At 43.5% G+C, this 144,179-nt stretch overlaps 1 protein-coding gene across 1 annotated transcript; it reads right to left on the reverse strand.

Moving 5' to 3' along the window:
• Positions 1-11,055: 11,055 nt before the first annotated feature.
• On the reverse strand, positions 11,056-62,178 carry HS6ST3 (heparan sulfate 6-O-sulfotransferase 3). The gene is made up of 3 exons (XM_030202470.1): positions 61,945-62,178; positions 12,652-12,671; positions 11,056-11,764 (listed from the first exon to the last, which is right to left on the reverse strand). The coding sequence occupies exons 1-3, from the start codon at positions 62,176-62,178 to the stop codon at positions 11,056-11,058; spliced, it is 963 nt and encodes a 320-aa protein (XP_030058330.1).
• Positions 62,179-144,179: the final 82,001 nt, after the last annotated feature.

Below are 144,179 nucleotides of genomic sequence, written 5' to 3' on the forward strand. Positions count from 1 at the left end.
TTTTGGGGCATATGTATGTGAAACTGGTTGAGTATGCAGATTTGTATTTCAGGCCTTGGCAATGAATATAAGAATAAAAGATTTTTAAAGAAATTTTTTTTTAAATTGGAAGTTGAAAAATTGGTGAAAATTAGACCCGTGACAATTATGGTGTATGTATCTTGGTGCAACTTTTTTTTTTCTGTTTCCGAGTAACACATCCGAAGGTCCAACATAAGTTTAAAGAGGACATAGGCCTTTATGAGCCTTAACGAAAAAGAATCCCGGAACCAGCCTGAATAGCACAGAAATGCCTATACACAGTTTATATCTGCTCTAAAAAAGGGTACTCTGTATATCTCCATGTATTTTATGAAATACACATATAGATTGTAACCCAAACTGTACCCCAGAAATGTCTACATGCAGATCACTTTCTGTGCACTTACTTATTCTGTGCCTAAGCAGTCTCATAATTTATAAAAGCTTTTTGCTGCATGTAAAACTGACTTCACATATGGAAAAAGATTTATTTAATCATCCCCATGAAGGCAGCCATGCTATTATTGCATTCAGACTTAACGCATCAGTTATATGGATAGCAGCTGAATATCACTGCTTTGCATACAACTTCTGACCCCACCCCCAGACCCCATCCCACTTTAAAGGGGTAAATTTATAACAGGATGTCTATGTCAGAAGTACAAGGGTTCTTATTTAAGCCTGTTTTATAAAAGGTACTGTAGCTGCCTATGGGGCTCCCAGATCCAGGCTTTATAGTGAATCAATTTCATACATACTCATTGTGGAAATCTTGAAAACAAAATTGGGTTGTGGCCCTTGGAATCTGTGGTTCTCTGTCTTTCTTCTTTATTGATCTGCATGGGTTTATGAATTCTGTTTTATATTGTAACGATCCGTCTTGCTTGTTAGCCACATTGAACTCGAATTTGTAAGGGAATATGTGGGATATACATATCATAAATACATACATAAATACATAAATAAAATAAACAAATGCTGATGCAGAAATTTGCACAAGCTCCAAAAGTGTTGTAAATTTGTAGTTGACATATGTACATGCCTACTTTAACAAATAAATTCAATCCAAAGCACACAATTTCAGTCAGGCGGACGTAGAAAATATCATAGCCTATCAAAACCTTACTCCGCAGCATTCAGGGGTCCTTTTACAAAGCTGTGGTAAAAAGTGGCCTGCGGTAGTGTGGGCGCATCTTTTTGGCACAAGCTGGGCCACTTTTTACCACAGCTGGGAAAAAAGACATGTTTTAATGGACCAGGAAATGGTGTGTGCAAAAATTAAAACTATTACGGGCCTATTTACGGACTGAGCCCTTATTGCCAGGCATTGATCTAGCGGTAAGTGCTCACCCGCTACCTGTGCGGTAACCACGCAGCACATTATTATTATTACTAGCTGTTAAGCCCGTAAAAACGGGCGAGATTTCCAGCTACCCTCCTCGCTGCTGCTCCCTCCCCCCTCTGTGCCGGGCCCCCTGCACAGACCTGACAGCGCCTCTCACCTCCATGTGAAAGCGCTGCAGGCAGCAGCAGATCACTCTGCTGCTGCCTGCAGCGCTTCCACACGGAGGTGAGAGGTGCTGTCAGGTCAGTGCAGGGGGCTCGATGCGGAGGAGGGCGGGAGCGGCGGTGGGGATGGGGGAGAGGGTGGAGGTTGGTGTGCACGATGTTCGTTTCCAGGTGGCAGCGTCCGACAGTGACTCTGACTCCGTTTCCCTCTCTGTTCCACCCTCTGACATCATCACGTCTTGATGCGAGGGCAGGACAGAGAGGGAAGTCTCTACTGCGCATTTGCAGGTGAGTCGGTCACTTGCCGTATATATTTTTGACTAGCCGTTCAGCCCGTAAAAATGGGCTAGTATAGGAGGGAGGGGTTGAAAGGCCCCCCACCCGCCGCCGAGTTTGCCACTGCCGCTCCCCCTCCGAGTTCGTCCCCCCCCCACAGAGCCGTCGCCACCCACCTTCCACCCGGTCGGGCCCTCGCTCCGCTATTGAAACAGCGAGGGCACACAGCACACAGCTCTACTGCTGAGCTGCCATGGCCTTCCTTCTTCTCTTGCTGTGTCCCGCCCTCATGTGACGTAACGTCGTCGAGGGCGGGACACAGGCAGAGAAGAAGAAGGAAGGCCGATGGCAGCTCAGCAGAGCTGTGTGCTGCGTGCCCTCGCTGTTTCAATAGCGGAGCGAGGGCCCGACTGGGTGGAAGATGGGTGGCGGCGGCGACTCCGGGTGGGGGGAGCGTTAGCGACGGCGGTGTCCCTCGCAAATGCGCAGTAGAGACCCTCTCTGTTTCGCCCTCATCATCACGTATTGACACGGGGCGGGGCAGAGAAGGTCTCTACTGCGCATTTGCGAGTGAGTACGACACTCGCCATTTATATATATTGATTAACATTTGTATAGCGCTACCAGGCGCACATGCCAATGTGGCCGTGCTGTCGATTACCGCTGGAACCCCCCCCCCCCCCCCGTGCTAGAAAATAGAAAAATATTTTCTATTGTGGGAATTTGGTGCACGCCAAACTCAAAATTACAGCCGGGCTCACGCGTTTCCATGGCTTTGTAAAAGGGCTCTTCAACACGTAATTCACAAAATACAATATGGTATTATTGGATTCATCAGAATCGCATAATTCAACCCTCAGGCAGTAACTTATCTATTTGACAATAGGGAGAATATGTAATTGTTATTGATCCAGCTGCATAAATATCCAAGCTTTATCAAAATATCAAAGTCACTTATCTTTTATTTAAAATTTTCTCTTTTTCTTTTTTCTTCCCATGAAGCATCAGTGTAGTTTTTTTTATGCAGGATACTCACCACACCGACATGAATTCACGTTTTACCCTAAGGCTGTCTCAAGGTCTGTCTCCATTTAGGTTTATTCCCATGGTGAATCAAAGAGGGTTGAATTATGCAGTTTTGATATGCTATGTTACTTTAAAAAATAAGCATGTATATTGCAACCCTGCCTCCATTCTGTCTGAACTCCTCTTGGGAATGCCTACAAACAGCACGTAAAAATAGGTGTGTGCTTTCTGTGCCACAGTATTATAAAACATAAATCGGGCTTTACATGCAGAAGCAGATTTATAAAATATACCCTTAAGTAGGAAATTTTATAACAGATTACCTGGGTGGGGGGAGGGGGGGGGGGGTTTGGATAAGAACTGTTTTGAGCCTGTATTGTAGAGCCACATAGGTGTGTATATGGCTTTATAAAATACCAGGACAAATCCTGCAGAAATCATGGTTGAAATAAACTCGTGTACATTTTCATCTGCTCAGGAACAGGTGTAAATGTATATACAGGTAGAACTAGATTTAGTAAATTTTGTTCAAAAAATAGTGCTGAGTGGTGTAGAACGAGTAGTCGTAAATTGGTTTTTTACTCGTTCCAAAAGTACAAAGAATAGGGGACATTCGAGGAAGTTACCTGAAAATACTTTAAAAACAAATAGGAGGAAATATTTTTGTTCACTCAATGAATAGTAAAGCTCTAGAACTCTTTGTCGGAGGATGTGGTAACAGCGGTTAGCGTATCTGGGTTTAAAAAAGGTTTGGACAAATTCCTGAAGGAAAAGTCCAAAGTCTGCTTTTGAGACAGACATGGAAAGCAACTGCTTGCCCTGGGATTTGTAGTCTGGAGTGTTGTCACGATTTGGGTTTCTGTCAGGTACTTGTGACCTGGCTTGGCCACTGTTTGGAAAACAGGATACTGGGCTAGATGGACCATTGGTCTGAACCAGTATGGCTACTCTTCTGTTCTTATGTTCCATGTGGAGCGCTATTCAGTGCTCTGAGTTGGGCTTTGTTTATAGAACAGCGCTTAGAGCTGGTATCTGTGTCAAAGTTTTGAGTGCAAGGATTTAAACGTTGGAATTCGTTGCCAGAAAATTTGGTAAAAGCAGTTAACTTAGCAGGATTTTAAAAAGGTTTGGATAATTTCCTAAAAGAAGAGTTCAATTGTAAAGCGCTGCGTACGACTGGTAGCGCTATAGAAGTGATTTATAGTAGTAGTTTATAGTAGATTTGGAGAAATCCACTGCTTATTTCTACAATAAGCAGCATAAAATCTGTTTTACTGTCCTGAGATCTTTCCAGGTACTTGTGTCCTAGATTGGTCACTGTTGGAAACAGGATACTGGGCTTGATGGACCTTCAGTCTGACCCAGTATGGCATTGCTTTTGTTCTTATGTACCAACTGAAACCTGGTATAAATCCTGGTGCATAATTTGGGTGTTAATCCCTGTTATTCAATAATATTGCACACATCTTTAGTGAATGCCCCCGACCTGTCCATGCCTTCCCATGACCACACCCCTTTTGAGTTGCATATCTGCATATGTGATATCTGCACATCGATATTTACAGAATAGCACTTAGCAAGATGCAGGTGCAAATCCAAATTGTTCCAACTAACGCCCGTAATTGTTATCACCCAATTATTGGTGCTGATTGGTTTATTAGCCAATTAGGGGGATCTTGTACAATGCCGCTCTAGCATTTTTAGCTTGATGTAAAAATCAGCTGGTGGTAAATGCTGAGACACTCATAGGAATATAATTGGCTTCTCAGTGTATATTGCCAGCTGATTTTTACCGCAAGCTAAAAATGGTAGCACAGCTTTGTAAAAGACCCCCTTAATTATGCAGGCAACTTGGGATAAAAGGCAATTTTGCATGTGGAAATTTGCGCACCATTTCTAGAATCTGGGGGGGGGGGGGGGGGGGGGCAGGTAAAGTACATGCGTTCACGTATTTATTTTATTTATTTCTCAGACTTCATATAAATCCAGACAGGCGATTAAGTGGTTTACAAAACAAAAAGTATAACAATGTTGATGAAAAAGAAAAGGAGATAGTGGCGAAGGAGAAGTGGATCCTAGAAAAAAAGGGGGGGATCAAAGCAAGATAGAAATGTTGATGGCAGGATGAATGAGAGAGGAGCCTAGGAAGGGATGAGGGTCACAGGCAGTGGCGTAGGAAGGGGGGGGCGGTGGGGCGGTCCGCCCCGGGTGCATGCTGCTGGGGGGGTGTTGGCTCCGCTGGTTCCCTGCTCCCTCTGCCCTGGAACAGGTTACTTCCTGTTCTGGGGCAGAGAGAGCAGGGAACCAGCGGAGCCGATGCAGCTCCCAGCAACGTGCACTCGGGGGCGGATCAGCCCGCCTACCCGTCCCTCGCTTCTCAATGTAAGTAAAAATGCACTCTGGGGGGGGGGGGTGCGTGCCGGAGGGGGGGAGGGTGCACCATGCTGCACCCGGGGGGGGGGGGGGGGTGCGCAGCGGCGACCCGCCCCGGGTGTCAGCCGCCCTCCCTACGGCACTGGTCACAGGCCAGAGAGAAGAGGTGAGTTTCGAGGAGAGCTTTGAAGGAGGGAAGGGAATGGGTGGGCCTGAAGAAAGGGGAAAGAGAGTTCTAGAGCTTAGGGCCAAGATAGCTGAAGGCGGTGTCAAAAGAAACAATGGGGTCATTATTCAAAGCTACTTATTCAGGTAACAGCACCTGCTATGTGGATAAGTATCACTCACTAGGTCCAGGCAGTGATATTATTCGGATAATGATGCTGACCATCTCATCTGCTCGGGTGGTTTGGAGATCGAGCTAAGACATAGCCAGAAATTATCTGGGTAAAGCTGATATACTGTGTCGGTAACTGGATAACTATCTGGGCAAGCTAAAACAGCAAAACAGTTGTCCTAGCTTGTCCTCATAGCTATCCCCGGATACTATATATGACATCCATAACTGGGCACTGATATTTGGGTGTTGATCCAACTAAATATTAATTTGCACCAACTTGGATTTGTGTGCATATCACACGGTATTCTATAACAATGCATGCTCAAATCCCATAGTGCATAACCCAAAAGGGGTTGTGTCCATGGGAGGAGCATGGGTGGGTCAGGGGCATTTCTAAAATTTGCACACACAGTTATAGAAGACTGGGGATGAGCATCCAAATTGGGTGCCGAGAATTACTGGCGCCAAAATCCTGGCGCCAAAATCAGCACGCAATGCTAATTCTCTAATGCCCATTATAGAACAGAACTGGGTTTTTTTGTACTGATTTTTTGAGCACCATTTACCAAATGTAGCCCTATCTGGGTACTGGCATTAATTATCAGCACTACCCAGATAACTTCCGGTGGCTGTGAATACCTGGATATTCAGCACCATTATGGACCTTATTCTGTAAAGGTTATGTGCCTAAATTTAAGCTCTTAAATTTATGCTCCTAAATTATGAGCGTAATCTATGTGCCTAAATTTGTGCTCCTAATTTAGGCCTATTACGCTCATAGATTTAGCATACATTTAGAAGCATAAATTATGCTCCTGAATTTAGGAGTGTAAATTTAGGAGCATAACCTTTATAGAATAAGGCCCTATCTGCCGGATTCTATATAGTGTGCCTAGAGATCCATACCGAAATCCAGGCATATTCTATAACAATGTACGTAACTTAATTGGCTTAACAAGCCAATCAGTGTATTTCACAGCACTTAACAAGCAACAATGAACACTAATTGGCAATAATTAGAATTTAAGTGCATTCTGTAACACACTGCGCCTAAATTTTAATGCTCGCAGGCAAAAAGGGATGTGTTTATGGGTGGCGAAATGGACGTTTCATGGGCACTCCAATATTTACACGTGTTGTTATAGAATATGGCCCTCTGCGTCTAAATTTACATGCTAGGATTTACGCCATGTTTTGTTGATGTAAATGGATGTGTATAGTTTTAGGCACTGGGATATTGACTAAGTATATTCTTTATACCACACTTAAATCTAGGCAACACTTATACAATATGCTTAGGTGGAAATGTTTTCCACACAGATTTTTTAAGTGCCATATATAGAATCTGGCCCTATATGGGTTCAAAATGAAGAAGAAGGAAGTAGGAAAAGGACCACGGACTCCAGAGATGTGAAGGACAATCTTATACTTAAAATGGGTTTATTGATCAAAGATTAGACACAACTTTGTGTTTCGGCCCAAAAGGCCTGCTTCAGGAGTCTAAAAAAATTAAATAAATAAACACATGCAATAATTATATTACAATTAGATGATAAAGAAAATTAGTCCAAAATCTCTCTATATAAAAGGCAAAACCAACGTTCTATGAAGCCTCCAGCCGGAAGTGTGAAGGGGGCGAGATATCCGGTTTCCCTATGAGTGTCTGCCCCGCCCTCTCTGTAACACAGTCAGTGAAGGAAAACAGCAGAGCACGAAATCAAATCGCTGGCTCTGTAACAGTGAAGGACTCAGAGGGGGGAGGGGAGAGAGGCCAGAGGGCAGGGACACACACACTCCCACATGCACACAGAAGAAAACATTGCTAGCCCCCGTTTCATTTGCATCAGAAACGGGGCTTTTTTACTAGTTAAACATAAAAGTATAAACAAGTAAAAATGTATGAAAAATGTATACATATATCTAAATAATGAAATGGATAAAAATGATAAAAAATAAAGTGCTCATTATTGTTTGTTAAGAGATGTTAACAACACTTAACAGCTTGTTAAAACAATTAATCTACACACATAGTTATAAAATACACCTAGATTTACATGTGGAATCACATGTAACTCTAGGCGTGCTTTAGAGAATCTGGGAGAAAACGCACACTAATCCCCCTGTTTACAAACCCACATGGCAATGCTGAGACAGCCCATTCTACTACTAGTACTAATCATTTCTATAGTGTTGCTAGACATACGCAGTGCAGTACACATTATATGCATGGTCTTTTTCTTTTTCTCTAGAGGACTCACAATCTAAGTTTCTGTACCTGGGGCAATGGAGGGTTAAGGGGCCCTTTTACAAAGTAGCAGCAATCCCAATGCAGGCTTCCTGCTTGCTCTTCTAAGACTACCACTGGCCCAATGCTGCTGCCGGTGGTAGTCCCACCCTCAGTGCACACCTTTTTTTGGGAAAAAGAAACCCCACAGACATGACTTACATGCTGGTAACCAGGCGGTAATCTGGCATCGCCGCACACTGCCCAGTTACCACTGGGTTAGTGTGGGAGCCCTTATCGCTACCTCAATGTGTGGCTGTAAGGGCTCCCTGTCGCATGGCCATGTGTGTCTGGGGGCTTTTTACCCGCTGCACTAAAAATGATCCTGTTGTGTGGGAAAAATGGCCCCCACCGCTAGCACTGGGCCTTTTTTCCCTCAGCTTGGTAGACTTGCCGAAGGTCACAAGGAGCTGCAGTTGGAATTGAACCCATGTTGTCATGATCAAAGCCTGCTGTAGTAACCATTATGCTACATTCAAAGTGAATAGGCATTAACGCACCAGCAGCTGCTATTGTGGCTTTGTAAACCGGGGGGGGGGGGGGGGGGGGGGGGGGGGGGGGGGGAGCTAGTTTTCTATAAAGGATGCTCTTTGCAGACAATCCCGGTGCCTAACTTTGGACACCATTTATTGAAAGTGGCCTAATGTGTATAAATTGCCATTCTGCCCATGCTCCTAAAAGCATCCCAAACACACTTGAGTCACATAAAAATAAGCACATTCTTGTCATTACTTTTATGCAGGGGTAATGACATATACGTGTGTGAAAAGCCTTCAGAAAATTACTGCTTAGATGCAGAACATTTAACCCTTTACCCTCGGGTTCTACATAGCGCACCTGGAGATTCACACCGACATCCAGGCATGCAACTTAATTGGCTTAAGCTAATTAGCATTGATTACAGCACTTAATCAATAATGAGCACTAATTGGCAATAATTGGAATTTACATGCACAACCAAGCGTATTCTGTAACACACTGCGCCTAACTTCTAATGTGCGTAGACAAAAAGGGACGTGGTTATAGGTGGACATTTTGTAGGCGGTCCAAAATTTACGCACGTAGTTATAGAATATGGCTCTCTGCGCCTAAATCTACACACCAGGATTTATGCCATGTTTTCGTTGGTGTAAATGGAAGCGCGTAGTTTTAGGTGCTGGGTTATCAACTAAGCGTATTCTATATACTGTGCCTAAATCTAGGCACCAATAATAGAATACACTTAGGAGGAAATGTTTTCCACGTAAATGTTTTAGGTGCCATATATAGAATCCCTCTCTTATTGACCTACACTGCCAAACGTTATGTGTTCTCCAGGCTAATAACTCCCCCTCCCCCCACTCCCACTTTCTGATTTGCACTCTGTGCTGATTGTTTATGTGGTTCTGAATATCACCCCTCAGAATGCTTTAAAAAATAAGTACCTTTTTTATATCCCAAAGCTACATGCCAGAAACAGTTCTATGTCCTCACGAACTTATCTCAACCTACACCTTCCCAACTGCAGAGGAATTAAATACAATACCTACTACGCATCCAGTTTCTCCTTTTTGGGCAGCCAGCTTTGGAATACACTACCAAGATCTATCCGATTAATTAACGATTACTTACCCTTTAGAAAAATGCTGAAAGCTCATCTCTTTAAGCAAGCCTACTCTAATGTCCCAACCTAATTTTATTAACCTCCACTCCCAATTCTGTTCTGACACTGATACCGACCTCATCATTGGTTTACTTACCCCACCTCCCCATTCTCCCTCTACTCATCCCAACCTTTCTTCCCCATCTCTCCTTTACTATATCCCTCCTTACCCCATTTTCCCAACCTATACTATCCTATCCTGTTTACTCTCCCTTATCCTAATCATTCATTATCAAGCTTCAACTTTATCATGTTTCATTACAGTTTGAAATTTTTTCTCTCCTTATTAGACTCTGTATTTCAAATTACTATGTAAGCCGCATTGAACCTGCAATGTGTGGGAAAGTGTGGGGTACAAATGTAATAAATAAATAAATAAAATAAATGTTTGCATTTTTAATGCAATAGTATGTAATGCATTGTAGATGCCATTTGTACTAAGAATTTAAACATTATTGATTGGATAATTTTATTTTTGGTTAATGTTAGAATGTTAATAATTTTATGAAAACTCTGCAGCCACACTTATCTGTTTTATCACTCATGAAATGAAATCTGATAGCAAATGAGTACTAAAGTCAGATAATTAATGTGGATAGGCAGCCACATTTGATGAAAATTAACACCACACCATGAGCAAAAACACACCACAGGTTGTAAGTTGCAGAAGATTAGCCTCTGCACTTCAGGTCCTTTTAGAAGAAGCATCACAAATTGTAGCAGGATGTTTGAGCCCCATTCAAGCAGGTAGACATATTTTCATAAGTAAAACTATGCTTGTCAATCCACTGAGAAATTTATTCTGAATTGTTGCTTATTCCTAAGGATGGATTATTTTTTTGAAACTATTTTTTTCTGGTTCAAGCTATGAATTTACTTTGTAATTTTTTTCCTTTCATCATTTCATATATTTTGGCAATATGTAGAAATTGCCATGCCGATAGTTTCTTCAGTCTTAAAAACCTTTTTCAAAGTCATTTCTCCCTCCAAAAAGAAATCTGAAATATATATTTGAAAGTAAGAACTACAATGAATGATACAAATTTGAACTAGTTTTGCTAGCCAGAGTAATGTAAATATCTTTTTCTTTCTTCATTTTGTTCTTACTGTGGGACAATCACAACATTTTCATTTTAAAATCATGAACTTTCAAGAGGCAGTGTTGCAAAGAAGAGAATATTACACAAAGAAGACCCTCTCTACCAGTCCTATGAAACTGAGAATAGATTAGTTTTGAATCCATATTTTTCAAACTTCTGAGTTTCAAATTGAATAAGATGCAAATGTCCATGGAAAGTCAAAGAAGTTCTTTCTGAATGACTTTTACAGCACACAGCAAAAATAAGTAGGTGAAATATTATTCTGACTTAAATTCAAACATCTGAAAAGCACAAAAATGAAAGTTTCTATTTTCTCTGTTGCATCCTAGAAATGTTTTCAAGAAATAAATTTAAGGAAAATTGGGTCGTCTTTGCTGTAATGCCTTTTGTTTCTCAACAGTTTAAGTTTCACAAAATGTCAATGAGTCTGAATCTGTTCAGTCATTACTGCTTTGTATATTTTTGGACCTGGGATAGGAGAGTGTCACCATTTTGCCACCTGACTGTTATAGTCTTCAGTGGCAGTAAGTTCTGATGTGTCTTCTCCTTGGTGTCCTGGATGGACTCTATGCTCTCTCAACAGCCGTCGCTCTTCCCTTCTCTTTTGTCTTTTTTTATGATGCTCTTGCTGTCTGGTGTACTGAAAGCGCTGTAAGAAGAGGTCTTTAGCATACTCATATAACTGCATGTCCAGATAGTTTAGTTCCTCTATGTGCTTACGGGCCCACTCATCGATATCCACATTAGAGGCTCGCGTGGTATTGAACTGAGTAAAGGGAGAGATGAACTTCAAATTGAATGTCTTCTCAAATAGGTATTGGGTTTTCCTCTGAAACTCTGTGAGGCCAAAAAAGGCCATATTTTTCAGGTTGTTCTTGGCGCTCATTAGAAGAATCTCATTCCTTTCACTTTCATTCATAAAAGTCAAATTGTAACACCCAACAAGGCTGAGGTCCGCAAGCATGCGGACCTGGCGGTTGTTAGCAAGGTTGTAGCCACAGTCCATGAACTCGCGTAAGCTGACTCCAGACCAGTCGTCTCCAAGGTAGCAGGTGGGCAGCTCATCTGGTGTAGGACTCCTTCCATCACACACATGAAGTGAGGCTTTCCATGTTGCACCTCTTTGGACATGTTTCCATTCACTCAAGTAACGTGACACTGGATCCCTTAGCATTGTTATATAATAGAAGTTTCTGAAATCAAAAAATAAATTGTATTTAGAATTCATTGGCTTCATTTTTCTATTTATCCCCCACTAGTCAACACATTAGTCACACTGTTAAGTATATACACTCGAAAAGCAATGCATTATCCCTCAGATTCTATATAGTGTGCTTAGAGATCTGTGCCAAAATCCAAGTGTACTATGTAACAACACATGTAAGTTAATTGGCTTAACAAGCCAATCAGCACTGTTAACAGCACTTAATCAATAATGAGCACTAATTGACAATTATTAGAATTTACGTGTACAACTCCGTAAGCATATTCTATAACGCACTGCGCCTACATTTTAATGTATGCAGGCAAAAGGTGGCATGGTTATGGGTGGGGAAATTGCATTTCAAATTTTACACACATTGTTATAAAATATGGCCCTCTGTGCCTTAATCTTCGTGATGGGATTTACACCATATTTTTGTTGGTGTAAATGGAGGCTTGTGACTTTAGGTACTGTGGTATCAACTTTCTTTAAATTGGTCACCTTACTTTCTAACTCCTCTTACTCACTTACCTATCTATATGTTTCATCTTTGCTTATACCCTACATTCTCAATTAAAATGTTATATTACCTATTTTGTTGGCATTGTAAGTAGTATAATATTGGGCTCATTTTTGAAAGAGAAGGACGTCCATCTTTCGACATAAATCGGAAGATAGACGTCCTTCTCCCAGGGACGTCCAAATCGGTATAATCAAAACCCGATTTAGGACGTCTCCAACTGCACTCCGTCGCAAGGATGGCCAAAGTTCAAGGGGGCGTGTTGTAGGCATAGTGAAGGCGGGACTTGGGCGTGCCTAACACTTGGACGTCTTTGACCCACAATCAAAAAAAGCAAGGATGTCCATAACGAACACTTGGACGTTTTCACCCGGACCTGTTCTTCTTATGACTAAGGCACAAAAAGGTACCCGAAATGACCAGATGACCACCGGAGAGAATTGGTGATGACCTCCCGTTACTCCCCCAGTTGTCACTAACCCCCTCCTACCTTCAAAAACATTTTTCAAAATATGTCGTGCCAGCCTCTATGTCAGCCTCAGATGCCATACTCAGGTCCATGGTAGCGCATGCAGGTCCCTGGAGCAGTTTTAGTGGGTACTGCAGTGCACTTCAGACAGGCGGACCCAGGTCCATACCCCCCTACCTGTTACATTTGTGGAGGGAACAGCGAGCTCTCCAAAACTCACCAGAAACTCACTGTACCCATATATAGGTGCCCCCTTCACCCATAAGGGCTATGGTAGTGGTGTACACTTGTAGGTAGTGGGTTTTGGGGGGCTCAGCACACAAGATAAGGGAGCTATGCTCCTGGGAACAATTAATGAAGTCCACTGAAGTGCCCCCTAGGGTGCCCGGTTGGTGTCCTGGCATGTCAGGGGACCAATGCACTACAAATGCTGGCTCCTCCTACGCCCAAATGACTTGCATTTGGCCGTTTTTGACATGGATGTCTTTAGTTTCAAAAATTGCCAAAACTCAGAAACATCCACGTCTAGGGATGACCAAATCTAGGGATGTCCAAATTTAAGGTTTTGTATGTCTCTGGCAATATTTTCGAAACTAAAGATGGACGTCCATCTTGTTTCAAAAATACAGGTTTCCCCGCCCCTGGATTTCACCGTTTTGCAAGGACGTCCAAATTGCAACTTGAACGTCCCTTTCGAAAATGCCCCTCCATGCCATACTTTGTTTTTTGAATACGCCTACTGCTGTAATTGTCTTCTGCTCATGTTTGATTTATTCTTATTGTACACCGCCTTGAGTGAATTTCTTCAGAAAGGCGAAAAATGAATCCTAATAAATAAATACATTAAAAAAGCGTATTCTATATACCGTGCCTAAATCTAGGTGCCGCTTTTAGAATATGCTTAGACGGAAATGTTTTTCGTACAGATTTTCTAGGTGTCATATATAGAATCTGGCCCCATGTTTCCACAAATTTTATCTGTATCAACTTCATTTTAGAAAGAAATTTGTTTATATACACACTAGTATATGCCGAAGTAATGGCATGAATATTGTCTCACTTTTTTTGATTTCTGGTCATTATTTCTAGAATACAGTAAACAAAAATATTACTTGACAAAACCTAGATTCATGATGTACAATGTTCCTGTCAGGAATCCTTTCTCTGGGATTTTACAAACATACAAACTACATAGCACTGAGAAAAATAAAAAATGAAAATGACACTGCCATTAACCTAATTGACTAAAAGTTTTTTGCGAGTGGAAAAATATCCAAATTTAGAAGCCCAAATTTCATTAAAAAATATTCATTAAGCCCTTTCCTTTTTTCTTTTGGTTAAGCAATTCATTCCCAAAATAACATAACTGAAGCTCTGTGCCCTGCTATATTCAGACAACTCCAATAATTATGGACTGTGTAGTGTGTTAGGATGGCAAAGGAAGAGCTCTTCTGAGAAATACAGAAATACTAATTAGTCACTGTGGAGGTGGACAGACAGCATTATTTCTAGAATTTGGTAGGAAATCTCTATTACAGTAAAAAAACAAAACAAACCACACACACAAATAGCACAGTGAGTATATGTACATATATGTGTAGGAAGACATACCAAATAGATGGCAACTCCCTGGTGTTTCCCTTAAAACTAAAGCTTTTCAGTATCAAAAACAGATAATGGAACTTAGCAGAGTACACCATAGGCCTGAAGCACCAACAAAAATTTCATTCAGTCTATGCTGATGGTACAAAAACAATAAATCCTTAAGCTTTTTGTGATTTGTAAATCCCATTATTTGAAAATCAGAAAAGAATATTAAGCAACGCAAATTGCTCCCTTTGAAGAAACAAAATGTTGACTGATATAATTATAAGAAAGTATGACTGGCTTCAAATGGCAAGGGTGAATGGTTTTAGACTACAGAAATATCTAATTATTGGAATAATTCAAAGTAATAAACATAAATAAAACAAAATAAAGAAAAGAAAATATGATAATACCTTTTCATTGGACAAACGATACTTTTTTTGATTAGCTTTCAAAGGCAATAACTTCTTCTTTATAGGTTAACCCCTGGATTCTATATATGGTGCTCAAAATTGCATGTGCAAATTTAATTGAGTAACGAACCAATTAGCACCAATAACTGGATACAAACAATTTCAATTATTGGTGTTAAATGGCAACAATTTGGATTGTGCACGAATGTTGCTGAGCGCTATTCTATAAAGATGCAAGTGTAGATTTTTTTTTAGTGCACAAATGAAAAAGGGGCATGGCCATGGGAGAGGCATGAGTGGGTCAGGGGGGATTTCACTAAAAATACATGCAGTATAATAGAATTCGGGGGATCTGTGCCTAACTTATGCCTGCAGATTTATACCAGGTTTTTTAAAATGAACATTCAATTTTTATTTAGCATATAAGAAAAGTAATGACAAAACACCTAGGGCCCTGTTTACTAAGCCGCGTTATAGGCGTGTTAACAGTTTTAACGCGCATAATATTGGCACTTGCATTGTATATGTTCCTGGCACACACACAAACAAAGAATACCATCCACCTTATAATCGAAAGAGAAAAACACCTAGATTTCGACCCAAATCGGGAGATAGACGTTTATCTCACAAAAACGAATAAATCGGTATAATCGAAAGCCGATTTTGGACGTTTTCAACTGCACTCCGTCGCGGATGCGGACAAAGTTGATGGGGGTGTGGCGAAGGTGGAACTGGGGCGTGGTTATTGGCCGAGGAGAGATGTACGCGTTAGGGCGATAATCGAAAAAATAAAGGCGTTTTTAGCGAACATTTAGGCCACTTTTGTTGGACCCTTTTTTCACATGAACAGGTCCCAAAAAAGTGCTCTAAATGACCAGATGACCATCGGAAGGAATCGGGGATGACCTCCCCTGACTCCCCCAGTGGTCACTAACCCCCTCCCACCACAAAAAAATGATGTTTCACAACTTTTTATTTTCACCATCAAATGTCATACCCACCTCCCTGGCAGCAGTATGCAGGTCCCTGAAGCAGTTGTTAGGGGGTGCAGTGGACTTCAGACAGGTGGACCCAGGCCCATCCCCCCCTACCTGTTACAATTGTGCTGCTTAATGCTTATTAGTCGTCCAACCCCCCCAAACCCACTGTACCCACATGTAGGTGCCCCCCTTCACCCCTTAGGGCTATAATAATGGTGTAGACTTGTGGGCAGTGGGTTTTGAGGGGGATTTGGGGGGCTCAACACACAAGGGAAGGGTGCTATGCACCTGGGAGCTCTTTTACCTTTTTTTGTTATTGTAAAAGTGCCCCCTAGGGTTCCCAGTTGGTGTCCTGGCATGTGAGGGGGACCAGTGCACTATGAATCCTGGCCCCTCCCACGAACAAATGCCTTGGATTTATTCGTTTTTGAGCTGGGCGCTTTCATTTTCCATTATCGCTGAAAAACAAAAACGCCCAGCTCACAAATTGTCGAATAAAACATGGACGTCTATTTTTTGCGAAAATACAGTTCGGTCCGCCCCTTCACGGACCCGTTCTCTGAGATAAACGCCCATGGAGATAAACGTTTTCGTTCAATTATGCCCCTCCATGACAACCTTATAATTTGGATAAATAATTTTGGCCGCAGCTTTATTAACCAATTAAAAATTCATAACCAACACAAATAAAATTGTGGCTGGGCCCAGAGCTAATATGGGTGGGCACTATAAGTAGTGTTTCTTGGGATACTACAAAATAATGCCTTAGAATGCACTTTATGATGGATTTCTAAGTATTTTACCCAACAGCTGCCCTGCATCAACATAAACCACATACTTACTGGGTGGGGATGGGCTCCTCATTGCCTAGGCCAGGGCAAAAGAGATATATTTAATGACTAAATACATCTTTTTTTTTTTTGCCCTATACCCCCCCCCCCCCCCATGGCCCATCCAGAAGGCCACTAGCAGACCAGAGCCATCATTTTGATTACAAGAGTAATCAAAACGCTGGCTGGTCACGGTGGTGGGCTTCTGGGTGGGGGTGGGCTCTTCACTACGACTTATGTTACATATCAATTCCACAGAATACTTAAAATTTCTTGACTGTCTAGATCCAATCCCTGGTGAACATCCAGTAGACAGAACCTGGACTAACTTCGATGCACTCTTGGTTGATTCCATCTCCCAAGGCCTCAAAACATTTGCCAAATCCCAATGCAAATTACATATCTGCCCTAATAACCTTATAAAATTAGCTCCTCAACAATTCGTATCTGACCTCACGCTTCATCTGAATTATATGCTACAAAATGGACTATTCCCGAAGTTTAAAGAAAACATTTTACTCACCCCTATACCCAAGGACTCAAAAAAAAAAAGCACAAATGATGTAACCAACTATCGCCCAGTAGCGTCAATCCCTCTGATAACCAAATTAAAGAAAAGTATGGTGACCAAACAACTTACCGAATATTTAGATAAATTCTCAATTCTTCACCATTCCCAATCAGGATTTCGAGCTAATCACAGCACCGAAACAGTATTAACTACTCTGCTTAATAAATTCAAACGAACAATTGCAACTGACAACAACATACTCCTTCTACAATTTGACATGTCCAGTGCATTCGACATGGTAAGCCATAATATACTATTAAACATTCTGGAATACTTCGGAGTTGAAGGCAACGTTCTCAATTGGTTTAAAGGTTTTCTAACTACAAGATCATATCAAGTGAAATCTAACTCGAATACGTCAGCTTTATGGATACCGGAATGCTGAGTTCCCCAAGGATCTCCACTCTCCCCAACCCTCTTCAACCTAATGATGACACCCCTGGCCAAGATGCTACACAGTCAAGACCTTAATCCGTACATATATGCAGATGATGTCACGATCTACATCCCGTTCAAACATAATCTAAGGAAAATTATGGATGACATCAATCGCGGCTTCCAAATTATGCATTCATGGGCGGATGCTTTTCAATTAAAACTCAACGCTGAAAAAACAGTGTCTTATACTTACATCACAATATAACACAAGTAAATTCTCCTCCATTACCACACCAAACTTTTCCCTTCCTATCTCAGACACCCTGAAGATTCTCGGAGTTACCATTGATCAAAATCTCACACTTGAAAGTCATGTGAAGAATACAACTAAGAAGATGTTTCAATCAATGTGGAAATGCAAGAGATTAAAATCTTTCTTCCCAAGAGGTATTTTTCGCAACCTGGTACAATTGATGGTGATAAGTCATCTAGAAAACTATTGCAATGCGCTTTATGCTGGTTGTAAAGAGCATATCATCAAGAAACTTCAGACAGCTCAGAGCATCACAGCTAGACTAATATTTGGAAAGACAAAATACGAAAGTGCTAAGCCCCTAAGAGATAGGCTGTATTGGCTTCCAGTTAAAGAACGTACTGTGTTCAAAGTGTGCACACTGATTCATAAAGTTATTCATGGAAATGCTCCGGCCTACATGTCAGACCTTATTGATCTCCCACCCAGAAACGCTAAAAGATCAGCACGCTGTTACGTTCCTCACCTGGTGACAAGGCCTGCGCGGCCGATTCGCCGGCGAGGCGCAGTCCGGCAGAGATAGCCAGCTATCTTGGTGGTATTTCTCCAGGATAGGTCGGCAATCTTGGGATGGGCATCTCAGCTTGTGGCGGCCATCTTGGGGTTGGCCGGCTACTGGAAGGAAGCCCATATTTGGGCGTTGGGCTTCTCTGCTGACGTGGGCAGCCATCTCGGATCAGCTGCACTTGTTTGAGATTGATTCCTACACTATTTAAAGCCCTGCCTCCAGTCCTTCATTGCTTTGGCCTCAATTGTGTTTGAGATCCACGCCAGTGCTCCTTGTCTTCAGATCCAGGACCTCGCTTGTTTTGCTGCCTGCCTTGACCTTGGGCTGTTTTTGACTACTCTTTGCCCTACGGATTTCCTGGCTCTTGGACTGTGTCTGTTCTGCTTGCTTGCCTGGTCAGCGGTTGTGCAACCCCCCAGTTCCAGAAGTCCTGGTGGCCGCCTACATCTGAGGGCTCAACTCTCAGGGAACGGTGGTTGTCTCCCAGGTGAAGCTTGGGGTTGTCTGGCTGCCTGACCGAGTGTGGTGTCACTCCATCTTCGCGTGCTCAGTCAGGGCACAGGGGCTCACAGTTACCAGATCCTAACACACGCACATTCCTGGGACTTCACTTCCCAAGTTGTAAAGGTCTAAAATACAAACTAGTACATGCATCTACCTTTTCCCACATTGGTACACAGATGTGGAATGCATTGCCACTTGACCTGAAGACTATTCACAACCTAATCAACTTTTGAAAATCATTAAAGACTTACCTTTTCAACAAAACTTACCATAATAATCAATAATAGGATTTCTAACATACCGCTAGTCACTTGATATTCTGACTGTTTTCTTGTTTACTGAATTGATTATATTCACTATGTTTCACTTGTTCTATATGTAATTAATTGTGTACCTACTCTTGAATGATGCGTGACATGATGTAATATTGTAAGCCACATTGAGCCTGCAAATAGGTGGGAAAATGTGGGATATAAATGCAACAAATAAATAAATAAAATTCCGGAAGCCCCTTACTATCTAATGCATCATTCGTTACTCTAGCTAGTAACATTCTGAGATTGTCAGACATCATTTGATAGTATTCCACAGGGAAACCATCTTCCCCTCCAGTTTTCCCTTTTGCAAGGGATTTTTAATGGCCCAGCGTACCTCATTCGCTGTTACTGACCTGTTCAACTTTTGCCTATCCCTCTCTTCTATTCCTGACAGGTGAGCTTTATTGATATAATCTTGGACTGAGGTCCGATCTCCCACACCTTCAGGTGTATATAACTGCTGATAGAATTTGCAAAACTCATCCGCAGTGCCTATATTATTCTTAATCTCCCCTTGATCCTCAACCAGTTCCCTAACTAACCTGGAAGATCTCTTTTATTAAAAATTACCAGGCTGGCAGCCGTCCAGCCTTATTGCTGTGCTCCAATAATATTCTGCGGCTTAATCGCATAAGAAACTCCACCTTCTCTTTCTATTATTTCAATTATTTTGTCAATTTTTACTACTCGCTTGCAATTTTTGATATTTCTTCAATTCCAGTTGTAGGGCATGCAATTCCTGTTCCCTAGCCTTTTTATGGAGTGAGGCTTTCTACAGCAAGATCCCTTGTACAAATAAGTCCTGGTATCCCAGAGTGTACGCACTGCCATTCCTTCTGTGTCATTAAAAGTTATAAATTACTCCCAGACTTGTAGCTGCTCTTTCACATCTTTTTTTTTTGCAAAAGACACACATTTAGGGGTCCTTTTACCAAGCTGTGGTAAAAAGGGCCCTGTGCTAGTGGCAGGGGCCGTTTTTGCTGCTCACTAGGGCCCTTTTTACTGCAGTTGGTAAAAAAGGCTGAAAATAGTCATGGCCATGCAGTAAGATTGATCTTAATACATGGTCACGCGAGGGGGAGCACTTACCACCACCCACTGAGGTGGCGGTAAGGGCTCCTGCGTCAATTACTGCTGGGTTAGCGCTGCACAGGGCAGACTAGGGGTGGTCTGGGCCCCCTGCCGGCTGCTACCCGACACCCACCCACCGTCCCTGCTGTCGCAGCCGATGCCCCCACTACATCGCTCCTACCTGAGGGCTCCTGGTGGTCTTTGTAGGGGGGGGGGCAAGTTCTTTCCTATCCACTGTGCTGCTGCTATTCCCTTGCCTGCCAGTGCCGCTGTGTTTTTTAAATGGTGGTTGAGACTTTCGCATTAGTCTTGCGGGTCTCCACAGTCTTGCGAGACTTCTGCAGAGAGTCTCGACCACCATTTTTAAAATATGGTGGTGCCAAGCTGGGGAGAATAGTGGCAGCCCAGCGGCCTGGGCAGGAAAGAACATGTTCCCCCCGCAGAGACAACTAGTGGCATGCCCAAGATCACAAGGAGCAGCAGTGGGATATGAACCGGCCACCTCTAGGTGTCAAAACTGGTGCTCTAACCACTAGGCCCCTCCATTAGTACCTTTGAACACCAATTATAGCCAATAATTGGTTGTTAACACCATTTAGCAGCTATTCTATAACTTGTGTGCACCACTTTGTGGGCTAAATGTAAAACTATGCACACAAGTTTATAGAATTAGCAGGATAGTGTGCAAATTAATACTACTACTACTACTAATCATTTACTAATCATGATACTAGACATACGCAGTGCTGTATACATTATATACAGGTACTTTCTCTGTCCCTAGGGGACTCACAATTTAACTTTTTGCAGCTGAGGCAATGGAAGGTTAAGTGACTTGCCAAGGTCACAAGGAGCAGCAGTGGGCATTGAACCCAGGTTGCTAGGATCAAAACCCATTGCACTAACCATTAGGCAAATGAAAATTCGTGTGTTTTTTCTGCTCATTTTCATTTGCTAGCGACATGGAATATGTTGGGTCTTGAAGAATAAAGGTTTTATTGGTTACATTGCTCGTCCTTCTGTTTCTTTGTGGGAGAGCCTTGCTAACTTCACTACTCTTCTTGCTGGTTGCTGTTTCCCATGTCACTGCAAACAATCATCCCTCTTGAGTATATTATATTCCAACTGAATATAAGGATCACTGTCATTTCGTTTTTCATTCAAACATGATCTATTAACACCTGGTCTAAATAATTCTAGTGCTGAGGTATGCTGCACTGGAATGGTATGTCTACCTCAAAATGTATAAATGAGTTCTATAGTTGTCTTATGGAAAGTCTGTTGATTCGTTTCAAATAGAAAAATATCAGGCAGTTTCAGTAAAACAAGCACTTTTTCTCTTCTGGAAAGATACAGGTTCTCATGTGATTTCATTTTCCTTTTATTGTATTTGGTATTCCGCCTGCTTCCAAACACATACCTAAATGGCTTATAGATTAAAATTGATTTAGAAAAAATTATAACTCACATCGAAAACCAATCATTTTAATTACATCCTATATCATTCTCTTTAACTAGTGAACTTTTAAGCAAAAAATCAAGCCAGCAGCCTAGTCTGAGCACACAAAACCTTTTGTGTACTGATTACCTATATAGAAAAAGTTTCAGTGGAGATTTTTAATACCTATAAATCACTAGTAATAAAAAATTGTCTTGTAGAAATGGTGTTTCTTGTAACTGGATAGAGATAAACAGTACATTATCTTTAATGTAAAACAATCACAAGTGAGCTACCGTGGATAGTTTAATGAACTAATTTGCAGCCGCAGATGGTTCCCATTTTGAAGCCTATTTTGGGAAATGATAATTTAACCCATTTATAGAATTGTCAGCAAGGTGTTCTTAGGGAGTAGTTCCTTTTTCCATTTTCACTTTTCAGACACAAATGTAATTTAATTAAAGAATGACTTAGCTTAAAAAAAAGAAACCAACAGCAGCAAAGGTGGTCTAAAGGCGAGGGAACAAACACAGATGTGCAAAAGTACATTTATTGGAGAAACGTGGGGGGCATTTTCGAAAGGGACGTCCAAGTTGCGATTTGGACGTCTTTGCAAAACGGCAAAATCCAGGGGTGGGGAAACCCGTATTTTCAAAACAAGATGGACGTCCATCTTTCGTTTCAAAAATACTGTCAGAGAGGTCCAAATCCTTAAATTTGGACGTCCCAAGATTTGATCGTCCCTAGACTTTCGGCGATTTTTGAAACCAAAGACGTGCATGTCAAAAACGGCCAAATACAAGCCATTTGGTCATGGGAGGAGCCAGCATTTGTAATGCACTGGTCCCCCTGACATGCCAGGATAGCATCCGGGCATCCTAGGGGGCACTGCAGTGGACTTCATAAACTGCTCCCAGGAGCATAGCTCCCTTACCTTGTGTGCTGAGCCCCCCAAAACCCACCCTCCACAAATGTAACCGGTAAGGGGGGTATGGCCTGGGTCCACCTGTCTGAAGTGCACTGTAGTACCCACTAAAACTGCTCCAGGGACCTGCATGGGCTGTCATGGACCTGAGTATGACATCTGAGGCTGGCATAGAGGCTGACACAACATATTTTGAAAGATGTTTTTTGAGGGTGAGAGGGGGTTAGTGACCACTGGGAGAGTAATGGGAGGTCATCACCGATTCTCTCCTGTGGTCATCTGGTCATTTCGGGCACCTTTTTGTCCCTTAGTCGTAAGAAAAACAGGTCCGGGTGAAAACGTCCAAGTGTTCGTCAGGGACGTCCTTCTTTTTTCGATTATGGCTCAAAGACGTCCAAGTGTTAGACACGCTGAAGTCCCGCCTTCGCTACACCTCCAACACGCCCCCTTGAACTGTGGCCATCCTTGCAACGGAGTGCAGTTGGAGACGTTCTAAATCGGGTTTTGATTATACCGATTTGGACGTCCCTGGGAGAAGGACGTCCATCTTCTAATTTATGTCGAAAGATGGACTTCCTTCTCTTTCGAAAATGAGCCCAATAGTAATGTAGAGGGGCATTTTCGAAAGAAATGTCTAAGTTGGAATTTGGACCTCTTTGTAAAACGTCCAAATTCGGAGGCGGGGAAGGTCATTTTCGAAAAAGATGGATGTCCATCTTTTGTGTTTGAAAATCCCATGGACGTCCTTGGATTTGGACGTTTTGTGATTTGGACGTCTTTGATTTTTGGCCATTTTTGAACACAAAGATGTCCAAGTCTAAAACGTCCAAAGTCAAGCCATTTGGACGTGGGAGGAGCCAGCATTTGTAGTAGACTGGTCCCCCTGACATGCCAGGATAGCAATCGGGCACCCTAGGGGGCACTGCAGCGGACTTCATAAAATGTTCCCAGGTACACAGCTCCCTTACCTTGTGTGCTGAGCCCCCCAAACCCACTACCCCCAGCTGTACACCACTACCATAGCCCTTAAAGGTGAAGGGGAGCACCTATATGTGGGTACAGAGGGTTTCTGGTGGGTTTTGTAGGGCTCGTTGTTTCCTCCACAAGTGTAACAAGTTGGAAGGGGTGTGGGCCTGGGTCCACCTGTCTGAAGTGCACTGCAATAAACTACTCCAGGGACCTGCATGCTGCTGTAATGGATCTGAGTATGACATCTGAGGCTGGCATAGAGGCTGGCAAGTAATGTTGTTCATCACAATTTTTGGGGTTGGGAGGGGGTTAGAGACCACTGGGAGAGTAAGTGGAGGTCATCCCCCATTCCTTCCAATGGTCATCTGGTCACTTCGAGCACCTTTTTGTGCCTTATTTGTAATAAAAACAGGTCTAGCTGAAATCGTCCAAGTTTTAGTCCTGGACATCTTTGCTTTGTTCAATTATGGCTCAAAGACATCCAAGTCTTAGGCACGCCCAAGTCCCACCTCGAACACGCCTCCGATATGCCCCTTTGAGATTTGGACGTCCTTGTGACGGACTTCTGACAAAGACGTCCAAAATCTTGTTTCGATTATACCGATTTGGACGTCTCTGTGAGAAGGACATCCAAGTGCCAATTTATGTCACTTTTTGGACGTCCGTCTCTTTCGAAAATGAGCCTGACAGTAACATAGTAAATGACGACAGATAAAGACCTGAACGGTCCATCCAGTCTGCCCAACAACATAAACTCATTTTACAAGGTATGTGCTACTTTAAATGTATACCCGAGTTTGATTTGTCCATGCCTTTTCCAGGGCACAGTCTGTAAAAGTCTGCCCAGCACTGTTCCTGTAATAAAAGTTCTGAACCTGACATCGAAGCCCCTTAAAATGTACACTCCAGCCCATCCATATCTATTCAGCCACGATCAGGGCGCAGATCGTAGTCCGTCCAGCATTGGTTTTACTCCCCAATTACCAGTGTCGCCATCCAATCTCTGCTGTGATTCCAGACCTGACTTGGCCAAGTTTTGGCATACTGCCTGTATCCGGGGTCATCCGATTCTTCAATAGTAAGCAAAAATACAGAATGTTAAAATGAAGAGTTCCTCCTTCTGAATCATTTACAGATGCTAGGCCAGTAGTATCCAAAGGGTCTGGATCAGGGATGTCTGTGTCTGCCAGAAGGAAGAACTCTTCATTTTTATGTTCTGTATTTGTGATTATTATTGAAGAATCTGATGAACCCTGATGCAGGCAGTTTGCCAAAACTTGGCCAAGTCAGGTCTTTCTCCAATAACTTTTGGACATCTGTGTTTGTTCCCTCTCCACCTTTACATTTGAAATGCAAGAACTCTAGCCATTCAGCAAAATCAACAGCCAGAAGTAATGCATTCCCTGCTGACCTGAAATTCAAACCGACCCACCCATATGATCAGTACTCAGTGAGTGGGTGTATAATCCTGTCTAACCAGGCTCATGGGGGCCTGGGCCACGTTCCTATACTTCTCTGTCTCCAAACCATTGCTTTGTATTTCTTAAAAATGACATGGAGACTCAGAGGTGAAGTTACTAAACTGCATTAAATCTCACATTTTATTGCAGCTTAGTTTACTACAGGAGTCACAAACCTGTGATAATGTAGTACTGCAGTTTAATGACTGCCACAGAAGAAGAAGAATGTAACTTGCAATCAAAGTAAGAAGCTACATTATTCTGCTTTGTATCGGGCCTCTGACATACAACCCTGTGCTTCCAGGTAGCATGTCTTAAAGGTGCTGACATGGATAAAATATAACCAAGGTCCCCTAGCCCCCTGAAGATAGCCCTCAACCCCCCCCAGACCTCACAGCCCCACAGAAAAACATTCTAAATGCTTGTCCCCATCCCTACTCCTACCCCCCATAGATTATTATGTAATTGATATACCACCTTTCTAAGAAAATCAAAGTGGTTTACAAACCAAAACTCCAATTAAAGCTCCTCAGACCCTTGAAAAAGACCTTCCCACCTCTTCTGTAGACTTCCGTCCCTCAATATGTCTTCCCCAGGGCCTACCTGAAATTATCCCTGCAGCTTAGATGGTCTAAGACAGAAGTGATCCCCAGTCCCTCCTGAACCTGTTGACACTAGTTCAAAATTGAATCTACAACCCCTAACAGTAGTCTTGTGGTACTACCGCATGAGGTCAAGCTGCCTAAAAAGCTGGTATCACAAGACTATCAGGGGTCATGGGCACCATTAGTGAACCTAGTGCCAGCAGAGGCAGGAGTAATTGAGGATTCCTCCTGCCTTGGGCCTCTTAGACCATCAAGGATAACTTCAGGTAGGCTCATGAGGTTTTTGGGGGAATGGGGGGGGGGTCCTTGTCAGTGGCTCAGGTTGATCTATGGAGTGTGGGCATGGAGGCGAGTATTTGGAATGTGTTTTCTTGGGGGGAGGGGGGTTGTGGTCTAGGAGACAGGGGGTTGGGAGTAGAGAGGAGAGGGATCAGGATTATATTTTCACCAGGCTAGCCCCTTTAAGATGACATCTAGGAGCACCATGTGTTAATGGCCCAATGCACCCAGGCAGGAAAATTTCCAGTTTTGAGCTAGCATTATCTTTCCACAAATAATGTGACTTCTTGAGTTCAACATCAACTGCATTATTTGCTTTGCATCTCTGTATTATGCAGCCTATAGTGACTTATAGTAATGTGTTTTATAGTAAAATAACACATCATTTTGCTGTTTAATAAGAACATAAGAATAGCCATACTGGGTCGACCAGTGGTTCATCTAGCCCAATATCCTGCTTCCAACAGTGGCCAACCCAGGTCACAAGTAACTGGCAGAAACCAATTAGTAGCAACATTCCATGCTACCAATTCTGGGGCAAGCAGTGGCTTCCCTCATGTCCATCTCAATAACAAACTATGGACTTTTCCTCCAGGAACTAAACCTTTTTTAAACCCAGATATGCTAACCGCTGTTACCATATCTCTAACAGTGAGTTCCAGACCTTAACTATTCATTGTGTTTTAAAAGTATTTCCATGTAATTTCATTGAGTGTACTTTTTGAAAGAATGAAAAATCGATTCACTTCTACCTGTTCTACATCACTCAGGATTTTATAGACCTCAATCATATCCCCCCTCAGCTGTCTCTTTTCTAAGCTGAAGAGCCCTAACATCTTTAGCCTTTCCTCATGTGGGAGCAATTCCATTCCCTCTTTCATTTTGGTTACTCTTCTTTGAACCTTTTCTAATTCCACTATATCTTTTTTGAGATACGGCGACCAGAACTGAATGCAATACTCAAGGTGAGATTGCACCATGGAGCAATACAGAGGCATTATAATATTCTTGGTCTTATTTTGCATCCCTTTCCTAACAATTCCTAGCATCCTGTTTGCTTTTTTGGCTGCCGCCACACATTGAGCAGAAGATTTCAGCGTATTGTCTACAATGACACCTAGATCTTTTTCTTGAGTGCTGACTCCTAGCATCAGGTAACTATGAGTCCGATTATTCCTCCCAATGTGAATCACTTTGCATTTGTCTGCATTAAATTTCATCAGCCATTTGGATGCACAGTCTTCCAGTTTCCTAATGTCTTCCTGCAATTTTTCACAATCTGCATGTGTTTTGACAACTTTGAATAGATTTGTGTCATCTGCTAATTTAATCACCTCACTCATCATTCCGTTTTCCAGATCATTTATAAATATATTAAATAACACCAGTCCCAGTACAGATCCCTGAGGCGCTCCACTATTCACCCTCCTCCATTGAGAAAAATGGCCATTTAACCCTACCCTCTGTTTTCTGTCCAATAACCAATTCCTAATCCACAGATGGACACTGCCTCCTATCCCATGACTTTTTAATTTTAATGTGTGTTAAGAGGCAAAAATCTTGCATTATTCTCTTAATACATCTTAGCAAATACCCCATCTCCCAGTGTTCAATAAGCACGTGGCTGCAGTTTTCATTTACATCAATCAATGTGTCTCATTGTACTGTATTGGGGTTCACCTGAATTTTGCATAAAATTGGTTTGGATACTGCCCAATTATAGAAGGTATCCTCCATCCAAGAGGAGCAGGCCCATACTCTCTTAATAGGCACTGGTGCCCTTTCTGGGGGGGGGGGGGGGGGGGGGGGAATGGTTCTGTCCAGCTGTGTGAGCTGTGGATGGCCTTACCTTCCTCCATTTAGATTTTTCCTTCTTAGATAAGAAGTCCCCTACCTTGCGGTCTTTGTCTATCTTATGGAATACATTTACCCTCCAGAAGAAACGCTTACGTGGCACTTCTGCCATTGTCTAAAACATGCAAACCACTGTAGAAATAATTTTTGCAGCTGACTAGATGATTTCGTAATGACGTTTTTCCACTAACCTAACTTTATGGGATCTGTTTCCAAAATTATATTATTTACCAACTCTGTGACTGCTTTTGTTGCTAAAAAAAGAGATATGACTAATATGGACAAACTACTGTTATAATAATGATGTTCTGCATGTGTCATAAATCAGATTAGAACCAAAGCATGCAGGAGACCTAATTAAGTATTAGGAAGTCAAAAATCTTTGGTGTTTTCAAATTCAAATACACTTTGTCCAATATTTAGCCCACGGCAGTAAGTGGCATCTGAGTCACTCACAGCCGCAGGTGAACTAACCCCGGGTATTCAATACTGGGGATATTTAATGTTCTGTATTTTTGCTTATTATTGAAGAATCTGATGATCCTGGATGCAGGCAGTATGCCGAAACTTGACCAAGTCAGGTCTTTCTCCAATAAAGGTACTTTTGCACATCTGTGTTTGTTCCCTCTCCTTTAGACTACCTTTGCTGCTGTTGGGTTCTTTTTTTAAGCTAAGTCATTCTTTAATTAAATTACATTTGTATCTGAAAAGTGAAAATGGAAAAAGGAACTACTCCCTAAGAACACCTTGCTGGCAATATCCAGTTTTCAGCAGTCACCCAGAAGATAACTACACTGACTAATATTCAGACCGGTGCCCGGCTAACTTTATTGCATAAAGGGGCCCTTTTACTAAGCTGCGTAAGAGTCTACGCGTGCCCAACGTGCACCGAAATGGAGTTACCACTCGACTACCACATGGCTCTTGTGGTAATTTCATTTTTGGTGCGCGTCTAATACGCACATCTGAAAAATATTTTTTATTTTCGGCTGCGGGTAACAGACACGCGCCAAATGGCATTTGACGCACGTAGTTCATTACTGCCCGGATTCGTTACTGCTAGGTCAATGGCTGGTGGTAAGGTCTCAGACCCAAAATGGACGGGCGGCCATTTTGATTTTGCCGCACGTCCATTTTTGGCAAAAGAAAATGCCATTTTTACAGGCTCGCTAAAAAATGGATCAGCGCACACACAAAAACCACACCTACGCTACCGCAAGCCATTTTTCAGTGCGCCTTTGTTAAAGGACCCTAAAGTTAGGACAGTCTTTTTGCTGTCCTAACTTTATGCTGTTACTTAGCCGGTTAGTGGAATGAAAATTGCTGCTAATGAGCTAAGTAACCACTCCACGCACGTTCCACCCCGGCCCTTCTGCAACCTAACTGTTAGGAAATGGACAGTTAACAGTGATATTGAGTAGCACTAACTGGTTAAGTGCAGGGCCTGGCGCCGGGGTCTCTCTCTTGTGCTCCTGACGGGACCCTGATGATCATGTCCCGACAGGAGCAGAAGAGAAAAAAATCTGGTGCTGGGCCCCTCTTGGAGACAGGGGAGGACCCGGAGGAGCAGACACTGCAGGTCTTCCTTCAGCGCTGCTCTTCACTCTGCTCATTGCTTGCCAAGCGGCTGCTTTTCCTCTCAGGCCGCACATGCTCGGTTTTGAAACCCAGCATGCGTTGAGAGAAAAAGCAGCCACAGGAGCAGGCAATGGGCAGAGTGAAGAGCAGCAAGAAGACATCTTCTGCTGGTGGGGTCTTGAGGTCCCCGCCAGCCAAGGTATTTATTTCCATTGCAGTTGCGGGGGGGGGGGGGGGGGGGGGGGGATGGCAGTGGGTGGCGACAATTGTGTGGGGGGTGGCGGTCCTGCCCTGGGCCTGGCTCAGCCTCTCGGCAGCTCTGGTTAAGTGCCGCCTCTGAATATCAAGTCCCTGTCCTGCCTGTTTAAACCCTTTTGAATATCATGTGGACTGTATTTATTTTACAAGTTGAAATAATGTAAGATATATTTTAAATCCATGTAATCCCCCATTATCCCCGAGTTTCTATATATCGAGCCTTGATTTCCACGTGGAAATCAAATCATATTCTATAACAATGTGCATAACTTAATTAGTTAACAAGCTAATCTGCACTGATAATTGAATGTTAACAAGCAATAATCAGCACTAATTGGCATTAATTAGAATGTATGCATATTACTTGCTAAGCATATTCTGTAACTTGGTTCACGTAAATTCTAAGTTGCATAGTTGAAAAGTAGGCGTGGTTATAGGTGTGGCGTGGGTGGGTTGTGGGCGATTCTAAAATCTATGCGTGTTATAGAGTACACCAAGTCTGTGCCTAATGTAGGTGTTGGGATTTAAACCAGGTTTTAGTTGACTAATTGACCATGACTAAACTTAGTTGCATGGACCAGCACTCGGTGTATTCTATAACGTATGCCTAAGTTAAAGCGTACTTTATAGAATACGCTTTGATTTCTGTGCGGAAATTGAGGCACGATATATCCAATATGGAGATTACAGAGTGGTGTTGGTTTCTCCCTGAGGTCACTGGGGGGAGAGTAGGATATCCCTGGATGGGAAGGAGGCCCAGCCCAAGGGGAGTGTTGTTGAAATAAGTTGCAGAGGAAAAGAGGTTCTGGGGAATGATTGATAGTTGGGGAGGAGTTACAGTTAATAAAAAGGATCGCAGGGGGGAACACAGGGTCTTTGGTTGACTGTACCCCCGAAAGGACCCTTGGAGAAGCGGGGGATCCTGGAGTGGCGGAATAAACCTGGACTGAATTAAGGAGTAGTTACTGCCCCTAAACGTGGCAACTGTGAAGGTGTGTGGAGGTCTGGGTGGGTAATGGGAACCCAATCCAAGAGCAGGATCCAGAGCAGAGGAAGCCTGTTCAAGGCCAGGGTGCAACTCAAGAAGTGCATCACTAGAAGGAGGACAGTCAAAATTGCGTCCTGTGCCTGAAAGAGTTGGATTGTAATCAGGAATATCAGGACAGCCTTGGATTATCACTGGCCAAGGGGGATGGGTAAAGGACAGGAGGCATTGTAAATGTGCAAATATTGAAAGTTGCAAAGAAAATCAATCTTGAATAGACAGGAGGATTGATACTGTAGAAATGGAGTGATAAATAGTTTGCTCTGCCTGTTGCAGAAAAGTTCAGTAAAGTTGGTTTGCATCAAATAAAATCCTTGGAGTGCCGTGTAGTTCTTTGGAGTGGGAGTGAGGAGGCTTGCTCCCTGGATTGATAAAGTACTATTGAGAAGCCACCAACTACATTTCCCATTGCGTCAGGATCTTTGTTCAGGCCTTTAGCCCACTCCCAAGCTCAAATGGTAACAATCGGTGACAGTGTGAATTGAAGAGACTGAGTGGTAAGACTGAAAGCAAAGGGTTTTGTTTGTGGCCCGGATCTGCAAAGAGCTGTTGGACCCCAGTGGTGGGGGGCAGGGCCACCGAGGGGGGCAGGGGGGACAAAATTCCCCAGAACCGGGCCTCCAATGGGGGCCCGGCGCTGGGGTCTCTCTCCTTCTCCTGCTCCCAGGCTGCCGGCACCGCAGTCCCCAGTCTCACCCGCCCGCCCTCGGCTCCGTCGACAGCCCCCCTCCATCTGCCACCGGGCCCCCTGCATTCAAATCGGCAGCGCCTCACCTCCGTGTGAAAGCGGCAGATCGCCTCCCTTCGGGCCTCCCTCACTGTGTCCCACCCTCGTCTGATGTAACGTCCTGTTTCCGCAAGGGCGGGGCACATGTGAGGGAGGGCCCGAAGGGAGGCGATATGCCGCTTTCACACAGAGGTGAGGCACTGCTGATTTGAATGCAGGGGGCCCGGTAGCGGACAGAGGGGGGCTGTCGACGGGGCTGGGGGTGGGCGGGTGGAGACCGGGGACTGCGGCGCTGGCGGCCTGAGAGCAGGAGAGGGAGGTAACAGTGGTAGCAATTGGGGGGGGGGGGCAGCAGGGGCCTCGGGCCCGGCTCATTCTTTTGGCGGCCCTGGTGGGGGGCAGCGAGACCCGGGTTACATGTAGAAACAAACAGCAGATGCCAAATAAGGGTGAAAATACAACTCTTTATTAAAAAATCATAAGTCCTTAAAAATACCCAATGTAGGCCATGCTTCGTCTGTACATGGGATGCATCAGGGGTAATATACTAGAATCAACATATTTGGGATCTGCTCTTTGTTTCTACCTTTGTGGTGTTGCGGATCTTTGAGGCCTCTGTATGGAACGCCAGATATATTTTAAAAGAAACTGCAATTCAATTTCAGATCTTATATTTGTATAATCTTTTAATGGGCTCTTTATAGTTTTTAAAGTAAAAGCAGGGCCGTGCCAACACGGTAAGCGAGGTAAGCGTGGCAGGGGGAGCCATCCTCTGGGGGGGTGCCCCACCGCGCCATGCTTGCCTCGCCCTCCCGCTCTCATGTCCCAACTGCCTGCCCTCTTCTCCCCCCAACAAAATCTCTTTTAAATTTACCTCCATCCGGCTGGCAAGGCAGCGAACGGCGCAGCGTCAGTGAAGGAGGCGGCGCTCCCGACGTCTCTACTAGTCTTCCCTTCGCTCAATGTCCCGCCTTCTTCTGACGTCACGTCAGAAGAAGGTGGGACATTGAGCGAAGGGAAGACTAGTAGAGACGTCGGGAGCGCCGCCTCCTTCACTGACGCTGCACCTTTGCTGCCCTGCCAGCCGGACGGAGGTAAATTTAAAAGAGATTTTGTTGGGGGGAGAAGAGGGCGGGCAGTTGGGACATGGGAGCGGGAAGGCAGGGGAGAGAGGACAGCGATCATCTTCACAGGGGGGAGGGGCGCGCTCCAACCGTTTGTCTGCGGGTGGGGGGGGGAGCTCCCGATCCCCTGCGGGGGGGGGGGGGCCACCCAATCCCTTGCAGGGGGGCACCACAGACCCTTGGCACGGCCCTGAGTAAAAGTATATCTCTTAAAATGAGGAAAAAAATGGGTTGGTCCCAGTGCAAATCCTAATTGTTTCCTCAAAGTAATGGATTATAATTTGTAGCCATCTATATAATCGCACAACAAATTAATTTCTGTCTTCAGGATCAACTCTGTATTATTATGTTTGCCTATTCACTCTTCATTTCAATAAACTTCTTTCTATTTCAATTACCACACAAATGTACAATACCAGTGCAGTGGTGTCAGGCCTGACACATTTAACAATTTATACCATGCTTTGACATATTAATGAAAAGGAATTTTATTCATGCCTTCAAAAATGAACGAAAGAAATTAATAATGATATACTAACCAAAAGGGTATCTTGAATTTTAAGCCCTCTTTGTCAATGAAAGAATAACACACTACTCTAACTGTATTCTTGACAATATAATTTGCCCTGAATAAAGATTTATTATCATCAAATGATGAAGTGGAAAGGTGGAAGCTCCTTTGAAGGCAAATACTAATCTTTCATTGGACATTCATATATTTGCCATTGCCACTCTTGTGTTTTTTTTTTCTATTGAAATGATCTCATTTTCTTCCTGTTATCAACCCTGATACAAGATCATTAGCTCTGTGGCTTACAGATTAATTTTCAAATGGATCTATTTGGTTTACCGCTGTCCTAATGTAACCTGTTTTGTGTAGATCAGCTAAATATAGCCACCAACTAAATGGACATTCTAAGACACATAGTTAGGTCATGTGAAAGGGAGGGAAAATTTATCCAAGTAGCCTAATCGTGCCCTGAGAATGAGGAAAACTAGGTTCAATTCCCACTGCAGCTCCTTCTGACTCTGGGCAAGTCACTTAACCCTCCATGGCCTCATGTACAAAATAAGTACCTATATAATATATGTAAACTAGGTTGTTTCCAGTGCACCCACCATTACACTACTCCGGGGACCTGCATGCTGCTCTAATGGACCTGAGTACAGCATCTGAGGTTGGCAATAATATTTTAAATCACATTTTTTGGGAGGTGGGAAGGGATTAGTGACCACTTGGGGAGTGAGGAGAGGTCATCCCTGATTCCATCCAGTGGTTATCTAGTCATTTAGGGCACCTTTTTGTGCCTTATTTGTTATAAAAACAGGTCTAGCTCAAAACATCTTAGTTTTAGTCCTGGGTGATATAGTTTTGTTCCATTATGGCTGAAAAATGTCCAAGTGTTAGGAACACCTAGATCCTACCCTTAACACGCCCCTGACACACCCCCTTGTGATTTGAATGCACTTCTGACGGACTTCAAAGAAAAACATCTAAAAATCAGTTTTGAAAATACTTATTTGGACATTTTTGTGAGAAAACAAAATGTACAAATGCAGATTTATGCCACTTTTTAGACATTTTTCTCTTTTGAAAATGAGCTCCATAGTATGATAATTCTGCCAAAATGGTTGCACATATTCCAGATGCTTCCCTTGTACATGCAAAAATCCCAATGTGGATCTTAAGAAGGCCAAAAAGTGGGACAGGTATGAAACTTCTAGATATTAGTTGTTACAGTATGAATTGTGGGATGAGACACTTGTGTGACTGCTTTAAATGTACTAGCTCTCGATTCTAGTTATGTTTTGCATGTGAATGCAGTCCAAGTACCTGCCCCTTGTTAAATTTCCTTAACAGCTGGTAACATCAGCAATAAATCTTGACAATATCTCATTTTATTCTGTCACACAATAATAGGTTTATTAATATTCCAATATAGTTATAACATTTACCTATCCCATACAGTTTACATAACTAAAACAGATATCACCTCTTCATTTATACATTTTATTATATCACAAGTATCCATTATTTAAAATGTTTTCTCTCTATTACCCAATAAAACATTTAAGGCTCCTTTTACTAACCAGTGGTAAGCCCAATGCGGGCTTACCACTCGCTATACAAGGAAGTACAACCAGGCTACCGCAGCAGCCCAGTGGTACTTCCCATGCCTAGCATGCTGTCATTTCCAGCGCTACAAAAATGTATTTATTTTTGTAGCACCGGAGTGTACCCTGCGGTAATCGTGCAGTGCCCCGAAATGGCCGCACGGCAAGTGCTTTACTTGCCATCCGGCCATTTCCTGTAGGAAAGCGAGACTTCCCTTTTACCAGCTGCGGTAAAAGGGGGCCTCGGCACATGTCTAAAACACATGCCGATGCCAGCGCTGGTCCCCTTTTGCTGTAGCTTGGTAAAAGAGGCCTTTAATTGTATCATATGTCAATTGCTTTGTATGCTTTTGTGATAAACACAGTGACCGCTCTACACTGAGGAGACCGCCAGAGGGCGCTCTCCACCTGAAAACCTGGGATATGCCCATTCTGGTCACTAGAGGGAGCCAAAGGGGTATACCAGTGTAGTGACCTGAAGGGACAGCTAGGGGGTGCTCGTGGTATAGGACCTGTCCTTCCCTGAAGAGGCCACCAGGGCAGTGGCGTACCAAGGGGGGGGGCGGTGGGGGTGGTCCGCCCCAGGTGCACGCCGCTGGGGGGTGCCGTGGCGCGCGCCTGTGGGCTCCGACTTCGCGAACTTCGCTCTTTCGCTGCAGCTCCCTCTGCCTCGGAACAGGTTACTTCCTGTTCCGAGGCAGAGGGAGCTGCAGCGAATGAGCGAAGTTCACGAAGTCGGAGCCCACAGGCGCGCGCCGCGGCACCCCCCCCAGCGGCATGCACCCGGGGGGGGGGTATCATTTTTCTGGGGAGGGGGGAAGGTGTCATTTCGCAGGCGGGGGGGGGGGTGCATCGGCGATCCGCCCCGGGTGCCATCCACGCTAGGAATGCTACTGCACCAGGGGGGAACCCTTCGAGTAGAAGCTGGAAAGTTGGAGAGAGTTCTGGGTCTGGACTTTTCTGGAAGTAGGGGGGAGAGGCTTATAGAGGTGGGGTGGATTATTGGTCACCCTATATAAAGCACCCTCTAAGCCAAGGAGAAGGAGATGGGGACCTGAAACCAGCTACCTGAAGCACCAAAAAGCCCAAAGCCCAGTGGAGGAGATAGGAGGAACCCATACCGACTAAAGCCTGAAGACATCAGGGGAAAAGTAAAGGTACTTACCAGACTTAAGGACTATGTTATTGATGGACTAGTGAATTGTTTGAAATGGGCTAACAGCCGTGGGGTGGAGGATAGGACTGTAAGGTCAATGCGAGTGAAGAAGTCCTATCCAGGGGTGGTGGCTGTTTTACACTGAGACCCCGGTCTCTCAAAGTAAAGGGGCTCAGTCAGTGTATTTGCGAGTGAAGGATACTTGGAAGGAAGTTGTGCCCCACAAGACTGAATCCAAGTCCTAATAAAGTGAATTTGCATTTTGATTGTCTCATTTGCATATATGTGAAAGCTGGAGAATCCTAGTTGAAGTTCCAGGAGAGTGTGAGGAGTCATGGCCCGTGGATCAGAGGGGTGACCGGCACACTCTGGGCTGGACAGGAGAGGATTTCCAGCCAAAGGAAGGCATGCCTGAGCAGTCACCCTGAGTAGGGCAGGAGCCCCAGATATAGAGGTGGGTGCTGGAAAGGGACTGGGAGAAGACCAGTCAGAGTCCTGCTCAGGAGCCTAGGGCCAGGGAGGCTGGGTAGAGAGCAGGAAGGGCACATGTCCTTACAGAGTGTCCTGAAGCCAAGTGCCCAGGAGCCTCAAGAGGGCTTAGTTCAAGCATACCCAGAGGAGGGGAAGATAAAGGAAACCCCTTTGTTGTGAACTGTTTGCTTCTGTGCTGTTTTGCTGGAGTTACCAGGGATCTACCACAAGTTGTTTTGAACTGTTTTGGGGGGAACTGCCTGTGGCTGAGCAGTTTGCCTGGTTGACTGCAGTATGTAGCTTGGCTTGGGAGCCAAGGGAACTCCGGAGAGACTGGCAAGTGAGACCCCAGCCAGCAGAGGGCTGCATTTCAGAATCACCCAGTGGCCGGGAGCTTCACACTGTTCAATATTCAAGTGATTCTTAATCGGTCTTATTGCTGTTTATCTGCAGTATTCTCAAAATCACATCATACCGAAGATCTTTTAAGTCTTAAGTACATAAGCATCGCCATGCTGGGACAGACCAAGGGTCCATCGAGCCCAGCACCCTGTCACCGACAGCGGCCAAAAGAACAAGCAATTTGTCCCGTCTGTTATGATATCAGTTTAATTGTCAGAATTATTGAAATATGTAGCAGAACTATAGATTGTGCTGAATCAGATACAAATATATACCAATATAAAAATACAGTTTTAAAAGACTTATTGAAACTGCAACAGGGAAACTGATCTGAACTCCAAATCCCTCTTTCCCCCTCCCTCTGGGAACACTTAACAAAGACAAAAGGCACTGCTTCAAAAAGTTTTCAAACTTCCTCTGCCCTTCCACCTAAAAGAACTGGTAACAAAAGCTGACTGGGTGGATCACCAAGACATCTCCAACGATCAAAGACACAAGGAGACAGAAAGGCTGGAGAAGGTGTAAATCCAGCTATTGAATACAAAGGCTTCAGAGGAAACCATAAAAAAAACCATTTGCTTGTTATCAGATGTATACCTCCCCCCTCCCATCAGCTATCAGACAGGAAGACACCAGGACATGTGCAGAAAGGAAAGACTTATAACATGTGATCATGTGAACAGACTACATTAACAATAATGCTTGCAATTACCCACAGTCCAGTGCAAACCAGGAAGCAAGTGCTGAGATTCATGTGATCATGTTTTCCTGTCGTGCACATGTCTGAACCCAACCTGAGTGTATCAGAAACAGAGATAAATGAAATCTAACAGACAAATCCCGCTGATACATTTTCTCTGTAAATCTCCACCTGTCTTCAATTAACTTTGCATTGTTTTACATGCTTTGATAGACAAGCCCCACAGTGTATGTCAATCTTAGTACTGGATTGGAAAGGTCAAAGTATATACTCAGTACATTCAATCTTATCCTTTCCACAAACTGGACTGACATTCTGGGATTAGAATTGTAATAATATCTGATCATTGTTATCCCGGGAGCTGCTCCAGGTTCCCTGTCTACCTGTGTAGATAAATTAGATCCTCAGAGGATTTCAGTGGGGCTGTCTCTGTTTCCAGCCATTATGGGTATAACATTCTGGAGATAAATATTCATGAGAATGATGAATTATTCACACCATTGCAGGCCTTTCTTGAATCTAGGTCTAAACTATACTCATGAAATGTAGTTTACAAGACAAAAAGATATGACCTGTGTTATAAAAGATGCCTCATTTGAAATTTGTTCTTGCAAAACCACCAGGGTGCAATTGATAGCAGATAGGATAATGTTACAATTTGATGGAATCTAATAGAATTTTGATTGAATTTACCTACTGGGTGCCAGTGCCAGTAATATAATTCATTATGGCATAGCCAAAGTCTTTAACATTCTTAATCTTTACAAAGCTTTTTTTTTGTATAAGAGAAGTAAAAGTCATAGAATTAGTTATAAAAACAGGCACTGTCTGAAAGCAGGGAGTTTGTTGATAACAAAGCATTAAAAAATTTGCAGTGTATGGTTTTAACTAGGAGAATCTGAATAAGTCCTCCCAGATCAAAATGTTGGTATGCCTTATTTGTAGTTTAATTTCACAGTCATTCTGTTTGAAAGCGATGAGGCCACTCTTGGCCACATGTTTTTTGCACTCCTTTTGGAGGATCCTACTACTACTACTACTACTATTTAGCATTTCTATAGCGCTACAAGGCGTACGCAGCGCTGCACAAACATAGAAGAAAGACAGTCCCTGCTCAAAGAGCTTACAATCTAATAGACAAAAAATAAATAAAGTAAGCAAATCAAATCAATTAATGTGAACGGGAAGGAAGAGAGGAGGGTAGGTGGAGGCGAGTGGTTACAAGTGGTTACGAGTCAAAAGCAATGTTAAAGAGGTGGGCTTTCAGTCTAGATTTAAAGGTGGCCAAGGATGGGGCAAGACGTAGGGGCTCAGGAAGTTTATTCAGGCGTAGGGTGCAGCGAGACAGAAGGCGCGAAGTCTGGAGTTGGCAGTAGTGGAGAAGGGAACAGATAAGAAGGATCCCATTTCCTTACACCCCTCACCTTTTATTTGGAACTTTTCCCAAGATCCTTCCAGGTCAGAAGGGGCTTGTTTGATTTTTATGCTGGGTTATTATTTTAGTTTCAAAACTTATTTTGCAGCACTGGCTTTCCTTGCAAGTGCCCACAGTGCCTATGTGGCACTCCCAGATGATTGGAATTTCGGCAGAGGAGAGGCGATATGTTCATGATCTTACATCAGTGGAGGGGTCGCAAATTTCAAGCTACCTGGGAACCGTTTTGGTTGACCTTAACTTCTATAGCAAGGAACCGCATTCTCAATGGTTGACTATCAGGTTCACGCTTATGTGTTTCTTCTTCAGGGTGTGGGGGCCAGGGTTGGGGGAGAGGGTGGTTGTGGTGGGTTTTTTTTTTTCGGAAGTGGGATTTCTTGAAAAAGAGCAAGTTTCCTCAGTCATGTATGTAGTTGCTTTTATTACTATTGTTGCCTTGGAACTGTAGTTCTGGATTGTTGGTTCACTTGTGTTGCTCAATAAAAATTACTTTAAACATACTGTTGCGCAGGCATTTCCTGGGGAAGCCCTTACTGCCTCCTATTTGGGAGGAAGTGGGGGCTCCTGTGCTAACCTGGTTGAAAAAATAAAAAATAATTTCTGGTGTGCCGCAAATGGCGTTCAGTGGGGGCGGCACTATCGCTGGCACCCATGGCATTGGTAGCTCTACCGCTGCTTTGTAAAAGGGTCCCTTGGGAGGAGAATCTATATATGGCACCTAAACAATCGGCGCTGAAATATCAACTAAGCATATTCTATAATTGCCACCTAGATTTAGGCACTGATTATAGAATATGCTTAGTTGATATTTCAGCGCCGATATCTGCGTGCATCCATTTATGCCAACGAAAACCTGGTGTAAATCTCAGCACATAGATTTAGGTGCACTGGGCAATATTCTATAACTAGATGTGTAAATTTTGGAATGCCCATGAAATGCCCATTTCCCCACCCATAATCACGCCCCTTTTTGCCTTCATGCATTAGAGGTTCGGTGTACATCATTACCGAATACGCTTAGCGAGTTGTGCGCCTAAATTCTACTCGGTGCCAATTAGTGCTCATTATTGCTTGTAAAGTGCTGTTTTCAGTGCTCATTTGCTTGTTAATCCAATTAAGTTATGTGCGGTGTTATAGAATCCATACTAATTTTGGTGCCTAAATCTAAGCACACTATCCACCTTATAATTGAAAGAGAAAAACGCCTAGATTTCGACCCAAATCGGGAGATAGATGTTTATCTCACAAAAACGAATAAATCGGTATAATGGAAAGCCGATTTTGGACGTTTTCAACTGCACTCCATCACGGAAGCGTACAAAGTTGACGGGGGTGTGTCGAAGGCGTGGTGAAGGTGGAACTGGGGCGTGGTTATCGGCCGAGGAGAGAGGGGCGCCTTTCGCCGATAATGGAAAAAAAGTATGCGTTTGTAGCAAGAATTTAGGGCACTTTTCCTGGACCCTGTTTTTTCATGAATAAGGCCCCCCAAAGTGCCCTAAATGACCAGATTACCACCAGAGGGAATCGGGGATGACCTCCCCTGACTCCCCCAGTGGTCACTAACCCCCTCCCACCACAAAACATGATGTTTCACAACTTTTTATTTTCACCCTCAAATGTCATACCCACCTCCCTGGCAGCAGTATGCAGGTCCCTGGAGCAGTTGTTAGGGGGTGCAGTGGACTTCAGGCAGGTGGACCCAGGCCCATCCCCCCCTACCTGTTACAATTGTGCTGCTTAATGCTTAGTCGTCCAACCCCCCCAAACCCACTGTACCCACATGTAGGTGCCCCCCTTCACCCTTTAGGGCTATAGTAATGGTGTAGACTTGTGGGCAGTGGGTTTTGAGGGGGATTTGGGGGGCTCAACACACAAGGGAAGGGTGCTATGCACCTGGGAGCTCTTTTACCTTTTTTTTTTTGTTTTTGTAAAAGTGCCCCCTAGGGTGCCCGGTTGGTGTCCTGGCATGTGAGGGGGACCAGTGCACTACGAATCCTGGCCCCTCCCACGAACAAATGCCTTGGATTTATTTGTTTTTGAGCTGGGCACTTTCATTTTCCATTATCACTGAAAAACAAAAACACCCAGCTCACAAATTGTCGAATAAAACATGGACGTCTATTTTTTTCGAAAATACGGTTCGGTCCGCCCCTTCACGGACCCGTTCTCGGAGATAAACGCCCATGGAGATAGACGTTTTCGTTCAATTATGCCCCTCCACATAGAATCCAGGGGTTAGTGTGGATAATCTTTTCTGAAAATTCTAAGTTTTGCCTTTGGAGCATTATAAGCTTGGAAGACATGTTTAAAACATTGATGGACTCATAGGTTCTGCATTCATCAAGATAATTGTTCAACTAACTCTACATTAAAAAGGAACTGATATAATCATCCAAGGAAGATCAAGATTGGATATCTCAGAGACATTTGTATGTAAAGGCTCAATATGAATAGAATTACGAACACAAAGAAATGCAATCTAACAAAAGAGATTTTACATGTTTGATATATGAATGAACATTAGAGGTTATTGTTTTTATATAACCCATCTATTCAAGGAAGCTTACCCAAACGCCACGTCCTAACCCTATTATCCCATCTATTCATCACCTGATCCTGCAACAACGGCTATAACTCATATCACACCTCCTCCAATTTTCCCTATACTTACCCCGACCTTTCCTCTGATTATCTCTGTCTAGTCTAAAACTAGCTCTTAATAATATTAATATTATTAATAATAATATTACCTATCCACACACCTTCATTATTCTGCATCTCCATTACTCTACCTGTTTTTCTCTATACTTTGCTTGTAATCCTATTACTATGTAAGCCGCATTGAACCTGCTATGAGTGGGAAAGTGCGGGGTACAAATGTAACAAATAAACAAGTATATATATACTTTATAGTAAAACAATTTTGAGTAGTTACTCAACTTTGTTGCAGTTAATATTTGTAACTACAGTTTTCTACTGGTTACCCAAGTAGATTGAGCCATCAGAAATTTGGGAATTATGGCCATAGCAGGCTGGGACTCTAAGTCAGGGCTATCAGAAGAGAGAATATCAATACTGCTTGGAAACAGCAGATTGTTTAACACAGATGGGGAAAGTTCTACATTGGATTGGTCAGATATTCAGAAACTGAATAAATATATAATTTGAACTGAGTTTCACTCTATGACACTAGTTGAATATTGTTATGTCCAAAGTGTACCCCGAGGGCTATGATTTTATAAGAAACCAAGGAGTCCTTTTACAAAGGCGTGCTGAAAATGGTTAACGGTAGTGTAGGCGCGGGTTTTAGTTGTGCGCTGATCCATTTTTTAGCGCGCCTGTAAAAAAGGCCTTTTTTGCCAAAAATGGACATGCGGCAAAATCTAAATTGCTTCCTGTTCATTTTGGGTCTGAGACCTTACCGCCAGCCATTGACCTAACGGTAAATAATCTGGGCGGTAATGACCTATGCATGTCAAGCACGCCAGAAAATAAAAAATACTTTTAAGTCGTGCGTAGCGGACACACGCCAAAATTGAAATTACTGCAAGGGCCACGTGGTAACCGGGCAGTAACTCCAATTTGGCATGTGTTCGGTGCACGTAGGTGCCCATGCTTCTTAGTAAAAGGGTCCCCAAGGTTCCTGGATGATAATGATTATGTTACGAGGTGGAATGATGTTATTTCAAAATGTTTTCTAGATCTGATGCTTCTGTCCATTGATAAATAAAATTTTACAGAGAAATCAGGAAGAACTTAAGAAAATACAGAATATGAAACAACTAAGTCCAGCAGGTTTATTTAAGCAACAATATTCAGAACACATGAAAGTTATGGAGAAGTATAAACAAGACATTAGAACACAAAAATTTGCTAAGTATAAGAGAGATGAGCTTGACTACACAAAAGGTTTTATCTATCCGTGGATGGATAGAAGTTGATGATCAAGAAGAAATCAGAAATCTAAGGGTCATTCCATGTCAAGTGGTCTGGTGGTCCCTGCGCCACTGTCCTGTTCTCTTTCTGTTGGTGAGCTCTCAGGTTCCCTAAGGCCCCGCAAGGCCCCAGAGGACAGCCGAGCACCCCGAATCTTCACCCGCGGCGACTGCCGTTCACCGAGGGTTGAGCCCTCAGCTGCAGGCGGCCAGCAGGATTGCTGGAACCGCGGGGTGACGGCTGACCTGGATGGTAGTCAGAACGCAGTCTTTAAGGGAGGACTAGCAGAGGTGGCTAGCTCTCCGAGAGGGAACAGTCACTGGAGGATAGCTGGCAAGGACGGCCAGCACGTAGCACAGACTATGGAAGAGGGCTAGCCGGACGGCTAGCAAAAGTCGCAGTCTCTGAAAGAGGGCTAGCAGGATGGCTAGCTGAAGAAGACACAGTCTCTAAAGGTGGCTAGCAGGGACAGCTAGCTGAAGAAGACACAGTCTCTGAAGGGAGCTAGCAGGACGGCTAGCAGAAGTCACTGTCTCCGCAGGAGGGCTAGCAGGATGGCTAGCAGGAGATACAACACTGTCTCTGGAGGTGGCTAGCAGGACGGCTAGCAGAAGTCACTGTCTCCGCAGGAGGGCTAGCAGGACGGCTAGCAGGAGATACAACACTGAAGAAAAGGCTAGCAGGACGGCTAGCTGAAGTCACTGTCTCCGCAGGAGGGCTAGCAGGACGGCTAGCAGGAGATACAACACTGTCTCTGGAGGTGGCTAGCAGGACGGCTAGCAGAAGTCACTGTCTCCGCAGGAGGGCTAGCAGGACGGCAAGCAGGAGATACTGTCTCCGCAGGAGGGCTAGCAGGACGGCTAGCAGGAGATACAACACTGAAGAAAAGGCTAGCAGGACGGCTAGCTGACGAGGAACACAGTCTCTGGAAATGGCAACACTCCGGATCTACTGTGTCGGCTTCTGACGAACGAAACGGAAGCACTGGACCTCTTCCGTTTCGTTGTTTAAATCCCCCGCCCGTCCTTCCCCTCACAACAGCTGGAGCCAATCCCCTTGGCCCAGGCAGGCAGAGGAGGCCTGGATTGGCCCACCTGCCCGGCGGGCGGGGTCTCCTGGGCGATGCGCCAATCCGGCGCGAGTAGGCGGGGCTGGTTCGCTGGTCCTCTCCAACGAGGAAGACGACGACGCCGGCGCTGCCATCTTGGCCGGCGTATCTCCTTCTCCGAGGCCGGCACTTGCTCCCGCGGATCGCCGGCCTCGGAGCGGCCCGCGGCAGCGCCGGCCCTGTCGGCGGCTCCTCCTCGCTGCCCCGGATCCCGCGGCCTCCGCTGGTCCTCGCCCCCTACTGCGGGCCGCCAGGTAAGAGCCCGGGACGGGACAGCCACCATCACGGATTTCGATGAAATTTTCTGTGAACATTTATATATGTCCTCAATGAACATTAGTAAAGTTTTACATTCGCTGATGCAATACTTGCTGAGATACAGTAATCTGTTTGACCCCATACTGCAGCCTTCTGTGGTATGACTCCGAGATTTCGGCAACTTTGAGACACTGTATCTCCGGCAATATTTTGTTGAGAGAAACAAAGCTTGGCCATCTTGTACAACTTTTTGCGCTCTATTAAACAAAATAATAAAAAATCTTCATGAGCGATTTCCATGAAGAAAACGGAGCAAACTTGGTCCGAAAAATTTGCGGCATGAAAAAATGGTAAAGTTTGTTTTTTTATATCTCTGGAATTAAAGGTGTGATAAACGTGAAACTTTGCACACAACAACTTATCAACACAAGGTTTTCGAATATAAAATTTCATTCTCCTAATATTTTCCATTAGTTCACAAATTGAGTGTAAATTTGATGATTTTTGCAAAAACACCAAAAATAGGATATTTATAGCCCACTGTTACAGAAAAAGACCTTCTGGAAACTCTTTTTAATCATTTTCATTTGAAAGAGCATGTTTCAAACCCCTTTAAAAAGTAGTTTTTTCATCACTGGCATATAAGGCCCTAGAAATAGGGACAAAGTTGAGGATGTTGCTATCGCAACATCACATGCATTCTATTATTTTTGTTTTATACAGACATTACCATAGACAGTCACACCATAGAAGGCTGCAGTATGGGGTCAAACAGATTACTATATCTCAGCAAGTATTGCATTGGCGAACGTAAAACTTTACCAATGTTCATTGGGGACATGAATGAATGTTCACAGAAACTTTCATCAAAGTCCATGATGGTCGAGCAGGGCACTTCTCTGAAATCAGACCACTTGACATGGAATGACCCCTAAGAAAGTAACTTTTATAAATTCATCAAGCGATTCCTTAGGGGACGAGAGTACTAAAAGCCAAGGGGACACAAATACTATTTCTACATCAACTGGTGGAGGGAAGTCAGATTCATTTTTGACGACAGCAATCCCCACTGGGAATTCAATAGGATCAACAGATACACAAGTGGTCAGACCATGCAGACAGAACAGGAGGAACATATAGCAGCACTCAATATTGTTGGATTATTTGTAGTAAATAATTAGCAGATTTTAGTACACACAGCTTCAGCTTTAGAAATGTTAATTTCTTTCTTCATCTCTCTCTCATTCACCCCTGAATAATTCACTGCTGAGTCACTTTAAAGTTGAAGTAACAAAACATCTGTTTACTCACAGTTTGTAGTTAGATTATAATCAGACAGGCTTATATATACATATTACTATACATTTGTATTATCAGCTCCTTCCATGTGCTTAGATGGTAATGGATGCTCACACCACCATAGATCCTCTCAGGTTAGGAGAGATCATGAGCTCCATGTGCTCCATGTGCTGCATCTAACCCCCAACAGGAAGTTGCATAGCTGTGTGACCTCTCTAAGTAATTCACATCAGAGGTCACAGAGTAATCACAGAGAAATAATAGGTGACAGGCAATGCATGTAAAATACAATACATTCCAACAAACCCCTTCTCATGCATAACTGTCATGCAATTATTTATTCATACAAAGTCCAAGCTTTATACGCAGATTCACAAAATGTTCTCTGGGTAACGGTTTGGTCATGATGTCAGCTGTCATCTCACTGGTGTGACAATAGTGTAGACTGATGACCCCTTCTTTCGCCAACTCTCGCACGTTGTGGTATTTCGTTGCGATGTGCTTGGTGCGTGACTGAACCTTGTCATTCTGTGACAGTCGGATGCAGCTCTGATTATCTTCCATTATCTGGATTGGTCTCTTTTCAGCTATTCCGAAATCCAGCAAAAGTTTTTCAATCCACATCAGTTCTCTGCACGCTTCCGATACGGCCACATATTCAGCTTCTGTAGAAGACAAACTCACAATACTTTGTTTATGACTGGCCCATGAAATTTGTACATTTCCATACATAAACACATATCCACTTGTGGATTTATAATTAGAATGATCCCCTGCCCAATCTGAATCACAGTAACATATTAGTTTTGGATTACTATTGGCTGAAATCTTTAATTTACAATCAATGGTACCCTTTAAATACCTTACCATCCTTTTAACTGCAGTCCAATCTGATTTGGTAGGTGAGCTGACCCTTCTGCTCAAAATTCCTACTGCATTTGCTATATCAGCCCTGTATGTGGTAGCTAGATATAAAAGCTTACCTATGGCTGATCTATATTGGATGTTATCTGGTAAAGGTTCTCTTACTGTTTCATCCTTCAGAAAATCAGTGATCATGGGAGTGCTTACAACTTGGGCATCTTGCATACCTAAACTTTCAATAAGCTCATTTATTTTCTGCTTCTGGCTTAGAAGATAAGAACCATCATTTTGTTTCTCAATTTCTATACCAAGATAGTATGACACATTACCAAGTTCTTTTATCTCAACATTGTGGTTTAAATATTTTACAATGCCCTTGTACTCTTGCTCACTTTTGCTTGCAATGAGCAGATCATCAACAAAAGCTAAAATGTATGCATATTGTCCATTTGTGCACCTAGTGTACAAGCATTTATCTGCTTCACCTTGCTTAAAACCTAAATTTGTCAATATTTCATGCAATTTTTCATTCCAACATTTTGCACTTTGCTTTAATCCATAAAGACCTTTGTTTAATTTACACACTAGCTGTCTTTGTTTTGTATTTATGAAACCTGTTGGCTGTTCCATGTACAAGTCTTCAGTTATATCTCCATGAAAAAATGCTGTTTTCACATCAATGTGGTTGACTTGCATGCCTTTTGAGACTGCAATGCTCAGAAGTGTTCTAATTGTCGTGTGTTTCACTACAGGTGCAAACACTTCATCAAAATCTTCTCCATATTTTTGAAGATATCCCTTTGCGACTAATCTTGCTTTATACCTTTCCACTTTTCCTTGTGCATTCCTTTTTAACTTGAATACCCATTTGCATCCTATAGCTTTCTTGCCAGGAGGTAATTTTGCAAGAATCCAAGTATTATTTTTATCCAATGCATCAATTTCTTCTTGTGCAGCTTTATGCCATTCAGCAGCTTCTTCTGCTGGCATTTTCTCAATCTCATCCCATGTTAAGGGCTCTTGAGCTTCTGCTGACTTTGTTAGGTAAGACAGTCTTGGGGGTGGAACACCTTTGTTTTCCCTGGATGAGCGTCTGACAACAGGTTGGTCCGACCTTTCCGCATCCTCTAAATCTGAGAGTCCTTCTCCAATTGATTCCCCTTCTCCAACTGTACTGTCTTCTTCAATGATCCTTTCTGTGTCTGCTTCCTCTGCCTGTTCCTCGTTAGATACAGGTGAGTTGCTTTCAGACATCTGCCTTGGTATGGCATTTATATACACTGGCATGTCTATTATGGTTCTAGTTTCATATTCTGGATGATAAGGCTCATCTGGGATAATCCAGCCTTTATCAACCCTTTTGTTTTCATCAAAATATGTAACATGTCTTATGCCAACAATGCCAGTTTTCAGATTCAAAATTCTATATCCTTTGTGTCCTGGAGCATAGCCAACTAAAATGCCCCTTTCTGTTGTGGAATCCAGCTTATGCCTTCTTTGCTTTGGTTCATGAGCATATGCTGTACTTCCAAATGTTCTTATGTGTGACAGGTTTGGCTTCCTACCATGCCATGTCTCATGTGGTGTGCGCTCAGCGCCTTTAGTTGGCATTCTGTTTTGTAGGTACACTGCTGTGAGAATGGCTTCCCCCCATAGTCTTTTAGGGAGATTGCTATCTGACAGCATACACCTGGTCATTTCCACAAGTGACCTAAATTTTCTCTCTGCAACAGAATTTTGCTCTGGTGTATAAGCTACTGTTGTGATATGCTGAATGCCTTCTTGTTCTAGAAATGTGTGCATGCTTTGTGAAGTGAACTCACCACCATTGTCGGTCTGAAGAACCTTTGGTTTTCTTTCAAATTTATTGCTCACCATGGCTACGTATTTCTTCAGCATGTCTGTGACTTGACTTTTTCTTTCAGCAAATAGGCCACACAATATCTAGAGAAATCATCCAAGAATATTAGCACAAATCTGTTATTTCCCAATGATGGGATATTAAACGGTCCACATAAGTCACTGTGTATTAAGTCCAGCACTTTATTACTCCTATTTCCTGTGTATGCAGGAAATGAGGGTCTCACACCTTTTTGAGTAACACAGTCTATGCATTTCTCCATTTTACCAGCATCTGCACTTATCTGAATGCCGGTGGCCAGTTGCTTACTGTAAAGATCCTGGATCACCTTAGAATCACGATGTCCCAGGCGGCGGTGCCAGATTTCCAGACTACATTTACCATCATTCTTCCCCACTTGCGCCAGATGTGAGGCTTCACCTGAAATGTTCAGCTTATAAACATCATTATGCATAAAAGCTTCAGCATACACTTCATCATTTTTAGAGATTGTGCACTTACTGTTTTCAAAATGAATCGCAAATCCCTTCTTATCTAATGTAGATACACTAAGCATATTGCAAACTGCTTGGGGAATATACAAGACATCACTTACAGGAATTTCTTTAACTTCATTAGACACTTTGCATTTTAAGAATCCAATACCTTTTGCTTGGATCTTAGCAGTCCCTGCGTTTGCAGTTTGAAGAATTCCTTCTTCTGGACACATTTCCTGAAAGAAATCTTTACAATTGGTTAAATGGCATGTGCTCCCCGAATCCAAAATCCAAGTACTTTCATTTGAATTATTATTTACCATAGTCAAAGATTTTTCTGCCATTAGAAAGCCCTTGTGTTTATCTTTGTCCTTCATACATTTCCTGGTTTGAAAATTCTTTAGTTCCATTGGCTTAGGTGAGCTAGAGGGAGTGTTTTGTGTTTCCTTACACCATTTAGATACATGTCCCTCCTTTCCACATGAGTAGCAAATCAGCTTGCCCTTGGGTGGAGTTTTCCCATAGCTCCGCCTTCCTCTGTTCTTTGCCAAGAAATTTGTTTCATTTCTCTCTGACTTGCTTTGAGAACACATCTCCTCAGAATCATTTATTATGCATTCCTGCCTTAGTTTTGATGTTGCCTGTTCAAAAGATTGCCCTTCAATGGCCTCATTTACAGACCTAAAAAACATCAAACTTCTTTGATAGTGAGGTAAAAAGAAATGCTCTTTTCAATGCATCACACATGGGAATTCCAGAAAGTTCTAACTTTTGAAATGAAGACATAAGATGCATAATGTGATCATTACATTTACTTTTATCCCTTAATTTGGTTTCATTCAACTCTGCCAACCAAATTGGTTGCTGCTTTGCATATGTAGTTGCATACATAGTTCTCAGTTTATATAAAATGTCCTTTGGTGTATCTTTTCCCTCCACTAATATGGCTTGTTTCTCTGAGAGAGCTTCCAAAAGCATGCATTTCACATAATAGTTTGCATTGTCCCATTCAGCCATATTTTCAGCTGTTCTGTCTTGGTCTAAGCATATATTTAATCTTTTTGCTCGAAGGAGACATATGAATCTTAGTTCCCATTGCTGATAATTAAACTCAGTTAATTTAGGCACCTTGAGAGAATAGAACAATGGTGAATTTCTTCCCTCAGCCATTTTCTTAGCCTTCTGTCTGCTGTGTGGGGGGAGAGAGAGACAGACTGAATCTTTCCTTTAAAACTTAAGAGAAAAATGTGGCCTTTTTTTCTGCCTGGTAATATTTCTCTTCTTTTTCAATTCCTGGCCCTGGGCCCATAACCCTTTTGTTGGATTATTTGTAGTAAATAATTAGCAGATTTTAGTACACACAGCTTCAGCTTTAGAAATGTTAATTTCTTTCTTCATCTCTCTCTCATTCACCCCTGAATAATTCACTGCTGAGTCACTTTAAAGTTGAAGTAACAAAACATCTGTTTACTCACAGTTTGTAGTTAGATTATAATCAGACAGGCTTATATATACATATTACTATACATTTGTATTATCAGCTCCTTCCATGTGCTTAGATGGTAATGGATGCTCACACCACCATAGATCCTCTCAGGTTAGGAGAGATCATGAGCTCCATGTGCTCCATGTGCTGCATCTAACCCCCAACAGGAAGTTGCATAGCTGTGTGACCTCTCTAAGTAATTCACATCAGAGGTCACAGAGTAATCACAGAGAAATAATAGGTGACAGGCAATGCATGTAAAATACAATACATTCCAACAAATATGACATCTAAAGTTTTAACAACTTATCAACAAGAAATATTAAAGTTAGGATTGTGATATGTACTTACACAAACATATGATCCTTTTTTCACAAGATCATATTTAAACATTTTTTAGTAGAAATCTACGTTAAAGATTATTTTGGGGAATGAGGACCAAGGGAAGCAGGAAAATGTTTTGAAGTCAGAAACTTTTTTTGTAAAAAAATATCATCTTACATCTACATAGACCCCTCCAGGCCCAGTTGGTGCAATGTTAGCAACTTTTCAACAATGGGGGAGATGGAGAGTGGATTTAAGAAGGGATTTCAAAATTTAACCAAAAATTAGAGGGGAGCTTTAAGACAGTTACAAATGAATCATACCATAGTCATCATGACAGCCGATAAAGGAAGGGGCATGGTGATTCAGGATAGAACTAAGTATATGGAGGAAGCTACAAGACAATTGTCAGATATAGCATTTTATGCAAAAAACCTTCCCCTCCGATCCCATTGTGGAATATCAAGCATTTTTTTTATTATTGCAATTCACAGTTTACATTATTAATATCAAGGATTAACTCTTGAAAGAAAGTGATATATACAGGAAAAATCTAAATGATATAATTTACACATTAAGCACAATGGCGTATCACTCAAGTCCTCTATTCAGGGGATTCCAAGATCAAACTGAGGAATTAAATAAGATATAAAAAAAGGAAATAGCAGTTGCGAAGAGTCTAGTGTTAATTCTTGTGAGCCTCCGGAGGTTGTCTTGGTGGTGATGAGTGTTGAGAGCTGAGACGGATCCATAAAAGTATATTTAGTAGTACCAAACCTAATTATGCACTTGCAGGGGTATCTCAAGAAAAAGGTACCCCCTGCTTGTATTACTGCTGGTTTCAGTATGACAAATTGTTTCCTTCTTCTTTGTGTCTCTCTTGAGAAATCTAGAAATAAGGAAATACGCAAACCCAAAAATGGTTTTTCCTTATATTTAAAAAACTTCTGGCATATCCTTTGTTTATCAGGAGGTAAAGCTACGGTTGCAACTAAAGTCACAGCTCTAGCTAATTGAGTATCCGATGTCTCTAAGAAAGCAGAAATGTCTAAATTTTTTTTCCTCTTGTTGTTGTTGTTGCGTTACTTTTTGAGGTAGGTAGAATACCTTTGTAAAAGGTGGTAGATTTGACTCTGGTATGCATAAGTTTTCTCGTAGATATCTTTTTAACATATCTCCAGGTTTTATCATTGAGATAAAAGGAAGATTAACAAAACGAAGATTCTGGCTTCTGATATAGTTCTCAAAATTTTCAGACTTAAGTCTCAAATTAGAAATATCTTTCAATATTAAAGACTGAACATTGTCTGTTTTCTTCTTGCTCCACTATATCAATTCTAGAAGTCATATTTTCAAGTCAGTTCTCTGTTTTTCAACCTTTTGCTCTACCTCAGTTATTTGTTGAATCTGATTATTTTAGTTACATTTGTACCCCACGCTTTCCCACTCATGGCAGGCTCTATGCAGCAGGCAATGGAGGGTTAAGTGACTTGCCCAGAGTCACAAGGAGCTGCCTGTGCCAGGAATCGAACTCAGTTCCTCAGGACCAAAGTCCACCACCCAAACCACTAGGCCACTCCTCCACTCACTAGATTAGATGTTTGTGCTAGAAACATTTGTCCCAACTGGGTCATAAGATCCCATAATGAATCTAATGTTACCTCCAATGGTTTGGTGGTTAGGCTTATAGGAAAATCGATCTTTTATTCAGCTTTCCCCTCTCGAACCGCCTCCATGTTCACCGCAGTATTTGCAATCGGACAAGTTTCTTCTGGAAGAGTTGATATCCTTCGTTCTCCCAATTCAAGATGTTGTATTGGAGTCCCCAGCAAAACTGGTGTCAATTCACCCTTCTGGGACGCCGACGCCGCTCCTGAAAGCGGAGAACTTGTTACCGATGGCTGCGGGGGCGGAGCTCTTCCATCAGGGCTTAGAGTGGTATCTGGCCCAAAAGACACCGAAAGTTCCTCCAAATCGCCAGCGTCACGCGTCGAGTCATTCCTGGACACTCCACCAGCTCTGCAGCTGCACAAACCGATCCATCGGTCCAGGAATTGTGGAAGGGGGTTGGGGGGGCTTGGACAGCGGCCCTTCCACATCTCTTAGGCATCACAAGGTAAGGCAGGGCTGCAGCTAGTTGCAAATGCGTACGGCCATCTTAGATCCCCTCAGTCTTTTTTTGAATATCAAGCATTGATCATTTATTAGTTGAAGCTAATTGTTTGGGGATAATTTCATCAAGGGAATATAGCCGTATGATTTCCATCATATATTTTGTCCCCAAAATGCACTAGTCCATTCAGGGTATGTGGATTTTCATTTCAGACCTTGTGTTGACCAGATTACTTTATATATTAAGGATTCAGAACATTTACTTCAAATGTTGGTGGCCCTAGACGTCAATACATTATATACTAATATACCCCAACAGGGAGCATTAAATATGTTGGAAAGATATTTACAGGGGATTGTAGTGTCTAGGGATCATATACAATTGTTAGATATCATATACAAAATGTTATATAAAATGGCCGAGTTGGTCATTACCAAAAATTATTTTATGTATGATAACAAATTTTATCTTTAAACTAAATGGGCAGCAATGGGGACCACAGTAGCTACCTATCCCTCTCAGTTGTCTCAATTTAAGGGGGGCATTCAGGAATTTACTTTGAAAGATTTACGAGATTCTAATCAGCAAGTGGTGGGGATACTACATGCTGTTATTTCTCAAAATGTGACTTTTTCTAAAGAAGTGGTGGATAAATGTATCAGCTGTAGAAAAGCAATTGACTTCTCTGAAGTCTACGTCTGTCTGTGGTATTAAGGACTCTCATAATATTCACTTAAAGTTAAAAATGATCTGCACTTCCTGAATTTTCCTTATATATATTTGCTACCTTCTGAGATTTTGGTTAGGAAATATTTAAAGGAGATTTTAGGTTTAGCTACAGCCAATACTATATCAGATTCTAATTGCTACTATTTACCAGAAAAAAAGTAAAATCACGTTGGATCATCAGGAAGCTGATCAATTAGGGGCCCTTTTACAAAGGTGTGCCAAAAGAAATGGCTTGCGGTAGTGTGGGCGCATGTATTGGACATACTCTGGACCATTTCTCCACCGCATCTGGAAAAGGAATTTTTTTTTTAGGCCAGGAAATGGACGTGCGACAAAATTAAAACCAGTGCATGTTTACTTATGGCCTGAGCCCTTAACGCCACCAACTAACTTAGCAGTAAGGGCTCACGCATTACCCGCGCGGTACACATCCAGCACACGCCAACTGCTGATTACAGCTGGGAACACCCCCGCGGTAGAAACACAAAACTTTTTGTCGCATGTCAAACTTGGAATTATCGCAAGGCGCACGTGCTAGCCGGGTGGTAACGCTGATTTGACGCATACTGCACACAAGTAGGCTGTTATGCGTCTTTGTAAAGGGCCCCTTAGTTTCTTTGAAAATAAATTTCACTGCTTTTCTTGAGGATACTCAAGATATTATTTCTACACGATCTACTTTGTTGGCAACTTTTAGCAGTGAAAAGGAAGTCCCTGATTATGAAACACTATTTTCAGAAAAAGGATGAGGTTTTCAGTGATGCTAAGATTTTTGTATTTCCAGATGTTTCTAGGGCAACTCAGCTTACACGTAAAGCTTTTTTAGCTTTTAAATCCAGGGTATTGGCCTTAGGAGGCCTCCTTTTTTCTGAAATATCCTTGTAAGTGGTTGCTTACTTTTCAAGACAAAGAATATATTTTTTGGAATCCTCTACAATTACAGCAATTTCTTAAAGGGCATGAGAAATAATGTCTAGGATTTATGGAGTAAGTGATATATAGTGACGCCATGTAGTAAATTAGATTTAGGACCTAATTCTTTTCTGTTTTAATTTTTTTCCTTTTTCTTTGTAATTGCCTCTTTCCTTGATGAGGGCAAGATGGTTATGCTGGAAATGTTTTGGTTGTTCTTTTGTATTTCTATTATATCATTCATGTACTCTTTCTGTATATCAGCTGTGTACATTCCAGAAAAACTAAAATAATAATAATAATTAAAACTAACATTAAAAATATTGTCTAAAATAATGAGCTTTCATGTATTTCGTAAAAAAAGTATAACTAGTTAGAGTCCTAACCTGAGTAAGGAGAGAATTGCAGACCTTAGCTGCCAAATATACGAAGCTAGCTGAAAATAATGTTTTAAAACTCAACCCCCTAGGGTTAGGACATTGCAAAAGTAAAGGATTTCTAGCCTCTCTAAATCTAAACAGAATTGGAAAACCAAGTATATTTAACATATAAGATGAGGCATTTCAATGTGGAGGCATATTTTCAAAGCACTTAGACTTACACAGTTACAGGGAAGGGAATTTTTCATATGACGTCTAAGTCGGACTGTGGATGTTTTATGCTAAACGTTCAAAATCCGAATAGGAAATATGGCCATTTTTGAAATTGTGAAACGTTTATCTTTAAAAAAATAAAAATAACGTTTGTAACAAGGTTTTGTGCTCTGTCCCCCAAATTCTATATATGGTGCCTTAAGTTGTGCTTGCTAATTTGGCTGCTCGACCATATTAGTGCGTGCAACTTAATTGATTATCAAGCCAATCAGCACTGATAATTGGTACTTAACCAATTAGCAGCACTAAATGGTTTTAATTAGAATTAATTGCACAATGTTTTAGGTGTATTCTATAACGCAGTGCGTGTAAATACTCATATACATAGTCAAAAAGGGGGCATGGGCGTAGAATGGGCAGGCTGGACTGTCTTTCTTCTGTGTTTGTACAGTGCTGCGTACACTTTGTAGTGCTCTAGAAATGTTAAATAGTAGTAGTAGTAGTAGTAGTTTCAAAAAACTATGCGCACAGTTATGGAATACACTCGATCTGCATCTAACCTAGGTGCAGGTATTTAGGCTTGGTTTTAGGTGACCAAAATGGGTGCATCTAAATATTAATCACAAGAACAGCGTGTGCACATATTCTATAAACTACGTGTAACTTTAGGTGTAATTTATAGAATCATGCTGTGTGGTTTTTCGGTGCCAATATTTAAGGCTCCATTTATAGAATTTGGCCCTGTGCATTAATTTTTTCAGGCTGTTGTTGAAAAAAAAAACCATACAAGTGAAAAACGTAGAAAATCAAGCCATTGGGAAGTAGGAGGGGCCAGCATTTTTAGCAGACTGGTCCCCCACACTTCCCAGGAGAGCAATGGGGCAACCTAGAAGGCACTGCTGTAGACTTCATATAAATGCTCTCAGATATACATTTCATCGTTGCTCCCTTATCTTGTCTGCTTAGCCCTCCAAAACCCACCCAAAACCCATTACCCACAACTGTACCACTACAATAGTACTTATGGTGGAGGGGGCACATATATGTGGGCCCAGTGGGTTTTTAGTGAGTTTTAGAGGGCTCACAGTTTTCACCATAAGTGTAACAGGTAGGAGGAGGTATGGGCCTACCATCTGTCTGCAGTGCACTGCATCCATCACTAGACTACTCCAGGGACCTGCATGCTGCTCTAATGGACCTGGCTATAACATCTGAGGCTGTCATATAGGTTGAGTATTATTTTTATTCACATTTTTGGGGTGGGGGTGGGAGGGAGTCAGTGATCACTGGGGAAGTGGGGGGGGGGGGTCATTCCTGATTACCTTCAGTGGTCATATGGTTGGTCATTTAGGGCACCTTTTTGTGCCTTATTCGTTCTGAAAACAGGTCTAGACCAAAATGTTGGTTTTCACCCCAGACATTTTCGTTTTGTTCCATTATGGCTGTAAAACATCAAAGCCCGCCTTCTTCCCCCCTCTAAATGCCCCTGACACGCCTCTTGTGATTTGAATGCATTGCAGATGAAATGCAAAGATAAATGCCTGCAATGCCAAATAGGTTTCAAAAATATCAATTTGGACATTTTGAGAAGAAATCCATCCAAATGGTGCTTTATGATACTTTTTGGATATTTTTCTCTGTAAAAAATGAGCCCCATCGTAACCTATGGAACTTTGTAAGTCTAGTGCTTTGAAAATGAGCCCCATAGTATATTAAAAATCATTGTACATAATTTAAACTTAATGCGATCCTCTACTCGTAACCAATTCAATTCTATCAACAGAGGAGATACTTATTTAGATTTATGAGCAGAAACAAATTATCCATGCCTCTGTATTTTGGATCGTTTGGATCTTTCTCAATAAAAATTGCAAACATCCCATATCCTATATAATAATTTGTACCTCAGAGTTTTCTGTCTGTCTGTCTGTTTGGGTTCGTAACATCTTGATGTCAGCTTGCCTCCAGCGTTCCCTTCCCTCTCACTGTCCTGCCCTCGAAATGACATCAGAGGAGGGCAGGACACTGAGAGGAAAGGGAACACTGGAGGCGAGCTGACATCAAGATGTTACGAACCCAAACAGACAGACAGCCAGAGAACTCTGAGGTACAAATTATTATATAGGATATGCAATGTTTGCTGGAGGCGAGCTGACGTCAGGATGTTACGAACCCAGACATCCAGCCAGAGGAGGGTGGGGCACTGGGATGGGAAGCGAGGGGAGAATCGCGGGACACGGATGGGAGGGGAGGGCAGGACATAGGCGAATTGATGGACTTGGATGGGATAGGAGGCGAGGGGAGAATCGCAGGACAAGGATGGGAGGGAAGGGCACAGGACAATAGCGGGACATGGAGGGGAGGAAAGAATCGTGGGACATCGAGGGAAGGGGAGGGCAGGGCAGAGGAGAATTGCTGGACATGGAGGGGAGGCCAAAATCGAGGGACACGGAGGGGATGGGAGGGCAGGGCAGAGGAGAATCGCTGGACATACAGTGGGGGAAATAAGTATTTGATCCCTTGCTGATTTTGTAAGTTTGCCCACTGACAAAGACATGAGCAGCCCATAATTGAAGGGTAGGTTATTGGTAACAGTGAGAGATAGCACATCACAAATTAAATCCGGAAAATCACATTGTGGAAAGTATATGAATTTATTTGCATTCTGCAGAGGGAAATAAGTATTTGATCCCCCACCAACCAGTAAGAGATCTGGCCCCTACAGACCAGGTAGATGCTCCAAATCAACTCGTTACCTGCATGACAGACAGCTGTCGGCAATGGTCACCTGTATGAAAGACACCTGTCCACAGACTCAGTGAATCAGTCAGACTCTAACCTCTACAAAATGGCCAAGAGCAAGGAGCTGTCTAAGGATGTCAGGGACAAGATCATACACCTGCACAAGGCTGGAATGGGCTACAAAACCATCAGTAAGACGCTGGGCGAGAAGGAGACAACTGTTGGTGCCATAGTAAGAAAATGGAAGAAGTACAAAATGACTGTCAATCGACAAAGATCTGGGCTCCACGCAAAATCTCACCTCGTGGGGTATCCTTGATCATGAGGAAGGTTAGAAATCAGCCTACAACTACAAGGGGGGAACTTGTCAATGATCTCAAGGCAGCTGGGACCACTGTCACCACGAAAACCATTGGTAACACATTACGACATAACGGATTGCAATCCTGCAGTGCCCGCAAGGTCCCCCTGCTCCGGAAGGCACATGTGACGGCCCGTCTGAAGTTTGCCAGTGAACACCTGGATGATGCCGAGAGTGATTGGGAGAAGGTGCTGTGGTCAGATGAGACAAAAATTGAGCTCTTTGGCATGAACTCAACTCGCCGTGTTTGGAGGAAGAGAAATGCTGCCTATGACCCAAAGAACACCGTCCCCACTGTCAAGCATGGAGGTGGAAATGTTATGTTTTGGGGGTGTTTCTCTGCTAAGGGCACAGGACTACTTCACCGCATCAATGGGAGAATGGATGGGGCCATGTACCGTACAATTCTGAGTGACAACCTCCTTCCCTCCGCCAGGGCCTTAAAAATGGGTCGTGGCTGGGTCTTCCAGCACGACAATGACCCAAAACATACAGCCAAGGCAACAAAGGAGTGGCTCAGGAAGAAGCACATTAGGGTCATGGAGTGGCCTAGCCAGTCACCAGACCTTAATCCCATTGAAAACTTATGGAGGGAGCTGAAGCTGCGAGTTGCCAAGCGACAGCCCAGAACTCTTAATGATTTAGAGATGATCTGCAAAGAGGAGTGGACCAAAATTCCTCCTGACATGTGTGCAAACCTCATCATCAACTACAGAAGACGTCTGACCGCTGTGCTTGCCAACAAGGGTTTTGCCACCAAGTATTAGGTCTTGTTTGCCAGAGGGATTAAATACTTATTTCCCTCTGCAGAATGCAAATAAATTCATATACTTTCCACAATGTGATTTCCGGATTTAATTTGTGATGTGCTATCTCTCACTGTTACCAATAACCTACCCTTCAATTATGGGCTGCTCATGTCTTTGTCAGTGGGCAAACTTACAAAATCAGCAAGGGATCAAATACTTATTTCCCCCACTGTAGATGGGATGGGAGGGGATGGGAGAATCGCTGGACATGGAGGGATAGCCTTGCTAGCGCCCATTTCATTTTTTAGCGAAACGGGCATTTTACCTCACTAGTAGAGAATATTACAATAGTCTAACTGTCCAAGAATAAGGCACTGTACCATCATTTTGAAAGCTGAAGGGTCTAAATAACCCCTTTTTCACTATAAGGAATGCATAAGTAATCTCCAAAATACACTGCAAAGAAGTGTTATACAGGGGCCAATATTGAGACCGCGGGAGGAAGCTTGACTAACTCTCACGGTCGGTAGTGAACCCGAAAATTCAATGCTGGTGCTGTATCCTGAGACTGACACTGAATTTCTGGGTTTTTTTGGGCTGCTAATACATAGCTGTTTAAGCCAATATTCATTGGCTCACTGGATAAATTATAGCAGCCAAAGATAGACCTGCTATTTACGTGGGTCTATCTTGCTACTAAATTAACCCAGTCAATGAATATTGGCACTAACCTGTTATGTCACACGACATATCTGGTGACCAGGCTAGCTGCTAGCCCTTGGATTCTACATAGCACAGAGATTTGCGCCGAAATCCAAGCATATTCTGTAACAATGTGTGTAACTTAATTGACTTAACAAGCCAATCAGTGTTGTTAACAGCACTTAACAAACAATAATTAGAATTTGCACACACAGCTCCCTAAGCATATTCTGTAATGCAATGTGCCTAAATTTTAATGCGTGCAGGCAAAAGGGGCATGGTTATAGGCAGGGAAATGGGCGTTTCATGGGTGTTTCAAAATTTACACACCTAGTTATAGAATATTGTGAAGTGCACCTAAATCTATGCGCTGAGATTTACACCAGGTTATGAGTGTTGTTATAGAATATGGCCCTCTGCATCTAAATCTATGCACCGGAATTTATGCCACATTTTGGTTGGTGTAAATGGAGGCGATAGGATATCAACTAAGCATATTCTATATACCGCACCTAAATCTAGGTGCCGCTTATAGAATACGCTTAGGCAGAACTGTTTTCCGCACAGATTTTCTAGGTGCCATATATAGCATCTGGTCGTAAGCGGTAATAGTCAGCCAACATAGCCAGTTATCTCACAGTGAATATTATTGCTTAGCCAGCAGGGCCGCTGAGAGGGGGGGCAGGGGGGAAAAATTCCCCCGGCCTGGGCCTCCAAGGGGGGCCCGGCGCCGGGGTCAGGCCGCCGGCGCTGCAGTCCCCGGTCTCACCTGCCTGCCTCTTCGGCTCCGGGCCCCCTTCATTCAAAGCGGCAGTTGCAGATTGTGTCTCTTATGGCCTTCCCTCCCTGTGTCCCGCCCTCGTGGAAACCGGAAGTTACATCAGATGAGGGCGGGGGAGCGACGGGGGGGGGGGGGGGTGGCAGCGGTGGGGCAGAGGCGGGGCGGCCTTCTCTCTGCGGCCCTGTTAGCCAGCTTTAGGCTATTTAACCGGCCAGAAGGTTAAATAGTTTTACATATCTACCGGATAGTCTGTTAGCTCAGAGATTATTGAGATTGCATGCCATTCACTTTCAAAAGAGAACCAAGTGAATTTCAGTGTCCTACTTCCACTTTGATATACATTTTGGATTTTACCCAGGTCCTTTTGAACATTCTGCCAATTTTTCCCTAGTAAAATCTGAAGTCTCTGCTTTGAATTTTTAGAAAAAACATAAAACAGATGCAAAGACCTCACAAATCCACTTTAGAGTTTTTTAGATTATCATTTGACTAAGGAGCCCTTTTACTAAGGCGCCGAAAAATGGCCTGTGCTGGTGTAGGGGCGTGTTTTGGACGCTCACAGGTCCCTTTTTTAGTGTTGTACGTGCATAGGTGTCTTAGTAAAAGGGCCCCTAAGTTTCCAAAATGTCACCATTGTTCAAAGTTTGGTAAATTGTGCAGTGAACTTGTAAGGGCATATATATCCCCAGTTGGATAATAAAGTCCCTGGCGCCACTGTAGCTAGTCAATTGAGGGCTCAGTGACAAATTAGTGCACCTGCTTAATCACTCTTCCCAGCCAGAGGCTAATTCATAAAGTGCGAAAGACTTATCTAGCATGAGTTCTACATAAAATGTACTGTGCTGTTATTATACCTCATTATGCACAGAGGAGTTTAGCATCTAAGTAAATAGTGAACATAGAATTGTGTAGGCATTAGCCTACTGTTCATTTGAATTCAATGGTAATAAAGGCATCAAAGTGGGAAATTTTCAAGGCTTTTACTACACCTTGATTTATCACCGGAGTCAGCAATCTGTGATATCTTAGTACCACAGGTTGCTGACTCCCATTGTAAATGAATAACTCTTCTTGCAAGCCAACCTCAAACAGAGTTATTCCATCTGCCTGGGAGCGTTGGGCCCAACTTTGAATGTGCAGAGGCACTGATTGTAACCCCTCTTCTGCTGATTAAGACTCCCCAGATGATGACCCTCCATCCCAATCAAGAACCCCCCCCCAGATGAAGACCCTCTACCCCCTAAGGCCCCCAACTCCATCAGCAAGGTCCTAATAGCTCTGTACCTGTTGGTTCAGTGGTTGAAGGGCAGGAGTGATCCCCAGTCACTCCTGGCCTTCTGGTTCTGTCTCCAAAATGACACACCTAGCAGTAGTCTTGCACTAGGGGTCATGTTTCCTAATACTGAATATCAGTGAGGACCCACATAAATTTGGGCGGCCAGCACCAGTCCAGTCAGACCTGGAAAATAAATGCTAGTGCCCGGACATGGCTAGCATTGAATATCTGGGTCAACTTAGCTAGTAACAGTCAAGCTTTTAAAAAAACGCTAGGGCAGAATATTGACTGGCTGTTTTTTTGTTTATTTTTGTTAGTATTTTTCAAAGACAGCTCACACCAAGTTATATTATGATGATGAACCGACACCTTTTCCCCATGTTCTACTTTACAAGCTGCTCTATTTCTTTTTTAAACATTCTCTCCAGCAGACATGTTCCACTATGCTTAAGGTAGACTGCCTCCTTTTGGAATACATTCTCCCTTTGCCAAAATGATGCCTAGTTCTTGCCAAATCTAAAGCCTTCTTCTATGTCCCATCAAATTGTCTAGTGTTGTGCCTTCTTATATCCTGTTCATTGAACAGGTAACATTTACCTTGGAAGTTCTGGGTTTGAACTTTCTACTGAACAGCCTATATTTTGCATAGAGAACCTCCATACCACACTTTCTTATTCCATTGGTAGCCACATGTACCATGAGATCCAGTTCATCCTTGGCAATGTAAGAAATCCTATTTAATTGACACATGAGGTCCACCACCTTCACACCAAACTGGAAGGTGAGCAAATGATCCTCCTGCCTACCAATCAGCCATATATCTACATTCATAATGATTGAATTGCCAGCTACAATGGCGATCTTATCCCTTTTCTCCTGAGCACTTGCTCTTTGAGATCTATCCTTAGTTCAGGTGGTACAATGTTGCCTGTATGGCAGGTTTCAGCTGCTGGATTCAGTTCCTGCTACACCAAGGTGATCCTCTCATTTCAGGTGATCTTGCTTTTCCAAGTCAGCACAGGGTCTGCCACACTGAAGGTGGAAACTAACTACTATATCTTATAGGTCTTTGCTATAAATCTCTTTGTCTACCTCAGCTCCTCCAGATCTGCTTCAGAGATTGGACTCCTTCTTTGAGAGCGAGGAGTTCTTTGCACCAAGTGCACACATGTGGAGGGGCATTTTTGATATGATGTCTAAGTCCAACTTTGGACGTTTTGCTAAAAATGTCCAAAATTCAAGTGGGGAATATAGCCATTTTCAAGACAGAAAAACATATCTTTTTTTTTTCTTCAAAAATGGCTACTTGCAAGATGTTTTTGCGCTCTGTGCGTTTATCTTTTTGGTCCATTAAAAAAAAAAAAAACGTCCAAGTGAAAAATGCACAAAATCAAGCCATTGAGAAGTAGGAGGAACCAGCATTCTTAGTAGAATGGCCATGTGGACATCCCATGAGAGCATGGGGCACCCTAGGGGGTGCAGTTGTGATTTTCACTCAGCCTGCACTGAGCTCCAAGTTAAGCAGCTCCATCTCAGTCCGAGGCTTTATCCATATACTGGTAAGAATTTGTGGCTATGTACATATTATATAAAATACACACGTAAGTGCTAATCTCATTTCTGCTGCACTCATTCTCCACCCCAGAAGCACTTATATTTATGTTATGTAAAAGAAGGTGCCATGTTTTCTGAGTGTCTACTTATATGCATATTTATTAATGTCAGCCTAAAATTAATGGCTGCGCAATCTCTGAGATCTTTTCCCTCCACATTTAAAGTTGATTTGACAGTGTCTTGCATTGATTTGACCTATTTGATTTGTGACGGATGAAATTTTCACCCCAGGAGATGTATCTGGCTAGATTCCTACTTAGCCATCTATGAGTCAATATTTAAATTCTGTGGTCAGCATTTGTTTTAAACACCAGCTGCAGTGTTTAAATTATTCATGGATATTGGGAACCACTATCCAGAAAGTGAGAGGCCCTGAAGATCTGTGCTGCTGCTATCTGAATAGTAATGACTGCTCTCTGAATAAAGTTAGAACAACAATTTTGGGGGCCCTTTTACTAAGATGCATAGGTGCCTATGCGTGTCCAACGCATGTCAATTTGGAACTACCCCTGGCTACCGCATGCCCCGGGTGGTAATTCCATTTTTTACATGTGTCCGGTACGTGAGGCAGAAAGTATTTTTATTTTCTAATGTGTGGCACTAACTGGGCGGTAATCAGCAGTGTACTCATGCTGAAAATTACTGCCTGGTTAATGCGTGAGGCCTTACTGCTAAGTCAATGGGTGGCAGTAAGGTCTTAGGCCCAAAATGGACATGCAACGGTTTTTATTTTGCCGCACATCCATTTTCGGCCAAGAAAAGGCCTTTTTTTGCAGGCACGCTGAAAAATAAACCTGCACACATCCAATACATGCTCCTACAACAGCGCAGGCCATTTTCAGCGCACCTTAGTAAAAGGACCCCTTGCTGTCCTAACTTTAGCCAGGTAATTGTCTGGCCAGCAGTCTGAAAAATTCTTGTTCTGGATAACTCGCTGCTGTGCCTTCACTCCACCCACAGACTGCCAGGGCACTAGCCAGATAGCACAGATGCGTCTCATGGTTTCACTGAATATCTACAAATAGCAGTGTCTAAGGAAAATATGCTGCTAACCACTGGATATTTCCCATTGAATACTGACCCACTAGATCCTATAGAAAATTGAATTTTAAGCAGTGCATTTTTTGTAGAAAAAAAGGTGCCGGTACTCATTATGGGCGGGGTCACCACATATAGCTCCACCCCTATGATAGCCACACCCACATTAGCCACACCCCTTATATCAGCCATGGCGCATATAAACAGACATCATTGAAAATATACTAGTATAGGAGAAAAACAATAACTTGTGATTTTTTTTCATTATAAATCATTTCTGTAAGATGTTACAGCTCCAGTATACCCAGGGCAAAATATGACAACAGATGTAAATTCTCAAATTGGACAAATTCCAAACACTGAAATGAAAATAAAATAATTTTTTTCTATCTTTGTTGTCTGGTGACTGTTTTCTATCCATACTGGTCCAAGTGTCTGATTCTGCTGCTCTCTATCTGTTCTCTTAACTCCGTTTCCAGGGCTTCCTTTCCATTTATTTCTTTACTTTCCTCCTTTCTTCTTCCATGTCCAGCATTTCTCCTCTCTCCCCGCCAACCCCTCCATCCATCCATGTCCAGCAATTCTCCTCTATCTCCTGCTCTGCTCTCCTCTCCATCCATTTCCAGCATTTCTCCTTCTTCTCCTGCCATCCCATCCATGTGCATCTCCTTCCTATTTTCCCTCCCCTCCATCCATGTCCAGCATGTCTCCTCTCCCCTCCCCTCCCCTCCCATGTCCAGTGATTCTCCTCTCTCCCCTGCCCTCCTCGCCTATCCAAGTCCAGCAATTCTCTCTTCCCTGCCTTCCCCTTCCATCCATGTCCAGCAATTCTCCATTCTCCTCTCTCCTCTCTCCCCTGCCCTACTATCCCATCCCCTCCATGTCCAGCGATTCTCTTTTGCCCCCTATCCTCCCCCTCCCTTCAATGTCCAGTGACTCGCCCCACCCTCCACCTGCCCCCGAGATCATTCAAATCCCAGCCCCATTTGCCCAGCCTCCCAGCCCCACTTGCCCACACACACACACCCTCAGCCCTACTTGCCCACCCACACCCCCAGCCCCACTTGCCCACACAACCCCCCCCCAGCCCCAACTGGCCACACAACCCCCCCAGCCCCAATTGGCCACACAACCCCCCCCAGCCCCACTTGCCCACACACCCCCCCAGCCCCACTTGCTCACCCTCCCCTGCTCGCTCCCTGCTGTTTGCACCGATCCCTGCCTCGTAAAACTTATTTTTTCGCGAACCGGCAGACTGAAGAAATAAAACAAACAGCTGACAGGCTTGCCTCCTTCGATCGCGTCAGCCGCTTCCTTTCCCTGCATTCTCAGCACGTCCCGCCCTCGAGGAAAGGAAATGACATCAGAGGAGGGTGGGACGCGCTCAGAATGCAGGGAAAGGAAGCGGCCGACGCGATCGAAGGAGGCAAGCCTGTCAGCTGTTTGTTTTATTTCTTCAGTCTGCCGGTTCGCGAAAAAATAAGTTTTACGAGGCAGGGATCGGTGCAAACAGCAGGGAGCGAGCAGGGGAGCCCCAGAAAAAAGGTGCTGGTACGCCTTACCGTTGCGTACCGGCACAAAAAAAGCACTGATTTTAAGTGATTCTGGTGCAAAATGTATACAACTATATAAACCTGTTTTTGTATGCAGTACGAAGCACCAGGAGCCTTCAAAATTGGGACACAATTTCTTTAATCATGTATCTTGAACATCAATTCTTTTCTAAATGACCCGGCACCGGCTGTGTTTCGGCACACAGCGCCTGCATCGGGGGTCAAGTGGGTTGTGATTTCTATGGAACAGCTGGAACTTTCTCCTTTGGGAATGACAAATCAGATGATTGACCCACTGGATACAAATGAAATATGCTTGATCGCTCAGCAAAACTGGAGCCGGAATGGTCCCTTCATACTGTGTCAGTTCATTTAGGAAAGAATTGATGTTCAAGATAGATGATTAAAGAAATTGTGTCCTGATTTTGAAGGCTCCTAGGCAGTGGCATAGCTATGTGGGACCAGGGGGGGCCTGGGCCCTGTAGATTTGACCCTGGACCCTCCTGCCGACAACCCTCTCGACCCCCCTCCTGCTGCCAACCCTCCCCCGCCTTCGCTGTGGGCTACCTTTGCTGATCAGCTGATCTGCAAGGCTTTGTTCTGTTCTGTGAGTCTGATGTCCTGCACATACAATGTGCAGGATGTCAAAAACAGAACGAAGCCTTTGCGGGAAGAAGAGGACCTTGGCTGACGGGGATTGGGGTTCCCCACCAGCAAGCGTAGGTGACGACGGCGGCGGTGGGGGAGGGTTGGCAGCGAGAGGGGGGCCGAGAGGGTCGGTGGTGGGAGGGGGTCGTCAAGGTTGGTGGTGGTGGCAGTGGTGGCACCGGGGGGGGGGGGCTAAAATGTACCCCCTCACCTTGGGGTCTGGACCCCCCTCCCACCGAAGTCTGGCTATGCCTCTGCTCCTGGGGCTTCTTTTTGCTGTTTGAACTTTTTTCTGTACTTTGGACCCTCTCTTTGCTGTTTTGTATGCAGTACGGGCATATATTATCACAGTCATAAATTACAGCATGTGCCTCATGGTGAGCTGGTTATGGCGCTGCCTCTAATTTACTGTAAAAGTCTATGCACTAACAAACAATCCTGTCTGGTCACACATATCCCTGATATTTGTGGACTACTTATACTCCTGTTCATGGCAACCTGAAGTTCTCTTCACACGAACTTGAAATCCTAGCGATTCTAATGAAAATGCTAATGAATACTTCAAAGGCAATTACACTACATCAGCCAAATTAATATTGCAGTTTAAATCAATTTGGAATAAGCGTTTAAAATCAAATTTTCTGCATGAACTTTGCCTTGGGTCTTTTGTTTTATTAGTTCCAACACAAAATACCGTGTTCTTGAGTTGAAAATGCTATCCAGACATACTACTGAGAGCACAGTCCTTTATTCAAATGTTGTGCTGCTGTTGAAGAAATTTTGTGTGATGCTTTTTTTTTTTAATCAGAGTTGCCACAAATAACTTAAAAATAAAAGAATTTGGAATATAAAGTGCCTCTTTGAAAGATGTTTCATGCTAGAGCAAATCTTACTAAAGGAGAGTTGCTCATCTATTAAAAAAAAACAAAAAAAACAAAATACCTATCAGGAGCTGAGAAAAGGAAAACTTAGCACAATGCGTTTTCCATCTTTTACCAATTGAAGGATAACCTTTAGGGGTATCCATTTGACTCAAATGAAGAGGTGAAAAGGACTGTGAGCATATGGTTGAAGAGACAAGATATGCATTTCTTTCCGAAGGCTTTGATAATCTTGTCCATCGTTAGCAGAAATGTGTGGCAAATGGTTGCGACTATGTAGAAAAGTATATGCATGTAATAAAAGAGCATGTTTCAAGCATTGTTTTCATTTATAGAGGTGGAGGCATTACTTTTCTTTTAAGCCACATAGAGGCTCTTTTACTAAAGGGTTACTGCGCAGCAACCCAGAACTACAACCGGCCCAATGTGGCCACTGGTGGTAGTTCCGCCTCAATATTCTGGCACTAAGGAAAATAATTCTGTACTTTCCAACGTGGTGCTAACCCGGCGGTAATCGTCACTGTCCAGTTACCGCTGGGTTACTGTGGGAGCCCCTACCGCCACCTCAATGGGTGGAGTTAAGTGCCCCCCCCCCACCGCATGGTCACGCGGTAAGAATAATCTTACCCCATGAACATGTCTTTTTAGGGGCTTTTTAACCTGCTGTGGTAAAAAGGACTATCGCACGTGGCAAAAATGGGCCCAGCTGCTACCATAGGGCCCTTTTTACTGCAGCTTGGTAAAAGGACCCCGTAGGTATGCAGACATTATTGGCATGGCCCTCTTTCCTTGCTTTGGATATTGTTTTGCTGCTTCAGTGCTGAGAAAATGGTTGTGAAACCCCTCCCCCCTACCTAGGGCAGACTATATTTTAGCAAATTTTACATAAAACCCGATTAAAGAGAAAGATAATTCCATTGAATAAAACAACTCAGACAAAAAGATGTTATTTTCTGTTATTAAACAATATGTAACCTTTTGTGAAAAAAATATGTGAACCCTTCATTTAGGGGCCCTTTTACCAAAGGGTGGTAGGGCTACCACTGGCTTAGCGTGCAGCAATTCGGCCTTACTGCTGGGATCACCCAGAAGCCCAGCGGTACTTCTGGTTTTCCTGTGTGCCATTTCTGGCTCTAGAAAATACCTTTGTATTTTCTAGCACAGGGGGTGTGTCCAGCGGTAATCAGACAGCACCATGCGCTACCCAATTACTGCTGGGCTACCGCCAGAGCCCTCACCGCCTCCTAAATAGGAGGTAGTAAGACTCCAGCAGTAAATGGGTACATGGCAATGTTTTAATTTAGTGCATGACCATATATTAGCTTTTAAAAAAACCACCTTTTTACCAGCAGCAGTATAAGGCGCCTTTACACCCAGCTGTGCCACACTCTGATGCCACTGTGAACCACTGTGGGCCAGTTTTTACTGCCATTTGGTAAAAGGGGTCCTTAGTAATTGGGCAATTGGCTACACATCTTTGAGCAGCAATAATTTCAACCAAATGTTTTCTATAACTCTTAATCAGCTTCTTTTATTAGAATGATTAGGATACATTAATTGGACAAAGCAAGCCTTCATGGGGGGGGGGGGGGTTTCTACATTTCTTGTTTTATATAATTGTTTTGGTATGTTTTATTGTAACCCACTCTGTGCAATTTGTTAAACTGATATCTGCGGGCTACAAAACCATATATTAAATTACTTGAGAACTTTCAGTCCATTATTGCATACCAACTGTTTCAACTTGATGACAGCTTCATTGCATGGATAACTTGCTTCAGGTCTTGCCACAACATTTCAGCAGGGTTTAGCTTTGAACGTTGGTTTTGACCAGTCCAAACACATTTCTTTTTCTTCAGCCATTCTGTTGTAGATTTACTTGAATGTGTAAGCTTGTTGCATTGCCCTGTTATCTTCTGTAATAGCTTGAGCTCATAGGCAGATGGCATGACATTCTACTCTAAATGTGCTGATAAATAGCAAAATTTATGGTTCTGTTAAAGATGAGGGATGGGCAGATAGAAAATTCTCATTTTGTGACATTTCCTATGTTGTTTCTGGAAGCGTTCATTTAATTCATTTTTCTTTGGTCATTTTTTTGTCACAGGAACAAAGTTGGTGAGTGAGTAATCTTTCTGAAAGAGGGTGCACTATGCGCACCTATGAAGTGGTTCACGCATGAATAATAGTTCAAACATGTGCAATGTTCACCCTCTTTGCAAATACTGGGGCCCTTTTACTAAGCTGTGGTAAAAAGTGGCCTGCGCTAATGTGGGTTGCATGAAATTGTCATACGCTGGGCCATTTTTTACTGTGGCGGGTAAAAAGACCTTTTTAAAATGAAGGCTTTTAATTTTAATTTTAGCACATGGCCATGTAAATGTGCTAAATGTGTAAATGTGCTAAAATTAAAAGTAGCATGTGGCTATTTACTGCCTGAGTCCTTAAAGTCACCTATTTACTTGGCGGTAAGGGCTCACGTGCAATTTGCGCTGCCAGTTACCACCAGGAACGCCCCCTGCAGTAGAAAACAGCACACGTCAAATTTGGAATTATCGCTGGGTGGTCTTCCTCCCCCCAGAATGGCCATGCAGCAAGTGCTTCACTTGCTGCACGGCCATTTCTTGAAAAAAACAAAGACCTGCCATTTACCCACTGCGGTAAAAGGGGTCCTCAGCACGCATCAAAAATGTGCTGATGCCAGTGTAGGCCCCCCTTTGCCGCAGCTTCATAAAAGGACTCCTATATCCACAATAAATATTCATGAGTTAGATTTGCATGCAGTGAAGGCAGTGCATGCAAATCTCTCTCATAAATATTCATTGTGGGTATCCTGAAAACCTGACTGGCTGGGGTGCCTCCAGGACCAGGTTTGGGAACCACTGATGTATGGTATCCTGTGGTTATGTTGGGGGATTCAACAGCAATTTGCGATTGATTCCACTAAACTCAATGAAACTCTTTTGTGCTGCCATGGCAACCCTTGGACACCTAAAGGACTGCCACACATTGCTAGGTATCAGGGCCAGTCCCATAGCCAAACTGCAGCTCAACATGACTGGAAATTATATTATACACCTGAAAATATGACACTAAAGAGAAAAATTACACTTTCTTTCTTCACCCATCATTCAATTGTGCACTTTCTTCTCTTGTTATAAGAACCTCTGCTAATTCGTTGCTCAGAGTTGCCAAAGTGATAATTTGCTGAAATTAATTATCACATTCTGAATATCAGTGCATTCATAAAGTGGATGCAATAAGAGAAGATTTCTAAAAATACCCAATGACTTATTTAAAAAAAAAATAAGCAACGCAAATTACAGGAGTAAGAAACAAGATTATATACCTGCCACCAAGTTTCTTGCAAGTTTTTAATATTTATATCCCAAGCTTAAGAATATGCTAAGATCTTTAAACTACTTATTATGCTTTTATTCAAAATGGATCATACCCATTCATAAGTATATCACGAGCCAGTATTTTCTTGTCCTGAAGAAAATAATCCATAACAATACCTAAAGATACAGTCTGTGAAAGTTGATCAAGGCAGGGATACACAAGCAGGTGAGCTCCATTTCAAATCGACTAGAAATAGGAACTGACAGATTGGAGATGACCAAATAACTAAAGCAAATAGGGACACCCAGTGTACAAAAACAATGGTTAGTGCAGTGACTTGAGAACCAGAAGAACCAGGTTCAATACCCACTGCTGCTCCTTGTGACTCTGGGCAATTCTCCATTGCCCCAGATACAAAATAATTACCTGTACATAATATGTAAACTGCTTTTATTATAACCACAGAAAGGCAGTATATCAAATCCCATCCCCTTTCCCTTTTTATTAAAATGAATTAGGTTCTCCCCCCCCCCCCCTCCAATATTCAAAAGCATTTAATTGGCCAGGATCAGCACTTGGCTGGTTAAATGACCCATAATCGGCTGTCTGTGAATTTTCAGTGGCTAGCCGGTTATATTGTGTGATATAACCGGCTATCCACAGATTGTCAGCGTCAGTTTGGCGGCCATATTTGGTTGCATGAATACCAGGCCTATCTTTGGCTAGTTCAAACTTAACCGGCCAGTGTTGAATATTGGCTTGGCTGGATAAATTTGAACTAGCCAAAAATAAACTGGATATTCAATGCTGGTCGCTGGAAACAGCCCGGCATTGAATGTCCGGGCTCAGTGCCAACTGAGGGAGTTAGCCGATCTAACTTCTCCAATCTGAATATCGAGCCCTTTGTTGTTAGGGACATCTCCACTGTGTTTTTTCCATTGTGATCTTTTGTGGAGATTGGTTCTTCTTTCAACTTTCTCTGAAATAGCTACTGAGACATCCAGGTTGGGGCATGTCAAGTTCCAGTAGTATTCTAGAAAATGGCCTGCAAATGTAGAATCATTTTCTAAAATTCATGGGGATCCAATGTGTTCTGTCGCTAAGCATCCACCACGTGTATCCTCCGTCATGTTACTCGTTTCATTGTGCAGGGCCTGCAATGCTGCTGAATAAGAAAACTTGGTGTAATTGAACCCCCTCGCCACAGAAGTCATATGGAACAGTGCAGCGTACTGAAAGGAGAACTCCAGAACTCACAAAGTATGTTAAAAACCCAGGATGGCTGCAAAATTATATCAAATGGGTTGAGGGACTGAGGAGCTGCAGGCTCCTTATTCATCTAATTGATCCCTAACCCTTCAGCCCCAGATATAGTAAACAGACGTGATGCCCATGCTTCCTGCCCCTGCGGTACCCTCTTTCAAAACACAGTAAATGGCAGCAGATAAAGACCTGCATAGTTTATCCAGTCTGACCAGCAAGGTGGTCAGAGCCATACCTGCTCTTCTGTGCAGGCTTTAGTCATGCCATTATGCCAACCACTTTTAGGCAGTTAAATATGATAGAGTCTTGGGACAATATCTAGCTTATTTTCGAAAGGGAAGGATGCCCATATTCGGACACAAATCGGGAGATGGGCGTCCTTTGCCCATGGTCGCCCAAATCGGCATAATTGAAAGATGATTTTTTGCGTCCTCAACTGCTTTCCGTCGCGGGGACGACCAAAGTTTCCAGGGGTGTGTCGGCAGTGTAGCGAAGGCGGGACGTGGGCGTGGTTAAGAGATGTGCGTACCTCACAAGCATTTGGTCGGCTTTACTTGATCCCTTTCTTTTTCACGACCAAGCCTTGAAAAGGTGCCCGAACTGACCAGATGACCACCGGAGGCAATCGGGAATGACCTTCCCTTAGTCCCCCAGTGGTCACCAACTCCCTCCCACCCAAAACAAAAAATTAAAAACATTTTTTCCAGCCTCTATGCCAGCCTCAAATGTCATGCCCAGCTCCATCACAGCAGTATGCAGGTCCCTGGAGCAGTTTTTAGTGGGTGCAGTGCACTTCAGGCAAGCGGACCCAGGCCCATCCCCCCCTACCTGTTACACTTGTGGTGGTAAATGTGAGCCCTCCAAAACCCACCCGAAACCCACTGTACCCACATGTAGGTGCCCCTCTTCATCCCTAAGGGCTATGGTAGTGGTGTACAGTTTTGGGGAGTGGGTTTGGGGGGACTCAGCACCGAAGGTAAAGGAGTTATGCACCTGGGAGCAATTTGTGAAGTCCACTGCAGTGCCCCCTAGGGTGCCCGGTTGGTGTCCTGGCATGTGAGGAGGACCAGTGCACTATGAATGCTAGCTCCTCCCACGACCAAAGGGCTTGGATTTGGTCGTTTTTGAGATGGTCGTCCTCTGTTTCCATTATGGCTGAAAACTGGGGATGACCATCTCTAAGGTCGACCATCTCAACATTTAGGTCGACCATCTTTAAGGTCGACCTAAATGTTGAGATTTGGGCATCTCTGATCGTATTATTGAAACAAAAGATGGATGTCCATCTTGTTTCGATAATAAGGGTTTCCCCGCCCCTTCGCCGAAACGTCCTTAGAGATGGACGCCCTTAGAGATGGTCCTCCCTGTTCAATTATGCCACTCCATGTGTTATAGCCAAAGTATTGCTAACTGTATTTAACTTGCTATTTATGATGTCTTCCCTTCCCCCGTGAGTTTTACAGCACCTCACTCGCAACATCTCTCTATATAAAACGCACCTCCAACGTTCTAATGAAGCCTCACTTTCCCAACGTTCTAAAAGTGAGATCGCTTTTCCTCCATGAGTGTCTGCCCCGCCCTCGCGTCACAATGTGATGATGTCGAGGGCGGAGCACTGACACTCAACCAACCACATCGCTCAACCTATTTGACACGTTGGAGGGGCGTTTCACATAGACAGATGACGTCCCATAGCAACGTTGGAGGCGCAGTATCCGCACTTCGCCATGCCCCCCAAAGTCGCAACACCTCACCCCTACACCCCCCCAAGTTGCCACCACTACCACCCTCCCCCCCACATGTCGGCACCGCTCCCCCCTCCACCCACCCCCCAAGGTTGCAACAGCCACTGCTCCACCCTCCACCCCCCCAAGGTCACACCAGCCACTGCTCCACCCTCCACCCCCCCAAACAGGTCACCGCTGCTCACCTCCCCCTCTCTGTACTACATCAGCTCAGCGACGCTACCCCCCCACCTCCGTCCGATGCAAAAACAAAAAAAAAATGAAACTGCAAAAATGTTTTTAAAAAGGAAGCGGAGCACCGCAGGCAGCCATCGGCTGTCAGCTGTGCATCCGCTCTTCCTCTCACCTCTCATATCGCTGCACAGTGCGCTCCTCCGGGGTTCTTCTCCAGGGGCAGTGACGTCAAAGGTGAGAAGAGGAGCGGATGCACAGCTGACAAACGATGGCTGGCTGCAGGGCCCCGCTTCCTTTTTAAAACCATTTTTAAAGGTACAATTTGATTTTTTTTGTTTTTGTATCAGACGGGGGGGGGGGGGGGGGGAGTGGCGCTGAGCTGATGTAGGACAGGGGGGGGTGGAGGGTGGAGCAGTGGCTGGTGTGACCTTGGGGGGGGGGGAAGGGTGGAGCAGTGGCTGGTGCGACCTTGGGGGGTAGGTAGAGGGGGGAGCTGTGGCAACATGTGGGGGGGGTGGATGGTGGTGTGGTGGCAACTTGGGGGGAGGGGTGAAGGGCGGCAACTTTGGGGGGCGTGGCAGAGGGCGGATACTGCGCCTCCAAAGTTGCAATGGGACGTCATCTGTCGTCCGGAGGCCAAAGGGGAGGGGGTTCAGAGTCTTGAGAGGGGGGAGGAGGAGGAAGGGGGAGGGGTCCTGAGACCAGAGGGGGAAAGGGGGGGTCCTGAGACCTGAGAGGAGGGGGAGAGGGGGAAAAGAAGGGGGAAGGGTCCTGCAACCACACAGAGGGAGAGGGGAGGTATCTCTGGCACACACAGTGTCTCTCTCACTCTCATATACTGTCCACCACACACTCTATGTCTCACACTGTGTCACATTCACACACACACACTCTCTCACAGACACACTCGCACCCACACTCACTCTCTCTCTGTCACACACACATATTCACTCTCTCTCGCTCTCTCACACAGTCACTCTCTCACACACTCTCTCTCTCAAACATACACACACTGAGGAAAACCTTGCTAGCGCCCATTTCATTTGTGTCAGAAACGGGCCTTTTTTACTAGTATAATAATAAATGATAATACTGGAGTTGCTGAATCTTCATCTGTCTTTTGCCATTTGTGGGGGGTCAGTCTGCGAAATAAGAAAATTTTTACCTTATTTGGCAGTCTAGGTGAAGTCTACTAAATAAGACAAAAAGTGCCATTGTTTGGCAGATAGACCCCACATGGTACGCCCCACATGGTGTGTGAAGTCAGTCTCTGCCATTTTGAAAGATGGCAGCATGGGAGCAGGAACAATTGAGCATTGTTTCTGCCTCCCAACTTAAAGGTATGTTGGGGAAGGGGGCCCAGGGGCTGTGTGTGTATATGTGTGTGTGTGTGTGTGTGTGGGAGGGGGGGGGGGATCAGGGTCCACTAGATCACCAAGGGTATTTTTAGGATGTCAGAGGGATTGGGGGTTGTCTCTGGGGATAGAGGACCATCTCAGGGCTCAGAGGTGGGCCCTAATGCTGTCAGTGATTTTGTTTTGGGGGGGGGCTGTTGGAGGGGAATTGGGGGTCACATTTGTCATAAGGGGTGAGGAATTAGGAAATTGGGGGGTCATATCTGTAGTCAGGAGGTAGGGGACCAAGGGATCAGGAAATTGAGGGTCATCACTGGAGTTGGGGGTTAGGGGACCATTTTGGAGTCAGGGGTGGGAGGTCAGCGATCTGAAGTGTTATACTTCACTTCAGATCATCAAAGTCAAGTTGCAGGCCCCTTATACCTGCTTGGGTTTATCACTATGATTTTAAATATGTTGTGCACTGAAGACTTTGCACAGGGTTGGTTTGTGTGGAAAAACCCTATCTGCATTGCGTACCCACAAAATCATGGGCTTAAGCAACACTAACCCTGCGCAAAGCCTGAGTGCACTTTAGTACATCAGCCTTTTTGTTAGGAATTTTATGCAGATGATTAAGTTACTTGTAGGGTGATTGTTTAACATGGCAACACTGATACCCCCAGGCTTAGAAGTTTAAAGTATAAAGACAAGACATCCCTAATCAAATTGAATGTAAGGAAATATGTTAAAGTTAGTAGCCCTAACTTACTTAATTTACTTCTGAAATGCCATTCCATATTTCACATATGACTGTAATTTATTTCTTCACAACATTCTAGTGTGTGTGTATATATATATATATATATGTTTTTTTTCCTTTGCAAATCACATTTATCACTTTGCAGCATGTCTAATTTCTCAATATTTTTTATTTATGCAAATTTACTCTACAGGGTAAGAAAACTGATGCTTCATCACTTCAAACTTAAGCATTGTTGATGACAGTCAGAGAATGGTGAGGGACACTTGTCCAATAGAAAGTTATCAATTTCCTTGAGTTCTTCTATCACTCCTGGCTATTTGTTAGTGGTGATTAACGCCCTGCTGGTTCCAGCTGTAGCTCTCTCCATATGTGTTTTCTGAAATTAAGGATATACAGAGAGAACCTCATTACTACATGCATTCCTGTAAGACTCCAGTGTAAGGGAATGGAAAACAAATCCTTTTATCTAAAGGTCAAAGACAGAGGGGGTACGTCAACAACAGTTTTCGCAATCTTTCAACTTTATCTCTAGTTCTTGGAGAAGATAAATGATTGTATTCATTTTCATCCCTCACTGTTATTGTACATATGAAGGGAGGAAAATGGAGAGGTGAAGGAGGCACAGACAGAGGCAGAAAAAAAGTTGGAGAGAGCTAGGGTAGGAAATTAGATAGAAAGAGACAGGGAGATATTAGGAAGGAAAGCAGCCTACTAAACCTCAACTAGAGGTATCAAAATCTGTAGTGTAACACCTGGGTACCTCTTTTCTTAAGGATCCAGTATGCAATGAGAGTAACAGGCATCTGAGCTCTTCCTTCACCTCTGTGACTATGTTAGAATTGGTGGTGGTGGGGGTGGGGGCTGCGGGGATTGGACAAATCGTCTATGATCCTACCTTCAGTGTATATACTCTTCACTCACACAGACTAGGCATGGATAGATCTGGCAGAATAAAGAATAAGATTTTGCTGACAAAAATGGGCAAAAATAAAAATCCAGTTTAGTACAAGAAATGGTGAAACAGTTCTCTGAGGTATGCAGAAAACAAAGCAGTGAATTAAACATAAGCTTAAACAAAGTACTACTACTACTACTACTACTTAGCATTTCTATAGCGCTGCCAGGGTTACGCAGCGCTGTACAAGTTTAAACGTGGGAAGGACAGTCCCTGCTCAAGAGAGCTTACAATCTAAAGGTAACAAACTATGTAGTCAGTGTAGGTATCATGAATGGGGAAGGTGGTTAGGCGTTAAAAGCAAGGGAGAAGAGATGGGCTTTGAGCAAGGACTTGAAGATGGGCAGGGAGGGCGCATGGCGTATGGGCTCGGGAAGTCTGTTCCAGGCATAAGGTGATGCGAGGCAGAAGGGGTGGAGTCTGGAGTTAGCGGTGGTGGAGAAGGGTACAGATAGGAGTGATTTGTTCACATAAGCTTAAACAAAGATTAAGGATCTTTTTCTTTCTTGTGTGGTGCGCTTCTTAGGTTCCTTCTCTCCTCTTTCCTGGTGTAGAATCCTTGATTCTTTCATCATCTCTTAGACTCTTCATACATTCAGGGACCTGTGAAGACATCATTACCATTTCTGTATATTCAGTCCACCAAGCACCCCAAGCCAGCTGCTGTGATAGCTCAGTCCATGGTGGTCCTCCAGCCCCAGCAGCACATTAAAGCAAAACCCTAAGAGTACCAGGCCTGTGGCAAGTTCAATACAGACTCAGCATCCTCAGTGATCTATTTTACTGGAATGCTGAGGTCAGCCATTTATCCATATCTGTTCGGGGCATCTAGCCACCATCAACCATTCTGTAAAGCAAGGCTTTCATCCTGCCGAGCACTGTGGTCTGAGTCATTCATGGAGATTTCCTCTCCCCTTCATAGACTCATGCATTTATTCTTACAACATCAGGCTCATGGAATCCTTAAGCAAATCCTGTAGACAGACAGACAGACATTCAAATACACTTATTATTATTATTTATTGCATTTGTATCCCACATTATCCCACCTATTTGCAGGCTCAATGTGGCTTACATAGTTTTGTAAACATTGTCGTTACAGAATAGCAGATACATTTAGTATTGTATAGAAATTAAGTGAAGGAAGAAAGAAGAAGGAGGGGAGTGAATAGGGTAATTATAGGAGGTAAGCTTTCTTAACTGAGTGGGTTTGGTGAGGTAGACTAGTGTGGCTATTGGTTCTCATTGTAGGCTTTGTTGAAGAGATAGGTCTTCAGAGATTTGTGGAAGACAGTTGCTTCGTCGATTGTTCTCAGGTCTGTAGGTCTTCTTCCAGGCCAGAGGTTGCTTGATTCCACGATCCATTTCCCTGTAGCCCAGGCATTCTGACCGTGAATCCCAGCTTTCTAAGGAAGGATGGATGTTGAAAGGACTATTTTTTTGTTTGCTAGGGAGCACTCTAGCTTAGAGACCTACTTCCCCACACCGCTCTGATGTCCCATGAAAGGCAGTATAAAAGTTACTAATAAACATAAACATAGACTTTGAGCCCTCACTAGAAGGGCAAAAAAGCTCATAGGAAAGAGAAAAATCCCTTTCATACTGGTTTTAAAAAAAATCACTTTCATTGCGCTTATGCAAAAGTTACACTTCATTGCATGAGAAGAAAAAAACATGAGCATAAGCTGCACATCCAACTTGGCTACTCCAACAACAATACAATTCAAGAGGGGATAGACAGAAGCCCTTACCTCCACCCTACAATAACAATCTTCTGTATTGCATGTTTTTAACTATAGTACATCCCTCCCTCCAATCCATCACCCATTATACACACACACCTACACTCACTCATACACCTCCACCTCCCCATGCCCTTCTTTCCACCCACTCTTACCTTCCCTGGCCCCCCTCCCAATCTACAGAATACCCCCATCTGCCAACATTTTCTTTACCATCATCAGTTAACCCCTCATTAAAACACACCAAACTATAATATACTGCTCCTGCACCCTATGATTATCAATCAGAACCAACATGTTCAATCATCTTATACCTCCAGAAGGTCATGGTGTTTGCATCCTTATTCAACTATGTCAACAGAACACACTTTCAGACCATAAACTGTGAAATCTTAATAAAATCCCTTTGCTCTCTGCCAATCTTCCCTGTCTGTGAGATCCACCAAAACCAATATCTTCCCCTGAAAGAGCAACATGCTCCCTGTGCTCTTGCATATAGACTCATTCACCTCCTTCCAGAGCTATAATATAAGAATATATGCACCAGCATAGTACTCCCATCCTTGCATTGCATACATGCATCAGAGCTTACCAGCACCATTTTCTGTCTTTCTGTTATGTCTGTGTGTCAGTAGTGGATCAACTTCTATTGCATTGTCCATAGTCTCATGTCTCCAGGGATGGCATGAACATCCTCAAAGAGCCATACAATCTCTTTAGCTATTACTCGCCATCCCAGCTCTCTCGCCCAGTATTGGACTATGACTTCCGCTACCCCACCCTATATCTTGGTCCAACACATTTGATGCTATTGTGAAACTGAGGATGAGTTTTATCCCATTCCTCCCATGTCCATGGCTTCCATAAATTGCTCTTTTTACTCCAGTGCATGGAATCCATATAATGCTGCAACAGCTGAAAAGCATAAATCTGTTACTGTGGTAAGCCATCTTGGGCTTACAGCTGTACTACAGAGCATACCTTGTACACATCTCAGTCCCTAGGTCCTGCATCACTGTTACACCCAATCTCATTCACTCCTTTACTGCCTTATTGTCCAGTCCTGGGCAAAATCTATGTTCCTCACAAAAGATACCCAAACTGAGACTTCTCCAGGCAATCCCCAACCATTCCTAAACTATCTCCATACCTTCAATGCTGTGGTCCAGAGCATGTTATTCTATATGCCCATGGAAATCCATGTTCCTTTCTGGTATAGTACACTAACAGACTTATTTTCGAAAGAGAAGGACGCCCATCTTTTGACACAAATTGCAAGATGGGCATCCTTCTCACAGGGTCACCCAAATCGGTATAATGGAAAGCCGATTTTGGGCATCCCCAACTGCTTTCCATCGTGGGGACAACCAAAGTTCCCGGGGGCGTGTCAGAGGCGTAGTGAAGGCGAGACTTGGGGGTTGCCTAACACATGGGTGTCCTCGACCCATAATGGAAAAAAGGGCGTCCCTGATGAACACTTGGACTACTTTACCTGGTCCTTGTTTTCTTACGACCAAGCCACAAAAAGGTGCTTGAACTGACCAGAATACCACCAGAGGGAATTGGGGATGACCTCCCCTTACTTCCACAGTGCTCACTAACCCCCTCCCACCCTCATCTTGTTTCGATAATATGGGTTTCCCCGCCCCTTCGCCGGGACGTCCTGCGAGGATGTCCTTAGGAAAACTTGGATGCCCCTTTCAATTATGCCCCTCTAATTCTCCCATTAACCCCAAGGCATACAAGAGTCCCCCCCATTAAGCCCCCATAGGAGCTGATAGCCAATTTTGTATAAGCACAGATTCAGCAATCCCAGACCTTCTTTCTCCTTGCTAAATGAAGTTTATCCCAGCCAATATACAGGCTTTCTCCTCCTTTCTGAAAAGTGGACAATGGGTTCTTTTTAAGCAACCAGCAAGGCAGCATCAGCATTTTGTATAGAAGGTTGGGAAGCAGTACCATCTTAATAACAGCAGCCCTAATCATTAATGAGAGCAGTAGTTCTTGTCAAATCTCAATCTGTTTGCTCACATTGCCTAGATGTTTCCATAAGATACAAATTTTCTAAATTTCCATGGGATCTAGACCTCCAAATATTTTAGTTTTTCTGACTCCCAGTGAAAAGGAAAGTGGCCTATTAAGAACTCCCAGAGCAATGGCAATGAAAAGAAAAAAGCCATACAAGTACCAGGTCTTTCAGTTTTGCTCCTTCCGACATCAACTTCCTGTATTGTATGGAACAGGAGCGGAAGAGCTGGCATCTATGGGGATAGAGGTCCCAGCCCTGTGGATTTTCTCTTTTTATTGCTGCTGCCAACCCCGGGCAACGGAAGCAGCTGGGGTGCTGGGGAAAAGAGAAGGGGAGGGGGGGATAGAGAGATGGGGATATGCTGGTTGAAAGAGGGAAGAGAAAGAAAGACAAGAGATACTGGATGAGGAGAGACAAGAGATTCTGGATGGAAGAGGGCAGAGAAAGAGATGATGGATAGAAGAAGGTAGAGAGAGAGGGTAGAGAGAGAGAGAGAGAGAGAGAGAGAGAGGGAGAGGCAGAAGAGAGAGAGAGAGAAAGTGTGCTGGATAGAAGAGAGCAAAAGGAAGGGAATGTGCTGAATGGAATAAAGAAAGAGAAAGACAAGAGATACAGGATTGAAGGGGAGAAGGAAGATGTTGTAGGGAAGAAAGGAAGAGAGGGAGAGCGGAAATGCTGGTTGAAGGGTAGGGTGAGAGGATAGATGTTGGATGGCAGGGAGAGAGGAGAGATGCTGGATGGAAGGGGGATATAGAGGAGAGATACTGGATACTACTACTACTTAACATTTCCAGAGCGCTACTAGGGTTACGCAGCGCTGTACAAATTAATAACTAAGGATGGTCCCTGCTCAGAAGAGCTTACAATCTAAAGGACAAAATGTCAAGTTGGGGTAGTCTAGATTTCCTGAGTAGAGGTGTTGTGATTTGGTGCCGAAAGCGACATTGAAGAGGTGGGCTTTGAGCAATGATTTGAAGATGGGTAGGGAGGGGGCCTGGCGTATGGGCTCAGGGAGTTTGTTCCAAGCATGGGGTGAGGTGAGGCAGAAAGGGCAGAGCCTAGAGTTGGCGGTGGTGGAGAAGGGTACTGAAAGGAGGGATTTGTCTTGAGAGCGGAGGTTACGGGTAGGGACGTAAGGGGAGATGAGCAGGGCCGGTCTTAGCAAGTGCGGGGTCCTATGCAGACCAATTTGGTGGGGCCTCATCCTAGCCCCGCCCCACCCTAGATCCGCTCCACCCTAGCTCCGCCCCATAGATAAGATTATTCCATTTTTAGAACATTTTTTTATTTATGAAATTTCAAATAAAGACAAATGAAGCTAAACTTGTGCAAAAAAACTGATTGAAATAATAAGTACAATGCTATCATTAAACCTCCCCTCCCCAGAAATTATTCAGTTCAAGTCCACTACAATTAGAAGTTCCAATTCTCATAACAAAGGAGAATAAAGGAAAAATATTAAGAAAAGATCCAGTACTTTCAAATTCCCCTATTACTCTGTAACCCATCAAACCAGAGAGGCAAGTAGCCACATTAGTTACTAAATAGTTTGAACTGATTGTACCTACTTTATATCAGATTTTGCTACTTCATGATTTCCATTCTCAGATTTTAGCTTAGTAATCTTTTCTTCCTGTGATTGCAGTCTAGCTTCCAAATGATTAATTTGAGGTGTCATATCATTAATTACTGGATGCAGTGTTTTAGCTAAATCTGCTATTGCCATCCAAATTTTTATCAGGAGAAATATCTGCAGATCTATTTGAAAATAACCCAGATATGTTAGAAACAGCCTCTTCCAAGCCAGAAGATCTTACTTGCTCAGCTTCTCCAGCAACTAATGTTGTTGGGCCACATTCCTCTCAGGGAGGCAGACATTTCCAACCCTTGCACCGTCCGCAAGCGTCGTTAGATGAGAGTGACACCTCTCCTGATCTCCTGCCTGCATGGAATCCGATTTCGATTTGGCATAAGTGCACAACTGTTGGCGTCAGCAACGATGGCTCACCTCACGTCCTCACCACCTCCGACCAGGCTCCAGCTTTTCCCGCTCAGTGACTCCCGCCCTCGCGTCCGGAAACAGGAAATACATCAGAAGGTGGGACATTGAGCAGGAAGCTGGAGCCTGGAGGTGAACCGTCGTGCTGCAACTATCTGTCGTTGCCATCGGGGGCGGGGCCGTCGCTGCCTGGGCTGGCTCGCTGGCATCGCTCAGTTAGTCGCCAGGGTCCGGGGACTCGGGAGCTGACGGCGGGCTCAGCGGGCCCAAGCTGGGGGTGGGCACCGCGTCGGTGGTGGCGGGAGCGGAGCTGCTGAGCTGCGGGAATGGGGATCATCTCAGGCGACTAAGGCGAGCAGCGGCGGAGGTCGGAGCGGAGGCACAAGCGAGGCAGAGTTGAGGCGCGCTGCGCTGGGCCCCCTTAGGCACGCCGTGCGGGGCCCCCTTAGGTGCGGGGCACTATGCGGTCGCCTTGGTCGCCTCTGCCTAAGACCGGCCCTGGAGATGAGGGTAGAGAGGTAAGGAGGGGCTGCAGATTGAGTGCATTTGTAGGTTAGTAGGAGAAGCTTGAACTGTATGCGGTATCTGATCGTAAGCCACTGAAGTGACTTGAGGAGAGGGGTGATATGAGTATATCGGTCAAGGCGGAAGATAAGACGTGCGGCAGAGTTCTGGATGGACTGAAGGGGGGATAGGTGGCTAAGTGGGAGGCCAGTGAGGAGTAGGTTGCAGTAGTCAAGGCGAGAGGTAATGAGAGAGTGGATGAGAGTTCGGGTGGTGTGCTCAGAGAGGAAGGGGCGAATTTTGCTAATGTTGTAGAGGAAGAAGCGATAGGTCTTGGCTATCTGCTGGATATGCGCAGAGAAGGAGAGGGAGAAGTCAAAGATGACACCGAGGTTGCAGGCAGATGAGGGTGTTATCAACTGAGATAGAGAGTGAAGGGAGAGGAGAAGTGGGTTTGGGTGGGAAAACAATAAGTTCAGTCTTGGCCATGTTCAGTTTCAGGTGGCTGTTGGACATCCAGGCAGCAATGTCGGATAAGCAGGCCGATACTTTGGCCTGGGTTTCCGCAGTGATGTCTGGTGTGGAGAGATACAGCTGGGTGTCATCAGCATAAAGATGATAGTGGAAACCATGAGAAGAGATCAGGGAGCCTAAGGAAGAGGTGTAGATTGAAAAAAGGAGGGGCCCAAGGACAGATCCCTGAGGAACTCCAACAGAGAGCAGGATAGGGGAGGAGGACGAATCATGAGAGTGTACTCTGAAGGTACGATGGGAGAGATAAGAGGAGAACCAGGAGAGGACAGAGCCCTGGAACCCAAAGGAGGACAGTGTGTCAAGAAGTAGCTTGTGATTGACAGTGTGAAAAGCGGCGGATAGGTCGAGGAGGATGAGAATGGAGTAGTGACCTTTGGATTTGGCGAGGAACAGGTCATTGCAGACTTTAGATAGTGCCGTGTCTGTCGAGTGTAGGGGGCGAAAGCCGGATTGAAGCGGATCGAGGATGGCATGAGAGGAGAGAAAATCAATGCAGCAGCTGTGAACGGCGCGTTCAAGTATCTTGGAGAGGAAGGGTAGGAGGGAAATGGGGTGGTACTTGGAGGGACAGGCAGGGTCATGAGGTTTTTTGAGGAGTGGTGTGACCACAGCATGCTTGAAGGTGTCCGGGACAGTTGCAGTGGAGAGAGAGAGGTTGAGGATATGACAGATGGTGGGGGTGATAGTAGGAGCGATGGTGCTAAGTAGGTTGGTGGAGATGGGGTCTGAGAAGGGGAAGTAAGATTAAGAGGTGAGATGCTAGGTGAGGGAGAGAATAAGTGAAAGTGGGGAATAGAAGGAAGAGGAATGGGAGGGTCATAGAGATGTAAAAGGGAAAGAGATGTCAATCTCTAGGTAGACTCAGTAAAAAGAGAGAAATTGTATAATAAGAATGAATAGAATCTGGACAAAGGCAGAAAATAAATAGAAGAAAACTGAAAGGAAAAGGTAAATGTTGGAGATTCATAAAGTGGAAAAAATGAATAACACAGGAGAAAGAAAAATGACAAATGGACAAGAAGCCCTGCCAAGAGAGTTAAAAGAAGACAACAGCAGAAACCAGAAACTAGGACTAACATGATTAGAAAAATTAAATGGCCAGGCAACAAAGGTAGAAAAAAAGAATTTTATTTTAAAATTAGGATAACACAGTGTCGTAGGCAAGTCATACCTCTCTAAACGTTAATGATATAAAAACTGGGAAATAAGGTGATACCTTCTCTGTTGGACTAACATATTTTTTGGCTAGCTTTTGGAAGCCAAAATCTCTTTCCTCAAATCAGGGCAGTATATCATAACAGCAGTGTACTGTCCTGACCTAAGGCAGGAGATTTTAGCCTCTGGAAGCTAATAGAAAAATGTATCGTTAGTCCAATAAAAAGGTATCACCTTAATGTTTTCATTTTTGTTTTATTTTGATTTGTTAATTTGTAATATAGTGATTGGAATATGTCAAGGGCTGGTACACAAAGCATTAGGGCAGATATAACTTGGTTTTTGTACAGGTCTTACGGGCCAAGCAATACTCAAATGGTTTCAGAATGGGTGTTAACTCGTAGTGAAACCATTATCACAGACCACATTAAAACGCATGTTAATTTGGTCACCCCACAGCCATGCTTGAAAAAACAAAGTTACTCATGCGTGTTTATTGCACGAAATGTTTTGCCAGGTCTGGGGCAGTGTAGAAGGGTTGGTTGAGTGAAGCAGGTGACTAGCATCATCCTTTCTCTCCCTTTAACCCTATCCCAGACTGCTTTGTACACTGATCCCAGCCTTCCTTCCTCTCCCCGACTTGATCCAAACACCCTCCCCCATTTCCAGCTTAAAAATTCCCCCTGGTAGTCTAGTGGGTCCCCCATCCCCCAACTGCTTTTTAATCTGGCATCCCCTCCATAAGAATTACACCCTGGTGGTCTAATGGCTCCCCCTTCTGACCCAACCCCCTTCCCCACTTTCTCTAATATAAAAAATAACCTGGTGATTAATGACCCCTCCTCCTGATACAACCATGCCTTCTGTCCTGACCCCTCCCCTTCCCCTAATATAAAATGAATGTCCCCAGACCCTCCCCCTAGTCACAAAAACAATCCCTGGTAGTCTAGTGGGAGCCCACCCACCACTTAACCCTCATACTCACACAAGACAGGAGCAATGCCCCCTCACTCCTGCCTCCGGGCACTGTCATCTGCAAAATGGCAGGGCCTCTCCCTGCACAGGGCATCATAGGGTGGCATGGGTGAGGCCTGCCTACTATATAAGGGAATTTCTTCCTTATATGGTAGACAGGCCACACCTCATGCATCCCAGGATGTGCAGGGCAGGGCACTGCCATTTTGCAGATGATGGTGCCGGAAAGCAGGAGCAAATGGACATGATTCCTATATGCTGCATCATGTGTGGTATGAGGGTTGGTTTGTGGTTGGGCTCCTGCTAGACTATCAGGGATTGTTTTTGTAACTAGTGGGAAGGAAGGAACCGCGGTGGCCACTAGACCCAGGGCATTTTTTAATATTAGGAGAAAGGGGGAAGAGAGGGTCAGGTCAGATCAGGAGGAGGGCAATTAGACCACCAAGGTATTTTTTTAATATTATGGGAAGGGGGTTCAGGTCAAGGGGGGGCATCATGTGGGGGCAGGGTGGGTGCTGGTAGATACCAGGAATATGTTTTGGTGGAGGGGGGGAACAGTTATCATAGAACAAACTTAATGCCCCTGTAGTGCAGCTCAGAGCACAACACACTTATGTCTTTACACCGAGCTGCTATTTGGGTTGAACAATTACTGAAAAGCATCTGTTTATGGCCCCCAGATCTTTTGCCCCTTGTTACATTCATAAGATGCTTTTTTTGGTCCAACTAGAAATCCTTTCTTTCTTGTGGGGCTAATCCTGCGTGCATGCTCAGAACATATTTGTCCCAACTTATTGTCTAGGCTAAGCTTCTCTAACAGCCACATCTTGGAGAATGCATATAACTTGCAATGTTTTAGTATTTTGGGGAGGCCAATCACTCACAAATTATTTCTGTGACTGTAGTTCTTCTGCTGTTCAATTCGGTCCCAAAGCAATGCGTTCTTACTTTGGAGCACTGTGATTTATTGGCCGTATGAGCGGCCTTCCTGCACCATTTCTGTAATATGCCTGTCAAACTCCCAGATTTCATCAATCACTGAGCTGGTCTTCTAAAGCTCCAGATACACTCCAGGTCATCACCTGAACACACACTCCTCTTACAGAATTGTTACATGCTGGTCCCCCATGTCACCATTTTGCTCTTGAGCTTGCTTTTATCATGATTTCTGCACTTATATCTTCCCGCACCATACAGGATTGCTAGGCACCTGTCTCTTTCATATGTTAAAACTCGGGGTTCTTAGCGGCTAAAATGTGAATTATTAGAGGTGCTGCAGAAGTTTCCCATTTTCATGCATGCTTAGGTGCATATGTTCACTGGCAGCTGTTGAACACAGAACTGGCATATTTGTGTATTAAAAAAAAAATATGTAGATAATACTGGGCCAATAAAAATCATTAAATGGCTAGATATTTTCTATATATGTGTGGACTAGGTTAGGGGAGGAATAAAAACTAGATTTTAAAAAATTATCCTTTTAGCAACTATATTCTACTACTTATCATTTCTATTCATCTTTGCTGCCTGTGCTAGACCCCGCAGGTTTCTTTCTGCCGCATCCAGCCTTCGCTGATGTCACTTCTTGTTTACTCACTGGTGGGACGCAGCAGAGGGAAACCTATGGGAGCTGGTGTAGGCAGCGAAGATGAATCACTGCAGCCGCGGGATGCCTCCGAGATACACTTTTAAAAGGCTTCTCAAAACCTCTCCCCTGCTCCATCTCTGTTTCATCACTGTCTAGCATTTTTCTAATCTTAAAGTTTTTCCTCTTCTTGCTCTGCTGAGCTTTTTTTGTTAACGACAAGCTGCCATTGGGCGATCAGCAGTATATCAAGTTAAATAAATGAAAATTCTGAGAAGGCGCAGCTATTGATCTTTGGTGGTGGTGGTGGGGTTGGGAAGTACAGAGGAAATGTTGAGCTAAGGGGGGAGGGGGGATGGAAGGGTCTACCCAAGTTAAATGCGGGCCCACCCAACATAGTAGGTCTGGCTACACCACTAGTCAGAAGAGCTTGAAGGCTGCTCTCACATTCCAACCCAACTCCCACCTCACTGCGCAGCACTGAAAAAGCAAACAGAAGGCAGTAAAAGTTATAAGACCTAATTTTGCCATGAGCTGTTCTTGCCACAGTCTCACTCCAGACTAAAAGCATGGCCTGTCTGTTCTATGTATACTGTTGCTGCATCAACTGTTCCTGCTGAGCTATATTACTTCAATTGCTATGCCTGCACCTGGCAGTGCAGCCTGTCTCTAGCTGCAATTCAGCTGTAAATGTTACTTCATCTACCAGGTCTGCACTTCTACACAGCCTTAGCAGATGTGCCTGTGGCTGACTGCTGCTGTGTGATGATACTAGACTCCTACGAGGGTTGTTGATGTTGTCAGGCTCCTATTGTTCTTGTTTCATGGGAAGACTTTGATTTTCTTTCTCCCTTTTTGGCCTGAGAAATATTCTTCGCTTCTTTCTTTTGTGTTTTGTATTTGAAAGGCACAGGAGGGAATACATTCATGTTTCTCTTTGTCTGGTATAATGTCTGATAGGGCTTCCTGTTCAGCTTTTGTCTACACATTTCTATTAGGGATGTGCATTCATTTGAAATAAAATGGAAAATGTCAACAACATTTCTCATGTCATTTTGTATAATTTTTAACCTGAAACTACAGGAAATGTTTTTTTTTATTTCTCTGTCATCAATAGTATGCATTGTCACTCAGTAGCACAAAGTGTCACTTAACAGTGCACAATATTGATCAATAGATTATTATGACTCAAAAGCATAACTATTGGGCCATAGCACACACTATTTTATTTATTTATTTATGCATTTATACCTCACATTTTCCAACCCAGTGGTTGGTTCAATGTGGCTTACAATTAACTTGGATGGACTAGTATCAAGGTTGTTAGGGATAGATGCAACCTGGTATAATTCAGTTAGTGATCATGTTACGTGGAGTGATGAATGGGATCTTCTTGGTTATGTGATTTTGTTGGAAAGGTTTTTCCTAAATGGGTGGGCTTTCATATGTTTTCAAAATGTTAGATAGCTGTTCGTGGATTTTAAGTCTTTCGGAAGAGAGTTCCAAGTTTTGGTGCAGACGTTTGTGAAGCTGGTTGGCATTTGGGAAAGTGAAGAGTGAGATAACATCTAGCATTCTTATTTGCGTTGCATATCGGTAGATCTATTAATCAAACATATAAACGGCAAGTGACCGTACTCACTCGCAAATGCACAGTAGAGACTTCCCTGTCTGTCCCACCCCTGGTCAATATGTGATGACGCGAGGGCGGGACAGAGAGGGATACTGCGCGAAGGGAAGGGAACCGCCGAGGTTGCCACCACTACCCCACCCACCCCCGAGGTCACCGCCACTGGTACCCCCCCCCCGGAGTCGCCGCTGCCGCCACCCCTCCACCCGGCCGTCTCTTCGCTATTCAACTTACATCTCCGCAGCAGGCAGATCAGCTGAGCTGCCGTTGGCCTTCCTTCCCTGCCTGTGTCCCGCCCTTGCTGACGTTACATCACACGAGGGCGGGACACAGGCAGAGAAGGAAGGCCGATGGGAGCTCAGCTGATCTCTGCCTGCTGCGGAGATGTAAGTTGAATAGCGAAGAGACGGGCCGGGTGGAGGGGCGGCGGGGGCGGCGAACTCGGGGGGAGGGGGGCAGTGACCCACCAACCCGTTTTAACGGGCTCAATGGCTAGTCCAGTCATATATCGTGCTGTGAGACTGAAGATTATTCTGTGGGCCAGAGTGCATACCTTGAAGAATACTCATGCTTTGATGGGTAGCTAGTGTAACTTTTCGAGCAGTCTTGCTCTTTCAAATAGTTTTTTTCCAAATATGACTCTTGCTACTGTTTGTAATTTCCTTAATGTTAGTTCCTTGCATCCTGTGTAGATTCCGTTGCAGTAACCTGAATGAGCAAGAACCATGGTTTGGACAATTGTGCGGAATATTTCTCAAGGGAAATAGTTTTTTATACATTTAAGTTTCCATATAGTGTGGAACATTTTCTTTGTGGTGATAATTACCTGTTCATCGAAGGATAGATTGCGATCTAGGGTGACTCGTAGGATTTTTAGTTTGTCTGCTATTGGGAGTGATATATCTGAGGCTCTGAGGTTGATATTGTGTGGTGAGGTAAGTATTAAGCAGTGAGTTTTTTCTCTGTTCAATTTTAATTTGAATGCTGATGCTCAGGTTTTCTTGGTATTTATGCAATCTGATATCCTGGTAGTGATTTCAGATGGGTTCTTCTTGAAAGAGATGAATATTGTCACATCATCGGTGTATATGAAGGGGTTGGAGCCTTGTTTGAACAGTTTGAACAAGAGGTTCCATCATTAGACTAAAAAGTATTGGGGAGAGCGGTGAGCCCTGGAGGAGCCCACAATCCACTTTCCATGAGGAGGAGGAGGTTGTGGAATTCATCTTTACTTGATAAGACCTGGTGGTCAAAAAAAATGATTGAACCATTCGAGTACCTTCACTCCGATTCCTATTTTGTTGAATATTCTTTGTAGGATTTGGTGATCAACCATGTTGAATGCGCTGGACATATCAAACTGTAGTAGGAGGATGTTTTTTCCTATTGCAGTTTCCTTTTTGAATTTCACTAGTAGTGTAATCAGCACTGTTTCTGTGCTGAAGTGAGTCCTAAAGCCTGATGGAGTGTAAGATGGAGAATTTCTTTATGTAGTCAACTAGTGGATTTGCCACTATGCCTTCCATTACTTTGGTCATTAGAAGTATGGATGATACTGGTCTGTAGTTAGAGGTATTTTTTATGTTTTTCTTTGCATCCTTTGGAATGGGTGTGAGCAATATGTTGCTCTTATTCATTGGGAATCGTCCTTCAAGAAACATGAAGTTGAGGTGAGAGGTGAGTTGGTTGATGAATTGGTCTGGGGGCACTTTCATAATAGAATTGGGACATGTGTCTAGCATGCAGTAGATGAAGACGAATTTTCCACCGCCTGTGCTACTATCTCTTTCATGAGCTAAGGGAAGGCGTCCATATTCTGTCCACTGGAGATTCTTCAGGGGGGTAGTCCATTTCATCTATGAAAGTTTCCAGGTCGGAGGCACCTTGTAGTAAGCTCTTCCTTAGGTTGAGGATCTTTGAAGTGCCTGGCCAGTTCATTTGCTGATGGGGGGGGGGGGGGGGGTCATTGTAAGTTGTTGACGAGCCTGTATAGTTTTTTTGTGTCTCTATAGTCTGTGCCTACTTGGTTTTTTTTATAGTACTTAATTTTAACCTACCTTATTTTGATTTTGTATCTGTTTTGTGCTTCTCTCCAGGTGGCTCTATTGATTTCATTTTTGTTTTTTATCCAGGATCATTCTTGTTGTCTACATTGTACTTTTAGTGTTTTCAGGTCCTCATCATACCATGGGCCTGTTTTGTGGCTTTAGTTTTCAAGGGAGCTGTTTCATCTAGTATGGTAGTGCTTTTTCTTTCCCATTCTGTTAGGAATTCTTCCGAATCAGATGTTGGTGTCCATTGATCTTTGTAAAGAACTGTCCAAAATTTAGTTGGACCAACCTTTCCTTGTGATTTGTATGGTTTTCTAACCTGTGGTGGACAGGTCCAATTTTCTTTCCTATAGAGGATCATTTTTAATTTGAAGTGGTCAGTCCAGGGGGTTTCAGTCCAGCCCAGGTCCTGAATTTTGAAGTCTGTGTCCGGTGAAAATCTATATGCCAATAGGTCTAGGAAATGACCTTTGATGTAGATTGCAGTCACTGATGGTCATTGGAAGTCCCATAGTTGAAGGAACTTGTTGCATTCTTTGGTGCTAATTGAGTACTGCCAGTGATTCTGATCGAGGTTGTTTCTAGATGTGGTGTTATGGATTCCGCTATAGTTTCCACTGTTAAAAATGATCTATAGATCAGGGCAATGCCACCACCTTTCTTCCCATTTCTGGTTCAGTGCAGGATTTTGTAGCCAGGAGGACATAGGTCCAGGATTATAGGGTCTTCTTTATTATGGATCCATTTTTCATTGAGGAATATCAGTCAAAGGTCTTCATTCAGTATCCAATCTTTTATTGTTTCTGGTTTGTTTACCACAGATCTAGCATTGATGTGGCCCACTGGTATTGGTAGGTAATTGTAAGCGTGGATTTGATTATTGTTACTAATTGGCATATATTTGGGTTTCCTGTTTGGTTGCTTTCCTGGATTTCTGTAATGGTTGGTTTGTTATTGAGTGTTCTGTATTACTTACTGTATTTATTTATTTATTACATTTGTATCATCTGTCTGTTTGGCCTCTGTTTGGGTCAGAGGTGGTGTTTCTCAATGAGTGATTCAGATTGCATAGTATTGGTAATCTACTGTTTTCCTCTTGTGTTAGGGTTCCCATGGTGGTTAGTAGTGTTAGAGTAGTTAGTTCTGTAAGGAGTCTCATGATGTGCATTTTGTTTTTTTATGTTGAGCTGGGAGGTAGGTAATTTTCCTGGTCACTGTAATTAGGGATATGTTGTCTCTGAGGTTGTTATAAAGCTATCCCCTTACTCTGGAAGTGGTGAGATGGTTGTTACTATATGTCTCCTTGGATGGTGGTATAAGGTGGTTTACTTTTTAGTGTGTGGACCCTGGTTCCTTGATATGCATGATCAGGCGGTCATGCAGTTGTTTATGTATCTTTTTCTCTTTCCCCTTTCTTTTCTCTCACTGAATATTGCTGGTTAGTGCTTAGTGGATAACCAGTTATATTACATGATATAACCGACTACCCGCTAATATTCAGCGCATCGCCGGCTAAGTTAGGTGGCCAAATTCTGCCGTCGAAATAGCAGGTCTATCTTTGGCTGGTTTCAACTTAACCAGCCAGTGCTGAATATTGGCTTGGCTGGTTAAGCTGAAACCGGCCAAAAAACACCCAGATATTCAATGGCCTGGAATTATCTGCGTTCAGCGGCAACTGTGGGAGTCTGCACGGCTAACTCCTGAGGTCTGAATATTGGATCCAATGTGACTGGGATTCCTTGGCTTGGATGTGAGTGTTGAGTGCTATTCTTTACCATTTGATAATTTGAACTGTTTTTTAAGGGGAAGAGGAAGGTTCAGAACCGAGGCCCTCTCACAGCCTAAGTCTTTCTCTCCTTGAGGCTCAATGGATCGACATTTACAACACCCAGTTGAGACTGCTGATAGCTCCAGTGTGGTGCTGCTTGAAGGTTTACTGGAACCTGAGGTTTTTGTGTCTGCCATGGTCTTTGATCCAGCTTTGAGTCTGGAGGAGAGGCAGTGCTTTTTGAAACTAGCCATAGGTACAGCTGATGCTGCTGGACTAGAGTCCCCTGAGTGATGACATCAGAGGAGTCGGCAAAGCATTAATGGAGATTGCTGAGCAGGAGAAAATGGAAGCCCTGCAGAAAAGCTTCTCACAGGACCTGATAGGGCAATTACAAGGACAGGAAGAAGCAAGAGGGCAATTAAGTTTAAACTATCTTGTCCCAAAGCAGTATGTATTGATTCTATTTGGCAAGACATAGATGGTCTCTGACTTGTTTAATCAATCATTTTTCTACTTTTAATGCTCAGTTTCAGACTTTTAAACACTGAGGTATCAGCTTAGGAACAAGATGCTAAATGTTTATATGAGAAATTGGTTGTTATTGAGTCTAAATCACTTGAGTGCTTCAGTAGGACTCTGCCTTGATGAAAGAAAACTTCCTTTTGCATAATAAGATTTCAAATTTAGAATATATTATTAAGAAAAAGAATCTATGTCTTATAAAATTTCCTAAGGATGATAACACCCCCCCCCCCCAAATCACATGCTTTAAAAATATTTGATGGAGATGATTAGAGTGTCAGAAGAAACTTTGTCACCAGTTACTGAAGTCTACTATTTACCTATACCTAAGGGGATGGAAAAAGCTAAAGAGGAGGTTTCTGTTAATTGTTTAAAAGCACCGATAACAAAAGAAGAGATGGGCTTACAACTTTTCTAGAATCTTCAGCTGCACACGTTAGACCTGCAATCTTGTTGGCCACTCTGAATCTGATAGATTCTGACTTTTGAGACTTTTATTCAGATATAGGGATGTATTATTTCTTGGTTTTAAAATCTGCATTTATCCAGATGTTGTGAGGATCATGCAGAAGAAACAAACGTTTCTTAGAATGCATCCTAGAATGCTTCAGTTTGAGCTAAGCTCTTTCTTTACTAACCATGTAAATGGACAGTACTGTGGTATGTAAATGTAATTAAGGTCTCTTTTTACCAAGTGGTGGTAAAAGGGGCCATGCGGTAGCATCGGTGTACGGGTTTGGTGCGTGTCGAGGCTGCTGGTAAAAGGAGTTTTCCAGTGCAGGGGCAGGAAATGGCTGTGCGCTAAGCAATGGCATTGGTGTGCGGCCATTTCCCGGGGGAGCCCTTACCACCTCCTATTTAGGAGATGGTAAGGGTTCCCACGGTAGCCCGGTGGTAACTGGGCAGCGAGCAGCTCTGCCCAATTACTGCCGGGCATGCCCCTGGTGCTAGAAAACACAAAAATATTTTCTAGCACCGGGAATGACACACGGTGAGGGGTCAGAACAGCAATAGATGTTCATCCATTGTTACTCCCAGAATTTTCATGGTGGAATCTAAAGGATATGTTGTGTTATCAATGATGATGTTTTTGATATTTATTAGACATCTATCAGAATGGCACACGGTGGAGGTCAGAACTACTGCTGGGCTCCTCGGGAGTCCGGCTGTAGAGCTGAATCACTGCACAGCAAGCTGGTGGTACGCCCACCATGCATCTTTAAAGGGCCCCTAAGTATGTTTTCTTTGAGCCCTCATAACTGTTATTTTTTTTCGGTGATTTATGGAGTGTTCTACTCATTGCCGTGCACTCTGAGCCCTCTTATTTATGGCATAGATCAGCTCTAAAAACCTCTCTCTCAAAAAGCTTTTGGGATTTTGGTTTCTGAGTCGTCCCTGTAAGCTGCCAGGTGGTTGGGTCTGCTACTCATTTGGGTTTTTTCTCTCTACTTATTTACCTTTTCTTCTTGATTTCTCTGTCCTGTGGATTAATGGTGTTCCCCTTCTTCTGTCTTTGCTATATAAACCGCCTTGAGTATTCACTCGTTAGGTGTTATAGCAAGCGAACATAAACAATAATTCTAAACTAAAACTAAAATAGAGAAAAAAACTAAGGACCCCTTTTACAAAGGCGCACTAGCATTTTTAGTGCGCATTAAAAATAAGTGGGTGCTAAATGTTAGAGATGCCTATATTTTCCTATGAGATATCCAATTATACTCAACTTCACTTTACTAGATTCTCCATTAATATATCATATATGAAGATCTAATCAGGCGATTTTCTTATTGTTGTGGGATCGTCAGATTAGTGAGTGTGCTTCCATTTTGGCTAAACTGAGCCATGCAGCTTTTTAGGGGCATCACCGCAATCCTCATTGATCCTCAATTAGACTAGAGGCATTCTTCATCTTATTTTCTTTCCCTTTCCTAATCATTCCTAGCATTGTGTTTGTTTTTTTGGCCACCGCCACCCACTGGGTAGAAAATTTCAGCGTATTGTCTACAATGACATTTAGATAATCTTCTTGGGTACTGATTCCCAAGGTGAATCTTAGCATCAACTAACTATGATTTGGATGATTATTTGTTATGTTAGCTCAATGCCCATTATTCATATTCAGCAGAATAATAATTTCCATTATTCATTTTCATCCTTTAATGGAAGAAGTAACTAATTTGTTAGTCTCACTCACACACACACAAGGAGTGACATGGTCTGCACATACTGCAGCAGAACATGTTTATCCACTCCTACCCTAGCGGAGATAATATTTAACCATCTCTCTGACCTTATGTGCACCTTTCTTTAAATTAGTCACCTTGCTTTCTAATTCTTTCTATTCTCTTACCCATCTATATGTTCCATCTTTGCTTATACCCTACATTGTCAGTTAAAATGTTCTATTGTGTATACGTTGTATTGTTGTTTGAATATTTTTACTGCTGTAATTGTCTATTGCTCATGTTTGATTTATTCTTATTGTACACCGCCTTGAGTGAATTCCTTCAAAAAGGCGGTAAATAAATCCTAATAAATAAATAATAATAATAAATAAATTTGTGACCTGGATTGGCCATTGTTGGAAACATGATGCTGGGCTTGATGGACCTTTGGTCTTTCCCAGAATGGCAATACTTATGTACTTATGTACAATATAAATGACTTGTTATCAAGTGTTTTTCTTACTCTAAGCTACATTGAACCTGAACCTGTTTGGGATAATGCAGGATATAAATGTCATAAATAAATAAAAAAAAGAACGAAATAAAGGGAGATTCTACTCCTATTCTTCCTTTTACTCCTAGGGAGAAATGCTGTCTATACGTAGTTAAGCAGTCTATCATACTGATTGTGCTGTCCTTTTATCTTTAGGTTTATTTGATTTTCTTATGCCCACTTCCTCATTGTGGAGGACCTGAGTTTGGGTTGTTTCTTATTTGTAGTTTCTTATTTCATGTTTGGTATAGGGGTTATTGGCTGTTGCCCTTGATTTCTGTCAAGACTTTTTTCTTGAAAAATGTGTTTGGAAAATTTCTATAAATAACAAAATTTAAAAAATCTGAAAAATGCTGCTTAAAGAGTTCACATCCCTTCATTTCTTTATGGGACAAGAAATGGCAACAGAAGGCCATGCTATAGGAAATGACATTCTACATCTCTGAGGATTATCTTGACCTTAGCCAATAGCATTTTGTGAAGAAATACATGTCCCATGACAAAATCAAAGAATTAATTCATCACCTTGCAACTGACATTGTACAGAGACTGCTTTCAAAGATTCATGAGGTGGGACATTTCTCTGGCAGACAGGACTATAGAATTGCAAGCAAAGAGCAGTAGACATTCAGCCCACAGTGGTCAGCAGTTTTTAAGCTGCTGACAGACATGGGCAGAATTAAGACTGGATATTAAGAACATAAGAGCAGTGGCTTAGGAAGGGGGGGGCGGTCCGCCCCGGGTGCACACCACTTGGGGGGGGGTCGGCTCCGCTGGTTCACTGCTCTCTCTGCCCCGGAACAGGTTACTTCCTGTTCCAGGGCAGAGATAGCAGGGAACCAGCGGAACCGACGCAGCTCCCAGTGACATGCACTCGGGGGCGGATCGGCCCTCTCGCCCGCCCCTCACTTCCTAATCAAAGTAAGAATGCGCTCCGGGGGGGGGGGGGGGGGGGTGCACGCCGAGGGGGGGGGGAAGCCGTGCTGCACCCGGGGGAGGGGTGTGCAGTGGCGACCCGCCCCGGGTGTCAGCTGCCCTCGCTACGGCACTGCATAAGAGTACCCATACTGGGTCAGATCAATGGTCTATCTAGCCCTGTTTTCCAAACAGTGGCCAAGTCAGGTCACAAGTACCTGGCAGAAACCCAAATCGTGGCAACACTCCATACTACAAATTCAATGCTGGGCCATGTATGGTGCTGGAACTGAATATCTGGGGTCAGGCAGTGACCCAGAAGTCATGTAGGCGCTGACTGATATTCAGTACCAGCACCTGCATAACTAAGTGGGCAAAGATAGGACTGCATTTTGTAGGGTCCTATCTGCTGTCTTAGCTATATGAGCACCAGAATGAAATATGGCCGATGCCTGCATAACTGCTGGCTGCACCCTGACTCCACCTCTAGAGTGCTCTGGCACGATCCAGGCTTTGTTACAATGGTTAGAGCCATTATTCGGCTGCACTGCTGAATATCAGCAGCCGGCCCACTCAGCATGGTTTAAGTGGGCAGGTGTATGCAATCTTGTTACCCACGAGGTAAATGTCTGCCCTGTGACCTAAATGCAAGGCAGATGTTGAGTGCATCCTCTGCATTTACTGCATGAGCTTTCCACTTACTGTATCTTTATTTTTGCAGTTAATGTGTACTAAGTGCAAAACCTTACAGCCAGGGGTGGACTGGCCCCCGGGCAGTAAAGGTCATTGGGCCCCCCTGCTGCTCCCCTCCCACACACCACAGCCCCCCATCGATACAGTAGCCTCCCCCTCCTCCCACACACTACAGACCCCTGAGCCGAAGTGGGCCCTGGTGGTCTAGTGGCTTCTTCGGGGGCAGGAAAGAACCCTTTCTTTTCTGTCTGCTGTCGCTACTGTGCCTGGCGCCGCTGTGTTTTCAAAATGGCTGCCAAGGCTTTCTATGGTAGTCTCACGGGTCTAAGCAGTCTCAGCAACCATTTTTAAACACAATGGCACTGGGCACAGTAGCGGCAATGGGCAGGAAAGAGTGGGATTCTTTCCTGTCCCTGCAGAGGCCACTAGACCACCAGGGCCCTTCAAGGTAGGACCAGGGAAGGCCCACTGAGGCTGAGGGGGGGGGGGGGCTGTAGTGTGCGGTGATGTCGACGGGCAACCGGACAGAGCCTCTGGGCCCTCAGACACTGCCCCTGATTATAGCTCTTCGGTAAAAGGGCTCCCAAATGTGCACTAGTGAATGTACATCCCTAAAGTCATTGGGGCCAATATTCAGACAGGAGGAGTTAACTCGGTTCACTCTTGCAGTCGGCAGTAATGCCGAATATTGAGTGCTAGGCCATTTCCAGTGACTGGCATTGAATATCTGGTTTATTTTTGGCCAGTTTAAACTTAACTGGCCAAGCCGATATTCAGTGCTGGTTGGTTAAGTTCAAACTGGCCAAAGATATTCTAAGTATACACGCGGCCAAAAATGGCTGCCACACCTATGCTAAAAATTGGTGGATAGTTGGTTTTATCATGTGATATAATCAGCTATCCACTAGCCACTAACTGGAGATATTCAGGGGGAGACAGTGAGCTATCTCCCGCTGAATATTGCCGGATAGCCAGCTAAGTACCGTATAACCAGCCAGGTGCTGTTCCCGGCTGTTAAATGATTTTGAGTGTTGGGGAGACTGACTTTATGCACTAGGCAGGCGTATAGTGGTGCAGTTAGTATGTCCAGTCATGTACATGGTGTTGCTACTTAGTTTAAGCAAAAAAAAAAATTTTCCTGCAGCTAATCATATTCACTACATGGTACCCTATCATAAATCTGTGCCTATAAGATGTGGGGAAAAGCACATTGGGATGCATTGGGTTTGGTGTTACATATAAACCATTTTATCAAGCAATCACAAAAGAGAAACCATTTGTTAAGTTTTTTAAGAGAGTATTAAGCCTAGAGAGTCAACATCCGCACACCCTCTGTTCAACACGATGAACTGTCCACACTGGAACAGTGAAGTCCATTATAGATAACTACAGTGTTTTCTGTACTGTGATGACACAAAGCCAAGAGAAGTGACATGATGAATATGATAAAGGAGCTTGTGGCATCTGGGGAATGCTAGAAAAATTCAATGCATTTCATCAGTGCTTTTCTTTTAGCAAAAAAGGTGCCTGTACTCACTTGCAGGGCCATCCTTAAGGAGTAGGGTGATCCCTGAGGGTCCTCCCCCATAAAAGCCAGCCCCTGCAACTAATCAAAGTGTCTATGAAAAATCAGCATTACAAATATTATGCCAGTCCTTAGAACACACTTCCTGTTGGTAAAAGAGAGAAAACCAAGCTGCTAAAAATCACAACAGAAAAACTACATGCTCGCAAAATACCTCACCTTGGTCACATATGCAAAATATTGGCATAACCTTACCAACAACAGAATGAAGACCACATATTAGAAACAGAAATGTGTAGCCAACAACTGAACTGGAAACCACAAGAAGTTGGGCACTGCCTGCAGTATAACACTGGAGAAACAGAAACAGAAATGCATTTTCTCATACATTGTGCAAAATACAAGGCTGGGATATTTGAATCACTAAACCACACCTAACACATTCTTTCTATCTTTATTTTCTAGACAGCTCAGCCTATGTAGCCCATGTCTCCCACACTTTGCAGGGTTTCAGCTATTATATGCTGGCTTCATGTTATTTCTCATTTGGGCCTGTGGAGATTGGTTGAACACTGCTTCCCCTGGGGGGAGAGGAAAGCAGTAGGAAAGGTACTGGTACTCAGTACCAAGTACTCCCTGAAAAAAAAGTCCTGCATTATATCATGTTGCTCTTGCAAGCAGTTAAAACAACACTTCAGGAAATGCAGAAAGCAGGAATTTCTCTTGTGGCAATGGTCAGAACAGGCCTGTGAAAGTTTCTAGAAGTCATTAATGGAAGGTGCCACAATTATGACTATAACTCGTGCTGACAAGGCCCCAAAACGCTAGATGGGGGAGAAGTTGTCTACACCTTTCAGAGTCTGGCTTACAGGAAACAATACTACAATGTGTTGGATCTAGTTGCATGTGAACTAGTTTGTTATTTGAGCTGAAAGACATTTATGTGTGGCAGTTGACCTGAAGAAGATTCTGCCCACTGCAGCTACAGGAGACACTGTCACTTTTGCTCAGATGAATTTGTAAATTGTGTACTAACAATTCTGATTTTAATCATTTGCATATACTGTTGAAAATATTACCGGACACAGTAAGACAGTCCTGAAATAAGTGCACAGTGGGGAATGATCATTAGAGCACTATCAGCTGCAATGAATTCGGTACCTGAGGCACAGGGATTTACTATCAGAGGTGCACAAACTACCTTTTCTGGGGAAAACATGACCAAATAGTGTGTTAGGCAGTTAACGCATGAATTAGCCTGAGCTGTTAGCACACAACTCTGATAACAATTAATATGGTGTCTTGACATGTAGTATACACTAATTATCAGGTTAATTTTATAATGTGGAATGGGAGGGGAATGTGTGGGAAATGGGTATGGGCCACTGTTCTTTCTAAGGGAGGAGGCCTACAGGAACATAGTAGAGACATCCCACCTGCAGTCTGGCAACCTCTGTGCTGCCATGGAGGAGAATGGTCTCCTGAAGGGAGAACATCACTGTGGAGAGGCAGGAAGTGACCTGCCCTTCAGGGGATGCAATATCCTCTCGCACCGAGATTGTGTCTCCAGGGACTTCTGCCCAGGATGGAAAGGTTAGGACAGCCATTGTAGTTAGAGATTCAATAATTAGGCATGTAGATAGCTGGGTGGTTGGTGGACCTGAGAATTGCTTGGTCACTTGCCTGCCTGACACCTAGATAAGATTTTAGAAAGTTCTGGGGAGGAGCCTGTTGTCTTGGTACATGTGGGTACCAATGATATAGGAAAATGTGGGAGGGGGATTCTGGAAGCCAAATTGAGGCCTTAGGTAGAAAGCTCAAATCCAGAACCTCCAGGGTAGCATTTTCAGAAGTGCTCCCATTCCACGCACAGAACCCAAGAGACAGACAGAGCTCTGGACCCTCAATGAGTTGATAAAGCAGGGCTTTTTTTGAGGGGTTACTTGGGGGTACTGAGTACCGGCACCTTTTCCACTGTCTGCTAAAATTGACCCATGGTCTCCACATTTTAATAAAAGAGCTCAGGCTCTACACATCAATCCTGCCTTGTCATAGATTCTGTGTCTGGTTGTAGAGGGCCTGGCTATTGTGAGGTAGGTCCCTCAGTGATCATCCCATCCCTGAAGGGTGGCCTGGCATTTGAGTACCAGTAACTTTTTTGCTAGAAAAAATGCACTGGGATAAAGCGATGGTGCAGGAAGCAGGGTTTTGATTTGTTTGGAACTGGGCAACATTCTGGGGAAGGGGGATCCTATGCTGGAAAAATGGCTGCACCTTAACCAGGGTGGAACCAGGCTGCTGGCATCAACATTTAAAAAAGGGATAGAGCAGCTTTTAAACAGGAAACTGGGGGAAGACTGACAATCACTCAAAAGCGCATGGTTTGGAACAAGGTATCTTTAAAAGATATCACCAAAACAGGGAAGATAAGGCATCCTGATAGCAAGGTTGCAAAAGAGACCATAGTAGACCAGACTCAGCTGATTTTCAAAGAGATTTAAGTGGGCAAGAGCTTCTCCTGCCCGCTTAAATCGCTTCCTGCCGCCTAAGCGGGGATATTCAGTGGCACTTAACTGGAGAGTGCCGCTGAATATCCTCACAGACCACCCAACCAAATAATGGGTAGATCAGGGCAGAGCTGGAGGTGGCACTGGGGAGCCTGGGGTTATTTGGGTGCTGGCAATATTCATTTCTAGCACCCGCATAGCTAAGTCGGGGGGTGTCTTTAAATAAAGAGCAGACAGAGTTTCAAGATTGCAAATTATCACTGTAAACTGCTGAGCAAGTTGTAAATAGGAAAAATTAACATTGTTTGAAATGTCTGTATGCAAATGCCAGAACCCTAAGAAATAAGATGAGAGAGTTAGAATATGTTGCACTAAATGAAAAGACAGATATAATAGGACTCTCTGAGACCTGGTGGAAGGAAGATAACCAGTGTGACACTGTTATACCAGGGTACAAATTATATCACAGTGATAGGGTGGATTGAATTGGTGTAGGGATAGCATTATACATTAAGGAGGGCCTTGACTAAAAATTCTGCAGGACACAAAACACATCTTGGAATTCCTATGCAGTGGTGTAGCTATGTGGGGCCAAGGGGGCCTGGGCCCCCCAAAAGTTTTCTGGGCCCCTGGTTGGCTGGCAGGGATCCCCAACCCCTGCCAGCTGAAGACTTCATCCAGCACTGGTCTGCGGCACCACCACATTGCCTACCCTGCTCTCTGTTCCCCTCACGTTGGGCCCACTCCGTTTCACTAAAAGGAGCGTGCTGGACGTGAAGGAAACAGAGAGCAGGGCAGGCAATGCAGCAGTGCTGGAGACCAGCACTGGATGAAGTCTTCAGCGACGGGGGTTGGGGACCCCCGCCAGCCAAGATCTACAGCGCAGTGGGTGGGGAGCAGTGACCAAAATATGCCTCCCTACCTTGGGCTCTGGCTCCCTCCCACCTCGAGGTCTGGCTACGCCCCTGTCCTATGGATAGAAACTCTATGTGTTAAGGGGAAAAGGAAAATGATAGGAGTGTACTACTGTCTATTTTCTGCATTAACGGCCACGCACTAATGTTGCCATTAGCATGTGCAGAAACAAACGGGACAGTCTACTGTGGAAATAGAACAGCAGCAGCGATCCAAGGAAGGACAAACACAGCAAGAGTTTATCCAAATGTCAACTTTAATGGAAACAGGACCCAACCCGGCCAAGTTTCAGAAAAACCTTTGTCAGGGGTCACATAGGTTTCCATAAAACATTCACAGATTCAAAGCATGTATTGCAATACCTGCGTTTAAAAGAAAAATGAGGTCCAATGTCAAAAGTAAAAGAATGCAGCCAACAGCATCTGCATAGAAAAAGCTCTGGAATTGGAATTTATTGAGCTGTTCGTGTTGACACTCGGTTACCTTTTTTTCTTGGTGGTTACTATCTCTTGGAGTTGGACCAGAGCTTTTTCTATGCAGATGCTGTTGGCTGCATTCTTTTACTTTTGACATTGGACCTCATTTTTCTTTTAAACGCAGGTATTGCAATACATGCTTTGAATCTGTGAATGTATTGTAGAAACCCACGTGACCCCTGCCAAAGGTTCTTCCAAAACTTGGCCAGGTTGGGTCCTGTCTCCATTAAAGTTGACATTTGGATAAACTCTTGCTGTGTTTGTCTTTCCTTGGATCACTGCTTCTGTTTGGTTGGCCATTAGCACATGGCCATTACTCAGTGGGCCCTTACTGCCACCCATTTTGTAGGTGGTAAGGGCTCACACACTAAGGGGCACTTTTATTAAGCGACGGTAAAGCACACTGCAGGCTTACCGTGTGCGAATCTGGAGTTACTGCTGGCCCAACGCAGGCACTGGCGGTAGTTCTACCCCCAACGTGCTGCATTTCTGGTGCCAGAAATATTAAAAAAATATTTCCGCAGGGGGTTACCCAGCGGTAATTGGGCAGTGCCGCGTGCTACCCGGTTACTGCAAGGTTAACGCAGGAGACCTTACCGCCACCTCAATGGGTGTGGTGCTTCCCCCCACATGGCCACGTGGTAAGAGCAATCTTACTGCATGGCCATGTCCTTTTTTGACCTTTTCACCCGCTTTGGGAAAAAGGGCTTCAGCGTGCGGCAAAAAACAGCCCCTGCCACTAGCGCAGGGCCCTTTTTAATGCAGCTAAGAAAAAGGGCCCCTAAGCATGTGCTAATCAGTTAGCACATGGCAGGGCTGCTGAGAGACTGAGCCGGGCCCGGGGCAAGGCCGCGCACCCCCTCCAGGATCACCGCGCCCTCCCCAGGATCGTTGCCATCCCGCCCCCAAAGGATCACCCCCACCCACCCCTCAATCGTTACTTCTGTCGCCTCCCTTTCCTGCTCCCAGGCTGCCGGCGCCGCAGTTCCCAGTCTCCACCTACCTACCCTCTGCTCCCTTCTGCCTGCCATCCGACTCCCTTCATATAAATTTTTTAAAAAATCTCTAAAGCAGCAGGTGTAGCGCTTTCTGTGTGAAAGTGGCAGATCGCCTTGGGCGGGCCTTCCCTCGCTATGTCCCGCCCTTGTGGAAATAGGAAGTTACATCAGAGGAGGGTGGAACACAGTGAGGGAAGGCCCACCCGAGGCGACCTGCCGCTTTTGCAGAGAAGGTGCTGCGCTGCTGCTTTTCAGATTTTTTTTAAATGCAGGGGGCCGGACGACAGACAGATGGGAGCTGATGGTAGGCAGGTGGAGGCGGGACTGCGGCGTCAGCGGCCTGGGAGCAGGAGAGGGCAAGAGATTCCGGCGCTGGGCCCTCTGTGGTGGCCCGGGCCCGGGGAAATTTGCCCCCCCCCCTTTTGGCGGTCCTGGCACATGGCAATGTGGCTGAACTAACTGATTAGCACAGATATGCCCCCCTTGGGGTAAAAATACATTTTATTTTGTAGCATGCTGGCAGTGCATACACATGTCACAAGTTCCATGGGATGCCTCAGCACACCCCATGGTATGCCATTTTAAGCTGCAGTAAGCATGCATTATTGTTTATAAAAAAGTTTGATTAGCCATGTTGCAATTTCCATAAACATTTGCCAGCTTTGTGCACATATCATAAAGTATAAAATGTGTTTAGGTAAGCGAATGTAGCCCCATTTTTATGCTGTCAGATTTAGAGACTTGTCAGGTATGTAATTATGCTGTTTTTTTTATGTGCAAATTAATCCAAGGTGCTGATTATATATAGGAATCATAATTCTTCTAGCCTTTTATGACTCATGCCTTGGTGAGTTTTTATAAGTTTATTATTGGTTAGGAAATACAAAAACATTTTTTTTTTAGATGTAACCCATGTACATTAAAATGAAAAAAAAAAACAACCCCTCAAAAACCTTTGACACTAATATGATTTTATTATGCACGTGGGATCTTTAACCTTCTAATTTGCGGTTAACCCAATGTTGGCTCCGCAACCTAAAATTTTAGGTTTAAAATAAATAATGTTGTTAAGCAAATCAGCGTTGTTAACAGCACTTAACGAGCAATAATGAGTAATAATTGGCAATAATTAGAATATACACAAATAACTTGCTAAGCATATTCTGTAATGAACTGCGCCTAAATTCTGAAGTGCACAGTTCAAATGGGGCGTGGCTATTGGTGGGGAAATGGATGTTCCAAGGGCGATCCCAAATTTATGTGCACTATTATAGAATATGGCTCAGTACGTGTCAATCTACATACAGAGATTTACGCCACATTTTCATTGGTGTAAATGGATGCACATAGTTTTAGGCACTGGGATATCAACTAAGCCTATTCTATATACTGTGCGGTATATAGAATACGTTTAGCAGATATCCCAGCGCCTAAAACTACGCATATTCATTTAACCAACAAAAACTTGGCATAAATCCCTGTGTGTAGATTTACGCAGACTGGGCCATATTCTATAATAGTGTGTGTAAATTTGGGCACTCCCACTTTTGAACTGTGTGCTTTAGAATTTAGGCACAATTCATTACAGAATACGCTTAGTGAGTTATGTGTGCAAATTCTAATTATTGCTAATTAGTGCTACTACTACTACTTATCATTTCTATAGCGCTACAAGGCTCATTATTGCTTAAGTGCTGTTAACAACGCTGATTGGCTTGTTAAGTTAATTAAGTTACGCACATTTTTATGGATATGCTTAGATTTTGGCGCTGATCTCTAGGCGCGCTATATAGAATCCAGGGATAGTGGCTAACTAGCTATGCTGCGTGACATAGCAGCTAGCCGTGAATATTTAGCGCATCACCGACTAAGTTTTGCAGCTAAATCGGGCCATGTAAATAGCAGGCCTATCTTTGGCTGGTTTAAACTTAAATGGCCAGCGCTGAATATTGACTTGGCTGGTTAAGTTTAAACCGGCCTTAGATAAACTGGATATTCAATGCTGGTCACTGAAAATGGCCCAGCATTGAATATCCGGGCTCACCACCGATTATGGGAGTTAGCCGGGCTGCCTCCAGTGGTCTGAAAATCAGCCGCTCTGTCTCTTAAAGTGGCAAATGGTGGTATAAAGTAATCCTACCCCCAACATGTTTGATATCGAATCCCCCAAAATGTGATAGGAACTCCTCCCCTCAGAACCTACTGGGGGGAGGGCAAGCAAACTCTGGATGCTCCTGACCTTTTAATACTCACATTGTAAATGGCTCTTCTCAATCCCTAAGAGTAGTCTAATGGTACTACTGCTATGGGTCAAGCTGACAACTATGGGTGCCATTGCTCAAAGGGCGAAAACATAGTGCCAGGTGAAAGCAGACAGCAGGATTCCATAAATAATGCAACTTGCTAAATTAAATGCAAGCTGTGTTATTCAATTTGCAGAAAGATGATGGTTTATATGCATTTGCATACATTGCTTTTCATTTTCATTTAGCTCGCATTCTTGTAAACCAGAGCTTCCCAAAGTGTGGGTCGGGATCCCAGATGAGGTCACAAACTTATCTATAGGTTCACGACCTAGGTGGGTTCTCCATAGGTACATCATTATTCTGCATCTTGAGGGGGGTCACACAGTTTTCTTTGGTTGCAATCCTGGAGTCACAGCCACAAAAAGATTGGGAAGCACTGCTGTAAACTAACATGGATTAAGGGGTAAAATTGGAGAGCACTGAATATGGGCACTATTATTCAGATTTTCTAAAATTCGAAGCAAAAATACTTGTTCAGAAAACAAAGAACATAGACCATAAGAATAGCCATACTGGGTCAGACCAATGGTCCATCTAGCCCAGTATCCTGCTTCCAACAGTGACCAATCCAAGTCACACCTGGCAGAAACCCAATTAGTAGCAACATTCCATGCTACAAATGCTGGGGCAAGTAGTGGCTTCCCCCATGTCCATCTCAACAACAGACTATGGACATTTCCTCAGGAACTTGTCCAAACCTTTTTTAAACCCAAATATACTAACCACTGTTACCACATCCTCCAGCAACGAGTTCCAGAGTACCATATATACTTGAATATAAACTGAGATTTTTGGGCTGAAAAAAGGGGGTCTTGGTTTATATTTGAGTTTCTCTCCTTTTCTCCACCTTGCGGTGACCAGCATGTTTTTTTCCACTCTCTCCACAACTCCTCCGTTCCCATCTCGGTGCGCAGAATTTCTTCCTCTGTCATTTTACTTCCTACCTCCTTCTTCTGCATTACTGCGGTTTCTACCTCCGGTTGACGCTGACAAAGAAAGCTGTGTGCTAGGCAGGTGCAGGGCCTTGAGCATCTGCGCATGCTAAAGGCCTGTCAGCTCCCACCCTTTCCAAGAGTCTCAGAGAGAGTGGAAGCTGGCAGGTCGTGAGAATAAGCAGATGCACAAGGTCCTACACTTGCCCAGTGAATGCATGGCTTTCTTTTTCCTAGTCAATCTGAGGTAGGAGCTACAGTAATGCTAGAAAAGGAGGTAGGAAGCAAAAAAAAAGCCAGCAGGGATAGAGGAAGAAATTTCAGTCACCAGGGGGGAGGGGGAGAGTTGTGGAAAAAAGACATGATGGTCACTGCGAGGTTGAGGAAATAATTCCGGGCAATGCAGGACAGTGGGGGTATGGAGGAAGAAATTCTGGTCACTGTAGGGGGAGAAGGAGCAGAGAAAAGAGAAATCGTGGTGGTAGTGGGGGAGGGGGTGTAAAAGGAGAGAGAGTGGGAGGAAGGTAAGATAAAATGCTTCACACATGGAATGGGGGTGGCGGCAGCGAGAAATGCAGGACACAACGGGGAGAAGAGAAGGAGAGAAACTCTTGAATATAACCCCCCCCCCCCCCCAAGGTTTATATTCAAGTTAATATTTTTCTCTCCTTTTTGAGGGGAAAATTGTTCTCGGTTTATACTCAAATAGATTTATATTCGAGTATATACAGTAACTAATACAGCATCACTTAAAAAAAAGGAAAAAATGATCTGAAAAGAATTTATTTACTATATCCTGGATACACATCCAAGCCATTCCTCTTTTAAACAGTTAAATTTTGGCCGGATATTGAGTTGTCTGGCCCACACTTAAAATGTCAAATTTAAGTTTATTGGGGGACTTTCTATGCCACCCATCATGCACATGTTTGAGTGACGTACAATCTAGTAATAGAGAAGTCAGGTAGGCAAGGGCAGAGCCTACAGCAGGATAGATACAATAGGAGCCGGGGTGGAATTACAATGGCTAACAGGAAAGCAAGAGAGGAGGCTAGGGTAAAACATTAGGAGGGAGGGGAAAGACAGACATTTCATGCAACTCTTCCAGCTACGACCTAAATGCTTGTAAGAAGAGGTGGGTCTTTAGGTCCATTTTGAACTGAGCAATTGACGTTGACGTCTTCAGGTGCTCAGGTAGGGAGTTCCACAATACAGGGGTGTGCTGAGCTTGGGGAAATGTCTAATTTTAAAATAACACAAAAACAGAGCATAGCTGGAAACAAGAAGAAGTGAAGGAAACAATATTTATTCAAGGACCCAACAAGGCCTGTGTTTCGCCAAGATGCCTGTTTCAGAGTTCAGCAGAGAGATGAAAATATTAATGTTCTGCTTCCAACATCAATTATCAATTGGGTATAGTTACACAAGAATAGCACAGTATGTAAGCTACATAATCTTCAGCGATTAGCAAGAAGAAAAAAATGAGTCATTTATCTGATTAATTCCCAAGGTTAACAGAATAAATGGCTCTGAATATCAATCATGGTACATTTTATTAAATGATATTAGTTCTGCCTCTTTGAAGTGTTACATGGGATGTTACTGTCCCTACATCTTTCTAATAGTCATTTCTATTTGCTTGCTAATGTCTTATACACTTTCAGGGCTCAGTTTTGTTTATACATTGATGATATACAGCTATTTCTACCCATGAACTATAACCTCCCCGCATCATGCCAAAACTATCAGCTCTTTTCCCAAGTTAATAAGTCTCTTGATGAGACAAAATAAAAACTCTACTTAAGTTGAATCCAGCTAAGACTGTAGTGTTGTAGGTCAGCATACACTTGGCACCATATCCAGATCTTGTATTATTATTCATGTTTACCTCACATATGTGCACAGTTTGAGTGCGACTATGTTTTAGCAACAGCTGAGTGGTTTTCTAAAATTGCCTGCTGTTAAGTTATTAAAACCCTACTGAGTCAATACTGATCCCCAGCGGCCAGCTTTGTTTAAAAACGCCAGTCAACGTGGCTAAAAAAATATAGATATTATGCACCAATATCAGGATAATGGATGATGCTGAAGATCCAGATAGGATGGCCGGTACTGGAGTTATCCAAATAGTGGTGATATTGAGCCCATTAACCAAATAGTTAACTGGATAAAATTCGGACAGATATTTTGCTGTCCTGTTATCTGTTTGGTGGACTGAATATTGTCGTTAACTGGATAACTTCCATTGCACTTCTTCCATTCCACTCCAGAACTATCTGGATAGTGCCAAGGTGCAGTAGTGCAGTCAGGTTGCGGGTGTGGGGGGAGCAGATAGCGGATTGCCGATGGCACTGGTGCATATTTTAAACGTGACAGATCGTGTGAAAAATAGGCACTGGAGTGGAGGAGTGGCCTAGTGGTTAGTGTGGTGGACTTTGGTCCTGGGGAACTGGGTTTGATTCCCACTGCAGGCACAGGCAGCTCCTTGTGACTCTGGGCAAGTCACTTAATCCTCCATTGCCCCTGGTACAAAATAAGTACCTGAATATATGTAAACCACTTTGAATGTAGTTGCAAAAACCTCAGAAAGGCGGTATATCAAGTCCCATTTTCCTTTCCCTATACATTCAGGAGGACAACTCCTAATATATATATATATATATATATATATATATATATATATATATATATATATATACTGAGGTACTTAGCTGACAGAACACTACTAAATAGCAATTATTCTGGACTCGTGTCTAGGGGAAGCGTACCTCTTTGGCCCTATGGCTAGCTAGCTGTGCTGGAAAATGGAACAATGTCACAGATGGAATATATATATTATTTATTAGGTAAAGAAATATATATATAAATAGTTCTGAAGCAAAATGCAAAGCAAAATACAAAATAACTTGCTATAAAAATAGATTATCACCAAAATATAGATAATATATGATTATCCTAATGGACTAACTCAATGAGTGATTACAATCACAATACTGATATCCTAATGATTATTATGAGAACTTACACCACACATCTTATGCAAAATACACAATTAACAGCTAAATTCACAGACCATGAGTCATGACGTAAAACCCATCTGTCTTGGACAAAAGCCAAGAACTAGTTATCCCCTAACTAATAGGTAGCAAATCCTGTTATCTCACCCTGTAGTCTGTGGCAGACTTCCAATGGTAAAGAAGTGGATTCCTCCTCTGAGACTCAAGCTGAAGCCTCAGCGAGTCTCTCAGTCCAGGAATGAAGTCCAAGGTCTGTATTCTGGATGCAGATGGCAGTTTTAGGTAAGGCTGTATACTGTAGCTGAGCTCACCTTGTGAGTTTGTTACAAGGTATGCTGTTCACTGGTGTTTAGGAAATTAATCTCTTGCTCTCCTGCAAGTCTTCTGGTCATCTCCCTTCTTCTGTTTTCCTTCTTCCGTCCAACTTTTGGCATCTATGGGTCAGATGATACCTGTTGACCAATTACAGCAGGTGTAATAATGTTCAGCCAGCTTCATGGTCATGAAGAGAGGCCTTTGTTATAGCAATGAAACTCTTATCAATGGAATGCAGACTTCCCTGTCGGATCTCATATTCCTGGAGCCATCTGTGTCGCTCTCCTCCATTCTTCTCAGGAGATAACTGGGCTAGTTTGCAACAAATAATATGTCCTTGGATGCAGTCATCTTGGTACGCTCAGCAGTAATTTTCCTTTTGTAGGAAAGCTGGTTTCTGATGGTTACAGATGCATGCAGGCCACAGGCTGTAAAATCCATATTGTTATAACAGAATGGTTCGGCTTGTATAGGCCAAGACCAGCAAAGGTGAGATCACAGGTAAATACTCCTACAGCACCAGCGCTATTGGTAGTCCGTTTGAGGAAGCGGCCGCTCCCCTGGCAACCCACCTAGCTATGCGTCTGCCAAGGCAGGTTATTCCGTGGCACTATCTATGTTTATACACACAGCATATAATTCAGGTATTGGTTCCTCCTGAAGAAGGAAAATTTCTGAAATGCAGTCTTGCATAGAGGACCAGGATGAGATACTGAGAACTTGGTGGATCTGAAAGGACTTTTTAGCCACAGTGAATAATTTTACATAAAGTACCTCGGTAGCCTGTTGTCTTATCTGCAAGGAAGGTGAGCCCTTAGGTCCCGTAAGGCCCCGAAGGACCTCAAAGGACAGCCGTGCAACCCCAAGTCTTCACCCGTGGCGACCGCCATTCACCAAGGGTTGAGCCCCCAGCTGCAGGCGGTCAACGGGACTTCAGGAGCCACGGGGTTGACGGACTGACCTGGACTGAAACCAGGAGAGAAGCGGGAAGATGGAATAGAGAGTCCACAAACAGGCAACAGATCTGGGCAGGCAGCTAACAGCGTAGTCAGAGTCAGGCAAGAGGTCAAGGCAGGCGGCAAGCAGAGTAGTCCGAGTCAGGCAAGAGGTCAAGGCCGGCAGCTAGCAGAGAAAACCAGGAAACAGTCCAAAAGTCCAAAATCAGCAACACCAGGAAATCAACGGAACACAGGAACCACGGAGACTGGCCTCGGGTAACAGAACCTGAAGCAACCTCCTACCTCAGGCTCATTCCTTAAATACTGTTCGGCAGTCAGCCGCCCAGCCCCCATAGACATAGCCGGCCAATCAGAACTAGGTTATCGACAGAACCCTTCTGATTGGCTCTGACCGATCTCCCTGGCGGATCTATCGTGCTGGCCTTCCAGTCTAACTCCTCTGAGGCGGAGCTTGGGGTTCCCACACCAAAGAATGAAGACGACGCCGGCCATCGCGCCTTGGCGCCATTTCCCTTGCTGGCGCAAACACAGCCCCCGTAGCCGGCGATCGAGAGTCCGGCAGCCACGATCGCCGGCCTTCGGCCTCAGCCCCGGACTGGGCGGCCATCACCATGGCGAGCCCCAGCTCCTCTCCGTGGCCTCAAGAAAGCCGGCCTTCGTCGTGGTGGACGCCGGTTCCTGCTTCCCGCGGAGGAGCAGCTGGAGGGAGCGACGGATGTGACACCTGTCCCTGGCTGAAATGATCCTCATGGACACGGTTCTTAAGAAGTACCTCTAATATGTGAACTGTTGGTTTAAGACTCTGTGGGCACTTTAGGATGGTGGAGAGCAGTGCCTGAAAACAGTCATGGAATCTTGGATATAGCAAAGACTGATATATATTCCTTTGAGAGTGTGTATTTGATATAAGTTAATGAAAGTCTTTGCATTAATTGATTAGAAGTGATAGCAGTGATTGAATATTAAAGAGAACTGTGTGGTTTGAGTGGAAGTGGCAAGTGACTGTGAGTGCTGAGGACTGGTGCAAAATATAGGCATATGTGATTAATAAATAAGTTGAAACAAATGATTGTAGTAAGGAGTACTTTATGTATGAAACTATCTATGTAGTGCCATCCAGTATGTTGGTTAGAGGCACTACTGATCCAGATGCCAGAAGCAGATAACTGGATACTGACCTGTGTCTTTTCATCATTAGGGGTTTGCATTTTTTAGTGCACATTGGGTTTGTTTGCATGCCTGACAAAATTGTGGGGCCCTTTTACTAAAGGGTTGCTGCACACCAATCTGGAACTACCGCCGGGACACCGCAGGAGCCTGGTGGTAGTTCGCACCCCCAGCGCACACCATTTCCAGTGCTACAAAAATATTCCTAATTTTGTAGTACCGGTGCTTGCCTGGCAGTAAGTGCTGCCTGGTTACCACTGGATTAGTAGAGGAGCCTTTACCGTCACCTCAGAGGGTTGCGGTAAGTGGTTCACTTACTGCATGGCTATTTCTTTTCCAGCGTAAAAGACAGCCTTTGACACGCTGCAGTAAAAGGGGGCCTAGGCCTGCGTCAAAACATATGCTGACACTACCACAGGCACCCTTTTACCGCAGTTTAGTAGAAGGACTCCTTAGTGTACGTATAGTCAATTTAAAGGGGGGGGGAGGGAGACATGAATTGGTTATGATATACTGTTGTATTGACAATAATGTTGATATATTAGTATGATACTGTGAACTGTAAGAGTGAGGCAATACATAAATCAGAATAAATATATAAAATATATGTGCTTAACCTGTGAATGTAAAGTTTATTTCTACACATCAGTAAGTTCTAAGACATGTTAAAATGTTATTAATACAGGTGTATGAAACAAACTAAAAAAAAAAAAAAAGAAATGCTTCCAAGTTGGGAAAAAAAGGCCAATGAACCAAAACAAAAAAACAAAAGCAGCAGCAACAATAATTTTTTCCCTATGCACACTCCTAGAATCTGCTATATAATACAGGAAGTGTGTCTATCGTATCCTGACATTTGCAATTGATTAAAGACAGGATTTCTAGCCTGTTTAATTCATAAATGACAATTAATTCAGAATTTGGTAGGCTGACACTCACGGTTGGACGCCAGATGGGAGAGATTCATGTATGGTGAAGGATCAAAAAGGTGACCTTTTGGATGGCGGGATGACTCCTGATGCAGGACTAGGGGAATGCACTGAAGCTACTACGTAGTAAGTTTAAAACAAATCAGAGAAAATAAACTCTGGAATTCGCTGTCAGAGAATGTGGTAAAAGCAATTAGCTTAGCAGGTTTTAAAAATGATCTGGAAATTTTCCTAAAAGTCCATCAGCCATTATTAAGACGGACTTGGGAAAATCCACACCTTATTTCTAGTATGAGCACCATCAAATCTGTTTTACTTGGGACCTTGCCAGGTACTTAGACTTGAATTGGTCACTGTTGGAACAGGATACTGGACTTGATGGACCTTTGGTCTGTCCCAGTATCACAATTCTTAGTTCTTATGTGTCACGTCTGTGGCCGTGCTCACCCTCATACTTACCCTGTTTCTGGGAGTCTGTGGCTGTGCTGGCTTCTGCTTGTCTCTGTGTCTGTCTCTGTCTTAGTTTCTCTCTGGCTCTGTGTGCTGATTGCCCTACTGAACCTCACCTTTGTGGGCTATGCCTCTTCCAAGATGGCTGCCGACTCCTCTATGCCAGTATCCACGATGGCTCCCGCTTGTTCTTCCTGTGGGCTGACTTCTCTGAGTGTCAAGCCTCTGTTTGGATGCAAGGTGATTGCTGCAGCTGTGCCTCTGGTGTTGAAGGGCTTTATTAATCACTTAGAGACTGCAGCCCTTGCCTTTGCATTTCGTCTAAGGGCCCTGGTATGTAGAGTGCTCTGTACACTGCTATATTGTTTGCTCTGTGTGAGTTTCTATGTTTGACTAGCTAGCTTGGGCACAGCTTTGCTTGTTAGTCTGTGTACAGCTTTGCTAGTTCTCTGTGTATGTTTCCAGTGTATGACTAGCTAGCTTGGGCACAGCTTTGCTTGTTAGCCTGTTTACAGCTTTACTAGTTCTCCTGAGATTGCTCTGTGTATGTTCCTAGTGTATGACTAGCTAGCTTGGGCACAGCTTTGCTTGTTAGCCTGTGTACAGCTTTACTAGTTCTCCTGAGATTGCTCTGTGTATGTTCCTAGTGTATGACTGGTTAGCTTGGGCACAGCTTTGCATTGTCAGCCTGTGTACAGCTTTCCTGTGTTTGCTTAGTGTATGTTTCTTGTGTATGACTGGTTTGCTTGGGCATAGCTTTCCTATTAGCTTGTGTACAGTTCACTAGTCTTCTTGTGTCTAGCTTTCTGGTTTTCCCGTGTGTGTTTTCTTTTGCTTCTGGAGCTTCAGCCCTTGTTCAGTCTGTTGCCAGTACTCCTTGATACTGAAGCTCCAGCTATAGTCTTGCTCCTTGACCTGAACATTGCTTTGAACCTGCCTACTGCCGGAACCCGGACATTCTCTGCCTGTCTGCCTTGCTTTCGCCTAGGTGCACTTCTGGATCCTGATTCCTGCTGTTCCTGCTTGCAAGTTCCAGTTCTGGTTTTTCCCGTAAGCCCTGCCGGCTGCCCAAACCTGAGGGCTCAACCCTCGGGGAAAGGTGGCTAAGCGTAGGTGAAGCCTAGGTCCAGTGTGTCCTGTCCAGCGGGTTCCGGTCCCGTGGGTTCCAGTCCAGTGGGGCCACTCCAGTGTGTTCCAGTCCAGCGGGCTCCACTCCAGTGCGCACCCGTCCGGTGCGTTCCAGTTCCGTGTATTCCTGTGTAGAACTCTAGTCCGGGGTTCCGGTCCAGTCTTGTCTCGTCTCTACCTTGAAGGTGATCTTGCCTGCCACTGCCGCTCCACGGTAGTGGCCCAAGGACTCATGAACCCAGTGCTCCCGGGGAAGAAGCCTGACAGTATGCCAAGGTCCTCGAGAACGCGACATTATGCATGAAGGGAGAAGGGTTTGGTGTAAAGCTATTCATGGAAGGGTGCTCAGAGGCACAGAATAAAGACAACTGGAAAGCTAAGGTCTCCTAACCAGTTAGGTTAGAGATGGTGCGTGGGTGGAGCTAACTTGGTAAATAACCTCATAAAGTTGGACAGAAAAATGTTAACCAATCTGAATATCAGCCAGTGCCCGGTTAACTTCCAGGTGACCGCTGACCTGGATATTCAATGCCTGGAGCCACATATGTGCCAGCATTGAACATCTGGATTCATGTTAGCCCGCATACCGCTGCAGGCTGAATATCGGGGCAATGGTATTCATATTTTTTTGGCTAAGTGGTTGGGAGTCACTTGTCCAGTCAATGCCACATAGCCTTCTGAATATGACCTTCTTACTGAACACTACCGCCTAAGCTTTACTGTATATGGTCTAGAGTGCCTTCGCCCACTGACACACCCCAAAAAATGTTATGTATCGATATTCAAGGTGGTTTATGTTGAGAATTTAGGGGTCCCGAGCCCCCCCAAGAAGGCTAGAGTGACCTTAATCTGACTCCATCTCTAAATAACACTAGTACTGGGGTAATCAAGGAGTTATTGCCTCTAAGGGAGACGTTAGGTCTAAGGAAAAGATACCAGCCTTATGACAAACTGGATTTAGATTACAAGTTATACAATGCATTTATACTTACAGCCTTTGATCATTAAGTGAAGCCCACAAATCATCATTTGGAATGAGGAGTTTATTTGCTAAGGTATAAGTCAAATCAGTGATTGACAACAGGCATGTACAATCAATTCATTATAGGAATATAATAAGCTGCAAACAGGTGTTAATTATTTGCTAATCTTTTATAATTTCTTTTACCAATTAGAGGTTTTACAAGGGAAAGCAATTAGGTAATTTGTTAATTCTGCTGGACACATTGGTTTCCCTTGGAGAGAGAGTGCCAACCCTTTTCTCAGTCAGTCAGATTAAGGTCACTCTAGCCTTCTTGGGGGGGCTCGGGACCCCTAAATTCTCAACATTTACTATGCAAGAGAGGCTCCTACCCAGTGGCGTTCCTAGGGGGGGGGGCGATGGGTGCGGTCCACCCCGGGTGCATGCCGCTGGGGGGGTGCCGCATGCGCCTGTCCTTCCTTCCCCCCAGCGGCGTGCACCCGGGGGGGTCTTTCGTGGGAGGGTGTCCTTTCGCCGGGGGGGGGGGGGGGGTGTCACGCTGCATCCGGGGAGGGGGGCGCTGCACCCGGGGGGGGCGGGGCGCATCGGCGATCCGCCCCGGGTGTCAGCCCCCCTAGGAATGCCACTGCTCCTACCCAGTCACATTGCACTGGCTGGCCCAGCAGTAGATATTCAGTGGCTCTTAACCGGACATCACCATTGAACATCTGTGACTGCTGTGGCACTTTCTTCTTAGTGCTGGGACAGTCTGAGGGTGGATCTGGGAGTTATCTGGACACCACTCAGGGCCGCCGAGAGGGGGGGCAGGGGGGACAAAATTCTCCAGGCCTCCAAGGGGGGCCTGGCGCCGGGGTCAGGCCACCGACGCTGCAATCCTCGGTCTCACCTGCCAGCCTCCTCAGCTCCGGGCTCCCTGCATTCGAAGTGGCAGTCACAGATTGCCTCCCTTCGGACCTTCCCTCCCCATGTCCCGCCCTTGCGGAAACCGGAAGTTACATCAGACGAGGGCGGGACACAGGGAGGGAAGACGAGGCCAGAACTGAAGAGAGGCAATCTGCGACTGCCGCTTTGAATGCAGGGGGCCTGGAGTCGAGGAGGCAGGCAGGTGAGACCGGGGACTGCAGCAGCGGGGGGAGTGACGGGGGCGGCAGCGGTGGGAGGCGGGGCGGCCTTGCCCCGGGCCCGGCCTAGTCTCTCGGCGGCCCTGACACCACTAATATTCAGTGCCGGTATTATGATAACTAACTGGATATGTTGGAATGCATAAGAAGCATTCCTAACTATATCTGGTTAGCTACAATGGTTTGGCGCTAAGGGGCTCTTTTACAAAGCCACAGTGGGGCTTTTGCAGCAATGGTGTGCGGCAAATCGGCCCTACCACTGGGCTACCCGTGCTGGTGTGTACTGTGCCATTTCCAGTGCTTACCCTGCAGTAATTGCACTGCCTGGTTGCTACTGGGTTAGCGTGGGAGCAGTTATTGTAGTAAGAGCTCCCCCAGGAAATGGTTGTGTGGCCATTTCCATTAAAAAAAAATATTTTACCCGCTGTGGTATAAGGGGGCCTTGTTGCATGGGGAACCTGTGTGCTGATGCCACTGCAAGGGTCCTTTTACTGCAGCCTGGTAAAAGGACCCCTAAATATCATCCGCACCCAGATAGCTTTTGAATGCCACTAAACAACCAGATATTTAGTGATGTTGCCTGGGTAGGGCCTAGCTCTGAATATCCAGATCAAATTTAACCAGCGGTGATCACTGTTTACAGAAATAAATGTAAAACCCAATTTGAAATAACTATAAAACCCAATTAAAAATCTCTTTTACAGATATGGATGCACTTAAGCAAAATATGAGTATTTTAAGACTGATATACATTTATCTTTAAGTGTCTGTACATATATCAGGTCGTTAGAAGGGAAGGGGACAATTCAGGGATATTGATTGCCGAGAAAGTTGTGTATCTTACAATAGTAATTAAGAAATTCATAAGTCCACATAAATTATGATGAAAAGCACTGTGTAGCCAAATGACTTATGAGCGCAAACAGTCCAAGACATTTATAATTTTGTAAAGTAAATATGTGGTTCATAATTCACAACCTGAAAGTTAATGAGAATATTTGTTACTAATACCCATAAGAAAGATAAGGAATAGCATAATGCAGTTTATTCTGTGCTGCTGAGCCTTTCAAGGGCAGTAAGGAAAGCTTCCTGACAGCAAAAAGCAAGAAGAAATATTACACTGACCTACAGATTTCCTACTTTCCCATCAAAGCAATCCATGTGTAGAGACATTAAAGAACAATTCATCCCACCTGACAGTTTCCAAATAACTAGATGCTTTTTAATTGCTGTTATAATTAACCTTAATGGTATAATTGTGTAGGTCTAGAGAAGAAAGCTACATTTTAACCTCACTTCTTAGTAAGAGTGGTAAAAATGATATCCTACAGAAATAAGGAAAAAAAAAAGAAATGTTACCAAATTAACTGTTTATCAGTTTTATGCACCGTTAACGTTAACCTTTAGAGCACACTGTAAATATATGCAAACAGATGTACTTAGACACATAATAAATATTAATAATTGCCAGCATCTTATTGGTTTTAAATGACCTTTTTAAAATAAGATGTCAAAGCAATTTCTTTCCATATTACATTAGCATTAATATCTGTGGTGATCTCCAGTACTCAAAATCTTCTCTGTAGTATTTTTTATTGACCGGAGAAAATAATTCCCAAAGAGGGTATATTACTGTCTTTAACATTTTTTTTAAATGTCAGATGTAGCCAAGTTAACCATAGTTGGAAAGTAACAAATGTCTTATTTTATTAATACAAAGGAATACTGAGCTGATTAGTTGCTGACAGAGCTGGACTTTTACTCACGGCTATCATACAATATAATTAATAGCCAGGAAGACTGATTTGTATAGCAAAAGAACCTTTGAAAATAGCATTAGGAAAAACAGATGAGTTTCATTATCACTAAGACGTAGTAATTTACACTGGCAAGTCAGTTATACAAACTATGTAAAATCTTCAACGATGAATAACGTCAACTATACTTTTCTTAGAAAAGATGTTTATCCAGAGGCGTATCTGGACTCCGGCGGTAGGGGGGCCAGAGCCAGAGGGAGGGGGCACATTTTAGCCCCCCCCCCCCGCCACCGACTCTCTCCACCCCCTCCTGCCGCCAACCCTCCCTCCGCTGCCGTCGCTTACCTTTCCTGGCGGGGGACCTCAACCCCCCGCCAGCCGAGGTCCTCGCTTTCGTTGCAGGCTGCAAGTTGCAAAGCTTCCTGTTCTTCTGAGTCTGACGTCCTGCACGTACAACGCGCAGGACGTCAGACTCAGAAGAACAGGAAGCTTTGCAGCTTGCAGGCAGCCTGCTGCAACGGAAGAGAGGACCTCGGCTGGCAGGGGTTGGGGTCCCCCGCCAGCAAAGATCAGCGACGGGTTGGCGGCGGTAGGGGGGGTCCAGGCCAAAATCTGCGGGGGCCCAGGCCCCTGTGGCCCCATGCAGATACACCCCTGTGTTTATCTATTAGTGGCATTCTTGAGGGCCACAAGCAGGTTGGGTTTTCAGGCTATCCTTAATAAATATGCACAGGCCAATTAAAAAAAAAATCTAATTTAGTCCCACTGCAGCCAAATAACTACTGGCCGGTTTTGAATCTTCCATTTCTTTTGAAAATTCTTGAGTCTGTGGTTTTCCATCAACTCCAATCATATGGCTAGGTTGTCAATGTCTTGCATTCACATTAATTGGGTTTCAAGACAGGCTTCGTTCAGCACTGGAACTGTTGTTACCGCACTCTTGAGCGAGCTCTACTTCCATCCGAAACAAGATAAGATTGCACTAGTAGTATGCTTAGATGTGTCAGATGCACTTGATTTGATCAACCATAATCTTCTTCTCCAGCGCCTGAATTTGCAAGGAATAACAAGAACAGTTCATAAATGGTTCACCTCTTTCTTAGAGCACCGTTCATTTCAGGTGACACAACCCTCATCCTGCTGTCCCTTGCATACTTTATCATGTGGAGTTCCTCAGGGATCTGTTCTGTCCACTTCACTCTTTAATCTGTTTGTTAGCCCTCTGGCCTTGTTAATCCAGACCATCAGCATCAGTTCTTATTCTTACACTAAGCAAGACGGGAATCGACTCGATCCTCTGCCTTTTATTTCTGTCACCAACTCTATGAAATTCTCTTCTGCAACTTCTCCGGCTTGAGAGATCATATTCTCTCTTCCAGGCCTCTCTTAAGACTTAACTTTTTCAGTTCACATTTAATACCTAATGCTTTACTGGATGGTTCCTGTGATGGGAGAGAGAGAGTTCATGTGTAATTTGAAGATATGAGAGAATGTGTCCTTCTCCTGTATGCGTCTGGTTGATTAACCGGTCTTTCCTACTTATTTATGGAGGTCCTTTTCTTTCTGTTTGTTTTTGATTGTAAACCACTTCAATTTTGTTTTTGATTGTAAACCACTTCAATTTTTTTTCAATTAGAGGTGGTATAGTAAACCAATAAATGATAAACAAGACAGATTCATAGGAGCACACACAGGTCTGCACGATCGTACTTAAACCTCCATTACCCAGTATATTCTGGACTTAAATACAAAAGAACCTACGCATCAACTTTCTCCTACACTAGTGCCCATCTCTGGAATGATCTACCTAAGCTAGTGAAATTTACCACTGATCATCCTACCTTCAAAAAGCGCCTCAAGACCTTTCTATTTGGCAAAGCGTACACACCACTACCGTCTGGCATTTCTAACTTCTGAACTGTCTTCCCCGCTGTCATAATACCACCTCTGCTTTTTCTCTTTCTCTTCACCTCACTTCTGTCCTTTCCCATTATACTTCTAGAACATTAATTGTTTTGACCTTGCCTGCTGTATGTTTATGTAGATTGTTGTAAGCCACATTGAGCCTACCCTTGGGTGGGAAATTGTGGGATATAAGTGCTGTAAATAAATAAATAAAGTGTTCAATATTGGGGGTGTTCAATCACCCATAGCACACATGGAGCTGGTTCATATGACCATAGGCAGCAGAATGGTGTGGGCCACCAGGGTCATGACTGTAGCAAACCTTTGTCCAACATCACATCAACTATAGAGCTTGGGGGTAGGGCCAGAGACTGATTTGTTTGGACACGCCAACCAAAAAGGCGTTCCACTGCTCTGCTACTTACACCTCAGAAACTCTGAGGAAAGACTCATTTCACTCTTCTCCTTAACTTCAACCTCTCATAATTTACATGCAGGAAGAACACATGTATGCTGCAAAACTGGCACATATGCATGTACATGTTGGTACATACATGTGTAAAGCCCTAAATGATCCCACTCTTTTCCTGCACATGTGGATTTATAAACTCATTGCTCCTGCTTGACATCCTGCTAAATAGTCATATATATACCAAAATCAATATAGGCATTTTACAAAAGGCCACATTTGGCAGAGCCTCTTGTAAAATACAGGGGGAATTCAGCATAACTACCCTAACTTCAACGGTCTCAAATATAGATCCATTTATGCATCCACCTTCTCCTTTTTAAGAAAACAACTATGGAGTGCACTGCCAAAAGCTGTGAAAACAATCCACAATCATTTTAATTTCAGGAAATCACTCAAGACCAGTTTATTTGGAAAGCCCTACCCCAAGGATCCAACATAAGTCCCTATATTCTGCAACACAGCAAATGAATGGACCGTATTGACCACTTTTACTCTTTCACCTTTTGCCCTTATACCCTGTTTTTTTTTTTATCTCCCTGTCCTCTACACTATGTTATCTGTATAGTTACCGGATTGGCGACTGCCTTTACGGTTTCATGTTAGCCACACTGAGCCTGCAAATTGGTGGGAAAATGTGGGGTACAAATGTGTTAAATAAATAAATAACCTGACCTGGATGTCACAATTCCTAACTCAACCACCTAGACAAAATGGAGTCCTGTTAATAGGGCAGTGTAATAATACAAACCAGTATTGAAAACGCTATAAAAGCAATTTCAGTTGGTTCAGGACACTTGGAGGGGAATAATCGAACGCGAACGCCCATCTCCATGGGCGTCTATGTCTGAGAACGGGTACGTGAAGGGGTGGGACAGACCGTATTTTTGAAAAAAATGGGCGTTCATCTTTTCTTTCGATAATATGGTTTGTGCCGGGCAAATGCATCGGATTTGTGCGGATTTGAGTTGGGCGGTTTCGTTTTCCAGCGATAATAGAAACCGAAGGCGCCCTGCTTAAAAACGAACAAATCCAAGGCATTAGGTCGTTGGAGGGGCCAGGATTCATAGTGCACTGGTCCCCCTCGCATGCCAGGACATCAACCGGGCACCCTAGGGGGCACTTGTAAAAAGTAACAAAAAAATTAAATACCTTCCAAGTCCATAGCTCCCACCCCTTGGGTGCTGAGCCCCCCAAAACCCACTGCTCACAACTCTACACCATTACCATAGCCCTTATGGCTGAAGGGAGGCACCTACATGTGGGTACAGTGGGTTTTGGGGGCGGTTTGGAGGGCTCCCATTTACCAGCATAAGTGTAACAGGTGGGGGGGGATGGGCCTGGGTCCACCTGCCTGAAGTGCACTGCACCCACTAACAACTGCTCCAGGGACCTGCATACTGCTGTGATGGAGCTGGGTATGGCACTTGAGGGTGGCATACAGGCTGGAAAAAAAGTTCTTAAAGTTTGTTATTTTATAGTGGGAGGGGGTTAGTGACCACTGGGGGAGTCAGGGGTGATCAACCCCGATTCCCTCCGGTGGTCATGTGGTCATTTAGGGTACTTGTTCGTGAAAAAAAGGTCTAAAAAAATGACCCAAATTCGCAGTAAAAACGCCTTTCTTTTTTCGATTATCGGCTGAGGGCGCCCATCTCTCCTCGGCCAATAACCATGCCCCAGTCCCGCCTTCACCATGCCTCCGACACACCCCCTTCAACTTTGCCCCTTTCCGCAACAGATTGCAGTTGAAGATGCCCAAAATTGGCTTTCGATTATAGCTATTTGGGCACCCTCAGGAGAAAGGCGCCCATTTCCCGATTTGAGTCGAAATCTGGGCGCCCATCACTTTCGAAAATAAGGTGGATTGCCAGCTGCATTCCCTGCTTCTGATTATATGCAAACACTGACTGCCAGCTGCACAGAGGAGAGGGAAAAGTAGAGTTACCTTCAGCTTTTTAACGTCGTCTGGCTGACTGGCTCTGTTCTGGGCTGGCTCCCTCCCTGTACCTCTTTGGCTCGCTCTCTGCCCTTCTTCAATATTCCAGGCCAAAGGCAGCGTCAACGCGATAAGCACACACTACCTTTGGCGGCTCTGGAAGCTCTCCCTCTATTGCAGCATCCCGCCTATCTGGGACAGGAAACTGTAACAAAGGGACAGCTTCCGGGATGCCAAAGGCAGTGTGCTTACTGCACTGACACTGCCGGCGGCCCGGAACATTGAAGGACAGCGGACAGCACTGCAAGGCAGGGAGCGGGAGGGACAGGCACTTTATGCCCACACGCCACTGCCTCAATTATTGGGGGTGCTTGAGCACCCACAGAGTCGGCGCCTATGGATAGATTTGTATGCAGTGGGTATAATGTAAATTATACATGTAATTTAAATGTAAATGCAAATCTATTCCATGCATATTTATTGGGGGTATCCTAAAAATCCCACCCAGACCCAACAGACTCACGCCTCTGAACAGACTCTCTCTCTCTCTCGTCCTCCTATCTTGTACCATCAGTATCTCTCTCAGTCTTTCTCTTAAGCCAACTACATGTATCATGTCTTTCTCATGCTCTCTTTTTCTCACACATAATTTTCCCCACCTTGTGCTACCAGTCTGTCTGTGATTCTTTCAGCCTCTTCCACCACATGCATACACATCTTGTGCTGAACTAGCCTTCCTACAGGAAGTAATTAAGGGAGGAAGTTATCAATGAGGGCTGCCATTATGACATGTTATTTTACTGTTAACCCCCACTCCCCTCCCAATGATTAGTAACTAGGTCTCATTGCATAAAATAGGGCCTATATTAAAATAGCACGGGTTAGTGGTAAAATAACACTTCTTAATGGTAGCCCATTGAGATAGCTATGCCCCTAAACATTTAATATGACTCCTAAAACCTGTAGGGGCGCAAAAAAAGAATTGCAAACCAGGGACCAAAACTTACTGTGGTAGTCTGTGCCTGCTGGTGAGCATTGGGGTGATGGAGGGAGTTCCTGAATCTTCTTTCTGAGAGAATGTGCAGGGGAAGGGAGCCCATGGCAACGACAAGTGTGGAGGAGCACTAGAATGCTGGAGTCATTTTATGCAGGTTTTCACTGATGCTACTTGTTTAAGTGGTACTGCTGAAAATACTTGGATAAAGTTATACAGGTCTGATATCCCTTTTTAAGGTGGATAATTTTGCTTCTTTAGCAATTTAAGGGGGCGTCGCTATCACATCAGCTATCCTAACATGCTATTTTAGCACAGGTTCTATTTTATGCAGGAAGACTAGTTACTAGTAACTGGGGTTGATTGTAAAATAACACATCTTAATGGTAGTTACTAACATAACATGTCTCAACGGTAGCACACATTGATATCTTTCCCTCTAGGTGGCCAAAGTTATCCATTATTTTCTAACTCCTCTTACTCTCTTACCTGTCTACATGTTCCATATTTGCTTATACCCTACACTGTCAATTAAAATGTTCTATTACATATTGTGTTGACATTATAAGTAGTGTACTATGCCATACTTTGTATTGTTATTTGACTATTTTTACCGCTGTAATTGCCTATTGCTTATGTTTGTTTGATTTATTCTTTCTGTACACTGCCTTGAGTGAATTCCTTCAAAAGGCAGTAAATAAATCCTAATAACTAACTAACTAACTATGGGGTCCTTTTGCTAAGGTGCGCTGAAGAATGGGCTGCGGTAGTGTAGGCATGGGTTTAGGGCGCACGCAGAATCTTTTCAGTGCACCTGTAAAAAAGGCCTTTTTCTAACTTTTGCCGAAAATGGACTTGCAGCAAAATGAAAATTGCCGTGTGTCCATTTTGGGTCTGAGACCTTACCGCCAGCCATTGACCTAGCGGTAAAGTCGGATGCGGTAACTGGGTAGTAATGACCTACGTGCACCAAATGCCACTTGGAGCGCAGCAGAAAATAAAAATTATTTTTCAGCTGCGTGTATTGGCCGCGTGGCAAAAATGAAATTACTGCAAAAGCCATGTGGTAACCGTGCGGTAACTCCATTTTGGCGCTTGTTGGGCAAGCGTACATGCTTATGTGGCTTAGTAAAAGGGCCCCTCACTAACTAACTAACTAACTAACTAGATAGATATACATGGGTCAGATATAAAAACAAAAACACTTATGCGAATGACCGCCACCAATCATATACATGCTTTTAAATATTGACCTTCTCCTTTTCTTCCTTACTGATCTCTTCTCCATTTTCACATCTGATTCTTTCCCATACCTTGCTAGTATTTTCGTGCCTCCTTGATCCAACATTTGCTCTTAGCTTAGCATTCATCTTTCCTGTAAAGTCCTGTATGTGCCTCTGGTTCTCAAATTGCTCTATAAAATCAGTGTAACATACAAGATGAGTTTTCACCAAAAATGCCAGAGGACTTGAGTTATCTCAAGAATAATTAGACAACACATAATCAATCATCTCTATATTTTCTCTGGTTCACTGTAATAAAATTATTGGCCTTTGTCAACCAAGTGTTTATAGAGGAGAGCTTGCTTGAAGGAAGAAACAGAGAACAGTACTACCATCTTTCAGGATCAGGAAACAAGAACACACTAATGAGAAACAATAATGTTATGTGCCATATAAAGCTAGCACATTTTGAGTACTAGAAGATCTTTCTTGTTTCTCAGCACGTTCACAGTGATAGTGTGTCTTCTGCTCTGATGTTTAGGTTGCACAACATAGGTCTCAAACATGTCCATAGAAACATTATTACAATTTTTGTGTAAATGTTTGTGAATGAAAATATGCTACTTTTTCTTAACCAAAGAAAGTTTTTATTTACTTTTCCATCATGCACAAATCCATAAAATTGTGACATTCATGTTGTCTAAATATAGAGTTGCTCATCGTTGCAAACCCTCTGGGGATAATGTTTAATGGTATTTTGCTCCAGATTCTATATATGGCGCCTAGAGTTATGTGTGCAAATTGGCACATGTAGCTGATTTGTGTGCATAACTTAATTAAGTAATAAGCCAATCAGTGCCAATAATTGGATGCTAACAAGCAATTAATGATAATAATTGGCACGAATTGAGATTTATGTGTATAACTCACTAAGGGGGCATTTTTGATAGTTCATATCTTGAACATATTGGTGGCCGCAAATAAAAAAAGGACGTGGGATTTTGTGACCTCTTGCCTTGTTTGTGCTCATCACAAGCCTTCTCAGTCACGCCTGTTGGGACTACTTTAACTTTTTCCAGTACCAGAGGTTCCATGGCGCCACATAACCATGGACTTTGTGACAGACCTCCCTGCTTCAGAGGGGTTCACCACCATCTGGATGATCATTGACTGATTTTCCAAGTGGCTCATTTTGTTCCATTACATAGTTTACCACCTGCACCTGACTTGGCCTAAGTAAGAAATCTTCTGTCTACATGGTCTACCTGAGATTATCGTCTCAGACCAGGGAGTTCATTTCACTTCCAGGTTCTGGTGGAATTTATGCAAGATGTTACAGATTAATCTGAATCTTTTTTTCTGGTTATCACCCTGAAACCAATGGTCAGACTGAAGAGTCAACCAGATCCTGAAGTCTTTTCTGCACAGCTATATGTGCTCCCAACAAAATGACTGGTGTCAGCTAGTACCATGGGCAGAGCTCAGTTACAACAATCATGTGAATGAAGCTTCTGGCTTGTCTCCATTCCAGACCATGTCCAGGTGGCATCCCAAAGTAACTCTGCCCTTACCTCAAACCTTACTGCTGAGGCTACTGTTATATCATTCACTAACCAATAAAGGAAGACACTTGAACTTCTGGTCCAGGCCACAGAGAAACATAAGAGGCAAGCGGATAAAAAGATATTACTTGCTGTGCAAATTCCATCCTGGGGATCTGATTTGGATATCCACTCAGAACCTGTGACTCAAACTTTCATCTATCAAGTTTGCATCCCAGTTTATTGGATCATACCCAATTATTTGCCAAGTTGGTCCTGTCCATGTCAGCTAAAGGTGCCTTCCATGCTATGGATCCATAACATATTCCATGTATCTTTCCTTAAACCTCTTGTACTGAAATGGAAAAAAAAAAGAAAACCTCTGATACCCTCTGCCATGGTCACTGATTCAGACATTGAGTATGAGGTCCAAAATGTCCTTGATTCTAGGAGATGTGACGTGAACCTCAGTACCTTATTGCACGGAAGGGCTATTGATCTGAGGAGAATTCCTTGAAGCCTGTAATTCAGGTCCATGCTCCACTGCTCATCAGAAGATTCCATCAGTTGTTTCCCCATAAACTCAAACAGGTACTGCAGGAAGGAGGGCCTTTCAGGAGGGGGTACTGTCCCAGCCATGAGCGTGTCCCGTGTCCTGGCTAACATCTCTTCATCAGGAGGCATTGGGGTCAGGTTCTGCAACTTTTCCATGGGTTTCGGGCATCCTCCTCGGGGTAGCGCATCATCTATTCTGCTGTCCCTGGTGCTACAGGGAGTTCCATTGGGCTTGTAGGCTGCCCTTCTGCTGGGGCCTCCCGATGCTGGTCGTTATTGGCTTCCTTAGGCTCTCACCGAGAAGCTTTATTTAAAGGGCACCTGGCGGGAGTTCTTCTGCACACCTCTTAATGACATCACTGGTTGGGGGCCTGCATTGCCTTTGCAACAAGTCATCTTTCGTTTTGATAATATAGTCGGGGACGCCCAAATCTGGAAAAATAGGTCGACCTTAGTGATGGTCATCCTTAGACTTAGTCGTTTCTGATTTTCTGTGATAATAGAAACTGAGGACGCCCATCTCAAAAATGACCAAACCAAAGCCCTTTGGCCGTGGGAGGAGCCAGCATTCATAGTGCACTGGTCCCCTTCACATACCAGAACACCAACCGGGCACCCTAGGGGGCACTGCAGTGGGCTTCATAAATTGCTCCCAGGTACATAGCTCTCTTACTTTGTGTGCTGAGCCCCCCAACCCCCCCCCCCCCCAAAACCCACTACCCCCAACTGTACATCACTACTATAGCCCTTACAAGTGTAACAGGAAGGGGGGATGGGCCTGGGTCCGCCTGCCCGAAGTGCACCGCACCCACTAACACTGCTCCAGGGACCTGCATACTGCTGTGATGGACCTGATTATGACATTTGAGGCTGGCAAAAAATATTTTAAAAGAATTTTTTTGAGGGTGGGATGGGGTTAGTGACCACTAGAGGAGTAAGGGGAGGTCATCCCCGATTCCCTCCGGTGGTCATCTGGTCAGTTCGGGCACCTTTTCGTGGCTTGGTTGTAACAAAAAAAGAACCAAGTAAAGTCGTCCAAGTGCTCGTCAGGGACACCCTTCTTTTTTCGATTATGGGTTGAGGACGCCCATGTGTTAGGCAAGCCGAAGTCTCACCTTTGCTAAGCCTCTGACACGCTCCCGGGAACTTTGGTCATCCCCACGACAGAAAGTAGTTGATGATGCCCAAAATCAGCTTTCGATTATGCCGACTTGGGCGAACCTGTGAGAAGGACGCCTATCTTGCGATTTGTGTTGAAAGATGGACATCCTTCTCTTTCGAAAATAAGCCTGTTAGTGGAAAGTGTGATGTTTGGAGCATTATGAACCAGGTATTGAGATTCTAAAATAAAAGGATTATTTTGGCATTTGGTAGGTAACCCATATGGATAGTGCCTATGGGTGTATATCAAAGGGATATTATAGATGAATTCAAAAGCATTGGTGAAATGACTTATGTGTCTTGATAGAAAGAGTAGGTAAAGTAACCAGAATAACAAGATTTTTAGCACTCATTATACAGTACTGAGAAAAGTGATTTAATTATTTATTTTTTTGGGTATTTGTGCATAATGTAATGTGCGATAAAGATGGTGAAGATGGTAAAGAAACAGTGTTGATTCCTAGTGATATTAGAAGGTATCTATCAATCCTTGCAAACCAAAACAGTCAAGGAGTGATAAGAAACTTGACATTACTTAATCAAAACTTACATCATTAACAGTGTTACTTTCAGAGCTCAATCAACTGCTAAACTAGAAAGACCAAAAGCTCAAGAGCCATAAGTTTGTAAAAACAAATATGCTTTCAATTGCTTTCTAAACTGTACAGCTGATCTAATACTTTATATTTCATATGGAACAATATTCCACAGTCGAGCACCTTCAACCTGAACCATCGCAGCCCGATAAATATTGAGTCTTATCTACCTGAAGGAGTAATTTATGTCAAGCTGTGATTTCAATGGTATATTCTGAGGGTAGTCACAAGTGCTCATCAGTTAGGGCCCTGTTTACTAAGCCGTGTTATTTTTAATGCGTGTTAACCATGTACGTGCATTAACCGTGTACGTGCTACAATATCCCTATAAATGCCTACACGGTTAGTACACACGCTAATTGTAAGTGTGTTAAAAATGCTAATGTGCCTTAGTAAACAGGGCCCTTAGAGCCTTGTGTATTAGGAGCAGCACTTTAAACTGAACTCGAAAGTGTATCGGAAACCAGTGTAAATCTTTCAAAATAGGTGTCATGTGGCACAGCTGAGGTAATCCAATAGGCAGTATAGCTGCTGCATTCTGAGCTACTTGCAGAGCTTGAAGCATATATTTAAGAAGGCCTGACAATAATCTAAAATAAGAAGTTCCATAGCTTTTAGAACAGTCCAAAAAGTGCAGGTTGATTAAAAAAAATCCTTCAATCATTGAATTAACCTCAACTCACAAAAGGTCTTCTGAACAATGCATGATATTTAAAATATAGAGACTTAGCCCTATGGTCTTCGCCCCAATGCAGATAGTTTGAAAATCATCCCTTTACAGGGTAATTCTGATGTCAAAGCTAAAAAAAGACCTTTTATGCATATTTCATACAATATACTGTAGATCCCTATCTGCCTTTATAAGATAGGCACCTAGAATTACTCAATAGCTAACAAATTCTCATTCACAAATTCACACCTGCTCAAATGTAAACCCCCTGGTGGTGGAGTTAAGTATTATATCATGGGTTTCCCAGTAAAACCCAAAATCAACCAGGGGATTTAGCATTAAAATTAAATGTATTATAATATTTAAAGTAAAATATTCAGATATTAAGGATTCATATACTTTTTCTCAGCAAACAAATGTTAAAATGCTGATACATTCTATTTTCAGGGTTTCATCATTGTGGCACAAGATAACATCACAGAAATAGTTTCAGATAAGTATAAACACTAGACACTAACATTCTATTCACTAAACATGTTCAGTTACATCACTTTTATTAAGAACTTGACACTTTTTTTAACCCCTTTTCAGGCCCAAGTGAATCCCCCTGATACAGGATTCCAGACAGGTAGGTAGGTTAACTTTTCTGTTCTTCCTCTGTCTTTTCTCTTATATTCCCATGTATTGTCCAATCATAAGTGTGCATACTTTGGTTAAAATAATTACATCACCTTGCTCTAATTGTCTAATTCTCTGTTGGCAGGAATAGCATTGGCCGACTTTGAAGATATCTAGAGCATCTCGAGTAAGAATCTTCTTCTTAACTCTTTCTTTTCTTTTCCCTTCTACTCTGACTTTAACCAAATCAGTATAGATAGCTGTCTTCCTAGAAGTGTGTACGCTTTTTAATGTAACCTGCTTCAGCAAATTTTCTATTTGTTTCTTCTAGGTACCATTTGAAATAAACAAATAATTATGGGTCCCTCACTATCCCAGCCCACAGCATTTCCCAAATGGATTTACAGTTTCAGAACTATTCCCCCCATAATTCCCATTTAAGGAATTTCCAAATGAAGAGAAACTTTCCCTACCAGTAACATCAGCCACTCATGGGTTTAAAACTGCAGTCGCCCTTTCGAACAGCATTCTCTGGAGCCAAAAATACCTATGGGCTCCTAAGTTAACTAAGTCTAACGCTGACTCAATTAGACTTCACTCACCAAAGACAGAACTTTCTTGAAACTGTTTTAAATCTGGTTAATCACACAGGGCACATCACCAGACATCCTCCTCCCACAGTATTACCCACCCATCTGCCTCTTCAGAAGGGACAATATCAGCAGCAGTAGAATGTTCCCCCTGTATCTAAACAACCACAACACATGTGCCTCGTTGTATGCCTCTCTTTGGGGCCCTTTTACTAAAGGTTTGGCGCTTGCTACGCGTCAATCCAGAACTACGGCCGGGCTACCTCACGAGCTCAGTGGTAGTTCCCACCCCCAGCGTGCGCCATTTCCAGCACTACAGGTATTTTTTTAGATTTTTGTGACGCCCAAACTTAACAGGCAGAAATCGGGCAGCATACCGCTGGGTTAGCGTGGCAGCCCCTACCGCCATCGCTATAGGTGGTGGTAAGGGCTCCCCACCAAAATGGGTTCTCTTACCACATGGCCATTTCTTTTCATCAAAAATGGACAGCCTTTTACCCGGTGTGGTAAAAGGGGGCCTCAGCACGCATCAAAAACATGCACTGAAGCTTGCGCAGGCCCCCTTCTACCGCAGCTTAGTATAAAAGCCCCTTTGTGCCTTCAGCCACTGTGCTGCCTTCGCTATATATTACCAGTTTTAAAATAAATTGATTTTTTTCCCAGCTGTCTCATACCTTGCCAGGGTCTCTAAACTACTTTTCTTTCATTTTGTTCTGTTCTCTGCACTTCCACTGTCTCCTCTTGCCAGTTATGAGCTACAGAATTCTATCTGCTGTACAGCTCTTTTCTTCAGCAGCCTTCCTCTCTAACTGGCAGCCCAGTGCTGAACCTATCCAGCCTAGCAGCCCTGAAGGAAAAAATAACATTTAACCCTTTGGGTTACGCTAAAAAAAGTGTAATGTTCTCTATGCACATTTTAGTGTATTGTATAAAATATGCATACAGAACATTTTTCACCTTCTTTGGAGCAGGTGTGAATTTGTGTATCTTAATTTATATGTGCATACATTGCAACTCAGTCGCTGCTCCAACCAAATTATGCCCCTGTGAAAACCTTGGCACAGTATGTATATAAGTATGTGTCATCTTGTTAGTGCGTCTACTTATATACTAGCATTTATTGCATAAGCCCCTTTATTCACCATTTTGAATAAAATTCTACATAGTGAATAAATAACATTTGTGTTTCAGAAGGTATTTGAATTACAAATCATTATGCTGTTATTTAAATATAATCAATCAATTAATTAATTATTTCCAGCCATTTGAAATACTGCAAATTGATCCTTGACAAGCAAGCTAAGCGGTTTACAACTCACTAATCATAGAAGTCTGCCCTGTGGGTGGGAGAAGGGGAGGGGAGGAGTTATGGAGTTATAGGAGGAAGAGAGTGAGAACAGCTTAATTGACAGTAGGAAAAGCTGAAGAGAATAAAAAGGTTTACAAAAAGACCTTGAATGACCGAAGAGATAAAAAGTCCTAAGAGAGGAGGGAAGATCATTCCACAATCTGGGCGCTCAGTTCCAGGTGTTAGTAGTAATAGTAGTAATGCTAATGTTTTTGCATCTCTAAAGTTGTGTTGCATATATAACAACTAAGAGCCTGATTTACTATTCTTTTCATTTTTAAAAAGAATTTCCTTTACACAGAGGATAAAGTTCTTCATGAAAGACTCCTCAGAAAATTAAAGAGTCATGGGATAGGAGGCAAGGTTCTGGTAAGGATTAGGAATTGGTTATTGGACAGAAAACAGACAGTAGGGTTAAATGGTCACTTCTTTCAATGGAGGAGGGTGAACAATGGAGTGCCGCAGGGATCAGTACTGGGACTGGTGCTATTTAACATAATTATAAATGATATGGAAAATGGAACAACGAGTTAGGTCATTAAATTTGTAGATGACACAAAACTACTCAAGGTTGTTAAAACAAGTGTGGAGTATGAAATATTGTAGGAAGACTTTAGGAAATTGGAAGACTGGGCATCCAAATGTCAGATGAAATTTAATGTGGAAAAATGCAAGGTGATGCACATTGGAAAGAATAATCCAAATCATAGTTAACTGATGCTAGAGTCCACCTAGGGGATCTGTACTCAAGAAAAAGATCTAGGTGTCATTGTAGATAATACATTGAAATCTTTTGCTCAGTGTGCGGCGGCAGTCAAAAAAGCAAACAGGATGCTAGGAATTATTAGGAAATGGATGATGAATAAGACCAAAAATACTATAATGCCTTTGTATTGCTCCATGGTGCAACCACACCTTGAGTATTGTGTTCAGTTCTGGTTGCCATATCTCAAAAAAGATATAGCAGAATTAGAAAAGGTTCAAAGAAGAGCAACCAAAATGATAAAGGGGGATGGAACTCTTCTTCTAGGAGGAAAGGCTAAATAGGTTAGGGCTCTTTAGCTTGGAAAAGAGATGGATGAGGGGAGATATGATTGAGGTCTACAAAATCCTGAGTGGTGTAGAACAAGTAGAAGTAAATCGATTATTTACTTGTTCCAAAAGTACAAAGATCAGGGGACACTCAAGGAACTTACATGGATATACTTTTGAAACAAATTGGAGGGAATATTTTTTCACTCGATGAATAGTTAAGCTCTGGATGTTGTAACAGCGGTTAGCATATCTGGGTTTAAAAAAGGTTTGGACAAGTTCCTGGAGGAAAAGGCCATAGTTTGCTATTGAGATAGACATGAGGATGAAACTGCTTGCCCCAGGATTGGTAGCATGCAATGCTGCTACTAATTGTGTTTCTGGCAGGTACTTGTGACCTGGCTTGGCCACTGTTTGGAAACAGGATACTGGGCTAGATGGATCATTGGTCTGACCCAGTATGGCTACTCTTATGTTCTTAGGATAGGAAAAAAGCCTTAGGTGCTCATTTTCAAAGCACTTAGACTTACAAAGTTCTTTAGGTTAATATTGGGCTCATTTTCGAAAGAGAAGGACGTCCATCTTTCGACATAAATCGGAAGATGGACGTCCTTCTCCCAGGGACTTCCAAATCGGTATAATCGAAAACCCAATTTGGATGTCTCCAACTGCACTCCATCACAAGGATGTCCAAAGTTCAAGGGGGCGTGTCGGAGGCATAGCAAAGGCAGGACTTGGGCATGCCTAACACTTGGACGTCTTTTTTTTTAATTATAAGTTTTCATCTTTTTTACCAAGAATTTATACTTGTACAGAAAAGTGTTATTCAAAGGAAAACATAATATGTACATGAAATAATAATATATAAAGCAAAAACACTCAAGACCACCATCAGAAGGACCAAGAATCCTAAAAATGAGGCAAAAGAAAGGAGAAACTATAAGATTATTCAAAGGTAATATTGTACCTAAGAGCTGGGGTTGGTTATTATCTAGTCGAGCTTATTTATCCTCCTAATAATCTTTTAGTTGCTATGAAAGTTGTTAAATTAGGCTCTGTAAACACATATTTTACTGCATTATACCTTTTAATGCATTTACATGGATATCTTAAAAGAAAAAACGTACCCCCTAATTGCAATACACCTGGCTTTAATACCAGGAACTGCTTGCGTCTTCATTGAGTTTCCTTTGAAAAATCAGGAAATAACTGAACTTGAAACCTAAAAAGGATTTCTCTCTATTTCTAAAAAAACATACGAAATAGCCATTGCTTATCTGGTAATAGTGCCACTGTTGCAACCAAAGTGGCTGGAGTGGCTAAGTCCGAATCTGAAGTGTCTAATAAGGCTGAAACGTCTAAAGTAGTTAAACGCTGTTGATGTGAAGTTTTCTTTGGTAGGTAATACACGTGCGTGAAAGGGGGAAATTTATCTTCAGGGACACCCAGAATTCCTTTTAAATAGCATTTCAGCATATCCAATGGCTTCACTAAAGCCACCATTGGGGAGTTTATAAATCGGAGATTATTATTCCTGAGATAGTTTTCAAAGGTTTCAGATTTATTTCTCAAAGTTGATAAGTCCTTAATCATTGAGAATTGTATATTTTCCACCTTAAGAATATTCTTTTCCAATTGTTCTGTTTGTGCTGCAATAGATTTAATTTCAGTCTCAGACTTTTCTATTCTCTGCTCCACCAAGGAGACTTTCTTTGAGACAATATTTGCCTGTGTAAGAAAAGTTTTTCCTAGTTGTGATATTAATAGCCAAAGAGAGTTACCTCTTCAGGTTTCATGGTAAGAAATTCAGGCAAGGTCTCCGACGGTGAAGCTGCAGCCGCCTCCTCTTGTTCCAAAGCGATTTGTCTACCCGCTTCAGTCATAACAGGCTTGGCTTTTCTCTTCAACCTCTCCCCGTTGGACTCGAGCCTCCCTCCTTGCTCACTCTCCAGCGGTGACCCCATCGATTCGATCAGGGGAGAGTTTGAGCTCTGTGGTTGCGGGGGAGATGCCTCCGTCGAGCTGGCGTCTTCTATGGGACCACTCCTAATCACTCCTCCAGCCCCTGGAGTCCTCAGATGCCGATCCATCGGACCGACGATAGGGGAAGCTGGCAGCGGGGGTGAGGGGGGCTCAAACCGCTGCTTTTCCCCGTTACTTCGGCATATTTAGAGAGAAAGAAAAAGGAACTGCTGCTGCCTCTCAGGTACGTGCCGCCATCTTGGTCCCTAATCCCACTTGGACGTCTTTGACCCATAATTGAAAAAAACAAGGCCGTCCCTGACGAACACTTGGATGTTTTCACCCGGACATGTTTTTTTTTACGAATAAAGCACAAAAAGGTGCCCAAAATGACCACATGACCACTGGAGAGAATCGGGGATGACATCTCATTACTCTCCCAATGGTCACTAACCCCCTCCCACCCTCAAAAAACATCTTTAAAATATGTCGTGCCAGCCTCTATACCAGCCTCAGATGTCATACTCAGGTCCATGACAGCGCATGCAGGTCCCTGAAGCAGTTTTAGTGGGTACTGCAGTGCACTTCAGACAGGTGGACCCAGGCCCATACCCCCTACCTGTTACATTTGTGGAGGAAACAGTGAGCTCTCCAAAACCCACCACAAACCCACTGTGCCCGTATATAGGTGCTCCCCTTCACCCGTAAGGGCTATGGTAGTGGTGTGCAGTTGTGGGTAGTGGGTTTTGGGGGGAGTTTGGGGGGGTTCAGCACACAAGGTAAGGGAGCTAAGTTCCTGGGAGCAATTTATGAAGTCCACTCCAGTGCCCCCTAGGGTGCCCGGTTGGTGTCCTGGCATGTCAGGGGGACAGCACTACAAATGCTGGCTCCTCCCATGACCAAATGGCTTGCATTTGGACATTTTTGACATGGATGTCTTTGGTTTCAAAAATCGCCAAAAGTCAGAAATGTCCATGTCTAGGGACGCCCAAATTTAAGGATCTGGACGTCTCTGACGATATTTTCGAAATGAAAGATTGACGTCCATCTTGTTTCAAAAATACAGGTTTCCCCTTCCCTGGATTTTACCATTTTGCAAGGACGTCCAAATCGCAATTTGGACGTTTCTTTTGAAAATGCCCCTCCACAGAACCTTGTAAGTCTAAGAGCTTTGAAATTATGCCTCCACGTGAATCAGACCTTTAAAAATAAATGAAAAGTTACTGTTTCATTGGGCAAATACCTGATACATATTAACCCTGTGGCTATGAAAATATGAAATTAAGAATACCTTGAAGGGCATTTTCGATATGACATCTAAATCTGAGTTTGGACATTTTGCTGAAAACATCCAAAATCAAGTGGCAAACATAGCAATTTTCAAACCAAAAAAGTCTTTGTTTTGAAAAAAAGCTATTTCCTAGACATTTAGTAGAAGTTCTGTGCTCAGTGCATTTTTCTTTTGTGACCATTAAAAAAAAAATAATCCAAGGGAAAAACACACAAAAACAAGCCTTTGGACTGTATGGGGGAAGGGCAGCATTCTTAGTAGACTAGCCACACAGATATCCCAGCAGAGCAGTGGGGCACCCTAGGGGGCACTGCAGTGAACCTCACCTAAAAGATCCCAGGTACATAGCTCACTGTTACCCCCTTATATGGTATGGTTATTCCAATAAACCCACAAAACCTCCCTCAAATGGAGATCAATGAAACAGGAAAGTTTTAATAGCTTTTCAAAACTCCATTAAGTCATCACTCAACGTACAGGAAAGAGGAATTCTATTCCATAAAAAAGTCATGGAACAAGAACATGCATGAGAATGGGCACACAAGTCAAAATGATCTGGCAGAAGGAAGAAAAAAAAACATTTTTCACTCGGAGAGTGTAAAGAACGATTAGGGACATAGGGGCCCTTTTAGTAAGCTGTGTAAGTGCCTACGAATGCTCAACTCGCGCCAATTCTGAGTTACCGTCTGGGTACCGCGTGACCGTTGCGGTAATTTCATTTTTGGTGCATGTCCGCTACGCATATCTGAAAAATATTTTTTATTTTCTGGCACACATCAGCTACACGTGTCAAGTGGCACTTGACGCGCATAAGTCATTACTACCCGCTTACCATGTGAGACTTTACCGCTAGGTCAATGGCTGGTGGTAAGGTCTCATACCCAAAATGGACGCGTGGCAATTTTCATTTTGCCCACGTCCATTTTCGACAAAAATTTAAAAAGGCATTTTTTACAGGTGCGCTAAAAAATGATTCTGCGAACACCCAAAACACGTGTCTACACTACTTTTAAATGCTAAAACCAATAATTTAAAAGAGCAACGTCTCTCAACTGGAAGTCAATGCAAAGAAAGAAGAATGGGAGTAATGTTGTTATGTGACATTCCAGCATTCATTAAAAGTCAGACAGTCGCATTTCACACTCATTGAAGTCTCTGAGAAATTTGCTAGGGAAGAATTGCTGCAGTGTGAAAGATTATATAAAATTTATGAATCTTACCATCTCAAACTATAAGTAGAAAAGAAAAGAGAGATCCTTAACTAAATTTAGACTGAAAAGGTTAATAGTCTTATTAGACTTTCTAAATGGAAATGCTAAGGTAAAGACAATGAAGCTGATACTACTTGCGAATAAGCTGAAGCAGATACTTAACAACATGTTAACACATTCTATAGTGACTCTGGAAGGTTCTACTACTCTATGACATATTAGTCCCCCTCCCACCCTCAAAAAACATCTTTAAAAATATGTCGTGGCAGCCTCCATGCCAGCCTCAGATGTCATACTCGGGTCCATCACAACAGTATGCAGGTCCCTGGAGCAGTTTTAGTGAGTGCAGTGCACTTCAGGCAGGTGGACCCAGGCGCATCCCCCCCTTACCTGTTATATTTGTGGAGGAAACAGCGAGCCCTCCAAAACCCACCACAAACCCACTGTACCCACATCTAGGTGCCCCCTTCACCTGTAAGGGCTATGGTGGTGTACAGTTGTGGGCAGTGGGTTTTAGGGGGGTTTGGGGGGCTCAGCACACAAGGTAAGGGAGCTATGTTCCTGGGAGCAATTTATGAAGTCCACTGCAGTGCCCCCTAGGGTGCCTGGTTGGTGTCCTGGCATGTCAGGGGGACCAGTGCACTACAAATGCTGGCTCCTCCCATGACCAAATGGCTTGCATTTGGTCATTTCTGAGATGGACATCCTTGGTTTCGATTATCGCTGAAAATCAGAAACAACCACGTCTAGGGACGACCATCACTAAGGACGACCAAATTTCAAGATTTGGGCATCCCTGACCGTATTATCGAAACTAAAGATGGACGTCCATCTTGTTTTGAAAATACGGATTTCCCCGCCCCTGGATGGGGACATTTTGCGAGGACATCCTCATCAAAACTTGGACGTCCCTTTCGAAAATGCCCCTCCAGGTATCCAAATTAAGACCTTCCATACCCCAGGATTGTATCTTAAACTTGGAAAACCGAATAACAGAAACTGAAGTCATACAGGCACTGAAATCACTGAGATGCAGATGATCAAAAGCCCCAAGGTGAAGATCAAAAGCCCCATGCTGTTCCAAACAGCGCTCTAAAAATAGCCCTGGAACTGTGCGGGGCTTTACCGCCCCTATGATCAGAGATAATAGCATGCAAATTTAAGCATGCTATTATCTCTGATCATAGGGTAAAAGCGCGGGAGGATTGTGCTTGAACATGCACTCAGGCACAATCCTCCCACACTTGTTTGACAGGTCCAGGCTGTCAAAAGCCCAGAACTGTTAAACACAGGGGCTGGAGGTCCTTAACCCCCCCCCCTCACACCCCAATAAATAAAGCTCTGATGGACCAGTGGGCCACAATCACAAACCCCCCAACCTGGTGATCTAGTGACCCCCTTCCCCACCCCCCATACATGAGTGGTGGAGGAGGGGTAGTACACTCTTTCTCCTCCAGTGCTGACTTGAAAATGGCGGCATCAAGCCTTGTCCAGTGTATCCTGGGATGTGGTGGGCGGGGCTTCACCACCATATAAGGGAAAACTCCGTGAACTTATGTCAGGAGGATTGGGAGGACCTCCAGTCCCTGTGTTTCTGGCTTGGGGTGGAGGGTGGGGGTTCCTGTGGGGGGAATCAGGGGTTCCTGCAAGGGGCATTTCCATTGGGGAGATGGGGGCTCTGCTAGCATGCAAATGCATGCTGGACAAGGCTCACCATTTCTCCCCAATGTTCTGTAAACACTAACACCAGCTCTGAGCTGGTATTGGTTTTGTTGTGGGCGGTGCACCAATGTTTGGCGTGCTGCCCGCTGATCATTGAGGAAGAATAATAAAATACCTGTTTAGAATACAGTTGCAGGGGAACATGATGGCGTCTTGAAGAGAATGCTGTAAGGCAGCTCTTCACCCGATTTCCACCTTTATTGAATCTTTTACCTGTTTCCATGCCGAAGCGGAGGGGCAAGCAGTGTGTGAGCCCCGCTACACCTGCGAGATCATCGGGTCTGATGGACCACTTTACATGATCAGAGCCCTTGAGCACGTGAAACAATGCGTTTGTGGGCTCTGACCACAAGTAGCATGCAAATGCATTCTTTTTGTTTTATTAGATTTTTAAAAGTATTAACAATGTGTCAAGAAAACTCTTGATATGAAAAAATGGAAAGAAATAAGCAATACAGTTTCAAAGTAAAACAATTATACATATGATATTTCTTTTCTTCCATTTCAAGTCCACGACAGTGAGAAAGAACATATTCCATGACATATATATTCAACTAATTTAGGCTAAGAAATTTGAAGAGAACCATAAGGTGCCAAATCAACAATAATTACGGAGTAGATGTAGATAATGTTGTTAGTTGTTTAGGAGTAATAGCAACCTTTGAATCTAGGAAAGAACTAAAATGAGTTGGATCACAAAAAATATATTTAACTGAATTAACTTTCAATACACATTTACAAGGGAAATTTAGCCAAAATAAACCGCCCAACTGTAAGACTTGGGACGTAGTTTTAGAAATAATTGACGTCTCTTTTGGCTCTTGCAATATCAGGAAATATTCTAATCTTATTTTCATAAAGAGTTCATCTCTGTGGTGAAAGAATTGTTTCAGAATCCAATGTATGGCGCTAATAGCCTGTAGCACTCGTGTTTGCTTCTGATCATCAGTCTGTGAGACCTTGAAAAACTCTCGGTGAAGACAGTTTTTCATTAGCATTTTAATTTTCTCTGAACAATTAATTTGTCTAAGCTTTTCAACTAGTAGAGCTAGGCACCCTTACTAAATTTCTATGTAACTAGCTACAATTACAATACATAAATGGGTAAGAATCCCCTTTATTGTGATTTGTACAGACCAATTCCATTATTAATGTATGATGCAAAGTTTTTGCAAAATTTCTAGTAAATTGGTTGGAACCTTTCTTACCTAAGCTAATTTATAGCAATCAAAAAGACTTCATTTAAGGATGCCAGGGTCCTGACAACATAATATAAGACTTTGCCTGTACCTGGATTACTCTCTTGCCTGTTGTTTGCCTACTGACATTGCCTATACCTGGATTACTCCCTTGCCTACTGTCTGCCTATTGACTTTGCCTGTACCTGGATCACTCACTTGCCTGCTGCCTGTTAGGTTCACCACCCTGCTTTCTACTCTGTCTTGTAAGCCCTGCAGGCCGCCCACACCTAGGGGCTCAACCTCTGGGGAACCTCTGGGGTACGTCAGCGCAGGTGAAACCCCGGATTGTCCGGCTGCCAAGCAGAACCTGGTCCGAGTACCGGGCTCAGCAGCGCTCTACTTGGTACAAGAACTCACAAGTCTAACACTTACACACTCAAGTGAACTAAGCGCTTTTGTGTAAGGGAATGTATAAGTGTTATAGGGCTAGATCCTATATATGGCGCCTAAAAAAAAAAATCAGTGCCGAAAAATACCCACTTAAACAGTATTCTAAATAGCCACGCCTAACGTTCAGTGCAGTTTATAGAATTAATGCTTAAGCAGACAGGTTGCATGTAAATTTAGGTGCCACCATTTGCACCATTGGGACATAGGCATGTCTCCTACTTATGTTCACACTTTATAGAATATTCTATATTGAGCATACTTGCATGGGACACTTAGGTGCACCAACTTATGACAGCCACAGTCCTATCACAAGTGGATGTGCCTAAATGTAGGAATGTCAGTGCCAACTTGGCATGTCAATGCCAACTTATGCTGCTATTCCAAAATGAAATCTTGATGCCGTTATAGAATTTGTGATCTAATTGCATAGGGTTAATTACAAGCCCTTATTTTATAAGATCGAAACTGACCTTTTTATATAGGAGTGGAGGAGTGGCCTAATGGTTACCACAGCAGGTTGCAGACCTGGAAAACTGGGTTCAGTTCCCACTGCTACCTAACAGTCAACAGTGGGCTGAGACCCTGGTGAGCCAGGCTCAGTTCCCGCTGCAGATCTGTGTGATCCTGGGCATGTCCTCCACTGTCCCAGGTACAATCTAATACTAGATGGTGAGCCCATTAGGGAAAATGCCAGTACCTGTGATGAAAATTGTAGACCATTTAAGTCTAGGTAGTATATAGATTCATAAATAAATATAGTCTTCCTTCCAAATATCTTGGTTTGCAAGGATAGCTACCATCAAGATAAATATCTTCCCAAGAATACTATTTTAAATGGATATGAGCCCAGTAATTATTGTACCTGACTTTTTTTTTAGACAGCGTCATAGATGAAGTCCTGTTTTCTTTGCTCCTGAAAAAACAACCTAGTGTTTTACAATGACTAACAACTTAAAAAAAAGAAGATGGTGGATTAGGTATTGCTGATTTACATTTATACTATCAGGCAGTGTCACTGAAAAGTATAATATACTTGTACCCTCATTCAGAAAGCAGATATTGCATTCATGAAAGCTCTCTCTCTCATCCTGGAAAGACACTTAATTAGTATGGTATGGCACCCTTAAGGAAGATAGGAGAAGGTATTAAGAGCTATAGAAATCACACCCTTATTCTACCAATTTTAGAATTCTGGCAAAAGACCTTTTTTGAATTGATGATAACTTCATATATATCACCTTTACTGCTGGTATCTACCCATTGTTACCTATTGGTGAGGCCGAAAACAGTACTTGCAAAAAATAAAGATCTCTTTGTTGAAAAGGCATCCAATTTATTTGCTGGGAATCAATTTATATCCCATGGTACCTTTGTGAGTAGATTTATGGTTCCAAATTTTCTTATTTATGGATACATACATCTCAAAGACCTCTTTTGACTTATTCTACTATCATTGAACATTTAAAAAATCTTTTATTGTTTCTTTTTCATGTTTTTAATGGGTTTTTTTTATTTGGTTTTTTTTTTTGTAACCCACTGAGAAATGTAATGGTCACTAGGACATAATTGGTATCACATAAACCAATCAATAAATACACAAACAAGATGAATGCCCTTTTTCATTTATTGACTGCTATTTAACTAAATGGTTTGCTGCTGCTGGCAATTCTTTACTTGATTTCCATATCAATTAAGGTATCCTGAAATAATACTGGGCAAAAACAGTTGAATTTATCCACATATTTGAATTGCCCCTACAACTACAGTAAGTTTATAAGAACTGAAAACAAGTAATTTTATAGGGTTCTTGTCTCCTAATTTGGAAGAGCAGCTTTACCATTAAAAGGACATAATAAGTACATAAGTACATAAGTAATGCCATACTGGGAAAAGACCAAGGGTCCATCGAGCCCAGCATCCTGTCCACGACAGCGGCCAATCCAGGCCAAGGGCACCTGGCAAGCTTCCCAAACGTACAAACATTCTATACATGTTATTCCTAGAATTTTGGATTTTTCCAAGTCCGTTTAGTAGCGGTTTATGGACTTGTCCTTTAGGAAACCGTCCAACCCCTTTTTAAACTCTGCTAAGCTAACCACCTTCACCACTTTCTCCGGCAACGAATTCCAGAGTTTAATTACACGTTGGGTGAAGAAAACTTTTCTCCGATTTGTTTTAAATTTACTACACTGTAGTTTCATCGCATGCCCCCTAGTCCTAGTATTTTTGGAAAGCGTGAACAGATGCTTCACATCCACCTGTTCCACTCCACTCATTATTTTATATACCTCTATCATGTCTCCCCTCAGCCGTCTCTTCGCCAAGCTGTATAGCCCTAGCCTCCTTAGTTTTTCTTCATAGGGAAGTTGTCCCATCCCCGCTATCATTTTAGTCGCCCTTCGCTGCACCTTTTCCAATTCTACTATATCTTTCTTGAGATGCGGTGACCAGAATTGAACACAATACTCAAGGTGCGGTCGCACCATGGAGCGTTACAACGGCATTATAACATCCTCACACCTGTTTTCCATACCTTTCCTAATAATACCCAACATTCTATTCGCTTTCTTAGCCGCAGCAGCACACTGAGCAGAAGGTTTCAGCGTGTTATCGACGACGACACCCAGATCCCTTTCTTGGTCCGTAACTCCTAACGTGGAACCTTGCATGACGTAGCTATAATTCGGGTTCTTTTTTCCCACATGCATCACCTTGCACTTGCTCACATTAAACATCATCTGCCACAGTTGCGCTAAA

Source organism: Microcaecilia unicolor, chromosome 4 (genome assembly GCF_901765095.1).
Source record: "Microcaecilia unicolor chromosome 4, aMicUni1.1, whole genome shotgun sequence".
Classification (NCBI taxonomy): domain Eukaryota; kingdom Metazoa; phylum Chordata; class Amphibia; order Gymnophiona; family Siphonopidae; genus Microcaecilia; species Microcaecilia unicolor.

Excerpts from the sequence above, each read along its gene's own strand:
- HS6ST3 (XM_030202470.1), bottom strand. The coding sequence starts at position 62,178 with ATGAATGTAGATATATGGCTGATTGGTAGGCAGGAGGATCATTTGCTC. Across the intron at positions 12,672-61,944 it reads TCAAACCCAGAACTTCCAAG|GTCCGGGTGAAAACGTCCAA; the intron begins GTAAATGTTACC and ends TAAGAAGAACAG. Across the intron at positions 11,765-12,651 it reads GTCCGGGTGAAAACGTCCAA|AAACTTCTATTATATAACAA; the intron begins GTGTTCGTTATG and ends TTTTGATTTCAG.